Here is a 132092-nt window from a genome sequence, read left to right as displayed (position 1 = left end):
CTGAAGCCCTGTCCATGGATTTTCTGCTGCGACCCTGACCAGGAAATAACTGTTAAAAATGGAAAGAAATGGAGAAGATGTTCTGCTGAATAACCTAAATAACACATCAGCTTTAACTCGCATACTACTGTACATCAGAATTCCTTATGCAGCAAATCACCCCCACAACATCACTGCTCCACTGACTTCTAGCACATAACACTGATTGTACACCGATCAGCCATAACATTAAAACCACCTCCTTGTTTCTACCCTCACTGTCCATTTTATCAGCTCCACTTACCATATAGAAGCACTTTGTAGTTCTACAATTACTGACTGTAGTCCATCTGTTTCTCTACATACTTTTTTAACCTGCTTTCACCCTGTTCTTCAATGGTCAGGACCCCCACAGGACCACCACAGAGCAGGTATTATTTAGGTGGTGGATCATTCTCAGCACTGCAGTGACACTGACATGGTGGTGGTGTGTTAGTGTGTGTTGTGCTGGTATGAGTGGATCAGACACAGCAGCGCTGCTGGAGTTTTTAAACACCGTGTCCTCTCACTGTCCACTCTATTAGACACTCCTACCTAGTCGGTCCACCTTGTAGATGTAAAGTCAGAGACGATCGCTCATCTATTGCTGCTGTTTGAGTCGGTCATCTTCTAGACCTTCATCAGTGGTCACAGGACGCTGCCCACGGGGCGCTGTTGGCTGGATGTTTTTGGTTGGTGGACCATTCTCAGTCCAGCAGTAACAGTGAGGTGTTTAAAAACTCCAGCAGTGCTGCGGTGTCTGATCCACTCATACCAGCACAACACACACTAACACACCACCACCATGTCAGTGTCACTGCAGTGCTAAGAATGATCCACCACCTAAATAATACCTGCTCTGTGGTGGTCCTGTGGGGGTCCTGACCATTGAAGAACAGCATGAAAGGGGGCTAACAAAGCATGCAGAGATACAAATGGACTACAGTCAGTAATTGTAGAACTACAAAGTGCTTTCTATATGGTAAGTGGAGCTGATAAAATAAACAGTGAGTGTAGATCAATGGCTGATCAGTGTATGTTTGCATATTTGATTTGGTACGGTTTTGACCCCGAATGCCCTTCATATTTATCCAGGCGTGGGACCTGCACTAAGGATGCACTGATGTGTGCTCACAGAATGGCTAGATTCAGGTAACACCATGTACCTTGTGGATTTGTGAGCCAGGTCTGAGATTTGAACCCCTTGAACTCACACAGTGCTGTTTCCCGCGGCGTGGCTCTGTACATGTGAATACATGATTATAAAAGAAATCTCGTTCATACTTTACTGCTCGAAGTAAAAATAGCAAATCATTATTTCCTTTAGAATCAGAATAATAAGAAAGGTGATGCTGTGACTCATGGAAAACTGGATTAAATGACTTAATGAGAGAAAACTGGTTCTATTTCCTTATAATTTGCAGTGTTTATTTCAAGTGTGTTTATTTAGCCGAATAAATGAGGAAATGATCACAGCTACACGGGTTGAGTGCAGTCAGAGCGGTGCACTCGCACAGCAGCAAGAGAGATCAGCTCAGATCCGACTCTTCTCATTTACACATGGCTATTTTTCTCCAAACCAGCAAATATCTCATAAAAACAGTCTGTTCAAGTCTGCAGAACATACTACTGAGTTCAAAACTGCCTTTGCTTCTTTAATTAGTTTCTTTATTGGGTTTCCATTGCCTGGCAGCTCAACACAAGCTTAAGATCAACATGTGCAATGCCAACTATCAGCTAAAACTGAGTGAAGCCCATGATCCCTGAACAAATTCTCTGCAGTCATGAGGTGATATCTGGCAGGCTGAAGGTTAAGAAGGAACAGTAGACCTGTTAAACTCTTATCTCTTAATTTTGTGGCAGTAATGGATGGATGGATGGATGGATGGATGGATAGATGGATAGATGGATGGATGGATGGATGGATGGATGGATAGTTGGGTGGATAGTTGGGTGGATAGTTGGGTGGATGGATGGATGGATGGATAGATAGATAGATAGATAGATAGATAGATAGATAGATGGATGGATGGATGGATGGATGGATGGATGGACGGACGGACGGACGGACGGACGGACGGACGGACGGACGGACGGACAGACAGACAGTTGGGTGGATGGATGGATGGATGGATAGACAGACAGACAGACAGTTGGGTGGATGGGTGGATAGATGGATGGATGGATAAATAGATGGATAGATGGATGGATGATGGATGGATGGATGATGGATGGATGGATGGATGGATGGATGGACAGTTGGGTGGATGGGTGGATAGATGGATGGATGGATAAATAGATGGATAGTTGGGTGGATGGATGGATGGATGGATAGATAGATAGATAGATAGATAGATAGATAGATAGATGGATGGATGGATGGATGGATGGATGGACGGACGGACGGACGGACGGACGGACGGACGGACGGACAGACAGACAGTTGGGTGGATGGATGGATGGATGGATAGACAGACAGACAGACAGTTGGGTGGATGGGTGGATAGATGGATGGATGGATAAATAGATGGATAGATGGATGGATGATGGATGGATGGATGATGGATGGATGGATGGATGGATGGATGGACAGTTGGGTGGATGGGTGGATAGATGGATGGATGGATAAATAGATGGATAGATGGATGGATGGATGGATAAATAGATGGATGGATGGATGATGGATGGATGGATGGATGGATGGACAGTTGGGTGGATGGGTGGATGGATGGATGGATGATGGATAAATAGATGGATGGATGGATGGATGGATGGATGATGGATGGATGGATAGATGGATGGATGATGGATAAATAGATGGATGGATGGATGGATGGATGATGGATAAATAGATGGATGGATGGATGGATGGATGGATGATGGATGGATGGATAGATGGATGGATGATGGATAAATAGATGGATGGATGGATGGATGGATGATGGATAAATAGATGGATGGATGGATGGATGGATGGATGATGGATAAATAGATGGATGGATGGATGGATGGATAGATAGATTATTTATCCTGAGGGAAGTTATTGATTGTGGAAATTATTTGGATGTGTTATGCATATACTGACTGTTTTTGATAACCATAGTGTGTTTAGAACTTGAAGAGTCATCAGGCAGCCAGTACTTGCCAAAGCTGTTATTTTTCTTGACTATTTGAGGACTTTTAGGTAGTCTAGTAAGATGGTGCCTAATACAGATTGGTGCTTAATGCTAAACATCATAGAGAGTGAGTCCATTGTTTCCATAGTCATATATTTTATGTCATTCTCACCGTTCATCCTAATGTATCAGGTCTGCGGTTTAAAGATAGACAAGTTCACCTCATTTTTGTCAACTTCTTCAGCTTATTTCTGGAAGCAGAAGCCCAAGACAGTGTCAACGAGCCCGTCAGAGCCTGGCCGCTTCGCTTCGAACAGGCCGCATCAGATCAGTGGCTCCGCAAATTGAAGAGAAGAAAGGATTGTGGGGGATTTGTGTGTCGGCCCTGAGAGCAATTTCATCTATAGTACCGGCCGGTTTGACCCAGCACGACTTGATTAAACACTGTTGGATCAGGATTATAGAGTCAGGTTCTTGACCTTCAAAAGGAAGTCAGAAAGAGTGTTGCTGTGAAAGAGAAAAGGCATGTGGGGGTCTGATAAAGGGTTTGTGTTCTAATCTTGGGAAGATTGGTGAGTAGAATCAGCTGGAAGCTTAGGATTGATATTACTGGTCTCGACATCAATTCTAAGTTGAACAAGGTCTGGCACAGTAAGCTTTCTGTATTCTGGTCAGACGGTCTTTTGCTGGATATTCGGCTTCACTTATTACAACCTGACCTGCCAGTTACCCACTTGTTGACTATGGAGGCAATTTCTGACCCTTATAACAAAACAAAAACCTATAAAATTATAAAATCAATCGTAGTTATAAAATTATAAAATCAAAAGTATATGCTTCCAACTTCACTTCAACGGTTTGGGTAATGCTTTTTCCAGCATGACCAACCCTCTGTGCTTCAATGGTCAGGACCCCCACAGGACCACCACAGAGCAGGTATTATTTAGGTGGTGGATGATTCTCAGCACTGCAGTGGTGGTGGTGTGTTAGTGTGTGTTGTGCTGGTATGAGTGGCTCAGACACAGCAGCGCTGCTGGAGTTTTTAAATACCGTGTCCACTCACTGTCCACTCTATTAGACACTCCTACCTAGTTGGTCCACCTTGTAGATGTAAAGTCAGAGACGATCGCTCATCTATTGCTGCTGTTTGAGTCGGTCATCTTCTAGACCTTCATCAGTGGTCACAGGACGCTGCCCACGGGGTGCTGTTGGCTAGATATTTTTGGTTGGTGGACTATTCTCAGTCCAGCAGTGACAGTGAGGTGTTTAAAATCTCCAGCAGTGCTGCTGTGTCTGATCCACTCATACCAGCACAACACACACTAACACACCACCACCATGTCAGTGTTACTGCAGTGCTGAGAATGATCCACCACCTAAATAATACCTGCTCTGTGGTGGAGAGCAGACGTCTCATCTTTCTGACCGGCCAAACACTTCAGATGGATTAGGGGTCGTGGCCCCAATGGAAGGTCATCCAGACAGAGCAGCGAGCCGAAGCCATTCATTTTGTTTGTGAGTGGCTGGGTGTAGCTCATCTTCTCCACACGGTTAATGAGATCATCAGTCCATTTCACCCGTCAGACGCGCTGGAGTCACAGTCTGGACCCGGAGAGCACCGCTGCCCTCGGAGCAGACCAGCCTAATGGGGGCAGATTAATGACGTCCCTCTGAGAATGAGTTAAACAATCTGCTGGACCGGGTGTTTCATTACACCTACTTAAAGAATTGTGGGATTGTTCGGATGAGTAAATCCAGCAGCTCGTTTCAGAGCGTTCTAATTTTCTAAGCTGCAGTTTGTTTGCATTTATTTCGTCAGGAGATCAAGCAGGTGAAGTATGATGATATCTGGAGAGCAGGGCGAGAACCCAAATATGTTGCTTGTTATTTGCTTGTGACAGTATACAGTCTGTACAATTGAGGGCTTGGACCCCTTGCTCAGGGGTCCAACAGCAGCAACCTGGCAGTGGTGCGGCTTGAACCAGGTACCTTCTGATTACTAGTCTAGTACCTTAACTGCTAGGCTACAACTGCCCTCTAAACTTAACGTTTACGTTTTAGGCATTTAGCAGACGCCTTTATCCACCTATTACACTATGTGACAGTATATAGTCTAAGCAATTGAGGGTTAAGGGCCTTCCTCAAGGGCCCAACAGCAGCAAGCTGGCAGTGGCGGGGTTTGAACCAGCAATCTCCTAGTAAAACTTGACATAAAAAATGTAATTTTCCTTTCATTGAAGGCAGGGGTGTCAAACTCATTTTCACCGAGGGCCATGCAGCATTATGGTGGCCCTCAAAGGGTCATTTGTAACATAACCTGCCCTTTATTTCTTGGACAATTTGATAGAAGCTAAATTTAGCATACTTGGCTCCATGTTTGGTGTAAAAATGCCAAATTTAAATTGTATATCTATGCTGTATACCTACAGGGTGAGTCAAAAGTCGCAGGACACTCTTTTATTTCAGAAACGAAAGGGGAAATGACATATCTGAATACCCCAGCAAGTAATGGGTGAGGGGGCCTATCTTTTAGGCAATGTCTGAGATTTGCAATATCTCTTGTGGTTCAAAAGTTATCAACACAGAAACAACACAAACCTTTTGTTGTTCATTACAGGTAACTGAAGATGGAATTGACGAAAGAAGAGAGGATTGAGGTGATTCTGATGTCCGGGGAACGCAGCTGCCGTATCATAGAGAAACTTCTGGTCTTCTTTGATATGTTACATGACCACCCTCCCATTGGAAAAACTTGCCCTTGATCCAATATTGCGGCTTTCAAGATGGTGGCCGTGTTCCGGACATAGCCTAAATGATAGGCCCCCTCGCCCATTACTTGCTGGGGTATTGAGATATGTCATTTTCCCTTTTGTTTCTGAAAAACGAGTGTCCTGAGACTTTTAATTCACCCTGTATATTGTACTCCTTTACCACAGACACGGCCTCATAACACAAAAGACGTACCGGTTTTTCTTCTTGAAGCGCAAACTTGTATTGGCTTATACATCTTTCATTAAAGTGCCTTTTTTTCTGCATCAATTTGGTCTTCTTGGACATTTTGGGATTGTTTGTAGATATTTCTCAACATCGCTTGTTGGAAAACCGCCTCAGTTAAAGGCTGATGTAGAAACACAGTCATCTAGTGGCGGGATGCAGGATGCAGTCACTTCACGGGTCACAAAATCAACATGCATTGTGGGAGATGCAGTTTATGTTCGATTTTACAGTGTATTTTAAGACAATCGTACGTCTTTTAAACTCTCGCTTAGTTTGACACGTGATTTAAGGCCACTTAAAATTGTTATAATGGCAACGTGGTGGATGTGAGTCTTAAACCAGCGACCTTTTTAATAACTAGTCCAGCATTTTAACCAGGTAGCTGCCACCGCCCTGCTAACTTTCTAGTATTCTAGAACTTTTAGGAAGATATTCAGGCAAAATTGTACGAGGGTTGTGGACTTTCGTAGAGGAATCCAGCGTGTCCATTTGTCAGTAAATGGCAGAGAGCCACGTTCATCTTATTAAAGCTGTTGTTCAGGACAAAGGTGGAGTTATTAGCCATTAAAACCACAGTAAGAGCATGTTTACTCTGACCTATATGTGTGCCACTTCCGTTGGCAGCCTAGTGCCCTCGTTTCCTGCTTTTATTTCTAGTTCCCTTCTGCTACAGCACTTCCTGAATGCTTTCCACTGTGGAACGAGGGGAACATAAATGAGAGATGGGAACGTTTACTGTTTCACCATGACTGCACCCCTGTGCACAATCTTTTAGGACACAAAGAATATCACATAAAAACATCTAGAAACAACAACAGCTCGGCTGCAAAGCAACACAGGGCAACCGGACATACTGTAATGCTAAGTTCACACTACACGACTGGATCTCTTGTAATGGGGAGTTTTTTAAGTCGTTGTGATCGACGATAGGGGGTCAGACACTACACCAAATATCACCATGAGGGATCTCAGATGAGTCTATCTGGTCTCCCAAACTATGCTTTGTCTAGAACACGCACACGAGAAGTAACGAGGGGGTTTAATGATACTACATCCATAAATGCACGTCAGAAAGAAGCGAGCGATCGAAGTTGTTTGTGCACTGATGTGCAGCATAAAAGGAAAGTGGAAAAATTGATGGGTTCAGCTACCCAGCCGGTAGGGATCGTCTGTTCTGTTCCACAGAGAGAGCTGGAATATCTGGTTATTATTATTACTGGTTGGCATGGACGATAAGTCACAAATACTGTAAAGCTTGTGTGTGCTGATGTATTCTTATATATATATTAGGGCTGTCAAACGATTAAAATTTTTAATCGCGATTAATCTCAGAATTTCATATAGTTAATCGCGATTAATCGCATTAAAAAAAATCTGTGTAAATGTTATAGAAAACAAGGATTTTTAAGTGAAATGTTACAATTAAAATGGTGAACATTTTATGCTAAATGTACTTATGTTAAAAACTGCTGGGACAAGAGAAAACTGTAAGGGAGTTTTATTCTCTCACATACTAGGCAGTAAATGTCAGATTGTAGGTTAGAATTTCTCCATCAGCAAACATTGTAGATCAGCGGTGCTTTAGGTGGGATAAGGCGTAGTTATTGTATCAGACTTGTCTGTGGTTGTATCGTGACGATGGTTTGATGGACGTTTCTACACGAAGTGAGTGTGTTTTGACCCTTTGGGGCTTCCATAGTTCATGAACTAACGTGCTCGACTCAGCTTTCCGGTATTCGGTACAGAAGAAGAAGTTAATTAAGTGTAATAAAGTGTTCTGCTCCCGACAACTTGTGAATATAGCGTGTATTTATTTCTTTATTATGCAAGTGCATCACTACCACGATCGGTTACATTATGTTAACAAACCGCAAATGAAAAACGGTGGCAAGTCCGACATTAAAACGTTTGTTCTACCAGTCAAGTGTCAACATGAACTAGAATTTGCGTTAATGGCACTAATTTTTTTAATCGCGTTAAATTGAGGTCGCGTTAATGCGTTATTATCGCGTTAACTTCGACAGCCCTAATATATATATACAGTGTATCACAAAAGTGAGTACACCCCTCACATTTCTGCAGATATTTAAGTATATCTTTTCATAGGACAACACTGACAAAATGACACTTTGACACAATGAAAAGTAGTCTGTGTGCAGCTTATATAACAGTGTAAATTTATTCTTCCCTCAAAATAACTCAATATACAGCCATTAATGTCTAAACCACCGGCAACAAAAGTGAGTACACCCCTTAGTAAAAGTTCCTGAAGTGTCAATATTTTGTGTGGCCACCATTATTTCCCAGAACTGCCTTAACTCTCCTGGGCATGGAGTTTACCAGAGCTTCACAGGTTGCCACTGGAATGCTTTTCCACTCCTCCATGACGACATCACGGAGCTGGCGGATATTCGAGACTTTGCGCTCCTCCACCTTCCGCTTGAGGATGCCCCAAAGATGTTCTATTGGGTTTAGGTCTGGAGACATGCTTGGCCAGTCCATCACCTTTACCCTCAGCCTCTTCAATAAAGCAGTGGTCGTCTTAGAGGTGTGTTTGGGGTCATTATCATGCTGGAACACTGCCCTGCGACCCAGTTTCCGGAGGGAGGGGATCATGCTCTGCTTCAGTATTTCACAGTACATATTGGAGTTCATGTGTCCCTCAATGAAATGTAACTCCCCAACACCTGCTGCACTCATGCAGCCCCAGACCATGGCATTCCCACCACCATGCTTGACTGTAGGCATGACACACTTATCTTTGTACTCCTCACCTGATTGCTGCCACACATGCTTGAGACCATCTGAACCAAACAAATTAATCTTGGTCTCATCAGACCATAGGACATGGTTCCAGTAATCCATGTCCTTTGTTGACATGTCTTCAGCAAACTGTTTGCGGGCTTTCTTGTGTAGAGACTTCAGAAGAAGCTTCCTTCTGGGGTGACAGCCATGCAGACCAATTTGATGTAGTGTGCGGCGTATGGTCTGAGCACTGACAGGCTGACCCCCCACCTTTTCAATCTCTGCAGCAATGCTGACAGCACTCCTGCGCCTATCTTTCAAAGACAGCAGTTGGATGTGACGCTGAGCACGTGCACTCAGCTTCTTTGGACGACCAACGCGAGGTCTGTTCTGAGTGGACCCTGCTCTTTTAAAACGCTGGATGATCTTGGCCACTGTGCTGCAGCTCAGTTTCAGGGTGTTGGCAATCTTCTTGTAGCCTTGGCCATCTTCATGTAGCGCAACAATTCGTCTTTTAAGATCCTCAGAGAGTTCTTTGCCATGAGGTGCCATGTTGGAACTTTCAGTGACCAGTATGAGAGAGTGTGAGAGCTGTACTACTAAATTGAACACACCTGCTCCCTATGCACACCTGAGACCTAGTAACACTAACAAATCACATGACATTTTGGAGGGAAAATGACAAGCAGTGCTCAATTTGGACATTTAGGGGTGTAGTCTCTTAGGGGTGTACTCACTTTTGTTGCCGGTGGTTTAGACATTAATGGCTGTATATTGAGTTATTTTGAGGGAAGAATAAATTTACACTGTTATATAAGCTGCACACAGACTACTTTTCATTGTGTCAAAGTGTCATTTTGTCAGTGTTGTCCCATGAAAAGATATACTTAAATATCTGCAGAAATGTGAGGGGTGTACTCACTTTTGTGATACACTGTATATATACAGTGTATCACAAAAGTGAGTACACCCCTCACATTTCTGCAGATATTTAAGTATATCTTTTCATGGGACAACACTGACAAAATGACACTTTGACACAATGAAAAGTAGTCTGTGTGCAGCTTATATAACAGTGTAAATTTATTCTTCCCTCAAAATAACTCAATATACAGCCATTAATGTCTAAACCACCGGCAACAAAAGTGAGTACACCCCTTAGTGAAAGTTCCTGAAGTGTCAATATTTTGTGTGGCCACCATTATTTCCCAGAACTGCCTTAACTCTCCTGGGCATGGAGTTTACCAGAGCTTCACAGGTTGCCACTGGAATGCTTTTCCACTCCTCCATGACGACATCACGGAGCTGGCAGATATTCGAGACTTTGCGCTCCTCCACCTTCCGCTTGATGATGCCCCAAAGATGTTCTATTGGGTTTAGGTCTGGAGACATGCTTGGCCAGTCCATCACCTTTACTCTCAGCCTCTTCAATAAAGCAGTGGTCGTCTTAGAGGTGTGTTTGGGGTCATTATCATGCTGGAACACTGCCCTGCGACCCAGTTTCCGGAGGGAGGGGATCATGCTCTGCTTCAGTATTTCACAGTACATATTGGAGTTCATGTGTCCCTCAATGAAATGTAACTCCCCAACACCTGCTGCACTCATGCAGCCCCAGACCATGGCATTCCCACCACCATGTTTGACTGTAGGCATGACACACTTATCTTTGTACTCCTCACCTGATTGCCGCCACACATGCTTGAGACCATCTGAACCAAACAAATTAATCTTGGTCTCATCAGACCATAGGACATGGTTCCAGTAATCCATGTCCTTTGTTGACATGTCTTCAGCAAACTGTTTGCGGGCTTTCTTGTGTAGAGACTTCAGAAGAGGCTTCCTTCTGGGGTGACAGCCATGCAGACCAATTTGATGTAGTGTGCGGCGTATGGTCTGAGCACTGAGAGGCTGACCCCCCACCTTTTCAATCTCTGCAGCAATGCTGACAGCACTCCTGCGCCTATCTTTCAAAGACAGCAGTTGGATGTGACGCTGAGCACGTGCACTCAGCTTCCTTGGACGACCAACGCGAGGTCTGTTCTGAGTGGACCCTGCTCTTTTAAAACGCTGGATGATCTTGGCCACTGTGCTGCAGCTCAGTTTCAGGGTGTTGGCAATCTTCTTGTAGCCTTGGCCATCTTCATGTAGCGCAACAATTCGTCTTTTAAGATCCTCAGAGAGTTCTTTGCCATGAGGTGCCATGTTGGAACTTTCAGTGACCAGTATGAGAGAGTGTGAGAGCTGTACTACTAAATTGAACACACCTGCTCCCTATGCACACCTGAGACCTAGTAACACTAACAAATCACATGACATTTTGGAGGGAAAATGACAAGCAGTGCTCAATTTGGACATTTAGGGGTGTAGTCTCTTAGGGGTGTACTCACTTTTGTTGCCGGTGGTTTAGACATTAATGGCTGTATATTTAGTTATTTTGAGGGAAGAATACATTTACACTGTTATATAAGCTGCACACAGACTACTTTTCATTGTGTCAAAGTGTCATTTTGTCAGTGTTGTCCCATGAAAAGATATACTTAAATATCTGCAGAAATGTGAGGGGTGTACTCACTTTTGTGATACACTGTATATATATATATATATATATATATATATATATATACTGTATATATTGTTTATGCATTTTCTCCCTTTTAGCATGTCCAATTGCCCGATTGCGTCATGCTTCCTCTCCACCAATGCCGATCCCCGGTCTGATTGAGGACAACGAAGCTAACCCACGCCCCCTCCGACACATGGGCAGCAGCCGTATGCATCTTATCACCTACACTTTGACAAGTGCAGTGCAGCTCAGCGTTGTGTACGGCAAGACACACCCTGATCAGCACTCTTTTCCCATCTCTGTGCGGTGCCATCAATCAGCCAGCAGAGGTCCTAACGGCATTAATTATGAGAGACACCGTATAATCCGCTTAATCCCACCCCTATCTGAACAACAGGCCAATCGCTGCGCCACCTGAGCGGCTTGTGTGCCGATGTATTCTGATAGAAACTGAATTATGCCCAGTTCCACATATTTACAGCCCTTCCCAGGGTTTCCCTTCTGTGTCTTGCATTCACAACAATTACAACCTGATCGCCTGAGTCGCTGTTGGTCCAGATTTTTAACATGTTAGATATTTTTCTTGAGTCTGCGAGCGCTCGGCGAGCTGCTCGGATCGAGTCGTCAAACGGTTCACACATAGCAATCGAGAGCCAATTTTCGAGCCCCGAGCGAACGCCGATTCGCCTCCGAGCTGCCACATCGAGCGCCGATCTGTTGGCAAAAATCGTGTAGTGTAAACTAAGCATTAGTTATATGCTGAAAGTTTTGATGTTTGACGTTTTGCGAGGAACTGGAATATATTGTTCTTGAGGAACGCTCCACTAACCTTCCACAATCCATTCAGGATTTGTTCAAGAGCATTCCAAGACAGATTTAAAGTTAGTTCTGGAGTAAGGTTGTCCTCCTCAGTAGCTTCATGATGTATTTACCAGATTTCTATGATTTTGTCTAGTCTCTGTAGATTTGAGTTCTTTTATTGTATTGAGAAACGTTCCTCCATCTATTGTTTCCTCTACTTCCTCTACTGTGTCCCTGCCCACTTGCAAACATTCGCTCTCTCCACTCATTCTCATACTTTCTCTCTCTCTCTCTCTCTCTCTCTCTCTCTCTCTCTCTCTCTCTCTCTCTCTCTCTCTCTCTCTCTTCCCCTCTCTGACCGGCTCTCGGGCGCTCAGCTCACTTCATCATGTTGACTGGAGAATGCTGCGAACGGCCGTGCTTTCTCTCGCGCTCTGGCGCCGCTCGCGCCTGACCAGCCTCCCTCAGCTGAGCGCCTGGCTGGAGGAGAAGGAGCAGGAGCGGCAGCGGCAGGAGGAGCAGGAAGAGGAAGAAGAGGAGGAGGAGGAAGGCTCCGGACTCCAGGCTGGCCCCATGCCCGGGACACAGAGAGCCTATATGCTGAGGGGGCCAGAGGACGCCGGGGGGCCGAAGAATCCGGACTGGCTGTACGAGTCTTACTACCGAATGAGCCAGCAGCACCCGCTCATAGTCTTCCTCCTCCTCATCGTCATGGGAGCGTGTGTGTCTCTGCTGGCTGTTTTCTTCGCTTCAGGACTGGTGAGTGTCTTATCATTTTTTTGGGACCCTCCTTCTTGAAAAGTATTACAACAGGTAGCTGGATTTGTGTCGAGAGTTTTCAGACGTTGCCCTACAACGTCCCAGCCTGCCACTGATCTTTGTAACCAGCTAGGAGTCTCTAGGAGTTGCAGAACACTTTTAGTTCTGAGATGTTGTAGTTCTTGGGACCCACAGATCTTTCAATGATGTAGAAGTCAGGGGGACTCGGAGCGCCATCCCAAATACATCTGCTCATGCTTTGTGAAGTGGCTCATGGTGGATTTCAGGGTATGATTCGGGTCATTGTCTTGTTGTAAAATCCAAACTTCTTCAGCATCGGTTTCTGAACTGACGGAGGCTCGGTGGGTAGCACTGTCGCCTCACAGCAAGAAGGTTCTGGGTTTGATTTCTGTGTAAGGTTTGCAAGTTCTCCCCAGTGTCCCACAATACAAAGACGTGCAAGTGAGGTGAACTGGAGATACCAGATTGTCCATGACTGTGTGACATTAAACTTAAACTGATGAATCTTGTGTAATGATTAACTACCTGTCCTGTCAGGAATGTAACCAGTGTGTAAAACATGATGTTAAAATCCTAATAAATAAATAAATGTAAATTATAAATGTGTTATAAAGGCTGTATGTACTGTATGTACACTTCAATGACAGACTAACCAACATTTCCACCATGCACTAGTTCACACATTTAAAGGCAGCATAAGTAAAAATTTCATATTTTAATAAGATTTTTCAGCACTTTTCCATCCTTTGCATAAATAAAAAGTTTCTCCTTGTTGTTCTTTGTGTTCTCATGTTCTCACGTGTTCTAATGAGTGTGCAGTGAAAGTGCTCGACTATAAAGTGACGGTAAGACTGAAGTGTAGTTCAGTGTAGAGTGAGCCTGAGCCCAAAACATCTAGAAGGGCAAGCCGTAGCCTAGTGGTTAAGGTACTGGACTAAGGTACTGGACTAGTAAATAGACGGTCGCTGGTTCAAGCCCCACCACTGCCAGGTTGCCACTGTTGGGCCCTTGAGCAGGGCCCTTAACCCTCAATTGCTCAGACTGTATACTGTAACTGTACTGTACTGTAAGTCGCTTTAGACAAAGGCATCTGCTTAATGCTGATAATGAAAATGTAAATCTAGAAAAGTCTAAATTTTCTATTAAAGAGCCTCTATAGTATAAATTCATTCCTTTTTTAATTCCTGTCTAATTCTTGCAGTTTTCTATTTTCTTGGATTTACAGTATGTATTAAATTTAGGCATATTTAGCAAATAATAAAACTAAATAATTAAAATCATAGAGTGACTCCAGAAGGAGGAGAACATGTTTAAGAACTAAGATATCAAAAGCGTATTATTTCCGGGTACATACACTGATCAGCCATAACAATAAAACCACCTCCTTGTTTCACTTTGTAGTTCTACAATTACTGACTAGTCCATCTGTTTCTCTGCATGCTTTGTTAGCCCCCTTTCACCCTGTTCTTCGATGGTCAGGACCCCCACAGGACCACCAAAGAGCAGGTATTATTTAGGTGGTGGATCATTCTCAGCACACAGAGTGGATCAGACACAGCAGCGCTGCTGGAGTTTTTAAACACCGTGTCCACTCACTGTCCACTCTATTAGACCTATAAAGTCAGAGATGATCGCTCATCTATTGCTGCTGTTTGAGTCGGTCATATTCTAGACCTTCATCAGTGGTCACAGGACGCTGCCCACGGGGTGCTGTTGGTTGGATGTTTTTGGTTGGTGGACTATTGTCAGTCCAGCAGTGACAGTGAGGTGTTTAAAAACTCCAGCAGTGCTGCTGTGTCTGATCCACTCATACCAGCACAACACACACTAACACACCACCACCATGTCAGTGTCACTGCAGTGCTGAGAATGATCCACCACCTAAATAATACCTGCTCTGTGGTGGTCCTGTGGGGGTCCTGACCATTGAAGAACAGGGTGAAAGCAGGGTAAAAAAGCATGCAGAGAAACAGATGGACTACAGTCAGTAATTGTAGAACTACAAAGTGCTTCTATATGGTAAGTGGAGCTGATAAAATGGACAGTGAGTGTAGAAACAAGGAGGTGGTTTTAATGTTATGGCTGATCGGTGTTTATGCATGATGCCATATATCCATATATCTTACATTAAGGGATCCATCACCACGTCCTCGTCTCTTTCTATTAATCTGCTTCTGCTTCTACAGGCTTAAAAGCTTCTCTCAGTTTCCCCGAGTGAGCGTGAGCACCTCTTTAGAGATGATTCCTTTAATCAGTGTGCTCACAGAGCCGATCACTTAGAAACCTGATTAATTTAATTAGATCTGTGGGTGATTAGCTGCATGTAAATCAATTTACACGGGTGAAATCACTTAGCCGTGGCGAGCGGGCTTTGAAAACGACGACGTCGGCTGACATAAAAGTGTCCATTCAATAATTCTTTCATGGGCGGCAGGGCGGCGCAGTGGGGTAGCGCTGCCGCCTCACAGCAAGATCGATTCCTTTCTGTGTGGAGTTTGCATGTTCTCCCTGTGTCTGTGTGGGTTTCCTCCGGGTGCTCTGGTTTCCTCCCACAGTCCAAAGACGTGCAGTCAGGTTCATTGGAGCTACAAAAATTGCCCTACATGTAAGTGTGTGTTTGTATGTACCTGTCTGGGGTGTTTCCTACCTTTGAATCAGACCCATTAAGACCCTGACCAGGATCTATCTATTTCCTCGGCTCCTCCCTATTGATTTGGCACAGTTTTTACGCCGGATGCCCTTCCTGACACGACCCTCCCTATTTATCCGGGCTTGGGACCGGCACTACAATGCACTGGTTCGTGCATCCTAGCAGCTACATACCTATAGGGACAATTCAGTGTCTCCAGTTAGCCTGGCTGCATGTCTGTGGACTGTGGGAGGAAACCGGAGCACCCGGAGTAAACCCACGCAGACACTGGGAGAACATGCAAACTCCACACAGAAAGGACCCAGACCGCCCCACCTGGGGAATCGAAACCAGGACCTTCTTGCTGTGAGGCGACCGTGCTACCCACCTAGCCACCGTGCCACCTTAGACCCTGACCAGGATAAAGTTATGTTAAAAACACACAATTAATAAATGAATGAATGAATAAGGCATTAAGTCAAGTGTTTTATAATGCTTAACAGTCCATCTGATCGTGTTCTGTACTCGTTTCTGCGCCGCACTGATTTGCAGTCAGATCGAATTTCACGTTCAGCATCGAAGACGAACCGAAATCCGGCTCCGATTCCCTTGTTATGAAACTACCACGAGTGAGATTCGATTTCTAACGATCCCGCCCCACCTTCCCTCTTCCCTACAAATTACACAAAGAGCACAACCTTGGACCGGAGCCACGGACCCATATCACCGCGGTTCACGATCGATATTCCTTTCAGAGCGAGTTTTTGTGGATGGAGAGGGTTGCAGAGGGGGGCGTGTGGCTCCTTTCTCGGTCCGGGTGCATCTGCGGAGCTGCTAGCTTCGGCGGAAGTGTGACTGCTTGGGAGTTTTTGGAAATTATTATGTGATAAACGATCCATAAACATGACCCGATGCTGGGGGAAATATGTATGAATAATCAGAGTGTGGGGGTGATGATGGGTACATGGCAAAGATATAATGTTAAAAAATCTGCTCCTAGTCAGAATATTCAAGACTCCTGGACACCTTTCTGGGAAGGATCAGGGCTCTGTGCACATAGTCAAGGTTATCTTTTATATAAAGTTCACTTTGGTCATGATTTGCTTGACTTGCTGAAACTTTAAATGACATTTTTTGTCCTCTTAGTACAAAGCCGGCAGAAGAAGATTATTTTAAGACTCCAACACGTTTTACACATCACATTAAATCTTTAAATGCTGCTCCACAGTCCAGTGGTAGTGTTCTATACACACTTTTAGCCAACAGTTCTAATTTCACACAGTGACCCTGGGCATTTCTTCATTAAGTGTCTGTTTCATCATCGCTTTAACCTGGTCAGGGTTGCATTGGGTTAGATTGATTGGGAAACACCCCAGACAGGTCAGCAGTCCATCACAGGGCGCACACACACACACACACACACACACACACACACACACAGTTAATCTGGCTGCATGTTTTTGGACTTGTGGGATTAAACCAGAGCACCTGTCGGAAACCCACACAGACACAGGGAGAACATGCAAGCTTCTAGAAATTGTGTGTGTGTGTGTGTGTGTTTTCCCCAGGGTGGCACGGTGGGTAGCACTGTCGTCTTACAGCAAGAAGGTCCTGGGTTCGATCCCCATGCGGAGTGCGGAGTTTGCATGTTCTCCCCGTGTGCCTGCGTGGGTTTCCTCCAGGAGCTTTAGTTTCCTTCCACAGTACAAAAACATGCAGTCAGGTTAATTGGAGACACTGAATTACTCTATAGGTGAATGGGTGCGTGTGTGTGTCTGCCCTGCGATGGACTGGCGCCCCGTCCAGGGTGTTACTGTGTGCCCTGCGCCCATTGAAAAGCTGGGATAGGAATAGGCTCCTGCACCCTTCCTCCCACAACCCTGATTGGATAAGCGATTAAGAAAGTGAGTGTTGGCAAAAAGTGTGTAGGGAGCACCAGGCTGGGGAATCAAACCCAGGCCCATCTAGCTGTGAGGCTTCAGCGCTACCCACTGCGCCACCGTGCCACCCCTGCTTGGTCACGTGACCACAACAATAGTTTGTGTTGTGTCTGACGTTGTTTACAAAGGCTACGTGGACCTGGGATGATGTTGTCACATCACACCTTGATGTTTGCCAAAAATGGGATTCGTTTACTTGGTGCCAAAATGGCAGTACATGACAGTTCAACATTAAAAACTAATGATATTTCTGTATTTCAGTGAATTTAACACTCAAAAATATACACACAACATTTTAAGTATTAATTTGGAGGTCTAGACGGTTCTACAATGTCAGTAAACTTCGTGCCCTGACTGTTTGACTACAGCCGGTGACTTTTCCGTGCCCGTACAAACAGAGCTCGGAACACTGATACCTTTGCCAAGGTAAAAAACCCCAATCTGTTGCTTGCATTGTAAGTAACACCGTCTACAGTCAAGCAAGCTTTACCTTGCTGTGTGATTAACAGCTGCTGTAGGAGAAGCTGATCTCAGCTGTAAATGTGGCTGAAATTCAGATTTTTTTTGCCTTTAGCTTTTTCACCACACAGTCTAGCGGTCTTTACATGTATACTGTGTTGTGTTACTTTGTTTAGCAGCTTCAGCCCTCAGCATATGAAAAATGCCTGAAGTGTCATGATGCAAAAGGCTCAGGTTACTCCCACTCCGCTCCCACACACGCTAAAGCGCAGGATTATAAATACACAGTGGTGTGAAGGAGTAATTGCTCTCGTTCTGAAGGCCTCTGGTGTTGCAGATTTTGATTTGATTTGATTTTATTGAACCATTTCATATTTTATAAATAGATACAATACCTCCTATAAAAAACTGAAACAGTCAGGGATAACACAAAAAGTCCATAGACTTATTTCCATTGTGGTCCCTAACCACAATGATCCGTCACACTGTGTGTGTGTGTGTGTGTGTGTGTGTGTGAGTGTGTGTGTGTGTGTGTGTGTGTGTGTGTGTGTGTGTGTGAGTTCAGATCATTAAACCAAGACACATATTTCACAAAGCAAACTTAAGTTAAAAATCACTATTTTATTTATTTTACTTGATTTTACTCGCAGAACTGCCTGTAATCAGACCTACTGCTGGATTTTTGGTCATGAACGGCATGTCTTAACGTAACAATAACCATAACTGTATAGAACTTTTATTTGTCATATATACAGCTACACGTGTACAGTACAGCTTGTTTGGAAGCTGGGGTCAGAGCACAGGGTTAGTCATTGTACAGCACCCCTGGAGCAGACGGGGATTAAAGGCCTTGCTCAGGGGTCCAACAGTGGCTGCATAGCAGAGCCAATCTTCCCACTGATAGCCCAAAGCTCTACCCACTAGGCTACCATGGTCCCCACTGTTTACTTGGCATCTTAGACTCATTTTGTTACCCATTATTGTCCTGCTATATAATCCATGCCTGTAGCTCTGCCTCCTCACAGCAGGAAGGGCCTGGGTTCGATTCCCAGGCCAGGTCGCCAGGTTCCTTTCTGTGTGGAGTTTGTACTGGGCAGTTGTAGCCCAGCGAGTAAGGTACTGGACTAGTAATCGAAAAGTCGCTGGTTCAAGCCCCACCACTGCCACTGTTGGGCCCTTGAGCAAGGCCCTTAACCCTCAATTGTTTAGACTGTATACTGTCACAGTACTGTAAGTCACTTTGGATAAAGGTGTCTGCTAAATGCCAAAAATGTGAATGTAAATGTACTGTGTCTGTGTGGGTTTCCTCCGGGTGCTCCGGTCTCCTCCCACAAGTCCAAAGACATTGGAGTGACTAAAAATTGCTCCATAAATTCAACCCACTACGACCCTGACCAGGATAAAGCGGTGGTATAACAGTTCCCTTTGTGTAATATCATGTTCTGGGGGCGATTACTTTTTCACACCACTGAACCAGCACCAGGCATCGGGCAGCAGGTTTGTGGTAAGTTTTGTGTCAGACCTGAACTGCTGACGGAGAGGCATTTTTAACATTCCTGTCCCATTGGCACTTTGCCTTAGCGCATCATTTAACACCACACACACACACACACACACACACACACACACACACACACACACGATCAGCACGTTAACAGGAAGAGTCTCGGCTCTAACACAGACTCGCGACAGGAGACTCTTTTGTGAGGGCCGGAAAAACGGGGTTTAAATGGATTTAAATGGGCACAAACGCCCAATCAGCGTCCCGCGTGCCCCCGGTTATCCAAGAGGAGGGAGGCTGATGAGCGGGCGCAGCTTCAACCCAGCGGAACAGCAGGCGCAGAGCTGGCAGAAAAAGAGGAGATATCATGGCTAATCATGCAATCAGTGACTGAGAGCGCTAATTGGGCTTTGATATGGACGTTTAGCACGTTCATACATGCGGCGAAAAAGCTTGTTTTTTTCTTTCCAATCTGAGAATGAGAGTGTTTGGAAAAAAGGGGAAAAAACCCTAAAACACGTCAGTTTACTTTAGTATAATCTTTATCCTCTGTATGTGCCGACATGTCGACTTTAAGTGCAAGTTCTGGAGACATCACAACATCTTTAACCTTGTATTGTGATTTGTGGAGTAAAAATAGTAAACAACAAAACTAAGCATGCAAAAGATTGGACACTTTTGGGTCTTTTTGTTGTTGTTTTTTTTATCTTTATGAATTAAGCTTGGACTGCGAGCCAGACCTTCTTTTCTTCTCCAACATTAGTTACTCACTGACTTTATTGACTGAATGGGCACAAATTCCCATAGACGCACTCCCTCCAAAGTCTCATAGAAAGGCTTCCCACTAGAGTGGATGTCCAACAAGCTCATGGTCAGGTGTCCCAATAGTTTTGCTCATATGAGGGATCTTCAAAAAGGAGTAGTAATCGGTCGTGTCTGAGAGACGCTTATAGTCCGGATTTAGCGCCAAATGATTTCCACCTCTGCACGGTGGCTCGGTGGGTAGCACTGTCGCCTCACAGCAAGAAGGTCCTGGGTTCGATCCCCAGGTGGGGCGGTCCGGGTCCTGTCTGTGTGGAGTTTGCATGTTCTCCCCGTGTCTGTGTGGGTTTCCTACGGGTGCTCCGGTTTCCTCCCACAGTCCAAAGACGTGAAAGTCTGGTGAGGTGAATTGGAGATACAAAATTGTCCATGACTGTGTTCGATATAAACTTGCAAGTCTTTGGACTGTGAGAGGAGACCCACACAGACACGGGGAGAACATGCAAACTCCACACAGAAAGGACCCGGACTGCTCCCTCTGGGGATCGAACCCAGGAGCTTCTTGCTGTGAGGCGACAGTGCTACCCACCGAGCCACGCTGCCGCCCGTGGATCATATCAAAGCTACAGATAAAAGACAGAGCGATTCAGGTTTTGGAATGGGATGTCCAACAAGCTCATGGTCGGGTGTCCCAATAGTTTTGCTCATACGAGGGATCTTCAAAAAGTTTCCCCACTTGTATATCTTGGTTATAAGCGGTGAGGGTGTAGTAGGAGGAGTAATCGGTCGTGTCTGAGAGACTGAGAGACACTTATAGTCCGGATTAATAGAGCTCCATCTGATTTCCACCTTTTTGGACACTCAAAGAAGCTTTAAGGGGAAGAAGATTTTCAGGTGGTGATGATGTGAAAGCAGCGGCGCATCAGTGGCTACACGCTCAACCACAAACACACGTATTTTTTGCTGATGGCATTAAAAAGTTGGTACGATGCTGGAAAAAAGGCATCGGAGGGTGACATGTGGCTCGGTGGGTAGCACTGTTGCCTCACAGCAAGAAGGTCCTGGGTTTGATCCCTGGGTGGGGCGGTCCAAGTCCTTTCTGTGTGGAGTTTGCATGTTCTCCCCATGTCTGTTTGAGTTTCCTCCGAGTGCTCCGGTTTCCTCCCACAGTCCAAAGACTTGCAAGTGAGGTGAGGTGAATTGGAGATACAAAATTGTCCATGACTGTGTTCGATATAATCTTGTGAACTGATGAATCTTGTGTAATGAGTAACTACCGTTTCTGTCATGAATGTAACCATGACTTTAAAATCCTAATAAACAAACAAACAAACAATAATAAATAGAGTTTTTGAGGGAACCTAAAGCCACAAACGCTCTGAAATAACTGCAGTTCTACTGTAAGCCTGAGTTTGCAAGTGAAGCAGTACGAGCTCCTCTGTGCTTCATTGAGATGCAGCGTGTGTGTGTGTGTGTGTGTGTGTGAGAGAGTGTTTCCTGAGACCACAGTCCTCCAGAGGGTGTCTCCCCTTACATCCTGGTGACTCACTCAGTCTTAACGGTATTCGTTCAGCCTTTCTACTGAGCTCATACTGACTAATGCTATCAGCCGTGCTCTCCATAACACCCACCTGAACATATTCTACACTCACTATAGGCACGAGATGAAGATTATTCTGACACCGGCGTCACTTTATGATTCAGGGTCTTGCTTCAGCAGAGCTCTGGCTGGTTTCTCTGAGACTTGGTGCACATGAGGTGGTGATTCGAACCTCCTGAGGACTGAACTGTGGTGCAAGAGAGCGTGGCATGAATCGGTGGAAAAGGTCACGTTGGTCCCTGAATATTTCATACGCATGTCGTCACCTCCTGGGCGTCTTTAAAGCCATGCCAAGCTGGAGAACAGATCCCTTTGCAGTTTAGGTCCTAGAATCAACTTCCAATGAGTATCAGGGCGTGTCACTCCTCAAGAGTGAAGAGGTGAAGCCCCGCCACAAGTTCAGAAATGCTTGAACGAGGTAGAACTGCACTGTGGCTAAAAAAAACACAAACACAGATATTCCTGCAGGACACCAGCACACAGATTCTGAACACCCTGGTTCGGATCTCGGCTCTGCAACCGGTCGGCTGGGCGCCCTCTAGCAGGCATAATCGGCCTCCAGTCGGCTGGGTGGGAAAGACCGGACTAAGCGGTGGGGTTATCAACACTGTGTAAGGACCTTGGTTGCCCAGGGTGCCTGTATAGAAAGTGGAGGAGCGCAGAAATCCGGGCGTGGCTCTCTGTACGGGAAGCCAACCTCACACAGCGAAGTTCGGGAGAATAAGAAGGGATCGGTGGACTGCACAGACGTCAACGTTAGGCGAATATACACCCTTTTTGAACGCCATTGGGGTCCCCAGCAGCGGATTGGCTACGATAAATTGGGAGCAAAAGGGGGGAAATGCATTTAATAGAAATAGGTTGTCCAAATTAATACAAACACATGAGCAGCCCACAGCGGAGAGGGTGGACAGAACAGGGACAGCACAGAACTAAGAACGTGGATCTGAACTGTGTCCTCTCGATTTCTTTGCACAGGCCATGGAGGAGCACGTCGCCTTCCTCATCACCGTGCCGACCACACTGGCCATCTTCCTCGCCATCTTCATCCTCGTCTGCATCGAGTCCGTGTTCAAGAAGCTCCTTCGCCTCTTCTCCCTGCTCATCTGGGGTTGCCTGGTCACCATGGGGTACCTGTTCATGTTCACCGGGGGCATCGTCTGTCCGTGGGACCAGGTGAGACCCTGAAGTGACACCACACGCCATGTTACGGTCTGACCGGCTGGTTGGCTGGTCGGTTCGTTTCTTGATTTTTTTATTGGTTGATTAAATGTGTGGGAGGGTCCAAAATATGCATCGCAGGAGAGGGTTCAGGGTCTGTCTGTCTGTCTGTCTGTCTATACATTGGCTATTTGCTGCTATATGTTCATGAAAAGCAATCACTCTACCTATAGTACACGGGCAGTTAAAGCTCTGCAATTAAGGTACTGGGCTAGTAATCAGTAGGTTGCCGGTTTAAGCCCCACCACTACCAAGATGCCACTGTTGGGCCCTTGAGCATGACCCTTAACCCTCAGTCAATTCAGTCTTTTCATTTCCTTCAGACATATTGCTCAGGGGTCCAGGTTTTGTCCGTGCAAGGTATTGTTCTTTGTGCAGAATCGTTTCTAAATTTCAACCATGTTTTACCACCACTTTATCCAGGTCAGGGTTGTGGTGGGACCTGCTTTTCAGTAACACACCCCAGACAGGATGCCGATCCTTTGCGTATTGCCCCAGCCATCCCCCTCCCCCCAGACATAGCGTGTCTGTATGTAGGCTGCCAACCGTCGATAGCAGCGCTGGGGATTCGAAACTTAAACCAAAGAGTGTTTGGTTCTAAAGCATGCTGAAGCTTTGGTGTGAGTGTGTTTGTCGATTATAAAAATGATAAAGTTATACTCCCTGTCTCTCTGTGCGTCTCTCTGTTCTGCTATAAAATTCTTCCTCTTTGTTGCGCGGCATCTCGTTAAGCTTTTACCAGCCTCACACGAGCACTTTATACTTACAGCTCGATACTTTACGCGGCTGTGAGACATTCAGCTTCGCTTTAGCCACATTCAGAAAGACCAGAGTATTTGAAAATAATTGAAATAATTGGCACCCTCGGTAAAATGGCCCATGGGACGTTTTAGTGATAGTGTGTTAATCTCAGGCTAAAAATATGAGAGAATTTAACATTCCAAAAATATAATAAAAACATCATTTTAACCAGGCTTTGTGTCACAAGGTTTGGAGCCCCGAGTTCTCTTATATAGTGCGTATGAAATAAAGCAAGGAATCTGAGAGCTCCTCTTAATCTCTCCCAGGTTCTCTCCTGTGGACAGATTTAGACACTTTTACACCAAAAGAACTCTGGTTCTTGGTGTTTTTTTAGAGAACCAGTCTGCAGTTTTACCAGTTTTTGGGAGCCGAGGATGCATCGTCAAGGGTGGCCATTGAGCAAGGACACGTTGAACTGGTTCAAAATGGAGTTTGCGAACCGGACTGGAGCCTTTTAAAAATATTAAAAGTATATCATTGACCTTATATTGTAGTTATACATCTGTTAGTAATGGATGTGCTGCTGTTAAGGATCAGGAAGGTAATAAGTTGGCACAGGCTGGTTATAAGCGATGCTGACAGATTTCATTTTTCGAGAGGCCTGAAGTGGTTGGCTAACGTCCTCTTGGTGGTCAGTGGTAGCTCAGAGGTTAAGATACTGGACTAGTAATCGGAAGGTTGCTGGTTCAAGCCCTATATTTAACAGTTGCTCAGATTGTATACTTTCACAGTACTGTAAGTCACTTTGGATGAAAGCCTCCGCTAAATGCTGCAAATGTGTTGTAATCAGAAGACTTGGCCGCCATCGGGCCCTTGAGCAAGGCCCTTAACCTTCAATTGCTTGCATTGTGTATTGTGTAAGTCCAATTACTATTCAGTAGTTGCAAACTGCTTGGAATAAAAGCGTCTGCTGAGCGCCAGATGTCAATAAATTTAGTAGGTAAGCTTTTTTGTCAACGTAATGATTATATATTCATTATTTTGGGAAATGGGGGCAAATTGTTCTCATTTCAGCCCCAACCTTCTCATTACATCTAATTTTACCTTTTCATTTGTTCCCCTCCGTCCGTCTTGAGTTATTAATACCTGTATTCATTATTAAAAATCTCTAATGACGTTTTTTCCCCTCGGTTTTATTTTCCGGACTCACTTTCGTTTCTCCCTCCTCCATTAAGCATGCGGCGCTTTTCAGAGCCAGATACATCAGGTACCGCGCTCCTCGTACAGCTTTTAGCGCCGGTGCTTATCAGCGCTGACAGCTGGAAGCCGGCTCTGTGCTCACTGTGGATATTTATTGTTGTTATTTAGCATTTTCCGCTGGAAGCACAAATAACCCGATGGAAGGAAATCGGCTCGGCTCGGCTCGGCTCGTACAGCGGTTCTGCTCGTGGGTCCGAGCGAAGACGGATGCGGTTGAGTCAGCCCACCTGACCGGCCTCTGTTGGCTTTGTTTTTATCCTCGCTGAAGAAGAGGCCACAGGCAGCGTTGATTCAGTCCAGCTAACACAATGACCGCTGGCTGATGAGATTTGGTGTCAGTAAGAGTTCATAGAACTGTCAAAGGGTCGTTCAGCCGTGTTTTTTTTATCCATGTGTATATTTTTTACACATTTCCCCCAAATTTCCTCCCAATCTGGTCGTATCCAATTACCAACTTTGTATCTCCGCCTCTACTGCTGCAGACCGTCCACTCCTGACCGAGGAGATGTTTGCATAGCCAATTCCTTATTGCTGCAGGCCAACAAGTGTAAATCTGCTGGCTGCTTCTTTACTCCAGCCAGTGGTGGATTCAAACAAATACACTGTATGGCCAAAAGTATTTGGACGCCTGATTATGAGCTTGTTGAACATCACAGTTCAAAAAACCTCTAGAACAACAGCCGCTCTCCTGAGAAGACTTCTCATTAGACTTTGAAGTATGCATGTGAGAATTTGTGCCCATTCAGTAAGGCTGGGCACTGATCTCAGTTGATGTTCCAGTTCATTCCAGAGTTAGAGTTTGCTTTGTGCACAGGTCATGCTGGAACAGGAAAGGGTCTTTCCTAAACTGTTGGAAGTTGGTAGCATATCATTTCCTTTATATAACTGATTTATTACACCTGTTGTGGCTGAAACGTGAATTTAATTTCAATTAGATGGGGTGTCGCAGTACTTTTGTCCATATAGTGTAGCTTTAACACATGTGAAGGAACACACTTTACACCCTTCATTCCTCCACCACTGTTGTGCTTTCTTATTTTTGCTTAAAAAATGAACAAAATGTGTTATTTGGCCAGGACTGCTCAAACGTTTGTCACAAACAGACAGACAGACAGACAGACAGACAGACACTTTATTGATCTCGAAGGAAATTAATCCCAGTAGCGTTATACTGCAATGAAGGCACTACAAAAATGCTATACAAAAAATATACACATATATACAGCGACCAGGCTGTATCTACACTCACTGTCCATTTTATCAGCTCCACTTACCATATAGAAGCACTTTGAAGTTCTACAATTACTGACTGTAGTCCATCTGTTTCTCTACGTACTTTGTTATCCCCCTTTCACCCTGTTCTTCAATGGTCAGGACCCCCCACAGGACCACCACAGAGCAGGTATTATTTAGGTGGTGGATGATTCTCAGCACTGCAGTGACACTGACATGGTGGTGGTGTGTTAGTGTGTGTTGTGCTGGTATTAGTGGATCAGACACAGCAGCACTGCTGGAGTTTTTAAACACCTCACTGTCACTGCTGGACTGAGAATAGTCCACCAACCAAAAACATCTAGCCAACAGTGCCTCGTGGGCAGCGTCCTGTGACCACTGATGAAGGTCTGAAAGATGACCGACTCAAACAGCAGCAATAGATAAGCGATCGTCTCTGACTTTACATCTACAAGGTGAACCAACTAGGTAGGAATGTTTAATAGAGTGGACAGTGAGTGGACATGGTATTTAAAAACTCCAGCAGCGCTGCTGTGTCTGATCCACTCATACCAGCACAACACACACTAACACACCACCACCATGTCAGTGTCACTGCAGTGCTGAGAATGATCCACCACCTAAATAATACCTGCTCTGTGGTGGTCCTGTGGGGGTCCTGACCATTGAAGAACAGCATGAAAGCAGGCTAACAAAGTATGTAGAGAAACAGATGAACTACAGTCAGTAATTGTAGAACTACAAAGTGCTTCTATATGGTAAGTGGAGCTGATAACATGGACAGTGAGTGTAGTGGTTTTAATGTTATGGCTGATCAGTATATAAATGTGTATTTGTAGGTCGTACCCACATAAAGCGTTCTTTGTCTCATCCGTCGGCTACCAAAACCAAAAATAGAAGATCCGCAGCTTTTTCACTGCTGTTCTTTCTTTGATTAAGAATCATTAGACTTCTCATGGCTTCATTAGCACTGGGCTGAAATTATCTTTATATTTTAAATAATAGATGAAACCTAGATCAGAGAAAATTAGATTTCCTCATTATTAGTAGAAAATGTATGGTAGGGTGGTGGGGTGGCATGGTGGAGTGTGTGCTGTTGTTTTACCAAGACCCTGACCAGGATAAAGCGGTAGTAAAAAAAAAAGACAGTGAATGAACAAATGGACAGATACTGACCTTCTGATGACTGACTTAAATGTAGGAACATTTCCAGTGATGGTTCCATTGCTTTCATATCAATACAAAACAGTTTGTGATTGGATGCTGGACCCTCGTTCAAAAACAAAATATTTAGGGATGTACAACCAGCACTTCAGAACGTCCTATTAATGTTAAACGATGTTTAAATCTGGTGATTGGGGAGGTCCTGGAAGGGCTTGGTCTTCAAACTACTGGATTACTTTGGCATTTGGACTCTGTGAGCCAGGAACATTGGAACATCAAGGGTGTTTTGCACCAAAACGTCCTGGATTCTTTAAAATTTACTCGTCATACAACCAATCACAACAATCACTGAACTTCTTCCACTCGTCCAGACATCCAAGCTTCACATCAGATTCCTTCTGACTGTAAATAAATCCTTTTTCTGATTTCTATGGCAGGTCTCTTTCTTTCTCTTCATCGTGTTCGTGGTTTACACCATGCTGCCGTTCTCCATGCGTGACGCCATCATTGCCAGCATCTTTACATCGTCCTCCCACACCCTGGTGCTCAGCATCAGCCTCTCCAACTCCACCCAGCACGTGGAGCCTCTCGTCTGGCAGGTCGGTGCCTCTCTTTCACTTGTTTTATCTTTTTCTGGTTATTTTTATCGATTCGGACAGCAAGTTTGTGTGGCCCATGCTTTATACAATCCCAGACTTACACTGACTTGTGGATCACTTTGCCCTCCGTCCAGGAGCAGACACATGTCTCTAAATTCAGAGCTGAACTTCCTGGCACTCTCATATCATGCAGACAGATCCAGACCAGCACAAGCTGTCCTACTAATTCTTTGTGCAGTTTGGTTTGTTAGGGGATGCTGAAGGTCTGTCTGAAAACCTACTGATCTCTCTACACAGACACATTTTAGATCATCCTACACTCACTAGAAGAGGGCGTGTCTAAATTCTTAGATTCCTTAAAATGCTTCTACTGAGGCGCCTTAATTCTGAGTGATGATCTGACTGAATAACGAGGGAGCGTCCGACGCCTCCTCAGCGCTGAAGGCAATCCCAGCATCCAGTGCGGCACGACTTTTCTCACCAAAAACCACTCATATGGTGGACGAATATAATATGGAGCAACCAACGGAGTTCTTTTCAAAGGTAAATAAATTCCTATTGATGTTTAATCTGTATAAAGGTGCACACGTGTCGTTTATGTGCAAATTGGAGCTCGTCAGGGACAGTTTAACTGTTTTCAGTACACGGAGGGAGACGTTAGCTGGCATCTATCTAAATAATGTCTTATTAGAATCCTCCCTACTGAGGCAGCGGATCAGGTAAGCAGTAGGCAGCAAGGCAGCCAACTAGAAAAGTCACAGTCTCTCACACACACATCTGTGTGGAAAAAGAGGCTTAAAAATTCTGATGTTCTCTGTCAGTAACTCAGATGTGAAGTAACACAGGCAGTTCATGAGAAACCAGCTCACCTTTCAGACATTTTTAGCTACAGTGTATGAGCGTATGAGTAGAAAAGCAGCGTAGATGTTTGCTACGGAGATGTTTTCATGCCAACTTTTTAAATAATACGCTTCTAAATCTTCAGTATAGCATTAGAATTAGAATTTATTCATCCTTTTATGCCAACTTCACACTACATTAATTTCCGAGTCGTCAGGTCACTGTACAGTTCACACTACACGACTGGATCTCTAGTAATCGGGAGTCTTTCAAATCGGTGTTTATTTCACACTACACGACTGATCGGCGATAGGGGGTCACACACTACACCATCTATCACCAACTGGAATCGCAGACGAGCTTCTCTGGTCTCCCAAACTACGTTCTGTCACGAAAACAAATGCGAGAAGTGACGAGAGGTTTAATGACACCACGTCCAAAAATGCACGTCGACAAGTAGCGAGCGATCAAAGTTTGTGCGCTGATGTGCAGCGTAAAATCAAAGAGGAAAAATAAATAAATCTGAGTGGATTTGTCTACGCGAACAGCATGGATTGTTCTATATTGAGTTGGAGGTTAATACATATTATTTGCAATGCAGCGTGGGTGTTTTGTAGAGAACGATCAGGTCAGAAATACTGTAAACCGTGTGTGTGTGCTGATGTATTCTGATATAAACTATATTACGCCCCTGTCCCACCTGTTTACACTCCTCCCCTGCGTTTTCCCTCACACCGTATCTTGCGTTCTCATTGGCTGTTTGACACCGCACTCATTGCCAGTTGGCCGACTCATATCCAGATATCTAGCAGGCTAGATATTTATCTTAATATGAGTTGTTGAGTAGTTCACACATAGTGATTGAGAGCCGAGTTTTGATCGCCGAGCCGGCAAATCTAGCGCCGGGCAAAAATCGTGTAGTGTGAACTAGGCATTAGCAACGTGTGTGGATGTCACACAGATCCATGGTTCTGGGTTTGATTCTCACTCATAGTTACGGTCTGTGTTGTGTTGGCCATGTAGTTATATCCAGAGTGCCAATTATACAGAGGGTCCAATCCCCATAGGTGTGTCAGTAAGGTACCGCTGCTCTGTCCATAAAGTCCAGGGTGCAACTTCATAACTAAGTGTCCACCTATTTTTGGCCATCGAGTGTGGCGAACAAAAAAACACAGTCCTCTCACATTTCCTGGTACTGCGGGGCGCACAGAGCAATCGGGTGCGTTTTTGAGAATTATTGTTTTAACCAGAGGTTAATCATCGCTGCGGTTACCACGGCAACGCGGACTCGTTGAAAAGCCTGAACGTTCGAGCGAGCGAGCGACCGGTTGTCCATTAACACCAAAACAGCATGTTGCACTTTTTCTTCGTCTGTTATGAGCCTTTATGGTCTGACAGCCATGTGGGAGCCGGCTATGAAAAAACAGTCATGTGGTTTGAACTCATGCTGTACTGATTATTATCCAGATGTGTGATATGTGATAGGTAGCAGGATTTGATGCTTAGATCGATCGTTCCTATACTCTGTGGGCTGCCTGTCTTCCTCATTTTTATTTAGACATGTCTAATTCCCTGCTCAGAGTCACACACTACATGGTCGACGTCAGACTCATGCGCAGCATCCGTACTCTCCAAAATACAAACGCAGACTAGCACACGCACCCTTCGATTCCTGTAAAGCCATCAAGTTCTTCTGTTCATCAGCCACTGGTTGGCACTGGAAGTTGGGGGATAATGGGGCTGCAGTCCCCTATTATGACAAAAGTGGGTAGAGAGAGTGAAAAAAATTGAGATTAGCCGTATATAATGCAGCACTGTTGCCTCACAGCAAGAAGGTCCTGGGTTCGATCCTCAGGCGAGGCGGTCCGGGTCCTTTCTGTGCGGAGTTTGCATGTTCTCCTCTTGTCTGCGAGGGTTTCTTCCGGTCCACAGTCCAAAAACGTTCAGTCAGGTTAATTGGAGACACTGAATTGCCCAATAGGTGAATGAGTGTGAGTGTGTGTGTGTGTGTGTGTGTGTGTGTCTGCCCTGCGATGGACTGGCACCCCGTCCAGGTTGTTACTGTGTGCCTTGCGCCCATTGAAAAGCTGGGATAGGCTCCCGCACCCCCCAGCGACCCTAACTGGAAAAGTGGATAAGAAAGTGAGTGAGAATATAAGGAATTAAAAGCAATTAGGTACACCTACTTCACATTCAGTAATACAGACAAACTCTGTGGGTATACAATTACTGACTGTAGACCATCTGTTGCTTTGTGCAATCACATTTATCAATTAAAATGAACCAAATAAAGTGTTATTTGGGTGGTGGGTCATTCCCAGCACTGCAATGAGACTAGCATGGTAATGACATGGTAGTGTGTGCTGTACTGGTATGAGTGTAGCAGGTGCAGCAGTGTTGTTGGGATTTTTAAACACCTCACTGTCAATGCTGGGTGCAGATTAGAGCTCCAACCAAACATATAAAACCAGAAGAGACAAGACACCTACAACGGGTGCTAACAGGGAAGGTGTTCCTAATAAAGAGGCCAACCAGTATTTAAAAATACCTCACCACCTCACTCAAAGTCCTCACCACCAAACGCTTCTGTTCTCCTGCATGACTTTCATTCTTGATGCCTGTTTTGATGTGGATGTAAAATAGTAAACGGTAAGAAAGTCAGACAGGATGAAACAAGCAGCGAAGTCCGTGTTAAGTCTCAGAATTCTGTACTACACCTCGCCTGTTCCTGCTCTCTTCTGAAGGACGTCGTTTTCTAAGATAAACAACAGCAAAAGGAAAACCTCGCGCTCGCCCGTGTGCTCTTAATTAATGTGAGACGGGTGTAACTGCCTCTGGAGGACCAGTTTAACCTAGTGTCTGTCTGAGTAATAGCGGCCGGAGGTTCTGGAGGCTAATTAAAATGATTGACGCGCTGGAGTGGCGCGCTCGGATATATCCTGTTGCATTTATTTCCCAGAGGTGCCGCAGACAGGAAGGTTAATCCCTGTGTGTTTGTTCTGTCCAGAGTGTCACTCATCAGTATCTGTATGGTTATATATATATATATATATATATATATATATATATATATATATATATATATATATATATATATATATATATATATACAGTATATATATATATATATATATATATATATATATATATATATATATATATTATTATATTATATTATTATATTATATTATTATGGCAAGCCAAACAGGAAATATATAGCGAACACTGATATATATGGAATGAAACTCATATATATGGAATGAAAACTGATATATATATATAAAATATATCAGTTTTCATTTTATATATATCAAGTTTTATTTTATATATATTAGTTTTTATTCCATATATATCTGTTTTCATTCTATATATTTCTAGTTTCATTTGATATATATCAGTTTTCATTTTATATATTTCTAGTTTCATTTTATATATATCAAGTTTCATTATATATATATATATACAGTATATATACAGTATATATATATATATATATACAGTATATATATATATATATATATATATATATATATATATATCTAGTTTCATTTTATATATATCAGTTTTCATTTTACATATACCTGTTTTCATTCTATATATTTCTAGTTTCATTTTATATATATCAAGTTTCATTATATATATATATATACAGTATATATACAGTATATATATATATATATATACAGTATATATATATATATATCTAGTTTCATTTTATATATATCAGTTTTCATTTTATATATATCAGTTTTCATTCCATATATATCTAGTTTCGTTTTATATATATCAAGTTTCATTTTATATATATCAGTTTTCATTTTATATACTGTATATCAGTTTTCATTCCATATATATCTAGTTTCGTTTTATATATATCAAGTTTCATTTTATATATATCAGTTTTCATTTTATATGTATATCGAGTTTTATTTTTATATATATCAGTGTTTGCTATATATTTCCTGTTTGGCTTGCCATAATATATACAGTATATACACACACACACACACACACACACACACACACTAGTAGGAGCAGTTGGCACAGGACCGACCTGATTCGGGGCGTTTATTTAAGCGACTTGCTACTCTACCCTCACGCTTTACACCGACCAGGCATAACATTATGACCATTGACGGGAGAAGTGAATAACACTGATTCTCTCTTCATCACAGCACCTGTTAGTGGGGGGGATATATTAGGCAGCAAGTGAACATTTTATCCTCAAAGTTGATGTTAGAAGCAGGAAGCATGCAAGCATTTGTTCATTAATTTATTTTATTAACTAATTAATTTATCAAAGTCAGTCAAAATACACCGGGCACGAAGCTGGCATTCATCCTGAACAGCTTGTCACATAATTATAGGTCATTACACACTTACTCACACCTTAAACACTTTTAAAACAGCCAGTGCACCTTCTTTTTTGGCATTTACCCTTCACTTTTCTCCCAATCTAGTCATATCCAATTACCCTCCACTCCTGCCACACAGGCTGCATTAGTACCAGGGTTCTTCAAACAGTTTCCACACTTTTTTTAACTCTATTTATTGAGAATCCAGTTTTTTCTTTAATGAATCAGACATCCTGACCTGATTTACTCAAACATGAGTTTTGGTGTGTGCACAGATCCTGGCCAACATCATCATCTTCATCTGTGGGAACATGGCTGGCGCTTATCACAAGCACCTGATGGAACTGGCTCTGAAACAGACCTACCAGGACACGTGTAACTGCATCAAATCACCCATCAAACTGGAATTCGAGAAGCACCAGCAGGTATGAAATCGTCCTCGTGCAGCGTTAGGTGTGTACAGTACAATATTTATATTTATTTATACATATTTATTACGTATTTAAAGCTACTTACAATTATGAGGGTTAAGGGCTTTGTTCAGGGGCGCAAAGTGGCAGTTCAACTCAAATATATAATAACTGAATGTCAGGCTCACGCAACATCCATATCAAGTGTACAAGTTGTCTAATGTAATGTAATCAGGTCTGTGTGACGTCCAGAACACTGTGGCTTCTTGATTCACGATTCATGAGGCTTTTATTGTCATTTCAGTTGATTACAATTACATACTTAAATGAAAGAACACAAGAGCAAACAACACAGTAAACAACACAATAAACACAATGCAGATAAAATAAAAACAGTGTAATAAATACAAGAACCTACAATAATACAAGGAACATTTTCTGACCTTAAAAAATGAAGTGGACGGGACCAACAGACACTACAGGACCAATAAGACAAGTGTGGTGTTGGTCATTACACAGTAGTGAGGAAAAAGAATATACAGCATATTTTAATATAGGCATAGGTTTTAATATCAGCCATTATATTAAAAATAATGTGCAAAAATGCGACACTGTGCAAAAGGCCAGTGATAATAAAGTCCCTGATTAGTTATATGTATTAGTTATATGTAGTTATATATACCAAAACTGCTTTCTTTCATCTAAAAAACATAGCACGTCTACGTCCATCACTCTCCTTTTCTGCCGCCGAAACCTTGATTCATGCTTTTATTACATCCAGAATTGATTATTGCAATAGCATCCTTTATGGTACATCTAACAAAATCCTAAAAAAACTTCAGTATATCCAGAATTCAGCTGCTCGCCTCCTTACTCATACTCGCTCCCGTGATCATATTACACCTGTTCTACAAAAACTTCATTGGCTTCCCGTTGCTCAACGCATTCAATTCAAAATTCTTCTATTCACTCACAAAGCTCTCCATAATCAGGCCCCATCCTACCTCACCGACCTGCTCCATCAGCACATTCCCTCCCGTAGCCTTCGCTCTTCTGAGGCTAACCTACTGTCCATACCCTCTAGGACCAAGCACCGGACCTGGGGTGACAGGGCCTTTTCCATAGCTGCTCCATCTTTATGGAATGCTCTCCCCAAACACCTACGAGATTGTCCTGACCTGTCCAAATTCAAGTCACTTCTCAAAACTCATCTATTCAGAGTGGCATTTAACTTGTAACAACACAAAATAAATGCTTTTATTTTTGCTATTCTTTTTAATAGTTTTTATACTTAGATCACGACAGAAATGTGAAGTCCTAGATCCTAAAACTTGTAAAGTTTTCAGTTTCCTGATTGCATGTAAATCTGTCCTGTTTCTGTCTAATTTTAAGAAATTGTTCTATATTTGTTGTTCTCTCTCATAATTTAGCTAATTTTTAATGAACTGTCTTATGCTGCTCTCTTTGTTTTTATCTTAATTATTCTTGATGTTGATGTACTATTTTGATTTTGTACTATGATTTGTATGGTGTATGTACGTATTTGTTTTGATTATTTGTCTTATGTAAAGCGTCTTTGAGTATCTTGAAAAGCGCTATATAAATAAAATGTATTATTATTATTATTATTATATGTATTATTAAATATGTCAGAGACTTTAATTCTGATTAATGGAGTATATAATATCGAATTTATGTGTTAAATAATTGTAAACAGAATAGAAAGGATCATTAAGGCAGGTATATGTAAGCCTATGCAAAAGTTAGGTGGGTCCGAGACATAGACACAACTAGAATTTTATTACCCTTCGATATGGGATGGACTTGCGTCAAAACATCTTAACTTTATAACACCATTTAACGTCGCTCACAGGAAACGGGTGTGTTCCGATTGGTCAATATCAAGGACAGCCGACACCAACCAGATCCATCATGCACAATAAAATTGGAGTAATGGATGTTCAAATGATGTTGTGAGTCTTCAGTAAACACACTAAATCCCACTTAAAAAATTAGGACTTAGGACAAAGATCTAGGTTAAAGAAATGAGCTTAAAACCAAACCGAATAAGCACTTACACCCCTGTGCATGTATTATGTTCCAAACGTCACACACACTGGTGTTTATTTTTAGCTTTCCTACAGTGCAGTTATGGTCAGCAGGTCTCCATCACAAACACACACACACACACACACACACACATTACGGTAGCTTTTAGTTTGTCGAGCTTTGATGTTGGACAGTAATTACCAGTAAGATGGATGGCAGCACGCGGCTCAGCACTCAGTAGTTACTGGAGGCAGCAGCGTGGCCCGGTGTGATGGCATTTTTACTGAACATTAACAGCAGAGCCAGACGCTGCCCTGCTTTACTGGACACTCACTTCATTTATCTCTGCCGGCTTAATTACTCCCACTAAGGCACCGTTTAAAAGGACGGAGCCCCGAATATTTATCTCTCATTTATTTATTCCATTTTGACGTTTTTTCCCATTTGTCATTTACATACATTTTAGTTCTGCAAAGCTAATTATGGACCAAATACAACATTAAAATACTCAGCAGACTTTAACAGTAAATGTTTTATATTAAAGAGCTCAGACTGCTTTAACAGAAAGCAATCATATGTTTTTAACAATTCAAGTTTCTTATTAATCCATCCATCCATCTCTCAGCCTGTGTCTCTATTAGTCTGTCATTCCACCCATCCATCCATCCATCCACTAATTCATCCATCCATCCATCCATCCATCCACTAATTCATCCATCCATCCATCCATCCACTAATTTATCCATCCATTTATCCATCTATCCACTAATTCATCCATCCATCCATCCACTAATTCATCCATCCATCCATCCATCCACTAATTCATCCATCCATCCATCCATCCATCCACTAATTTATCCATCCATTTATCCATCTATCCACTAATTCATCCATCCATCCATCCACTAATTTATCTATGCATCCAACCAAGCCTTCTCTCTGTCAGCCGGTGTCTCTGTTTATTAGTCTGTCATTTCATCCATTCATCCATCCATCTTCTAATTCATCCATCCATCTACTAATTTATCCATCCATTTACTAATTTATCCATCCATCTACTAATTCATCCATCCATCTACTAATTTATCCATCCATCTATCCAACCATTAATCCACTAATCCAACCATCCATCCAACCAGTCCTACAGTTCATCCAATGATCCATCCATTTGTAATCCATGTTGTGTTATTATAATTTATGCATATTGTTTATCTAATTACTTTACTATATGCAGTAAATGTAACATGAGCTTTGTCATAAGTACAGTTTAAAATGGTTTGGTAAAAAAAATGAAATGTGATTGGGTTTTTTTAAATTCAAGTGGGTATAAACGTTTTTGTCAGACTACAAACTTGGCTAATGAAATACATCTGGGGTAACTTTAAGATTATATATATATATATATATATATATATATATATATATATATATATATATATATATATATATATTTAACTCATCCACATTCCACATTCCTTTGCCGTTTGATCTACAGGAGCGTCTCTTACTATCGCTGCTCCCCGCTCACATCGCCCGAGTGATGAAGGCCGAGATTATCCAGAGACTCAAGGGTCCCAACGGCGGCCAGGCCGAGAATACCAACAACTTCCACAACCTCTACGTACAGAGACACACTAATGTGAGGTATGAGTCTGACCTACAGGGCTTAAATAAGCAAATACGTCAATTTAACTTAATAAAAAAATACAATAAATAAAAGAAGATAAAATCAACCCCCAAAATAAAAGGAGATTGAGGGCATGTATATATTTTTTATTTTAATAAAACATATTTAGAACCACATGTCTGTTTGTTTGTTTACTATTTGCATATAAACTGTACAGAATCAGCACAAGTGGGTTTTTTATAGCTGATTAAATCTGGAGCAGAGCAGTAAAGAAGGACGCGGAGCTAAATAACATCAAAGCAAGTAGCTCAGATCTGCTGCACTGAGGTCCACATACTTCAGCTCTCTACACCCCCCCAAAAAATACAAAGATTACTGAAGCAATTCCCCGAAGACCCGCTCATTGTGCAGAAGGACAGGAAATCCTTTCCGGGTTTTTTGAAGTAATATTTTTCTCCGCTTCAAAGCTTCAGAGATTCTGTCTGGAGAATGTTTTTTATCATGTTGAGAGCATGTCGAGGATACAGTCGAGGATACAGCCGAGGATACAGCCGACGATACAGTCGAGGATACAGTCGAGGATACAGTCGAGGATACAGCCGAGGATACAGCACAGTCGAGGATACAGACGAGGATACAGCCGAGGATACAGTCGAGGATACAGCACAGTCGAGGATACAGCCGAGGATACAGCCGAGGATGCAGTCGAGGATACAGCACAGTCGAGGATACAGCCGAGGATACAGCCGAGGATACAGCCGAGGATACAGCCGAGGATACAGTCGAGGATACAGTCGAGGATACAGTCGAGGATACAGCACAGTCGAGGATACAGTCGAGGATACAGACGAGGATACAGACGAGGATACAGCCGAGGATACAGTCGAGGATACAGCACAGTCGAGGATACAGACGAGGATACAGACGAGGATACAGACGAGGATACAGCCGAGGATACAGCCGAGGATACAGCCGAGGAAACAGCCGAGGATACAGTCGAGGATACAGCACAGTCGAGGATACAGCCGAGGATACAACCGAGGATACAGTCGAGGATACAGCACAGTCGAGGATACAGCCGAGGATACAGGCGAGCATACAGTCGAGGATACAGCCGAGGATACAGTCGAGGATACAGCCGAGGATACAGTCGAGGATACAGCCGAGGATACAGCCGAGGATACAGTACAGTCGAGGATACAGCCGAGGATACAGTCGAGGATACAGCACAGCCGAGGATACAGCCGAGGATACAGGCGAGGATACAGTCGAGGATACAGTACAGTCGAGGATACAGCCGAGGATACAGGCAAGCATACAATCGAGGATACAGTCCAGGATACAGCCGACGATACAGTGCTCGTCATTATGAGCAAACCTCAAACCTCCTAAAACCTTCCTAAACACACAAACTTTCAGAACAACCCCAAACCTTCAGAACCACCCAAACCCTCCAAACCTTTCAAACCTCTAGAACTTCCGAAAGCTCATGAAGAACCCAAACCACCTGAACCTTCAGAACTTCCGAATCTTTAGAACCATCCAAATCTTCAGAACCACCTAAATCAAACTTTCAAAACCTCCTGTACCTCCAGAACCTCCTACAGTCGAGGATACAGCACAGTCGAGGATACAGTCGAGGATACAGCCGAGGATACAGACGAGGATACAGCCGAGGAAACAGCCGAGGATACAGTCGAGGATACAGCACAGTCGAGGATACAGCCGAGGATACAGCCGAGGATACAGTCGAGGATACAGCACAGTCGAGGATACAGCCGAGGATACAGGCGAGCATACAGTCGAGGATACAGCCGAGGATACAGTCGAGGATACAGTCGAGGATACAGCCGAGGATACAGTCGAGGATACAGCCGAGGATACAGCCGAGGATACAGTACAGTCGAGGATACAGCCGAGGATACAGCCGAGGATACAGTCGAGGATACAGCACAGCCGAGGATACAGCCGAGGATACAGGCGAGGATACAGTCGAGGATACAGTACAGTCGAGGATACAGCCGAGGATACAGCCGAGGATACAGCACAGTCGAGGATACAGCCGAGGATACAGGCGAGCATACAGTCGAGGATACAGCCGAGGATACAGGCAAGCATACAGTCGAGGATACAGTCCAGGATACAGCCGACGATACAGTGCTCGTCATTATGAGCAAACCTCAAACCTCCTAAAACCTTCCTAAACACACAAACTTTCAGAACAACCCCAAACCTTCAGAACCACCCAAACCACCCAAACCACCCAAACCCTCCAAACCTTTCAAACCTCTAGAACTTCCGAAAGCTCATGAAGAACCCAAACCACCTGAACCTTCAGAACTTCCGAATCTTTAGAACCATCCAAATCTTCAGAACCACCTAAATCAAACTTTCAAAACCTCCTGTACCTCCAGAACCTCCTAAAACCTTCGTAAACACACACAAACTTTTAGAACCACGCTGGACCACCCAAACCTCCTGAACCTCTTAGGACCAGCGTCTTAGACTGTGACATGTGGATTCTACTGAGATGAATTAATTCTACAATATTCTACTGGTTATAATTTGAAGTCAAATGTTTACAGGCTCTTGCTAGGGACATTTTTGGATTTACAAACATATTCAGACCTTTTCTTCAGTACTTCGTGGAAGCTTCTACAATTACACGTCTAAGTTGTCTTGAATTCATTTCTAAGTTTTGCACATGTGAATTTGGGCGATTTATCCCATCTTCATTTGGAATTCTAGATTGTATATTTATTTATTCATTTATTTTTGGCAGCATTCTGTATGCAGACATTGTTGGGTTTACACGATTGGCCAGTGACTGCTCTCCAGGAGAACTGGTGCACATGCTCAATGAGCTCTTTGGGAAGTTTGATCAGATCGCCAAGGTAACGTCCACTAAGAACAAAGGAATGAGTATCTTCTGCTGTGTGTAGTGATGGTGTCTGATCTAAATGTTCTGGTTTCTTCTAGGATAACGACTGTATGAGGATAAAGATATTAGGAGACTGTTATTACTGTGTATCAGGACTGCCCGAACCTTTACCCGATCATGCCAAGAACTGCGTTAAGATGGGACTGGATATGTGTGAGGCCATCGAGTAATACACCATCATCTGTCTATCTCTACCTTTCTCTGTCTGTGTGTCCATCACTGATGAGTTCATTTAACCAAATATAAAGACTTTTCATACTTCTTTATCCTGGTCAGGGTCATGGCAGGTCCAGTTCCTGCAGAAATACTTTGTGCAAGACAGGAATACCCTGTACAGGGTAGCAATCCATCGCAGGACCCCCCTTCCCCAACCCACAATCCCCAAACAACCTCCTCGGACAAAGCCAATCACTTCTGAGAGAACGCACGACCGGTCCAATGCACCTCTGAGATTCAAACTAGGATCGTATTGGTTGTGGGTTGGTGTAATAGAACAGAAACGAGCGCAGACCCATTAATACGGCTAAAATTAATATTTTATATTTTGTAGAATAGTTTAGATGGTGGGCGGCACGGTGGCTCGGTGGGTAGCACTGACGCCTCACAGTAAGAAGATCCTGGGTTCGATTCCCAGGTGGGGCTGTCCGGGTCCTTTCTGTGTGGAGTTTGCATGTTCTCCCCGTGTCTGCGTGGGTTTCCTCTGGGAGCTCCCGTTTCCTCCCACAGTCCAAAAACATGCAGTCAGGTTAATTGGAGACACTAAATTGCCCTATAGGTGAATGTGTGTGTGTGTGTGTGTGTCTGCCCTGCGATAGACTGGCGCCCCGTCCAGGGTGTTACTGTGTGCCTTGCGCCCATTGAAAAGCTGGGATAGGCTCCAGCACCCTCCAGCGGCCCTAATTGTATAAGCGGTTAAGAAAGTGAGTAAGTGAGTGCGTTTAGATGGTCACTTCTGGTTCAGGCGTTTGGTCAATGACCTTGACCATCTAAAAAAATCACAGCATAAGATACCAGCACAGATGAACTAAAACATTTGAACCACCAGCCTGAGCTGGCAAAACAACTCTGACCTACCAAGACATGGACTCCACAAGACATATGAAAGAGTCCGGTGGTATCTTGGTCCAGGACATTACCAGCATCTCCTTCTGTACATTGTTAGGTGGATCATCCTATGGTGCACACATGGTGCTCAGATGTCCAGTTCTGATGCCTGCATGCCAGTGATAGCTCAGTGGTTAAGGTACTGGACTAGTAAACAGAAGGTTGCCAGTTCAAGCCCCGCCACCACCAAGTTGCCACTGTTGGGTCCCTGAGCAAGGCCCTTAACCCTCAATTGCTCATTGTGTAAGTCGCTTTGGATAAAAGCATCTGCTAAATGCTGAAAATGTAAATGTAAATGCATGCCCCTCGTAGTTGCTTTCGATGGTGGATAGGACTTAGTGTGGGCACTTTGACTGGCCTGCGAGTACGCAGCGGTCCATGGCCTGTCCTTTCTTCGACCGCCGTCTGTGGGTACTCGACACAGCTACATTTGCTGTTTGTAGGATATTTGGAAACCTGGTCATAAACAAACATTTGACTTTCATCAAAGTCACAGCCAGAGCTGCACAAAATGAGTGTGTTCCTGACCCTAACATCTTTGGGATGAACTGGAATGTCGATTTAAAAATTACGCCAAATCAAACATGAATTGTCCAGCACCAGCACATTATGAGTCTACTGTATATATTAGCTTTATGATTCTACAGCAGTTTTCTCATTTCAGGAAGGTAAGAGACGCCACGGGCGTGGACATAAACATGCGTGTCGGCGTGCACTCCGGCAACGTTCTGTGCGGCGTTATCGGCCTCCAGAAGTGGCAGTACGACGTGTGGTCGCATGACGTCACCCTGGCCAATCACATGGAGGCCGGAGGTGTACCCGGGTGAGCCGCTTTTACCTTTTTACCCTCTCTTCGTTGCCTGTGTTTTCACATTCGTGATTAATGCTTTGAAAGCTGTGAGAGCTCTTCACGCTCCTCCAAACACACAGTGGAGGGCCGCGTGAATGGTGCTCACGGCCGACGATGATGTTTTCTGTTCAGCGGGGAGACAATAAAAGCCGCTCGGTGTTTTTAATCATCTGTGTGTTTACGGTCCTCTGTGTGGGCTGCAGGAAGGGATGTCATGTTTCTCGTGCGTGTGTTGTTACTGAAGTGGTGTGTTATCGGCGTGTCATTCTGTCCTGTCCGTCCTCTGCAGACGGGTTCACATCTCCTCTGTGACACTGGAACATTTAAAGGGCGCCTACAAAGTGGAGGCGGGGGATGGACAGAGCCGAGACTCTTACCTGAAAGAGCACGGTATTGTCACGTACCTCGTCATTAACCCGAAGGTACCGCATCACAGGAACACAATTCTATACAGTTAACACGGCACCAGCCGGCTCTGTTTGTGCTAGGTTCTCCACAGTGTTTGTTTACAGCTCATCATAAAAGCCTAAAGTATGAATTAGTGTTCGGAACAGTAGGAGGATCTCAGCTGTCCAAAAATCAGGGGGTGGAATAGTAATAGGTAAAAAGTGATGCAGTCACATACGATTTTGCACCTTCTGTGTTGGATAGACCGGCGCTATTGGCACTGTTATGTAAGAAGATTGTGTTATAAATGTAACTGGATCAAATAACCTACGAGAAATATTACCTACGCGTAACCTAATTACGTTCTCATTCATTCAGGTGTCTGGGGCTTATTTATGAATAATAATTCTATCATCTGCATCATCAGTGTTGCACTATAACCTGGGGATCAGTTATAAACTAAATGTGTATTTATACAATTATCTATAGCATGTGGTTAAAACCACACTCACTGTCCATTTTATCAGCTCCACTTACCATATAGAAGCACTTTGTAGTTCTACAATTACTGACTGTAGTCCATCTGTTTCTCTGTGTGCTTTGTTAGCCCCCTTTCATGCTGTTCTTCAATGGTCAGGACCCCCACAGGACCACCACAGAGCAGGTATTATTTAGGTGCTGGATCATTCTCAGCACTGCAGTGACACTGACATGGTGGTGGTGTGTTAGTGTGTGTTGTGCTGGTATGAGTGGATCAGACACAGCAGCGCTGCTGGAGTTTTTAAACACCTCACTGTCACTGCTGGACTGAGAATAGTCCACCAACCAGAAACATCCAGCCAACAGCGCCCCGTGGGCAGCGTCCTGTGTCCACTGATGAAGGTCTAGATGACCGACTCAAACAGCAGCAATAGATGAGCGATCGTCTCTGACTTTACATCTACAAGGTGGACCAACTAGGTAGGAGTGTCTAATAGAGTGGACAGTGAGTGGACACGGTGTTTAAAAACTCCAGCAGCGCTGCTGTGTCTGATCCACTCATACCAGCACAACACACACTAACACACCACCACCATATCAGTGTCACTGCAGTGCTAAGAATGATCCACCACCTAAATAAGTGGATTGGTGAGTGTGTTACCATCAGACAAACAGATATGATTACTACAGTGATCGTGGAGGATCGTCCTCCTCTACAGACGTTCACTTTAAAGTGGGTCTATTTACAGTGCCACTTGGCACAACAGTAAACGTAACTGTGCCAACTCTTGACTGCTAGTTTTTTTAGAAGTGTAGATGTGCGTGGGTTTTCTCTCTGCCCACAGATACCACTCTGCTTCCAACATGAAACTCTGTACCTGTTCTTCCGGTCGTATTATTTGGCTTGACGTGAAATAACTCAGATGCTTGTTGGACCTTAAACCTTAGGACCTTAGATTTTGTCTGTTGTTAAGCTGTTGTTAAATGTTTCACAGTCAGAACAGCAAAAACAGAAAAAATCGCTAATATTTAATGTTTTACGTTGTGGATCTTTAATTTCTATTATTGCTGTAAACAATTTGAAATTTCGACTCAGGTAAGAATAAATGTTTCTATTGTACCTCATTTCATTTCATGTCCACTGTACAGGCAGAATGGAGCAGCCCGCAGCTGCACTGCCGCCCCCGTCCCATTCTCGACGGGCCGAAGATGAGGGCGTCCGTGCGTATGACTCAGTACCTGGAGTCGTGGGGGGCGGCCAAGCCCTTCGCCAACCTGCACCACCGCGACAGCATGACCAACGAGAACGGCAAGATCAACACGCATGTAAGTAGCACCAGTGGCGGTTCCTGCCAGATCTCTCAGGGGGGGCAATTGTTGCGATGATGGCCAAGGTGACCCGTTCAATGGGTAAATTAAAGCTTAAATAATTAAAATTAACATCTTAAGTCATCTGTCAGTTTGCCCTCACAAATAACTTTGAACATGGAGAGAGAGCAGCTTTACCATTAATCATAAAATTAAGTAAAGCCTTCACACTAACAATTCAATTCAGTTTTCATCAGATAGCATTTTATTTTAGGTGCAGCAGATCCTGAGGTAATAGTAGTCATGCTGCTCCAATTATCGCTACACCAGGTTACGTGTGACGCAAGCACGTAAGTGCGAGCCCTCCTGGAACCCATACAGATTGTATTGCAGTGCCTTAATATGAGAGTCTATCAGAGCGAATCAGATTGAAATCGCCCAAAAGGGGCGGTACTGGTGGAACATAACTCGGCGCTGATTGGACTATGACATTCAGAGGCAAGACAGACTGTCCAGAACAGTCACAGCTAGTTTAACACTGGTTGAATGTGATAGAAAAATTTATTCCCTTTCGCCCTTTGGTGGTGCGTCGCCCGATCGCCCTAAGGAAGGAGCCGCCCATGGGTAGCACAGAGCACAGGGGTTCGCCACTCGGGTATTTGGCTCCCAAAACGTGGCCTGTGTTTCCTGATGAACGAGACACCAGTAAACAAACCTTCTGAAATAAATAGAGCAAATCCCAAACCATCTCTCCAGACCGAAAGTATGTGGACACCTGGCCATGAGCTGGTTCCAAAACCCTGAGCACTAACACGGTCATGTCCACTGTTCATCAGGTACTGATGTCGGACGAGAAGGTTTGGCTTATAATGTACTTTCCAATTCAACCCGAAGGTGTTGAATAGGGTTGAGGTCAGAGCTCTGTGCAGGCCGCTGGATTTCCTCTGCACCAAACTCATCAAACCATGTGGTTATGCGCCCAGAATGCCTTTTATACACCAGTTAGTAATGGGTGTGGCTGAAACACCTGAACTCAATAGTTCCACACACTGTCCACACACTTCCTTTTGTCAGAAAATGTGCTTCATTTCATGAACCTCGTTTAACAAAAATCACAGATTTCACTTATTTTTAAAGAAAAGAGTCACATTTCATGGCGGTCATTAAATTACACTCATATATTAAATTATAGAATCAATGGAAGCTACAATACACAGCACAGCGACCTTAACGGTTGAATGTGAAGCTAGAACATCCAGCGACGGTCTCAAAGACAAAAATTCTCGTCAAGATGTGCGTCCACAGAATTGGTTGTTAGTTTTCCAAACTCAGTGTTTTTAGCTGCTTTAGATTTTAACATCTTGGACATTTTGACTAACCGATTGCTAACTGAATTGCCGTAGGATTGCAAATTAACCAGTAAACGTGAGACACTTGAACACTGCACAATGAGAAACGTTAAATCACTAGAAGAGTTCACACTGGTTCACAATCATTCACATGTTTTGTAAACCTCTGGTACCTTTTTATATCTGGTTTTGGTTATACTGGTTATATTGGGTTTTTTTCTTTCTTTTTAGGATGTGCCGATGGGTCACTATCATTTTCAGGGAAGATCAGAAAGGTCAGTTTCTCTCAGCATCAGCAAGAAACTTGTCGTTCGCTTCCATCTGTCCTTCTCCAACCTTCTGAAAGTCATTCACACGTCATGCTTCTTTCACTCAGAACAAAATCTCAGAAGAAGAGGTTCGAAGAGGAGCTGAATGAAAGAATGATTCGCACAATCGACGGCATCAACGCACAAAAGTGAGTGGCCCCGCTGTTCTCTTCTGGAGCTTTATATAAAAGAAGCTTTTCATGGAGCACTGGCTTCTCTTAAGTGAGGAGTAAAGAGCAGATTGGGTGTTTTTACAGGCTGATGTAAAGCTTCTGTAGTTACTGTTAATCACGCTGTGTATGAATAAATGCAAACGCTCACTCACTCCTTCATCGTCTCTCCTGTCAGACAGTGGCTGAAGTCGGAGGACATTCAGAGGATTTCTCTGTTCTTTCACAACAAGACTCTGGAGAAAGAGGTACGTGATGGGCAACTAGGGGTGTAGATTTATATACGAGGGATCTTCAAAAAGTTTCAGCACTTTTATATCTTGGTTATAAGCGGTGAGGGTGGGAGGAGGAGTAATCGGTCGTGTCTGAGTGACTGAGAGACGCTTATAGTCCGGATTTAGCGCCATCTGATTTCCAACTCCTTGTTTCTACACTCACTGTCCATTTTATCAGCTCCACTTACTCTTTCTCTACATACTTTGTTAGCCCCCTTTCATGCTGTTCTTCAATGTCAGTTCAGGTCAGGACCCCCCACAGGACCCCCACAGAGCACGTATTATTTAGGTGGTGAATCATTCTCAGCACTGCAGTGACACTGACATGGTGGTGGTGTGTTAGTGTGTGTTGTGCTGGTATGAGTGGATCAGACACAGCAGTGCTGCTGGAGTTTTTAAATACTGTGCCCACTCACTGTCCACTCTATTAGACACTCCTACCTAGTTGGTCCACCTTGTAGATGTAAAGTCAGAGACGATCGCTCATCTATTGCTGCTGTTTGAGTCGGTCATCTTCTAGACCTTCAACAGTGGTCACAGGACGCTGCCCACGGGACGCTGTTGGCTGGATATTTTTGGTTGGTGGACTATTCTCAGTCCAGCAGTGACAGTGAGGGGTTTAAAAACTTCAGCAGCGCTGCTGTGTCTGATCCACTCATACCAGCACAACACACACTAACACACCACCACCATGTCAGTGTCACTGCAGTGCTGAGAATGATCCACCACCTAAATAATACCTGCTCTGTGGGGGTCCTGTGGGGGTCCTGACCATTGAAGAACAGCATGAAAGGGAGCTAACAAAGCATGCAGAGAAACAGATGGACTACAGTCAGTAATTGTAGAGCTACAAAGTGCTTCTATATGGTAAGTGGAGCTGATAAAAGGGACAGTAAGTGTAGAAACAAGGAGGTGGTTTTAATGTTATGGCTGATCATATATATATACAGCTTGAACAACAGTTCAATCTATATAGTTTGTGCATGTATGTATAAGTAATGTAGCTGTGTTAGGTAATGATGTAGAATTGCTCTGTCACTGTAAACGAGTGGGAGTTTTCAAGCAGACCTTTTAAAGTCAAACATTTTTATCTAATGGCTTCCGAATGCCGTCAGCCATCCTGAGTTTGGTTCAGATGTGACAGATTAGATGGAAATAAAGTGTGAAGAAACAGATAAATGTTTGGCTGGCATCCTTTAGCTTCACTGCAAATCATACGAAGTTATTCTGGACAACAGTCTGAACAATATACTGCAGGAATGTATTTCAGAACACAATACCCTCATCCACACAGCACGGGGGTTACTGAATGACTTGATGAGTGTAAAAATGGGATGTAAATCTTAACATTCGTTCTGGATTTGTGTGCCAGCCAGTTCTCTCCACCAGCATCATCAAAACATTCATTACGATGAAGGATTTGGCAGACGGCAGTTCCAGCTGTCCAGAGACGTAAAACATCGTTATAAATCTGTTCTGCAGGCGGTGCCTCATTCCACATCATTTTATCTTTTATTCTGTCTATATAGTACAGAGCCACAACTCTGCCTGCCTTCAAGTACTACGTCACCTGTGCCTGCTTCATCTTCTTCTGTATCTTCATCATCCAAGTTTTAGTTTTACCCAAGTAAGTAACAACAGCTATTCATTCTCTACTACTTTACTAGTATAAACAGGGTAAACAGCAGCTATTCACTCTGTACTACAATGACTATTCACTTTGTGCTACTTTACAAGCATAAACATTATAAACAACAGCTATTCACTCTGTACTACTTTACTAGTATAAACAGTGTAAACAGCAGCTGTTCACTCTGTACTACAACAGCTATTCACTCTGTACTACTTTACAAGCATAAACACTATAAACAACAGCTATTCACTCTGTACCAGAGATGGAGACTCGAGTACGAGTTGCACGTAAGTCACAGAGTCGACTCGGACTTGTTTCAAATGACTCGGACTCAACTCATGACTCGCAAAAAATGACTCGTAAACAACAAGAGTCCCTAGCATCAGCATGGTGTGACAATTATATGTGTGACAATATATATATATTCTGCTCTCTAATAACGCTTCAGCTCTTAACCTGCAACGCACGCAATGGGTAACGTAGCCAACTTCCGGTGTAGTGATGAAGCGTAGCTCCCTACTCCCTACACAGTTTGAAGTTCACTTCATTTGAACATTTTCATCACCTTTGGATTGGAATCACTTAAAATGGTGGAATACCCTACGTAGTGCACTTCACAGGAACAGCTGGGGTGAATGGAACGCTCCTACAGAATTGCCGCTAATGGTTAAAAGAGACCTTTCTGAACCAATCAGAGCTTCTGATTGTAATTGTTAGTATGAAATGCTGTTATTTGCATTTATTCAGTTTGCCTCACACAGATGACGTGGTAATGAAACGCTCGATCGGCTTTCTAACGAGTTCGTGTTTTACTTCACAACTGGGAAAAGTTTGAAGGTTTTTAATTATAAGCACATTTACAAAATAACGGATTCTATTCCTAATGGGACACGGTTATAAATATAATAGCGTCTGGAAGAACAGAAGCTAAGGTAAGCAGCGGTTATGATGTTTTTGCTGTGTTTTGGATTTTGGCCACTGTGCCGTGATTTATTTTTGCAATGAAAACTAAACGTATCAGTTGAAGCTTTTAACTGGAACCTTCTTGTTACAGGAATTACATTCATTTACACAATGAGGAGGAAAGTAAAGGCATGAAGTAAAACGGCTAAATACACTCGCTAATCTGTTGTTGTTTTTATCTGAACTTACAGATTATTTGTTTATTTCTAAAACATCTATGCTACATTTCCGATATATGTTTTGTGTAGATTATATTGACTCATGACTTGACTCGGACTCTAGCCTAAAGACTCGTGACTCGACTCAGATCTCTGCTCTATACTACTTTACAAGCATAAGCAGTATAAACCAGCAATCCCCAACCTTATTTGCACCATGGACCAGTTTCATATAAGATATAATTTCACAGAACGGCAAGGGCGGGGGGATTTAAAATAGAATAACAGTAGTACTTACAAATGATGGAAAATCAGTGGGAACCCTGAGCTTTTTTTACTGCAATGAGACGCTCCCACCTAGTGGTGATATGTGACAATAACACCCAAAGTGTAATGGAAATGGAAGCTGTGTTTTCATTTAATTATTTTCTGTGCGGCCCGCTAATAAATGACGCACCGGTCCGTGGCCCGGTGGTTGGGGACCACTGGTATAAACAACAGCTATTTACTCTGTACTACTTTACAAGCATAAACACATGCTTGTTTACCCGGGTCTTACCTCTCAGTTTACCGGGTCTGTATTACGTTTAAATGCACTTCATGAGTCAAATGAGTAAAATGAGTCAAAGGCAAATACCAGGATGTTTGACACTTCATCATCATCATCATTACGTTTATTTATATCATTTTTAAAGAGGCAGCAGATAGGGAACTTAGGAATTAGGACTTAAGCTTCAGCGTCTGAGAGAGAAGAATGGAAACGTTAACCAGTGCAGAAAAGATCAATGTGTGACGGAGACGGACGAGCGATATTTTATGTGCCGAGTCATCGTTTACACGAGCTGTTCTTCTGTCAAGCATTAGTGGTCCTACTTCTGAAAGCACTCATTGATTTTTCTCGGTAATGCGTGTTCACTTCCTGACCCGCTCTCTTTATATGCGTTTTATAGCACCGTGACATTTTCTATAATTATAGCTGGATACATAAAGCCCACGTTTATGTCTTTTATTCCATTTATTTCTTTATTTTTATTAGGAATCCGGTAACAATCAGCCTAGATCGTGACAGCAGACAACGAACAAATAGATTTTTAGGTCTGAAGGGACGAAATTTAAATGTACAAAAAATATAATGTTCCCTGCCATCCAGCTGGGCGGCTACACGGACAACGATCGGCTGCTGTTCACACATGGTAGGAAGCCGGACCAGGGCTCCTCATTATGACCTCCGCTGGCTGGTTGACGTTGTCTGCACAGAGTCTAGGAATAATGCATTGATCAGGGTGTGTCTCTCTGTACACAAGGCTGATCCGTGCAGGTGAAAGGAGGCAGTCGGTACTGCACACGTGTCGGAGGAGGCGTGTGTCAGTTGCGAAGCTCCTCAGGCACACTCCTAACTCTTGTTAGGCAACAGCCCTACTACTCTTGAGTAGTAAGGCTGTTGCAGGTTCAAGGTTAGGCACTTTATATTCATTCCAAGGCTTGATATCCCCAGTGGAACGTAGCACCAGTTTGGAAGCAACAGAAGCAAACTTTGGAGACCATACATGTCTTACTGGGTTGCTGGGATGACTGGAAAATTTGCTTTATGGCTAAACTGTTCCAATCATTGGGAGTGGCATCACTGTGGCGTAGTAGGTAGCACTGTAGCCTCACAGCAAGAAGGGCTGGGTCCTTTCTGTGTGGAGTTTGCATGTTCTCCCTGAATCCTCGGGGTTTCCTCCAGGTTTTCCTGTTTCCCCCCAAAAAGTCCAAAGACGTGCAGTCAAACTAAACGAAGCTACAAAAATGTCCCTAGATGTGAATGTGTGTGTGAATGTGTGTGTCTGCTCTGTGTTTCCTGCCTTTCACCCCATAAATCAGACCCACTGTGACCCTGACCAGGATATAGCAGTGGTAAAACAGACTGACAGATTGAGTGTAAAAGCATGAATTCCGGTAGAATCTGTTTAATAACCGAGTGTTTTCTCTCATACAGAACCACTGCGCTCGGTGTGTCGTTCGGGACCACCTTCCTGTTGCTGACTCTGATTCTCATCGTGTGTTTTGCTGGACATATACTGGTGAGTCCAGTCTTATTATTTTTAAACGTTGTGTTAATTAAATCTCAGTTTTTGTCAACGTGAGTCAATAAAAATACATGAAACCATGGACGAACACATGGACGAGCTTTAGTGGGTTGGGTTTTTGTTTTTGTCACAAGCATCTATACACCGCTTCTTTTCACCTGCACTAGGCGGGATCACATGGAGATCCGTATCATGCATGGAGAGTCACACACTGATCCCCATTATCCCCTGTCTCTGTGCACCACCATCGACCAGCCAGCAGGGGTCATAATTGCAGAAGTTATGAGGTTTAAAACAATAGCTCTAGATCTCTGCCTTCTGGGTATTTAGGTGAAGCTAGGGGGTAATACTTTATGTGTTTTTTTTATGTTACTTTATGTTAACATTTTACTGTTTCTTATAAGCTGTGTCGTATTTCTGGATGTTTTTTGCTCAGAGGCTGAGAAGCTTATTGTAGAAAATCAGTACTAAATGAATCAGATTCTGTCCTAACAAGCGCTGAACTTGGACAGAGTGGAACCTGTGGCTTGTTAGTAATAAAAAAAAAACATCATATGAAGGTCAGTCGCGTTTTCCTTCAGGTTTTTGTGGGAATAAGACGAGTACAGGGACGATCCTCTAAACAAAAGGACATTTGGAGGGAACAAGGTCATCGACTTCTCTAATAGTGTTTTTAAGTTGCTCACGGTCGTAAGAGCGACAGAGGTTTTCAGAGCGCATCTACTAAATCAAAGTAAAAGGACATTTAGAGAAGATGCTATTAGAATTAAAATGTTTGACCATGAAGTTTTTCATTTTTATGGGGCGGGTAATAATTGGTCAAACAAGGTGGGCAAAATGGATTAAAGTAGGACTCTAAGTGCACAGCCGTGTGTAAATAGTGGACGTAAATTTAATAACATAACATTCATTCACAGTTAATTCAGACTGGGACATTGGCTCGTGTTCTGGGGGTTCAAATCCCGGGCTGGCCTCACAAACACAGGGATCAATTGAAAGGTTGAGAGTTTGAATCCAGGTTCTGCCATGCAGCCACTGTTGGGCCCTTGAGCAAGACCCTTAACCCTCTCATAAAGTGCCTGACCCTGAGGTCTGACCTTATAAGTTTTCATTGTACTGCATCTGTATATATGACACAGGCATTATTTCTTAGGGCAGTTGTAGCCTAGTGGTTAAGGTACTGGTCCAGGCTGCCAAGTTGCCACTGTTGGGCCCTTGAGCAAGGCCCCTTACCCTCAATTGCTTAGATTGTATACTGCCACAATTGTGATAAAAGCATCCACTAAATGCCGAAAATGTAAATGTAAACACAGAAGGCACATGGTGTTACTGCTGTGAAGACACACATCATCCTCAGTGCACTCGTAGTGCAGGTCCCGAGCCCTGACAAATAGGAGGGTTGCGCCAGGAAGAGCGTCCAGCGTAAAATATACTGATTAATAAGCCATCGTGGCACCCCAAAAGAATCATTCATTCAATTCCTTATGTTATTTATTTATTTATTAGGATTTTAACCTCGTGTTTTACACACTTGGGTTACATTCATGACAGGAACGATAGTTACTGCTTACACATGATTCATCAGTTCAAGTTTAATATCAAACACAGTCATGGACAATTTTGCATCTCCAGTTTACCTCACTTGCATGATTGTGGACTGTCGGAGGAAACCCACACAGACACGGGGAGAACATGCAAACTTTACACAGAAAGGACCCGGGCCACTCCACCTGGGGATCGAACCCACCGAGCCACCGTGCTGCCCCTACTGGCAGCAAAACGTTCTCTGTGTATAATACCACCACCACCACCATGCTTGACAGTAGGTGCAGTGATGTTAGGTTTAAATGGCTTACTTTTTCTATTCCAAACATACTTCTATCTATTAGCGTTTGTTTCATCTGCCCACAAAACTTTTCTCTGAGGGCTTTTTCTTTGTCCATGTTGTCAGCAACAAAGGGCTTCATTCTGCATGTGGTAAGGTAAAACTCACTTGACTGTAGACGATGACGACACTTCTTATCTCTGGCAGACCGGTGGTTTGTTGATTCTTGAATAGAACCAGAATCAGAAGATTCATGTTTTTATTCTGGACAGAGGAGTTACAAAGGAACTGTATCAGAAATGAGTGTCGCTCCCGTCCTGCCCCGTGTCCCTGATTAATCCCTGTAAACGTTTGTCCTCGGCCCGGCGGAAGGTTTGCGCTCGTGTTATGGTGAATATGTGCTGTACGTCTGACATTCAGTAACCTTGTCTGCTTAGCTAATATGCTAATGACATTAAGTGGGAGTTGAGTCGTGTTTTCGTCCTGCTGTAGCGATGGGGTCGCGTGACCTCCTGCTCTCTCCTCCCGAGCTCGTCTTCGCTCAGCGCCAACAAGCCCTGCGTCCGGCTCGTCCTCACTATGGCAACCACCGCGCTGATCCTTGTCATGGCGGTCTTCAATATGGTGAGTGTCGTGACTGCCACAGGGTTCAGCGCAGCTCTGCACATTTACATCTTCACATCGGACACTGATTTCATGTTCTAGTGAGTGAGTGAGTGAGTGAGTGAGAGAGCAAGTGAGTAAGGGAGTGAGTGAATGAGGGAGGGAGTGAGTAAGGGAGTGAGTGAATGAGTGAGTGAGTGAGTGAGTGAGTGAGCGAGTGAGTAAATAAGTGAGTGAATAAGTGAGTGAATAAGTGAGTGAATGAGTGAGTGAGTGAGAGAGTAAGGGAGTGAGTAAATAAGTGAGTGAGTGAGTGAGCAAGGGAGTGAGTGAGTGAGCGAGCGAGCGAGTGTTTGAATTAGTGAGTAAGTAAATAAGTGAGTGAGCCAGTGAGAGAACAAGTGAGTAAGTAAATAAGTGAGTGAGTGAGTGAGTGAGCAAGTGAGTAAGGGAGTGAGTGAGTGAGCGAGCGAGCGAGTGTTTGAATTAGTGAGTAAGTAAATAAGTGAGTGAGCCAGTGAGAGAACAAGTGAGTAAGTAAATAAGTGAGTGAGCCAGTGAGTGAGTGAGAGAACAAGTGAAGGAGTGACTGAGTAAATAAGTGAGTGAGCGAGTGAGTGAGTGAGGAAGTGAGTGAGTACATGGATGATTGTGTTTGAGTGAATGAATGTGTGAAGAAGTAAGTGAGTAAATTAGTGAGTGAGGGAGTGAGTAAATGAATGAGTGAGTAAATGTGAACCTGTGAGTTGGCTTGCAATTGACATTCCGATTCATCCCAAGTATGTTTAGGTTAGTGAGTAAGTGAGTGATTAATTGAGTTGGTAATAGATTGACTGCATGAATGGGTAAGTGAGTGAGTGAGTAAATGAGTGAGTGTGTGTCTGAGTGAATGAATGTGTGAGTGAGTGTCTGAGTGAATGAATGTGAGTGAGTGTGTGTCTGAGTAAATAACTGAGTGTGTGTCTGAGTGAATGAATGTGTGAGTGAGTGTCTGAGTGAATGAATGTGTGAGGGAGTGTGTGTCTGAGTGAATGAATGTGTGAGTGAGTGTCTGAGTGAATGAATGTGTGAGTGAGTGTCTGAGTGAATGAATGTGAGTGAGTGTGTGTCTGAGTAAATAACTGAGTGTGTGTCTGAGTGAATGAATGTGTGAGTGAGTGTCTGAGTGAATGAATGTGTGAGTGAGTGTCTGAGTGAATGAATGTGTGAGGGAGTTTGTGTCTGAGTAAATAACTGAGTGAGTGTCTGAGTGAATGAATGTGTGAGTGAGTGTGTGTCTGAGTGAATGAATGTGTGAGTGAGTGTCTGAGTGAATGAATGTGTGAGGGAGTTTGTGTCTGAGTAAATAACTGAGTGAGTGTCTGAGTGAATGAATGTGTGAGTGAGTGTGTGTCTGAGTGAATGAATGTGTGAGTGTGTGTCTGAGTGAATGAATGTGTGAGTGAGTGTGTGTCTGAGTGAATGAATGTGTGAGTGTGTGTCTGAGTGAATGAATGTGTGAGTGAGTGTGTGTCTGAGTGAATGAATGTGTGAGTGTGTGTCTGAGTGAATGAATGTGTGAGTGAGTGTGTGTCTGAGTGAATGAATGTGTGAGTGAGTGTCTGAGTGAATGAATGTGTGAGTGAGTGTCTGAGTGAATGAATGTGAGTGAGTGTGTGTCTGAGTAAATAACTGAGTGTGTGTCTGAGTGAATGAATGTGTGAGTGAGTGTCTGAGTGAATGAATGTGTGAGTGAGTGTCTGAGTGAATGAATGTGTGAGGGAGTTTGTGTCTGAGTAAATAACTGAGTGAGTGTCTGAGTGAATGAATGTGTGAGTGAGTGTGTGTCTGAGTGAATGAATGTGTGAGTGTGTGTCTGAGTGAATGAATGTGTGAGTGAGTGTGTGTCTGAGTGAATGAATGTGTGAGTGTGTGTCTGAGTGAATGAATGTGTGAGTGAGTGTGTGTCTGAGTGAATGAATGTGTGAGTGTGTGTCTGAGTGAATGAATGTGTGAGTGAGTGTGTGTCTGAGTGAATGAATGTGTGAGTGAGTGTCTGAGTGAATGAATGTGTGAGTGAGTGTCTGAGTGAATGAATGTGAGTGAGTGTGTGTCTGAGTAAATAACTGAGTGTGTGTCTGAGTGAATGAATGTGTGAGTGAGTGTCTGAGTGAATGAATGTGTGAGTGAGTGTCTGAGTGAATGAATGTGTGAGGGAGTTTGTGTCTGAGTAAATAACTGAGTGAGTGTCTGAGTGAATGAATGTGTGAGTGAGTGTGTGTCTGAGTGAATGAATGTGTGAGTGTGTGTCTGAGTGAATGAATGTGTGAGTGAGTGTGTGTCTGAGTGAATGAATGTGTGAGTGTGTGTCTGAGTGAATGAATGTGTGAGTGAGTGTGTGTCTGAGTGAATGAATGTGTGAGTGTGTGTCTGAGTGAATGAATGTGTGAGTGAGTGTGTGTCTGAGTGAATGAATGTGTGAGTGAGTGTCTGAGTGAATGAATGTGTGAGTGAGTGTCTGAGTGAATGAATGTGAGTGAGTGTGTGTCTGAGTAAATAACTGAGTGTGTGTCTGAGTGAATGAATGTGTGAGTGAGTGTCTGAGTGAATGAATGTGTGAGTGAGTGTCTGAGTGAATGAATGTGTGAGGGAGTTTGTGTCTGAGTAAATAACTGAGTGAGTGTCTGAGTGAATGAATGTGTGAGTGAGTGTGTGTCTGAGTGAATGAATGTGTGAGTGTGTGTCTGAGTGAATGAATGTGTGAGTGAGTGTGTGTCTGAGTGAATGAATGTGTGAGTGTGTGTCTGAGTGAATGAATGTGTGAGTGAGTGTGTGTCTGAGTGAATGAATGTGTGAGTGTGTGTCTGAGTGAATGAATGTGTGAGTGTGTGAGTGAATGAATGTGTGAGTGTCTGAGTGAATGAATGTGTGAGTGAGTGTGTGTCTGAGTGAATGAATGTGTGAGTGAGTGTGTGTCTTAGTGAATGAATGTGTGTGTGAGTGACTTAACAAGTAAATGAGTAAGTAAATTAGTGAATTAATGAATAAGTGAGGATGTGAATGTGTGAGGGTGTGCGTGAGTGAGTGACTAAATGAGTAAGTGAATAAGTGAGTGAATAATTGAGTTAGTGAGTGAATGAATAAGTGAGGATGTGAGGGTGAGTGAGTAAAAGAATGAGTGAGTAAGTGAGTGAGTAATTGAGTAGATAATAGAGTGACTGCATGAATGGGTGAGTGAGTAAATGAGTAAGTGAGCGTGTAAGTAAATAAGTAGGTAAATTATTAAGTGAATGAACATGTATGAGAGAGACTACATGAGTAAATGAGTAAGTAAATTAGTGAGTGAGTGAGTGAATGAGGTAAAGTGAGTAAAGTGTAAAGCTTTTTACCAGCTCTGATGTTTCTCTTGTAATTTTGCTGCCCAGTTCTTTTTGGAAGAAGAGAAAGTTCCTGCGTCTGCGCTGAACGTCTCCAATGAAAGCGCTCACGGTCAAAGCACTCAGTCCTCAGACAAGTTCTACCTTCCTGTAAGTTATTTACTCTGTTTATTCCTCATAAATGCTCTTCATGTGTTTATTATCTCATATGGATTAACTCTCAAGGCTCGATGTACCACGGTGAGAAGGCCGAGAGCCAATCACGCTCTCGTGTGAGCGCAGTATGTGCTCAGAACACAGACGGAACATGGTACAAGCATGGTAATATTTACTCTCTGGACATCGCAGAGTATTGTGTAATAAAAGCAGCCCCGACAGCACACTCAGCGGCAAGTGGTTAAAAACCACATCTTTATTTTAAATCATTCTGTGATCGATGCTTTTATCCAGAACGACGTACAGAAGTGCTTACGTAGGAAACACTCAAGTGGAGAACAGTCTCAGGAGGCATTAGGAAAGGCAAGGTTGGACAGACATGTAAGCAAGTGACCTAAACGCCAGTACGATAGTAACATTAAGCTAAAATAAGCTAAAAACGTATTCTATTCATCAGTGAATAATAAGATTTTGTGCTCTGAATTCGACCCAAATGCACCTAAAATCGACTCTACCCTCAGGCCCTCAATTACTGACCTCATTTTATCCTCGTTTTATTATTCGGGAGAGCCGAAATGACCAAGTACCCTCTCCGACACTCTTTTCACCTGCCAGCGATAGAGTCTCACAGAGAGACGTACCACATATGGACCAACATGCTTTAAACTCCACTAATACCCCAACACTAGTGCAGGTGCCTCAACCAGCCTGTAGAGCCTGCAGTTGCACAGAAGCGAGCGACCTCCCTCCCTCAGGCACAGCCAGGGGTCTGTTCGAAAACCTAGTGAGCTGCTTTGCTGTCTACTGCCTACCTAGGCAGCTGTCTAAGTAGAGAGGACTTATAAGACAGATTATTTAGAAGCACTACCTAGACAGCGATGGGCTGAGGCGGCACAACCCGCTAGCACGCCAGATAACGCCTCCCTCCGTGTACCGAAAACAGTTAAACTGTCCCTGACAAGCCCGAATTTGCAAATAAACCACACTTGTGTAATTACACCTTTATACAAATTAAACATCAATGAGAATTTATTTACATTTGAACAGAACTCCGTTGGTTGCTCCACATTTTATTCGTCCGCCACGTTTGTCATTTTTTGTCGTGCAAAGTCGTGCCGCACTGGATGCTGGGATTGCCTTCAGCGCTGAGGAGGCGTCGGACGCTCCCTCGTTAGTCAGTCAGATCATCACTCAGAATTAAGGCGCCTCAGTAGAAGCATTTTAAGGAATCTAAGAATTTAGACACGCCCTCTTCATGAGCTGGAAACTTCTGTCTACAATGTGCTTATTATCAAGGCCAAAACTTCATAGTAAAGTGGGGTTTTTTTGGAGAGCAGAACAAACTTCTGACTGGACGTCTTCAGCGGTCTCTGTGGAGTTCTGCCTCAGTTATGGACCACTTACCTGGACCACTAACCTGGACCACTATCAGCTTCTGCTGTAGCCAGATGATCGTGTGTTACGACAGATCAGAACGTAGCTGAAATGTGTCGCTCTGGGGTATTTGAGGGCAGTTATTTCAGTGGTGAACAGATTGTGCTTCAGATGGTGGCATAAATTTGTGGACGCCACATGTCGCATGACTCTCTCAAGAGTGGAACACATTTTTTGAGTAAGAAGCAAACAGTTGTTTCGTGATGAAGCTTTTTTTCTTTCACGTTCTCTCCACACCATCGTACTGCTGCCTTCATTAGACTTTATCAATCTGCTTACTTTTCATTACCTACTTTCAAAAAGTTGCTGTTGCTTAGCATCGCTTTATTATTTTTATTATGGTGTGGCTTCTTGAGCTGGATATAATGTGCGTAAAAGGTTCGTAATACTTGGATATATTTATTATGGGCGGCCATGGACTGTCGCTTTGTCCAGGGTTTTCCTGAGATCAGACCACAATAAAAACAAAAACTACAAGAGCCTCAACACAAAGATCTGATCGTCTCTCTTTGCTGTTTTCAGTACTTCATCTACAGCTGCATCCTGGGTCTGGTCTCCTGCTCGGTGTTCCTCAGGATCAATTACGAGCTGAAGATGTTGATCATGTTAGCTGCGGTGGTGGCTTATAACATCATCATCCTTCAGACCCACGCCGCGGTGCTGGACGAGTACAGTACAGCCCTGTATAAAACACAACCGCTCGACAGGTAAAAGAAGAACAGTGTGATGTAACAAGGAAGTATTTTTCACTAGCGCAGTGTTGGTATCAGGACAGAGTATCAACACAGGGCACAATCACACAGAAAATACGTATGGCTTCAGTGCTTTAGCTTTTGATATGCTGATTGCCTGATTGAATGGATGGATAAATGGACAGATAGAAAGATGGATGGATGAATGAATGGATAAACAGATGGATGAATTGATGGATAAATAAATGGACAGATAGACAGGTACATGGATGAGTGAATGGATGGATGGATGGATGGATGGATGGTTAAATAAATGGACAGATAGACAGGTAGATTATTGAATGGATGGATGGATGACTATGTGGATGAATATATGGATGAACAGATGGATGGATGAATAGATGGATGGAGAAATAGATGAATCAATAGATGGATGAATAGATGAATCAATAGATGGATGGATGAATATATGGATTAATAGATGGATGAATAGATGGATGGACAGAGGGATAGATAAATGGATAAATAAATGGATGGATAGACAGGTAAATGAATGGATAAATGATTAAGTAGATAGATGGACAGATGGATGAATAAATGGACAAATGTATAAATACATAAATGAATGGATGGATGGATGGATGAATAGATGGATCAACAGATGGATCAATAGTGTAAATCTACACAACTTATAATCAGTTTAATTTTTAGTATTAATGACATTCCAATCTCAACAGTGTTTGTTCTAGTTAGGTTAAAAGCTGTTTCTAGTTCTATTTTAGATGTTTATATTGATGTGTTTGATACTTTATGAAAGTGTTTGTTGCTGTATGAAATATAAGAAGCATGTGTCTACAAAATGACGCCACCCTCAGCCCCTGATGTCCAGTTCTTTTTTTTCTGGCTCAGTAACCCTGTCCTGCAATGTAATGGTGAAAAACACCCTGAGATTAAACCCCGGCTCACTGTAGGTGAAAAAAACAGGACCTAAGATGAGATTGTCAGGATGAATCTTTCTGGTAGTAACAGAAACCCTTCTGCTTTAATAACTCGAGGGATTAGGAGTGACAGATGTGGAGATAGCAGGATTAGTGGGGATTGCGGCGGGTTGATTTGTTTTCAGGTGAGTGACAGCAGAGCTCTGGGGTTCAGTGCAATTACATAATCAAACGACAAAATATATTTATTTTAGATTCTCTTCTAGCAATTTCTTTATAAATCTGTACATATTTATTTACTGTGTACTGTGCAGAGCTGTCATAGAGGGATGGATGGATGGATGGACCGACAGATGGATGGATGGATGGATGACCTAAAGGACGGACAGACAGATGGACAAATGAATGATGTATGGATGGATGAATGCATGAATTGATAGATGGGTGGATGGACGGACAGCTGGAAGGACGAATGGAATGATGTATGGATAGATGAATGAATGAATGGATGTAGAGATGGATGGACGGATGGATGGATGAATGACCTAAAGGATGGACAGACAGATGGATGGATGGATGTAATTATGTATAAATGTATGTATGTATGGATGGATGGACTCATGAATGAATGGATGTATAGATGAATGGATGAACAGATGGATGGACGGATAGATTGATAGATGAATGAATGAATGGATGTAGAGATGGATGGATGGATGGATAAATGGCCTGAAGGACGGGCGGACAGATGGGTGGATGGCCTGAAGGACAAACAGATAGACAGATTAATGGCCTGAAGGATAGACAGATGGATGGATGGATGGATGCATGCATGAATAAATGGCTGTATAGATGAATAGACAAACAGATGGATGGATGGATAGATAGATGGATGGATGGATGGCCTAAAGAACGAACAGACAGATGGATGGACGGATGGTTGGATGGATGGATGGACGGACAGAGAGATGGATGGAAGGAAGGATTGTTACTCTTTTAATGAAAACTGCTATTTAAATAGATAAATGTTTGGATGGCTTTTCATAACCTTGAATAAAAAAGTACTGAATGGATTGATGAGTGTTTTGTTGGTTGGTTGGCTGGATTGATGGAAAACCAGAGCAGATTATTCTGTGTTCACTTTGGGATGGACCCATAAATTATTTAAATTATTTAAACAGGTTTACTGAGAATAGGTTGTGCATTATTGTATAAGTACTTTTTTGGCCTCTGCACTGTATCCCAGTGTTACTGATATTATATTCTCTCTCACCCACTCGGTCCAGATGAGTCAGTGATGCCTGGTGGCAAGAGGCAAAGTTCATGATGTAGATTTGCATTTCTGATATTTCTGTCACCAGGGGACGTGTAACCCTGCATCTGTTCAAGTCACCCCGAGTGCTGCTGAAAAATCTTTTACCTCAGAGAGGACGAGTGAAAATCACCGTTTTCTCCTCGTGCTTTTCCTAACGTTTAAATTTTGTTGTTTTTTTAGGCCTGGTGTTCTGAAAGACCTGAAGACGATGGGTTCTGTCTCACTGTTCATCTTCTTCATCACGCTGCTTGTGCTGGCCAGGCAGGTGAGTTATACTGTATAAAAACAGCTCATTTTTTTACTCATTCTAGATCTAATTACCGTTCTGAAAGTTCTAGATCAAAGCAGCCCACATTTTGTCCATGATTTTTATGAAATATACTTAATTAATGAAATTGGTGGCAATCTGGTCCCACTGTGGTTTACAAAGTGTAACATAATGCGTCCACAAGGAGGCGTTTGTGTACAAATGCGTATGTGCCCGTTATTTCATTATTATTACACTTCACCTCTACCGATACAATCCTCCACTTCTCACTGAAGAGCTTCGCAACTGACACACGCCCCCTCCGACACATGTGCAGTACCGACTGCATCTTTTCACCTGTACGAGGCGAGTTCATATACGGATCAGCCTTGTGTACGGAGAGACACACCCTGATCAGCATTATTTCTCGACATCAACCAGCCAGCAGAGGTCGTAATTACATTGGTTATTAGGAACCCTGGTCCAGCTCATCCCACCCTGTGAACGACAGCCAATCGTTGTTCATGAAGCCGCCCAGACCAGCCAGATGGCATACAATGTATTCGAAATCCCAGCTCTGGTGTGTTAGCGTATTTTACCCCCACGCCACCTGAACGGCCCCAATTATTATTACTTTTCTGATTTGAAAACCCTGTTCTAGAATATCAGCTTCCTGGTTCAAACCCCACCCCTGCCAGGTTGCCACTGTTGGATAAAAGCGCCTGCTAAATGCTGAAAATTTAAATGAACTTGTACACAAACGCCCCCTTGTGGAGGCTTCACGTTACACCTCGTAAACCACCGTAGGACCAGATTGCCACCAAGTATATTTCGTTTTGATGTGTTGTTTGTGTACAAAATGTGGGTTGCTTGAAAATGAAATCCCTGGTCTATCGGCTTTAGTCAAACCTGCCTTGTTTATATGGGCGCAGAGAAGTCACGGCTGTGATAAGTCAGAATAGCTAATGAGGAATTAGGAAACCGTGGTGCAAATTTTAATGACATTATCCGACTTCCTAGATTACCAAGTGATTATATACACCGATCAGGCATAACATTATGACCACCTTGCTAATATTGTGTTGGTCTCCCTTTTGCTGCCCCATACTGTGCTGCTCTGTGTACTCTGACACCTTTCTATCAGAACCAGCATGAACTTCTTAAGCAGTTTGGGCTACAGTAGCTCGTCTGTTGGATCGGACCACACGGGCCAGCCTTCGCTCCCCACGTGCATCAATGAGCCGTGGCCACACACGACCCTGTCACTGGTTTACCACTGTTCCATTCCCGGACCACTTTTGATAGATACTGACCACTGCAGACCGGGAACACCCCACAAGAGCTGCAGTTTTGGAGATGCTCTGACCCAGTCGTCTAGCCATCACAACTTGGCCCTCAAACCCTCACGCTCGTCCATTTTTCCTGCTTCTAACATCAACTTTGAGGATAAAATGTTCACTTGCTGCCTAATATATCCCCCCCGCTAACAGGTGCCGTGATGAAGAGGTAATCAGTGTTATTCACTTCACCTGTCAGTGGTCATAATGTTATGCCTGGTCAGTGTATATATTTAACTGCATGTATAGTTGATTTGTCTCTGTTGTTCTGCTCCACACAAGGTGATCAGATGTCTGCATCTCTTTACCTCTGTGTCCTCTTGTAACAGAATGAATATTACTGTAGGTTAGACTTCCTTTGGAGGAACAAGTTCAAACGGGAGTGTGAGGAGATCGAGACCATGGAGAACCTGAACCGGGTGCTGCTGGAAAACGTTCTTCCCGCCCACGTGGCAGAGCACTTCCTGGCCCGGAGCTGGAAGAATGAGGTAAATGAACCAAAAGCTGAGTGAATATCACTGAAACCAAGTAAAACGCTCAGAATTTATCTGTTTTGCTCTCATTGGGTCTGTCTGAAAACCTGGTTAGACCAGTCAAACCGACGAGCTGAGGTGGCACAACCCGCTAGCACGCCGGCTAACGTCTCCCTCCGTGTACCGAAAAAGCTTAAACTGTCCCTGACGAGCCCGAATTTACAAATAAACGACACTTGTGCACCTTTAAAACTTGTGCACATTTTAAACATCAATGAGAATTTATTTACATTTTAACAGAACTCCGTTGGTTGCTCCACATTATATTCGTCCACCATATGAGTGATTTTTGGTGAGAGAAGTCGTGCTGCACTGGATGCTGGGATTGCCTTCAGCGCTGAGGAGGCGTCGGGCGCTCCCTCGTCATTCAGTCAGATCATCACTCAGAATTAAGGCGCCTCAGTAGGAGCATTTTAAGGAATCTAAGAATTTAGACACACCCTCTTCTCAGGAGTGTAGGATGACATAAAATGAGTCTGTGGTGTAGTGGGTAGCACTGTCGCCTCACAGCAAGAAGGGCCTGGGTTCTAATCCCTGGTTGGGTAGCCAGAGTCCTTTCTGAGTGGAGTTTGCATGTTCTCCTACTAGTCCAAAGACGTGCAGTCAGGCCAATTGAGCTACTAAAAAATGCCCATAGTGTGTGTGTGTTCCCTGTGACTGGGAGAGTCAACCTGCCTTTCATTTAATGAATCAGACCACCGTGACCCTGACCAGGATAAAGCCTCGGTAAAAGAGACAATGAATAAATGAATGAATGAATAATTAGATCTGATCACATAACTTAATTATTTCTACATTTTTATAATTAATGATGTTTGTTCTCATTATTTTCAGGACCTGTACCACCAGTCGTACGACCTGGTGTGTGTCATGTTCGCCTCCATCCCAGACTTTAAGGAATTTTACACCGAGTCGGACGTGAACAAGGAGGGACTGGAGTGTCTCAGACTCCTGAACGAGATGATCGCAGATTTTGATGAGGTACAGGATGCTGCTAACGCGTGTTCTGCACGTCGGCCGTCTCATCGCTCTTAATTACAGCGCGAAAAGCTGCGTGAACACTGAACTCTGTAGGATTGAACCTGCCGTTACTGATCAGTGAGGAACATTTGAATGTGAAGGTGATGTTAATGAGGTCAGAGTGAAATCAGGAGATGCTTGTTGTGTTGTCTGGAAAACTGACATTTAAATCTGCAGCTATTCAATTCATGTGCAAATGCATCATATTTTATTTCTTTAAAAGGTAATAAAACAGCAATTATAACATTAGCTAAACTTCTAAAACAATTCTAAATATGGAAAGGATATAAAAAAAAAATCAACGTGTTATTTTATGCATTTTCCTTCCAATCGAGTCATATCCAATTACCCGATCACACTTCGCTTCTGCTGCTGCAGACCTCCACACATGGAGAGTCACACCATCGAGCAGAGGTCGTTATCTCAGCATTAATAAGGAATCTTCTCCTTCATCTCATGCATTTACTCCCCCTGATGAACCAGTTATTGTCTGTATAGGTGCCCAAGCGGGTGATAGCACAGCTGAGATTTAAACCGTCAGCGCTGGTGGGTTAGCATGTTTTACAGCTGCGCACATTATGTTATTAAAATGTGCTTTTCTATACAGCAGTACCTTGAAACTCAACGTCAGTCGGTTCTGGGACTGGTGTTGAGTTTCAAGGTATTTTTTCCCATAAGGACGTTTGGGAAACCTGTTAATACACTGATATTAAAATAACACAAGTATAATATCAAAACACTGAAATAAGAAGCTGATTCTGATTCTCACAGTTTCTCAGAAGCTCGAGCTGTAACTCAAGTTTAAAAGTGAAACAGGGAGGAAAATCCAGATAAACACAGATACATGTGGAGCTTTCAGACTGGATCTGATGGTTATTCCACACTCAAGCCGAATGCCGAACAAAGCGACTGTTCATAGTTATTTAAAATTAAATAAATACCTTTTTTTTTTTTAAACAAACAAACTGAACACCTTGAGTTAAAGGTAAATGTTGAGTTTAAAGGAAACGTTGAGTTTAAGGGTACACGTTTCTTGACGAAGGGTGTCAGAGATTTTGAGTTTAGGGGACGTTGAGTTACAAGGTACTGTAATTCGCTGTTTTTGCTCTTCCAATGTTTTTTGTTTCCAGTTACTTTCCAAGCCTAAATTCAGTGGAGTGGAGAAGATAAAGACCATCGGCAGCACCTACATGGCTTCTACTGGACTAAACATTCCTCCAGGACAGGATCACGCCCAGGTGTGTAAGAACAATTCTGTTATAAACTGAGAGTCTGAAGCTCTTTGTTCCCAGTGAGATGAATGTGCTGGTGCTGTCCCTGGTGCTGAAGGTTTGGATTCATTTAGCTTAAAACATTAACATTAAAACCACCTCCTTGTTTCTACACTCACTGTCCATGTTATCAGCTCCACTTACCATATAGAAGCACTTTGTAGTTCTACAATTACTGACTGTAGTCCATCTGTTTCTCTACATCCTTTTTTAACCTGCTTTCATGCTGTTCTTCAATGGTCAGGACCCCCACAGGACCACCACAGAGCAGGTATTATTTAGGTGGTGGATCATTCTCAGCACTGCAGTGACACTGACATGGTGGTGGTGTGTTAGTGTGTGTTGTGCTGGTATGAGTGGATCAGACACAGCAGCGCTGCTGGAGTTTTTAAATACCTCACTGTCACTGCTGGACTGAGAATAGTCCACCAACCAAAAACATCCAGCCAACAGCGCCCTGTGGGCAGCGTCCTGTGACCACTGATAAAGATCTAGAAGATGACACTGCTGTGTCTGATCCACTCATACCAGCACAACACACACTAACACACCACCACCATGTCAGTGTCACTGCAGTGCTGAGAATGATCCAGCACCTAAATAATACCTGCTCTGAGGTGGTCACCTGAGCACCTAACCTGGACATGACTGAAATAAAATGTGATGATAAGGACACTGTATGGAAAACGTAATTTTTATTATTATTATTATGATTATTATCCATAATATTTTTATATTTTAGTCTTTTAGTAAGTAAAAATGTCGAACTGTATTATAGGTTTTATTATTGACTATCTCTCTCTTTTTGTCTCTCTCTGTTATTTAGGAGCGCGACCGTCAGTACATGCACATAGGCACAATGGTGGAGTTCGCCTTCGCCCTCGTGGGGAAACTCGATGTAATCAACAGACATTCCTTTAATGACTTCAAACTGCGTGTAGGTAAGTGAGAGAAATGGCAAACGTACTGAAAAGCTCAAGCTAACACTTCTCTAAGAGGATCTATTTGTATTTTAGAAGTAAAGGAACAGGGGACCTGCAGCACAGACTGAATTATTCATGTCGATCTTCGCTCTGAGTTCCTTTGAACTTTAAAAACACAGCGGTCACTTTAAAACATGATGAAATGTGGGTAGATGGAACAATTTCAAGGCCACTTTATGTGTGTACTTCAGGACAACTTGAGAAAGTCACTTTCTAAAGCAGACAGGCTCAAAATCTCTTCGCAGTAATGGATATAGGTGAAGTTTTAACCCGTCTCTGACATGGTCAGTGTAAAAGCAAAAGCACTTTCTAATCCCAATTTACCTTATAAACCCTTACACCTGTAAATATTATGCTTCTATAATGACAATATAATAATAAGCATGACTTTTAACTCATCTCTCATGAGGAGTATCATATTTATTGAACAGATTCCACTCTGATTTCCTCTTACTTTCCAAACATACACCTTAGGTGAATCGGTTGCTATAATTTACCTCTAGATGTGTCTAAGTATGCTTGTTTGTTTGTTTGTTTGTTTGGATTTTAACGTCATGTTTTACACCCTTCCGTCACATCCACGACAGGAACGGTAGTTACTCATTACACAACATTCATCAGTTCACAAGATTATATCAAACACAGTCATGGACAATTTTGTATCTCCAATTCACCTCACTTACATGTTTCTGGACTGTGGGAGGAAACCGGAGCACCCGGAGGAAACCCACACAGACCACCTGGGGATCGAACCCTGGACCTTCTTGCTGTGAGGTGACAGTGCAGTGTAAGTATGTAAATGTGTGAGTGTGTGCTGCTCTGTATTGACTGGGCACCTTGTCCAGCAGATTTTGGGGCAGCACGCTGGCTTGGTGGGTAGCACTGTGGCCTAACAGCAAGAAGGTCCTGGGTTCGATCCCCAGGTGGGGCGGTCCTGGTCCTTTCTGTATGGAGTTTGCATGTTCTCCCCGTGTCTGCATGGGTTTTCTTGCGGGAGCTCCGGTTTCCTCCCACAGTACAAAGACGTGCAAGTGAGGTAAACTGGAGATCCAAAATTGTCCATAACTGTGTTTGATATTAAACTTGACCTGATGAATCTTGTGTAACAGTAACTACCGTTTCTGTCATGAATGTAACCAAAGTGTAAAACATAATGTTAAAATCCTAATAAACAAATAAATAAATGTTCAGTTTTTGTGGGTGTCACTGAATTCAAAGTAACAGTGACAGAACGAGGTGGTTAATAAATATAAATAAATAAACAGACTTGTAGGTGAAACCCAAAAATATTATACACAGGATACATAACATGTTTATAATATGTGTTCAGTATTAGTAAAATGATCTTGTCTTTTATTGATTTGCAATAAACGAAACAGTAAAATGAACGTGTGTGTGTGTGTGTGTGTGTCTGTTTGACGTTGTTCAGGAATAAACCACGGCCCGGTGATCGCGGGGGTAATCGGCGCGCAGAAGCCGCAGTACGATATCTGGGGGAACACTGTGAATGTTGCCAGCAGGATGGAGACCACAGGGGTTCTGGGAAAAATCCAGGTACGTTTCGGGTCTCGTTCTGTTCTATTGGAGAGCGAGGCAAATCCACACACCTGCAGGAATGAAAATCAACCCATGTGAATGTTTAAATAAGGTAGAAGAATAAACAGTGGCTAGAAAGTCATTAACCAATAGGGGACAATCACAAATACAAGGTGGCCAAGTTAATAGAAACAAAGTAATAAATCACAGACAGAAAACATCTGCAGCCCACAATGGAGAAAGTGGATAAAACAGGGACAGCACTGAACTGACTGCTCTGGCTGTCTTAAGAACCCTAGAACCTTCTGGTTCATCCATGCACAAGTGGATCCTCTATTTCACCAAATGGCACTCCCTGTGCAGAATGTAGATTTACAGGTGGGGTCCACTCCGGACAAGGGACGTCACACTGCCTCTGGGGCAATCTGCTCTCCCAGGGCGGTTCCATCGTGAGGCCCAAGATACTGCAACACCGGGCTTCCACCTGGAGCAAATTAACACGAGGCTCAAGTAACTTTTAATTAGCAAAAACTGATACATCATGTGCACCTCCGTGCCCCCTTGGCCGGCCAAAAATGGCAATGCAGAAGGACACATTTACATTTACATTTTCAGCATTTAGCAGACGCCTTTATCCAAAGCGACTTACATTACAGTATACAGTCTGGGCAACTGAGGGTTAAGGGCCTTGCTCAAGGGCCCAACAGCAGCGGCAGGGTTTGAACCAGCAACCTGTGGATTACTAGTCCTGTGCCTTAACCACTAGGCCATGACTCTTAACGTGGGTCTGCTGCCGAACTACTTTATCAGCCGCCACATTACGTATTCACCATGTACTTTTTAGTCTTATGGAATTTTGTGATGCTAACCATGGTCAATTAATAGAAATTAACAAAGGTTCACTCACACGTTTTACCTGTAGCAGACGCCCCTGATAATGCGACCCATGTCATGATGTCAATCCAGTTTAGATAAAATCCAGTTATACAGTGTAATGTAACATGTAATATGTTTTGATTAAATATACGTTCAGTTCAAATATCTACTTAAATTTACACACATCACATAAAAATATTTACATTTTTAGCATTTAGCAGACGGCTCTATCCAAAGCGACTTACAATTGAGACTGTATACATTGCAAGCAATTGAGGGTTAAGGGCCTTGCTCAAGGGCCCAACAGTGGCAGCCTGGCAGATGTAAGGTGACCTTCCAGTTACTGTCCTGTACTGTATCCGCTGAGCTACCACTGCCCTAAATTGTACATTTACATTTGTGGCATTTAGCAGACGCTTTTATCCAAAGCGACTTACAATAATGACTGAATACAGTTTGAGCAATTGAGGGTTAAGGGCCTTGCTCAGGGGCCCAACAGTGGCAACTTGGTAGTAGTGAGGGTTTAACCTGCAACCTTATGATTACTAGTCCAGTACCTTAACCACTGAGCTACCACTGTCCCAGAGGTGTTTATTAAAATCATGTTTATTTAAATCATGAATAAGCTTACGTTGCTGCTTAGCTCAGAAATGTATTTAGACGCCACATATTAACATTACACACAGTTACAAATCCATTTATTTTAACCGTTAGTTTTGTATTCTAGGTGACAGAGGAGACGAGTCGGATCCTCCAGATGCTGGGCTACATGTGCTCGTGCAGAGGAATTATTAATGTCAAGGGCAAGGGTGACCTGAAGACTTTCTTTGTGCACACAGAGATGAGCAGATCCTTATCACAGGGGAATGTGATGCCTTAAACTTTATTACCCTCGTTCCTTCTCCCTCAGAAACTTTTTAATCCCACACACACGGACATTTCTGCACCTTACCACCTCCATCAGTAATAGAAGTGGCAAACGGCTTAAATATCTCACCGAGGATCGAACTGACTCAAGAGTGTGTGAACAAATGACAGAGATCACTGTGCGTGCAGCCACTACGAAGCAGAACGACGGAGGGTTTGTAAAATAATGAAGGAAAACTTGTTTGTGACTTGCTGCCAGCGTTTTCTTATCCATTAAAGATTTCTATATAAAACAATCCGCCCATGTGTGAATGATTCTGTCTGCAGCTCATTCAAATCATGTAAATTAAATCACAAACTGATATGATGTGTAAAAATCTCTGTATTGATATCAGGTGTGGTAAGAGACGCTCAGGCAGGGGCGACAGAGCCGTACGCCTCCTCCACTGTCGTTATCCCATTTTTCCTGTAGAACTCGGCACGGATGTGAGCGACTCGGGCGAACTGCCGGTTGGGTTTGTGCGACAGTGCCGGCAGCCGTCGGCCGTATTCGGATGACGAGCGCACGGCTACAGGCCTGGAAAGTTCCTAAGAAGGGATTTAAAAGTAGAAGTTAGGTAAGGACACATGCTATACAATCACTGAGCTGTTAGACTGTTCACTTAAGATAAATTGAGGTTCTAAAGTAGATTGAAAAAGCAGACAAATACAGGAGTTGACTGTAGCAGTGATGATACCAGTCACTCTAGACGCTGTACTAAATCAATACTGAGTATCACTTTTAGGGATAACACTATCTTTAAGGCGGCACAGCAGGTGGTACAAATCCTGCATAGCTCCAGGGTCCAGGGGATTTAAATATGACATATTCTGTCTATATGGGCTTCGTTTAGGTATATTGGTTTCCTCCCACCTTTTAAAACCATGACTGGCTACTGTAGGTCAGTGGTGGGCAAACTACGGCTGTTTGATCCGGCCCGCTGAGCATTTACAAAATTGTCCTTAGAGCTGCTTTTATTTCACCTTTTTTCTTCAATACCCTGCATTTCAGTTGATTCCACTAGTTGGCGCACTCCAAACACTACCGACCTTTGTTAAAGTCGAGTCTATCGTCTATACACACAGACATTTCATTCTTTGATTGACAATTTATATCAGTTCACCCCCCCATCTGCTACTGGCCCGGCCCATCTGTCAAATTTTAAAACCCAGTGTGGCCCTTGAGCCAAAAAGTTTGCCCACCCCTGCACTACGTGCTCTAGGTGAACTACTCTAGGTCCAGTGGTTCCGAAATAGGTTCCAGACAAGTGGTGTAGCTAGGAGCTCATGGGCCCCAGTGCAAAAAAATATATATATATATGCTGATAGTACCTCAGAGTGAAGATCCAGGCCGTGACTCTTGGCGTGCACCCGGTCGTCTCTGTGCAGCTTATTATTAAATCCTTCAGCTCGATGATGCACACAGTCATACGAATATATTTCCGGTGCCTTGAATTCATTGCAGCATGTTAAACAAAAACAAATGAATGATTTTAATGAATTAAAATTCAACTTTAACCAGTCAAAACAATAAGTCAATAAGTTTACTAGCTAATAACTTCAACAGCTAACATTTTAAGGTCACTGTTTTCCATACAGGGCGGCACGATGGCTCGGTGGGTTGCACTGTCGCCTCACAGCAAGAAGGTCTTTTCTGTGTGGAGTTTGCATGTTCTCCCCGTGTCTGCGTGGGTTTCCTCTGGGAGCTCCGGTTTCCTCCCACAGTCCAAAAACATGCAGTCAGGTTAATTGGAGACACTGAATTGCCCTAGAAGTTAATAGGTGTGTGTGTGTCTGTCTGCCCTGCGATGGACTGGCACCCCGTCCAGGGTGTTACCGTGTGCCTTGCGTCCATTGAAAAGCTGGGATAGGCTCCAGCACCCCCCACGACCCTGATTGGATAAGCGGTTAAGACAGTGAGTGAGTGAGTGAGTGAGTGAGTGAGTGAGTGAGTGAGTGAGTGAGTGAGTGAGTGAGTGAGTGAGTGAGTGAGTGAGTGAGTGAGTGAGTGAGTGAGTGAGTGAGTGAGTGAGTGAGTGAGTGAGTGAGTGAGTGAGTGAGTGAGTTCTGTGCAGTTAAATTCCAAATAAAAACAGTATTAACTGACTAGCTTTTTGTATGTTGTCACAGCACACACACACAACCTTCTTGCGACAAGATTGCATGTGTTACATTCAGGCTGGTCACAACACAACATTAAGTTACTTTATCAGAACTTGTGAAGAAACGTTGCAGATCTTTACCCTGTGGGTTAGTGCCAACAAACATGGTTCTACATGGTGCTGCCTCACCATTGTGTCCACCTGCCTGGACATACTGTATGTTTAGTTTTTAATGGCACTGTGGGACATGTACATTTCAGTGGTTGGCAAAAATGACAGTTTGGCTGTTTTTCTTTGGTTGTTTGAGTCAAAAGCTCTACGTGGTTTAAAACTTAAGAAAAGGAGTGATATGTGAAATGTGTAATGCTATTATAATAATAATAATAATACATTTTATTTATATAGCGCTTTTCAAAATACTCAAAGACGCTTTACATAAGACAAATAATCAAAACAAATACGTACATACACCATACAAATCATAGTACAAAATCAAAATAGTACATCAACATCAAGAATAATTAAGATAAAAACAAAGAGAGCAGCATAAGACAGTTCATTAAAAATTAGCTAAATTATGAGAGAGAACAACAAATATAGAACAATTTCTTAAAATTAGACAGAAACAGGACAGATTCACATGCAATCAGGAAACTGAAAACTTTACAAGTTTTAGGATCTAGGACTTCACATTTCTGTCGTGATCTAAGTATAAAAACTATTAAAAAGAATAGCAAAAATAAAAGCATTTATTTCGTGTTGTTACAAGTTAAATGCCATTTTGAATAGATGAGTTTTGAGAAGTGACTTGAATTTGGACAGGTCAGGACAATCTCGTAGGTGTTTGGGGAGAGCATTCCATAAAGATGGAGCAGCTATGGAAAAGGCCCTGTCACCCCAGGTCCGGTGCTTGGTCCTAGAGGGTATGGACAGTAGGTTAGCCTCAGAAGAGCGAAGGCTACGGGAGGGAATGTGCTGATGGAGCAGGTCGGTGAGGTAGGATGGGGCCTGATTATGGAGAGCTTTGTGAGTGAATAGAAGAATTTTGAATTGAATGCGTTGAGCAACGGGAAGCCAATGAAGTTTTTGGAGAACAGGTGTAATATGATCACGGGAGCGAGTATGAGTAAGGAGGCGAGCAGCTGAATTCTGGATATACTGAAGTTTTTTTAGGATTTTGTTAGATGTACCATAAAGGATGCTATTGCAATAATCAATTCTGGATGTAATAAAAGCATGAATCAAGGTTTCGGCGGCAGAAAAGGAGAGTGATGGACGTAGACGTGCTATGTTTTTTAGATGAAAGAAAGCAGTTTTGGTGATGTGATTTACATGGCGGTCAAAAGAGAGGTTGCTATCAAAAATTACACCAAGATTTCGGATGTTAGAAGACGGAGACAAAGTGTCATTATCAATGGTAATTTGAAAATTTTTTGTGGTTTTTGCCAGGGTTGTAGGACCTACGATGATCATATCTGATTTTTCACAGTTTAATTTGAGGAAATTAGCTTTCATCCACAATTTCATTTCAGTGATGCAATTTGTCAGAGTGGAGTGAAGTTCAGTATTAATGGATTTGGAGGAGATGTAAAGCTGAATATCATCAGCATAGCAGTGGAAATGTAAACCATGCCGACGTATGATAAAACACAAGACTTCTGTTAAGAACTTGGACTCTAACATAATGCTACATTATAGTTAAATGTAGATGATAATTAAAAATTAATACATCGTATTGAATCTCAGCTCTGCCATCAGGCTGGGCTGATCAGCCTGTTGTTTATATAGGGGTGGGGTATTAAGCCTGATAGGGACTCCTCGTAACAGATGCACTACAATCTCTGCTGGCTGATTGATGGCGCCTGCACAGAGCGGGGAAAGAGTGCGGATCAGGGTGTGTCTCTTCATACACAAGGCTGATTCACATACAGTGTATCACAAAAGTGAGTACACCCCTCACATTTCTGCAAATATTTCATTATATCTTTTCATGGGACAACACTATAGACATGAAACTTGGATATAACTTAGAGTAGTCAGTGTACAGCTTGTATAGCAGTGTAGATTTACTGTCTTCTGAAAATAACTCAACACACAGCCATTAATGTCTAAATAGCTGGCAACATAAGTGAGTACACCCCACAGTGAACATGTCCAAATTGTGCCCAAATGTGTCGTTGTCCCTCCCTGGTGTCATGTGTCAAGGTCCCAGGTGTAAATGGGGAGCAGGGCTGTTAAATTTGGTGTTTTGGGTACAATTCTCTCATACTGGCCACTGGATATTCAACATGGCACCTCATGGCAAAGAACTCTCTGAGGATGTGAGAAATAGAATTGTTGCTCTCCACAAAGATGGCCTGGGCTATAAGAAGATTGCTAACACCCTGAAACTGAGCTACAGCATGGTGGCCAAGGTCATACAGCGGTTTTCCAGGACAGGTTCCACTCGGAACAGGCTTCGCCAGGGTCGACCAAAGAAGTTGAGTCCACGTGTTCGGCGTCATATCCAGAGGTTGGCTTTAAAAAATAGACACATGAGTGCTGCCAGCATTGCTGCAGAGGTTGAAGACGTGGGAGGTCAGCCTGTCAGTGCTCAGACCGTACGCCGCACACTGCATCAACTCGGTCTGCATGGTCGTCATCCCAGAAGGAAGCTGACGCACAAGAAAGCCAGCAAACAGTTTGCTGAAGACAAGCAGTCCAAGAACATGGATTACTGGAATGCCCTGTGGTCTGACGAGACCAAGATAAACTTGTTTGGCTCAGATGGTGTCCAGCATGTGTGGCGGCGCCCTGGTGAGAAGTACCAAGACAACTGTATCTTGCCTACAGTCAAGCATGGTGGTGGTAGCATCATGGTCTTGGGCTGCATGAGTGTTGCTGGCACTGGGGAGCTGCAGTTCATTGAGGGAAACATGAATTCCAACATGTACTGTGACATTCTAAAACAGAGCATGATCCCCTCCCTTCGAAAACTGTTTTCCAACAGGATAACGACCCCAAACACAACCTCCAAGATGACAACTGCCTTGCTGAGGAAGCTGAAGGTAAAGGTGATGGACTAAACCCAATTGAGCACCTGTGGCGCATCCTCAAGTGGAAGGTGGAGGAGTTCAAGGTGTCTAACATCCACCAGCTCTGTGATGTCATCATGGAGGAGTGGAAGAGGATTCCAGTAGCAACCTGTGCAGCTCTGGTGAATTCCATGCCCAGGAGGGTTAAGGCAGTGCTGGATAATAATGGTGGTCACACAAAATATTGACACTTTGGGCACAATTTGGACATGTTCACTGTGGGGTGTACTCACTTATGTTGCCAGTTATTTAGACATTAATGGCTGTGTGTTGAGTTATTTTCAGAAGACAGTAAATCTACACTGCTATACAAGCTGTACACTGACTACTCTAACTTATATCCAAGTTTCATGTCTATAGTGTTGTCCCATGAAAAGATATAATAAAATATTTGCAGAAATGTGAGGGGTGTACTCACTTTTGTGATACACTGTATATGCACTCGCCTAGTGTGGGTGACAAAATGCATACGGCTGCTGCCCACGTGTCGGAGGGGGCGTGGGTTAGCTTCGTTCTCCTCAAACGAGGGTCAGCATTAGTTGAGAGGAAGCGCGACACAATCTGGCAATTGGACGTGCTAAAAGTCTGGAGAAACGGCGCCCAGGTGCCGCAGCGGAATATTCTGCTTGCACACCAGCACCAAGTTTCTGAACTCCTCGGTTCGAAACTCAGTGTTGCCACCGGTCGGCTGGGTGCCATCTAGCGAGCATAAATGGCAGTGCCTGCTGCAGATACTAATTGGCCACCGTATCTGAAGGGTGGGGGCCAGACTACGTGTGGGTGGGTGGGTCTTCATACGCTTTGTAAGGACCCTGATTGGCGGATAGACGCCTGTGCAGAATGCAGGGGTGAGAAGAGGAGGGCTGTACACGTGTCGGAAGAGGCGTGCACAGAGATGTGCTCTCCTCGGGTGCAATCTGGTATCTCTCAGCAGCGGAACACAAAAATTGAGTGCGCTAAATCAGGAGGAAAATGGGGCAGAAATGCATAACCAAAATGCAAAAACACTGGCTAGTAACAAACCTCAAATTCTCTGTTACAGTTATTTAATGATCTATTTTTAAAAATGTACTTCTTAGGACAGTTTCAACTATTGACACTTTTAGGACAAAAAAGTATTTTGGGGGAACATTGCGGGTCATAACAATTAATAACTAGTATTAAAGTTTTTACAATTTGGTGCTAAAGAAACTATTATGTTGTGAAACAGTTTTGGGATGCTTTATAACTTTAACTTTTTAATTTTCTAACTACATTAATACAAAATTACAAATATTTTAACTTGGTTATAGAAACTTTGAGCCCATGTAGTTGTGGTTGCTGTTTTAAAGATCATATGCTGTGTATAAGTAAATATTGATACGATATATTGATATTTATTGATATTGTTTGACTTTACTGTATTCTATAATAAATAACTGGAACACAAAGGCACTGTACGGCACACTGTTAACCACACTAACCTTGCTATTCGAGTTGAAATAGGTTCTTTCTTTAGGTTCACTTCGTCTAGCTGGTATGAAGCTGAATACCGACAGTGAAGAAAGCGGTTTTGACTCTGCTTGAGATATTAAATCCATTTTTCTGTTATTATTTTATTCGCTTTAGGAAAAGTTATTTAAAAGAAACAAGGACGCTTGAACGGTTGCTGGGATACATGAAATCAGACATGCGCAGTAGAGACTGCGCCGTATTTCAAATGGCCTCTGTCTTAAAACGTAGTGCACTACATAAGGTTGTAAATAATGTTTTCATATGTATTATAGGGCATATACATAGGGAACTTGGCTGAATTTGGTATTCGGCCCATGCAACAGCAGAGTTAATGCTTAGCTGGGCAAGTAATTTGACGAAGTAGAATAAACGATGTGCTTTTTAAAGGTACATTTGTATTTCAATCTTTTAACTTTGTCCAAAAGTTTATAGACACTTGTTTACTTTAAGTAAGTGGGTGCCTTAAAACAGCAAGGGTTCTGAGGATTCACTTTGGCATGTTTTTCACTTTACATTAACGTGCACATGGGGCATTATTATTGTTGTTGTTGTTGTTGTCCTCTAAGTCGTCTACCTTCAACTTATCCAATCATACTGTTCCAGTAAATTGGTTCTTCTCAATAGTGTCCAAAATAAGAGAGCTTCAGTTTGGTGATCTGGTCTTTGAGTGAGAGGTTAGGTTTGAGAAGGTATGGGAAGGTACTCCCATAAGTCTTTGCCAGCACAGTTTAAAGACATTGATATTCTCTTGGTCACAAGTTTGCCATGTTCTCCACATGTATATGATATTACAGTTTTCTTCCATATTTCAAAACATGCTGGTAGGTGGAGTGGGTACACTAAAGTAGCCCTAGGTATAAGTGAGAGAGAATAAATAAAGGACTGGTTGATACCCTGTGATGGACTGGGTGTGATGGACCACCCATGCAGCAAGTGTTTTATTGTGGTGTCTTACCCAGCACAATGCTTATCAGAAGGAAGCAATGTACAATTAGACACATGAATGGTATTACAACAATGATTCAGCTCCTGTTTTTCATATTCTGTTGCTTGCTCTAAAATGTACCTGTAGTGGTTTTGTTTTCATTCAGTCTACAAAAAAGAAGTCAAGAGTTTTATTTTTAACTTTTATACAGTGACTGAGCACCACTCAGTGAAGCTTTTGAAGAGATAAATACACGACCTACGCTTCAGTTACTGTGTTTGGTGGCATATTAAGTAAGTACCTTTGGAGTACACACTTGTTCCCTTCACTTAAAAATGGTACACTGGGTTATCCACCTGGGCAAAAGACCTTAGAATATAGTTATGTCATTAAGAGTGTGTGTGAAGTGCTCTAAAGCTGGTATGGGTAAGGAATAGACAACCAATGGCTGCCTTTCTTATCCAAATGTATTAAAATCATCAGCAAAACTGGTCCTGCAGAAGTCAAAAATCTCACAATCCTAGGTTATACGATTGGGTCAAAAAATCAAATCAAGGTTTATTTGTCACATACATAGTCATACACAGTACAACTGGAAGTGAAATGATATTATATAATATTTATGTTCATAATTTATTATATGTTTGCCCACTTTTCTAGCAGTTTGGCAGGTCAGTGGCGATCTCTAGTGGTCAAACTACGCAACATTATTGTTGTTGCATACTGGCTTTAATTAATAAAATATTTGACATTACAGTTTTTGTATTCATTAATTTTTAGCATTTACTTCATTTTGCTCATGATCGGTGGGTCCAGAGCCATGCAGAACATGGGACCTGGAGATCTGGGTTCAAATCTGTCGTCCAATCACTGTGTAAGTTACCTTCGAGTGCTCTGGTTTACTCCCACATACTAAATTCATGCGGAGGGTGGACTGCATGTTCTAAATTGTCTCTAGGATTGATTAAGAGTAATATGGGTTGACCCCTTGGTGTATCCCTGCCTTCACCCCGATCCTGGCTAGGGTGGGACCGAGAACACTGGGCGCAGAACACAAACACACCCATGATACCCTGACAGTGAGCCAGCCCATCACAGGGTACCTTGAGGTAAATTACAGTAGTCAGACCACCTACTGTATGTAACTGGAATAGGAGAGGAAATCAGCTTCTTACAGACTGACTGTATGTGAGGTTCGAACCCATGCCATTCCATGCCCGACGCCATTCCAACTCTAAATCGTCCGGGCCATTGATGACACCGGGACATGGATGCAATTTTTGGATGGGCACACCCGCCCGCCACGCCCGTTTTTGACATTTCGAGATATCCGACTCTAAATCGTCCGGCCCGTTGATGACGCTCGGATTTATCAGGGGCAGTGGTAGCCTAGTGGGTAGAGCTTTGGGCTATCGAACAGAAGATTGGCGGTTCAAATCCAGGCTCTACTATGCACTATGCCACTGTTGGGTCCTTGAGCAAGGCCCTTAACCCTGTCTGCTCCAGGGGCGCCGTAAGTTGGCTGACCCTGGGCTCTGACCCCAGCCTCCAAGCAAGCTGGGATATGCGAAGAAAGAATTTCATTGTTCTGTACATCTGTATATGTATATATGACAAATAAGGTATATCTTCTAGATACAGCATTTGGATACGTGCGCCCGCCCGCTGCGCCCCAATCACACTCTCTAGTTGCTAGTTATAACTTTTAGTTCATTTTAATTCTGTGTTTGTATGATTTGTGTAAATCTTATTTATTTAAAGTATCCTCCAGACCACCCAAGAAGGATGGGCCCTGCTGAGTCTGGTTCCTCTCCAGGTTTCTTCCTGTAATTTTAAGAGAGTTTTTCCTGCCACAGTCGCCCTCGGCTTGCTCAACAGGGGTTTTTGTATCTGTCGGTCCTGGATTCTGTAAAGCTGCTTTGAGTTTGAGACAATGTCTATTGTAAAAAGCGCTATATAAATATATAAATAAATAAAGTTGACTTGACTCGACACCTCCCCACCTCTGCAGCACAGGTATGCAGGTATGCGGTACGTTGGTCACGTGATTTGACGCTCAGCGCTGGAACGTGGACAGGTCGGGACTGGATTGACGACGGGCGTGGCCAGAGTGAAAGAGGGCGTGGTCGTCTGTGCACTCAAAACTATAAACAAACATCCGTCGAGACGTTGGGAGTTGCGCCGTACTGTAGTCACGGTTAGATATCGATCGGTTCAGTGCCATAAAAGTTCAAACATACCTGTTTAAAACACTCCGAGCTGGTTATCATGCTAAACTGAGCGGGGAAGGTAAATAAGACGCCGCTGTATGAGTGAACGAGTCGGTCAGTGAGCGAGTGAACCGTCGCCCTGCTGTACTGAGGACTTTACCATGTGCAGACGCAGACTGGAGACACCATAAGGTATCGAATTTTATCCTTATTTTCTTTAATTTAATGTCTTACCTACTAAAAAAAAAAAAACATAAAAATCGCTGTTTATTAAGTTAATGTGAAAATTGTGACCGTTAAGCTTCAGTCTCGCGAGCCGCGTTTTGAAAATTTAAATTTAAATATTAACGGATAAAATCTCAGTGACGTGACTCACTATAAACGGACAACCAGATTATAAACTAGATAAATATCATAATTCAGTCTTAAAAGTGTTTTAAAACATGCTTAACATGTCCGAACGCTTTAAATCTAACTCACCCACCTGTCTGAGTGTTGAGGGTGTAGTATTCCGTTTCAAATAGTGTTCGGTACAGGGCTGGACGATATAAAAATATCAATATCGCGGTACTCGATACTAGAATACTGCTGAGGTTTAGCTTAGAGTGTCTCAACAAAACATTAAAGCAGAATTTGCAAGTGTATTTACTTTAATGTTATTTAGCAGAGACTAGGACTAGACTAAGAACTGTGACCAAATACAATCCAAGCAAATGAGGGTTAAGGGTCTTGCTCAAGAGCCCAACAGTGGTACTATTAGTCCAGTGTCTTAACCACTGAGTGGGTAGGACTGTCGCCTCACAGCAAGAAGGTTCTGTGTGGAGTTTGCATGTTCTCCCCGTGTCTGTGTGGGTTTCCTCCCACAGTCCAAAGACGTGCAAGTGAGGTGAATTGGAGACACTAAATTGTCCATGACTGTGTTTGACATTAAACCTGTCCTGTCATGAATGGAACCAAAGTATAATTATGTTAAAATCCTAATAAATAAATAACTAAATAAATAAACGTAACCACTGAGTTACCACTGCTCTATGCGTATGATACTAAAAGACAGATTTACATGATTACATTGTAATTAGTAGGTCGGTTAATTAAATTAGGTTGTTTAGTTATTCAAGTGTCACTTGAGCATAACTCACTATTACACGATGATGCACAAAAGTACCTATTTGTCCAAAAAAGATCGAAGTAATAAAAGTCTTGGTGTAAAAGTATAAGCCCACATACATTTCATTTCATTTTCGACATTCAGCAGACGCTTTTATCCAAAGCGACTTACAGTTGTGACAATATACAATCTAAGCAATTGAGGGTTAAGAGCCCTGCTCAAGGGCCCAGTAGTGGCAACCTGGCAGTGGTGGGGCTTGAACCGGCAACCTTCTGATTACTGGTCCAGTACCTTAACCGCTAGGCTACAACTGCCCTACTACATACAAAATCTCACAGTACAAAAATAGCGGTGTAGGAAGTTCTGCAATGCAAGGCCTCCTTAATCCTGTTAGTGATCATTATTGACGGTAGTTGGTGATCACAATTACCCCAATTACAAAACAGATTAGACAGTAGCAAAATGTGAATTAAACAGCCAGCGAGGATTTGCAAATCCTTTTTAACTTATTATTAATTGAAGCGTGGACTCGTCAGGCCACAGCACACATCTACAATTTGCTTTATTTAACCCTCCTGCTATGTTTTACGGGTCAAATTGACCCGTCTTAATGTTTCAGAATCTAAAAAGATTTAGTTAAAGTATTTTTTGGTATGAAACTTCATTGATTTAACTTATTAAGCCAAGCAGAAGGAGTTAATAATGTTTTGGTTTCCGACACTTTTGGATAAATAAACATGCCCTGGGTCAAATTGACGAAAAACATAACAGGAGGGTTAATCTCAGATGGGTTTGAGCCCAGAGCAGTCAGTGGCATTTCTGGATGCTGCTTTGCATTGTCGAGTCATTTGTCACTTGCTTTGTTGGAAGCAGCTACAAATGGTGTCATGTCAAGGATTTTGTCATCTGATGGGTCGAGGGTCATGGGCATGCTATATTGCTTTTAGGATTCTCTATCCTTTAAATAATGATATAACTTGTAGATGTAAACCATACAACTACATACTGTACATCTATACAATCTCTACAATTGGATGGTCTGTAAAAACCCTGAAGAAAAACAGCTGGTACTAATGGTATGTAAAGTATTAATCCACAAAAATACCCCCTAATATCTGTAAATCATAAATCATCTACAAGTAACCTAAACATGAAAAGATACTTGAAATTATACAATACCTGAAAATATAATTTCACTGGGGGGTCTTTTAGTGCAGACATCTACTGTAGGTGGTATGACCATGTTATATTGATATAAATAATCATAGTTTCATTTTCTTTATTGCCCCAGTTTGTATGACTGGTAAACTATGAATAAGAATAAATAAATGGTGTATTATACAAATGCACATCTTTCAAAAAAGATAGTCTTTCCTCATCGTAATACCTCTGAGCCCTGGGCTAATTTCTGAGGTTTATGATCTGACTAAATGTAACCTACTTCCTTCAAATCTGACATTACTTGGAACGTTAGCCTGGTTTTGCGGTACACACCCTGCACAATAGTTTTAGATCTAAGTTTTGATTATTTCCTAGTCTGTTTGTTCACTCCCACCCTAACAGTGCAGCCTTGATCTCGTCCGATCTGTCATAAACAACCGGCCCGTCCTGCTTCCTGCATCCCCATCTCGCCCATTTTTGGCATTAATTCTTTTTGTTTTTGTGTCTTGTTGATAGACCGTACTTGCTGGCATGTGAGAAGATGTGTGGTGTGTAAACCCTCATCAGCAATTGATTGGGTAGCAACTCGTATGAGCCCTAAACGATGGTCTCAAGTGAATAAATAGTTTATTGTTTACTGTAGTGCGATGAACAGATCTTTGTGATCAAGTGCACCAGACTTAATCAGCTGGTCTGCTTGTGTATTCGGCTGACTGTTAAGGAAGGAGCTGAAATAGGTTGTTAATTAGCCAGCTTTATCTGGACGGAACATAAGAGAAATGCTAAGCATAATTAAGAGTTGGTTGTCCACCACCAAAGGCACCAGATAGTTGACAGGTCTCACGATAAATACTGTAGAATAAATCCTATTCATTTAAATTATTCTCTGCTGAGTCTGGTTCCTCTCAAGGTTTTCTTGCCACTCTCGCCCTCGGTTTGCTCAAAAGGGTTTTTGGTCTGTTGGTCCTGGATTCTGTAAAGTTGCTTTGAGACACTGTACATTGTTAACAGCGCTATACAAATAAATTTGACCCTGTTTTCTTCATGATCACTTGTACAGCCGGGCACGTATGCAACGTTTAATCATGAAAGCATTGGTGCTAGAATGCACCGTAGAACATACAGATGTTGAAAGACCTGCTGGTAATGTCCTGGTACCAGTTAACCTAGGACTTCTGGTATTGATTATTCTTCTTTCACCTTTCCTTGTCTAACAGAATAGCCAATCATGCGTCGCTTCAGTTCAGAGGGAAATCTTTTGGGCATGGACCTCCTGTCCTGGAAGCGCGACAACCCCCCCGATGAAATAAAAGAATTAGATACACATGGCGAGGACGAAATGGACACGGGCGCGTCCTCTCTGCCGTCCACGCCGATCATCTGCGTGAACGCCGGAACCAGACCAGGAAAGGAGCTCCGTAAGGAGGTCAGCATGAGTGTGGAGAACCTTTCAGACCTGGACAAGTCATCTGGTTTGCTCAAGGTCACCTCGCTCAACGATAGCTTCAAAGCGTACAGTGACAGTCAGCTGGCAGGAGGCACCAACAGCAGCACGGAGAGCATGGAGAAAGACGAGGTTCCATCTCCGCCCTCGAAATCGTCTCCTACCCTCAACCCCTTCTGCTTCAACGCAGGGACTCACCACCATCGCGATCAAGTCAAAGCCAAGCTCTCCTCAGCCAAGTTGCATCTTAAGAGTCTATTTGGGCAGGTAATATAAAATAGGAGTTTTTACCTGTATTTCATTGTGGTTTAAATCCCAACGACACTGTACCTGCTATCAACCATAGTAGGGGTAGTATTCTTCTAATGTATATTTATATTCTTTATGCATTTTCTCCCCTTTTTCTCCATTTTTAGCGCGTCCAATTGCCCGTTTACGTCGCGCTTCCTCTCCACCAATGCCGATCCCCGCTCTGATTGAGGAGAACGAAGCTAACCCACGCCCCCTCCGACACGTGGGCAGCAGCCGTATGCATCTCATCACCTACACTTTGACGAGTGCAGTGCAGCTCAGCACTGTGTACGGAGAGACACACCCTGAGAGCACTCTTTCCTCACCTCTGTGCAGGCGCCATCAATCAGCCAGCAGAGGTCGTAATTGCACCAGTCATGGGAGAGAGAGCCCATCCGGCTTAGCCCCGCCCATATCTGAACAACAGGCCAATCGTCGTTCATGTGGCCGCTCGGCCTCAGCCGGCAGGCAGAGCCGAGATTCGATACGATGTATTCGAGATCCCGGCTCCGGTTCCAGCGTGAGTGTTTACCGCTGCGCCACCTGAGCGGCCTGGGGGGTAGTATTCTGATCTTCTGAACCTTTTAAATTGTCTTTCAAATGTCTCGAATTATTAAACCTTTGCATAAATATGAGGACTGTACTGAAATGTCACTATATTGCCAAAAGTATTCGCTCGCCTGACTTCACACGTATATGAACTAGAGTTCAGCCTGAAAAACTTACCATATAGAAGCACTTTGTAGTTGTACAATTACTGACTGTAGTCCATCTGTAGTCCATCTAGAAGATGACGACTCTCTACACCTTCATCAGCGGTCACAGGACGCTGTCCACGGGGCGCTGTCGGCTGGATGTTTTTGGTTGGTGGACTATTCTCAGTCCAGCAGTGACAGTGAGGTGTTCAAAAACTCCAGCACAACACACACTAACACACCACCACCATGTCAGTGTCACTGCAGTGCTGAGAATGATCCACCACCTGACCATGGGGGTCCTGACCATTGAAGAACAGGGTGAACGCAGGCTAAAAAGGTATGTAGAGAAACAGATGGACTACAGTCAGTAATTGTAGAACTACAAAGTGCTTCTTTATGGTAAGTTTTTCAGGATGAACTCAAGTTCATATGCGTGTGAAGGCAGGTGAGCGAATACTTTCGATTCACCAATGATTTACCCACCAAGAGCAACAACTCCTTTCCAACGTTGCCGTGACACGCGTGTCTTTTATAAGTGTATGTAAACCTTTGAGCTTGATTATATATATTGTATCAGGGAAGCTATAGCGTATCTACTATAGCAGCTCTACCGTGGGCTGATTTACATGCTTGATTGCACAATATGTATGTATATCGTCATACAGCCCAACCCTAAAGCTCAGTTAATATCAGCTCTAGTGACCACGCAACATGTCGGATCGGTCTTTAGTCTGTGACTAACCTTTAACAGACAAGCCTATAAAGATGCAGTCTGTGTGTCTATATGGAAGCCATTCCCAACACAGAACCACCATTAGCAAATAAAATGATTAGTGGTGTCCTGACTCAACACGGGAGCCCTGGGTCACCGGTTAATCTGTTAGTCATTAACAGCTCTAATCCCATGTTCATCGGTCTGATGTTTGGATCTTTTTATATCATTTTATCCCAAATAGTCTGTACTGACACGTACATTGCTTGGTTTATTACTAGGCATTTTCTGAAGCCAGCCAGTTTTTTTTGGTTTGCGCTTGCATCAGTGGCAGATTCGGCTCACACTTTGCGTTTCCCTCCTGGGATCTTGTTTGTTGAGACATTCTACTGCAGTAAGTGAACTTTAGAGAAAAAAAACAACCACGTGCAGGACTTATTTTCACCGACGTTCTGATGGTACGTCGCCGACACTGCCGCCTCTCTAATCATGATGCATTTGGCAAGGAACCAGATACATCCAAGAGTAAACATTCAAAACGGCCACTTCTTCATGATTTACTCCCCAAGGCTTCTGGTTTATCCTTTAAGACTTTACACGACTTGCCTATTTCTAACGCTTTAGACCCGAAATTTATGCGGTTTACTTTTATTTCCAATCAGACAAGAAAATAGAAGCACTTTTATGATGAAGTCCTGTCATTAAATTAAACCTTAAAGTTATAAAATGTAAAATAGGCTCTTAAGTAAACGAGTGCATGGCCTCTTTGGCTCAGAGTTTTATTTACTTTGTAGAATTTACAGTTTATTCCTGGTGCTCGAGTACAGTTATTCATGCTGACACCGAACACACACAAACTTGTAAACAAAATGTATTCCCAAAATATGGATATGTGTATGGTCTGCACTGCATAGCAACGTCATAGAAACCGCTGGAGCAGTTTAGGGGTGTCTTTTGAAAGGAAATTGTATCATCAATTAAAACTGTTGATTTTTACATACACAGCCTGGGCTAGTCAGTGACATTTTTCGTAAGATTTAAGTGTTTAACAAAGATTTAAATACTGTTTTTAATTTCTATTTGACATTTATAGATGTAGATTTATAGATTTGTGTGACATACAGAGGATACAGAGGGCGAATGATGATTCGTGAACCTAGACTTTGGGGGGACGCCTGACGGGAGACACCAAAAATAATCAACCCTTCACCGCTGACTAAGGACATACGCCCCCTCCGACACGTACAGTCAGTACAGACTGCATTTTTCACCTGCACGAGTCGAGTTCGTACACTGACGGGCACTGTGTACGGAGGGCCACGCCCCCATCAGCATTATTCCTCAGCCCTGTGCAGGCGACCTACGATCCGACTTTTTTACCCTCTAACCCTGAACAACAGCCAATCGTTGTTCATGCTGCCGCCCAGCCCTGTCGGAAAGGCTGAGCTGAGATTCGATACGATGTACTCGAAACCCCGACTCTGGTGCGCTAGGGTACTTTACCACTGCGCCACCTGAGCAGCATTATTTGGCATTTATTGTTAATTAATTACGTAAATAAATGCGCTTCAGTTATAATAATCTTTATTTTCGTTGCTCAGGTGGCGCAGCGGTAAAACACGCCATCATACCAGAGCTGCCATTTCGAACTCGTCGGTTCAAAACTCGGGCTGGGCGCCTACATGAACGACGATCGTCTGTTGTTCATACAGGGTGGGAAGTCGCACAGGGACCTCATAACTGATGCAATTACGACATCTACTGGCTGGTTGATGTCGAGAAATAATGCGTTGATCGTACGCAAAGCTGATCCACATATGAACTCGCCTCGTGCAGGTGAAAAGATGCAGTCGGCTACCGCACACGTGTCGGAGGGGGCGTCACGGCTCTCCTCAATCAGAAGTGGAGATCAACATCAGTAGAGAGGAAGCGTAATGCAATGGGGTAATTGGATACGACTAGATTGGGATGGAGATTGGGAACTTTGTTTAGTATAACGTGTCCAGTCGTGGTCGATGAAAATATATATATACTGTATATATATTTAGTGTATAATTTTCGGCACTATTATTTGTATATTACAATATTTGAACACCTTTAAAGTTGTACCTTGACGTGACCGATAGTTCTCCAGATATGCTGTTAAATTTGACCTGATTTGCTTTCGTTTTTACAGAGTCCAAACTCCTCCAATTCCAACCTCACAACACCATCGCCGCCGCCGGAGAACAGAGAAACCAGGTACGATCAGATCGAGAGTTAAATACAGAACCCAGGCGTGCTGTGATCACAGTCTCTGCTCAAGCTATTGTAAACGATCTCTCTCAGTCCATTATGCTACCTGCTAGTGTGTGGGTGTGGCTGTTGGCACAGGTCCATTTAAACCATGTCCTGTTCTCATCACCTTTGATCTTTGGTCTTTGTTTTTTTAGCTTCCATGATTCGTTCTACTACTTTCTCAGGTCTTTCTTTTCGTATCAGGGTAACTGTGTTGTTTCTTATGTGTGCAGTGCTAAAGAGAAACGCTCTCGCTTTGTGAAGCAGTGGAGCGAGGTGGGTCATGCAAAGACCCGACTCAGTAAAGCGGAGATGGAGAAGTGGGCCGAGTCGCTGGACGCTGTGCTGGACAGCAGAGGTAAAGTCTCTATTTTTATTGCTTTCTAATCAATCTGAATGGACTTTTAAAAGCCAGGAGCATTTATAGTTTATTAGAACAGTAAATAGTTCTTATTCTTATTCAGAACATGAAAATAGAAGATCAGATATTTTAACAATTATAGATGTTGTAGTGCAGACAATTATAGAGTTGCAGCAGAACTTGAAGTCCAAACTTTATGAGAAAAGGGATTTTAATAGGCGCTCAGGTGACACCGCAGTAAATTACGATAACCCACTACTGCCGGTATCCAGGGTTCAAGTCCCCAGCTGTGTGTACACTTTCATGTCTTTGTACTGTGGGAAGAAAACCGGAGCTCCCGTAGGAAACCCACACGGAGAGAACATGCAAACTCCGGAAGGACACGAACCGCTCCTCCTGGGAATCGAACCCAGGACCTTCTTGCTGTGAGGCGACGGTCCTATTCACTCCTGTGTGGGACCCCACTTGCACGTCTTTGTACTGTGGGAGGAAACCGGAGCTCCCGGAGGAAACCCAGAGGGACACGGGGGGACAGAAAGGACACGGACCTGCCTCCACCTGGGAATCGAACCCAGGGTCTTTTTTGTGAGGTGACAGTGCTACCCACTCCTGTCTGGGATGGCTGGACGTGGTGGTAAAACCTGAAAACGAAAGTATTCTTAATCAGCAGTGATGATCTTAGTAGTGATCTGATGTACATTACTGTTTTTCTAAGAATAGAATCTGACACTTTGGCTGGTGTAACCGGTTGTGATGGGTAACTGATTGGGTTTTGCTTATAGTAAATAGTTGCGCGAGTTCTATTTAAATCTGAATCCTTGAGTGTGAGTTCATCTGTAACGTGAGCCGTTTCATTTAGCCAGATTTAATCCTCGCTGTACTTCCTCCTGACATTGTCGCTGTTTTGGTATAACCGGTTGTCCTTTGTAAGGTTTTAAGCCTTTCAGTGTGGCATTATAATTTATTTAGGACGTCATTGTTCGCTCTACTGACTGACAGTAAAGACTTAAAAAATATATATTCAGGGTAAAACCTCAGTAGACATTTACCCCTCCAGCTACGTTCCGGTTCACAAACGTGATTTTGAACCGGTTCCGTGTGTTTCCACCGATAAAAAGAGGTTCCACAGAGAGAACTAGCGTCTAATCTGGCACCACAGAATACTCAGTTTTTCAGCGCGAACCGTGACGTCATCTGTGGGAGACAAATGAAGCGTTTCTGTGTCGTATTTTTAGTACCTTAAGCCACGTTACGCTTTATTTAGGTAAAGCTTTTTGCGTATTCAGAACCCCGAGCTGCATAAACACACGTGAAGTGAATCCAGCTAAACACAGATACACGTATTGTTGTATTGTGGTTATTTCACACAGATGGATGTTCGTATCGTGGAACTTTAGTGACGTTTTATCGCTCAAGTCGAGCGCTGAGCAAATCGGCTATTTTGCGGCGAGGGTCGCGGTGAGAGCGAAGCACAGAACGCTTCTCACGTCAGCGAACTAAAGAAAACAACAACTGCGACACACACGTCTACGTCTTCTTATCACCAAGAGTTGATCGAAGCTTTTTGCATAAAACGAACATCTGTAACAACAGCACAAATCCCCACAGATAATCTACACACTCAGTAACCATCATGATCAGAACACTCTTTACTTTCTTTATGTAACGCCCACCGTTGATGACGCAGGCTTGGTTCCCAAAAACAGTTGGAAACGCAGGTCGGTTCTCTACAGAACCGGTTCAAGAACCAGAGTTCATTTGGTGGAAAAGCGCTAATTGTGGAACAGCAGTGGAAGCTCAGTGGTTAAGGTTCTGAATCAGTGATAAGAAGGTTGTTTATTCGAATCCCACCTCTGTCAAGTTGCTACTGTTGGGTCCCTGAGCAAGGCCCTTAGCCCTCACAGTAACAGCCGAGAGTCGCTTTGGATAATAAATGCAGGGGGTGATTTTAGGGGCATTTTGGGTACAGAAGCGGTGCTTTGCTGTACCCTACTGTATGATGTATTAGCCAACTTTTCCACCATAAAGCGTTAAATCCAACTATTAACCTTTCTGACCGATCAACAAATAAATACGACTGATCACGACTGGTCAAAAACCTTCTAGCAAAGTTATGTAGCCCAGTGTGATTTGTTGTTTCTCTATTTTAAACTAGGCAGAAGATATTTTCATTCATTTATACAGTTTATTAATACATTTATTCAGATGTGGTGTTACCGTACCCACACTAGCAAGCGACACAGCGACAGCTTGAGCATGAACTCCAGTGTGGAACCGTAACGTGTAGCCTGTAAAACCCCAGTGTGATGTAACGCGTTTGCAAAACCCGTTTCCCTTCCTCTCTCCACCCGTGATTATTTTTATCCTCTTTAAAAGATGTTGCATCAGCACGGCAAGTGGTTAACATGAAGGAAACGCATCAGAACGAACACGACTAAGTTCCCCCTCAGTCCCCACAGAGACCATCTAGCGATGAGTCCGTTAACCTTCTCGTCCTCTGTTTCTGTCAGTGGGCGTGTCCGTGTTCCAAGCATTCCTGCGCTCCGAGTTCAGCGAGGAGAACCTGCAGTTCTACCAAGCCTGCGAGCAGTACAGACATTCGTCCACCACCTTCACCCTGCAGCGGCGGGCCAAGGAGATCGGCGCCACCTACATACAGGAAGGGGCTCAGCGAGAGGTGGGTCTGCTCAGACGGACACACGACACAGTATCACTGCTCCCGCTTTCTCCACGTGTCTACACATTTACACCAAACCACCTCCTCGTTTCTACACTCACTGTCCATTTTATCAGCTCCACTTACCATATAGAAGCACTTTGTAGTTCTACAATTACTGACTGTAGTCCATCTGTTTCTCTGCATGCCCCCTTTCATGCTGGTCTTCAATGGTCAGGACCCCTCACAGGACCACCCCAGAGCAGGTATTATTTAGGTGGTGGATCATTCTCAGCACTGCACTGACACTGACATGGTGGTGGTGTGTTAGTGTGTGTTGTGCTGGTATGAGTGGATCAGACACAGCAGCGCTGTCACTGCTGGACTGAGAATAGTCCACCAACCAAAAACATCCAGCCAGCAGCGCCCCGTGTGCAGCGTCCTGTGACCACTGATGAAGGTCTAGAAGATGACCGACTCAAACAGCAGCAATAGACGAGCGATCGTCTCTGACTTTACATCTACAAGGTGGACCGACTAGGTAGGAGTGTCTGATAGAGTGGACAGTGAGTGGACACGGTGTTTAAAAACTCCAGCAGCGCCGCTGTGTCTGATCCACTCATACCAGCACAACACACACCAACACACCACTAAATAATACCTGCTCTGTGGTGGTCCTGTGGGGGTCCTGACCATTGAAGAACAGCATGAAAGGGGGCTAACAAAGCATGCAGAGAAACAGATGGACTACAGTCAGTAATTGTAGAACTACAAAGTGCTTCTATATGGTAGGTGGAGCTGATAAAATGGACAGTGAGTGTAGAAACAATATGTTATGGTTGATCGGTGTATTTTACAAGTCTCTGGAACATTTGTCATGCATTCAGTCATGTACTGTTCTTGTGGTGTACACTACGTCATCACATGTAGATACCTCACAGTTTCTTCTTTCCTCCAAATTGCTGGGCTGTGTCCTATTGGTCATTTTATTCATGTCACATTGCACGGTAGGTGCTGATCGGCTAAATGAAACACGTCCCAGCGCTCATCATGTTTCTCCACTCGTGTTTTTAAGTTTTTACACACACACACACACACACACACACACACACACGAGTCCATATCTTCAACTCTGCCTCTCGTCTCTTTCAGGTAAATTTGGACAGTAAGACACGTGAACTAACGCTGCAGCTGCTCAAGGCGCCTTCCCACAATTCTTTGTGTCACGCGCAGAAACGCATCCGCTCGCTACTGGAATTTGACTGTTACCCTCGCTTCCTCCAGTCCAACGTTTACCTCAAACTGCTCGAGGACGCTCACTAGGAACGGCCGTGGGAGGCCAGGTCGCTTCATCAACCGACCGACGGAGCCTCGTGTGCAAAAAAAAAACCTGCCGGACGCTCAGGTGGTGCCGATTCGGTCAGACAGACTCTTGCTTCTGTTGGTTAGATGGATTAAAAACAATGAATAATCGATGGAATGTGTAAAACACAGAGTCCCGCCTCGAGCTGCGATTTATTACTTTATTATTGTATTAATGATTCTGGCTGAAACGAAACAAAACCGAGTCCGCAGCCAGTCGGCTAAGTCGTGTCGTTTTCTTTTGTAGTTTTGCACTGAAGCTACGAGTCCAATGTAGCAAACGAGTAGTAAAAGTGTGTGGCGCCTCACACTGTATCCAAGTCCTGAAATAATACACAATGAGCAGCATTCAGTGGCGTCCAAGGTTAGTTCTCCATTTTTGGCAGCAGCATGTTTCTAGTATTTTTTAGAGGTGGACACAATATCAGAAATATATCACAATATATCTATTCCAAGGAGCTGATAAGGAGAAGGACTCCTTAATACTCATCAATACTTGGAATGATTCCTTACATGTTCTAGATAAATAAATTGTTGTGGGATGTTGGAGCATTTTCCTAAATAAAAAATAGTAATAATAAATTGGACATTTAAGGGATGAAGGAGGTGTGCTCCTATTGGTCTGCCCTTCGGACCGTCCTATAAAAGTTCACTCTCTTTCTAATTCATTGTTTTAACCGCTTATCCAATCAGGGTTGGGGGGAGGGGTGCTGGAGCCTATCCCAGCTTTTCGATGGACGCAAGGCACACAGTGCCATTCACCTATAGGGCAATTCAGTGTCTCCAATTAACCTGACTGCATGTTTTTGGACCGCGGGAGGAAACCCACGCAGACATGGGAGAACATGCAAACTCCGCACAGAAAGGACCCGGACCGCCCCGACCTGGGGATCGAACCCAGGACCTTCTTGCTGTGAGGCGACAGTGCCACCCACCGAGCAACCGTGCCGCCCTGTAAAAGTTCGGTGACGTTTAAATTTGGGGATTGGAGAGTCCCGGAATGAGCTTGACCTCATTCTGGCGTTCAGAAAGCATCTAATCTTGTAAATTGATTAATAATTATCTGTTATATGATCATGCAAAGCAGTAATTTTGCAAGGCGAAAGCACACGAATATAAGAAACATGGTGAACGTCAGACTGTTTGTTGCACCCAATGTTTGGCCTTATTGGAGCTCTGTTAGTTGACTTCACGTGTGACAGTGCTAATAGTCCGAGTTCTATTGCTATTAAATGACGGTCAACCAATCAGACTCACCTGTTCTGTGTTTGTAATTTAATGTCGAGCTTGTTTTGTGGCGTTTCCATTATTGTGTCCACAGCCCACCAGGTAACATGCTGTTTTTAATGGTCAGTAATAAATCACGTTGCAGCAAATTCAGATCCTTCTCGGTCAGCCCAAGCATCAATCGTAATACTTGTTAAGGTGTGCGTGGTTTTAAGGTTTTAGGTCATTTAGGGAAACATTAATGATGCAGATTTATCACACACCCACTATTTGAATGTGATGTTAAAATAGAACCGATTGGCTGTTTAGACGAATGGAAAAATGCTGATGTCGTCTCACGCTGTGGTGCATCTTTATTCAGCAAAACCACCCCTATTAGTCCGGCGCTCGCCGGAGTGCACACACTCCTCTGTAATTATTACCTAGAAGCGTAGGCGAGTTTAGCACCCATCACGCTTCACTGAGCAGGAGCAGAACAGCACGCTCACAGAGCAGCGCAACTCGCCAGGACAGATCGGCCTCGCCTCTCACGGGGTCAGAACTCGCTATGAAATACAGCTGCACTCGCAGGAATTCCTTCCTACCCGATTCACCGAGTCTGTTCGGTGGCTCGTAAAGCGACCGAAGGCACCGGGCTTGTGTACAGAATCTCTCTGTGTTGTTTATACATACATCTGTTCAAGCTGTACGGAAATAAATCACGTTTTATATTGTTTCTGACTCCTGAACGTTTATAGGACCAGAGCAGTCTTTCCAAAGTCGTATTTTATCTTCTTCTCTCTGTCCGACTCCTGTAGAGAGTGAAACGCAGCAGCAGTCTTGCAGAAACACACATGAGTGTTAGTCAGGGATTTTTACTTACAAGGACATCCAGTTGGCTATTGCCTGGAAATGTTGAGACTGGTCAGTTCCATCTGGATGAATACTCATTTTATTACTGAACTGACCAATGTTTTTCCCAATCTAGTCATTTATAATTCCCTATTACGATTCCTCTGCTGCATGCACCGCCCCCACTCCGGTCGAGGACAGACACGGTCATTCACCTTCCCTCTTTAACATGCTTTGCTCCCTGCGAATCCATCACCACTTGTAACTGCAATGACGAGAAACCCTATTTGACCATCCCTCCTTCAGACACGGCTATTTGTGTCTGATAAGTGCCTGGCCAGGCCAGTATCACCACTGAGATTCGAACTCCGCAGCGGTGAGCTAAAATATTAAGGCGTCTTAATTCTTAATGATAGAATTTTCAGATTCATCAGTTCACAAGGTTATATCAAACACAGTCATGGACAATTTTGTATCTCCAATTCACCTCACTTGCACGTCTTTGGACTGTGGGAGGAAACCGGAGCACCTGCAGGAAACCCATGCAGACACGGGGAGAACATGCAAACTCCACCACTGGAGTTCGAACCCTGGATCTTCTTGCTTAGCTACCGTGCCACCCCATGTTTGGTAGAGGCTCATTAAAGAAAATACTGTGTGCACTAGTAAACAAATATTAATTGTTTGTTGTTGGTTTAGTCCCAAAAAAATGCAAAGAAACACATTTTTTAAACATTATTTTCTTGTTAAGACCATTAAAGGGTTAAGGTCAGGTGTCCAATCACTTTTGGACATATAGTGTATACATTTAAACCAAACTAAGTTGCTTTGAAACCTTCGTTTTATTTCTGTTTAGTAGCAGTTGTGTTTAAATTACATAGTGCATCTGCTAAAACGTATTTTCAAGTACAAAAGTCCCTGATTTTGTCGACATAAAACCGTATCAACAGTTACAAACTGAGACATCGATGCGTGGCTACAATAATAACGACTAAGCCACACAGATAAACCTGTAGCTGCTACATCTGAGGTACGTCATGCTGTAAAACTTATCTCCTCTGAGCTGGTGATATGTGTTCTGGCCTCCAGCTAGTTAGGATTTCTCTCGGTGAGAGGACGTGAAGCGCATGCTTTCGTTATCCCCGCTTTGTTTGGTTGAGTTTCCCCCCTCGCGTCCTCGAGTTCCTTCTTTCCTCTGATCTTCCTCCAGCTGTGCTGCGCTCTGGCGTCACCAGGGCCGCGTGCTGCGAAATTCGTGTTTCTGGCGGACCCACTGGGCCGTGCAGTTCTCCCCCAACGTCCAGGACCAGCCGTCCCCGTTTACCGCCGCTGCACGTCCGGTTACTGACCTGCTATTCTGCACTCCGGCCTGGTCGGTGAAATCTGCCTCGTCGGTTTTCGTCCTCACGGACGTCTGCAGATTTGGCAGCGCTGGCGGAGAGACGGTCGAACCCTGCAGCTGTGTGCTGAGGACAGAGGAGGGAAAAAACCAAAGCTAAAGGTCAGAGGAAAGCCGACGAAGCAGTTTCAAATGGAAAAACGAAGGCTGAGAGGTCAGGAGAGTCTGAGGCACGAAAGAGGGAAGGAGGATAGATGCTATCTAAACCGCTGTGTCGTCAGCACGGCCTGGATCCCAAAATGTATCTACTTTTCTGCAGTCCCAGAGAAGAAGCAGAGAGAAAGGCAGCCTTCAGATGAAGTCGAAAACTCTCACATGAGACGTGAGCTATAGCCAACCTTTGTGTGGGGTTTGTGTGTCCCGGTGCGTCCGCACGTCCCCCTGTTTCACACACGTTCTTACTGAGAACTGGCTTCAACCCTGAGAAAGCACATAAAACACCTGAGAAACGTAGAGCTCCGTGGTCCTTGGGAACAAACCACTTGATTTCACATCACTTTGCTAATTTGGACATGCACAGGCTAAGACTTCAGGTGGTAAACCATTGTGGTTCGTTAGCAAATTCGCTGGAGGTGCTCGGATGGCTCTCGCTAAACAGTGAGAGTTTGAACCTCAGCTCCGTTATCGGCTGGCCGGGCACCCACACAGGCACACGATTGGTTGTGTCTTTGTAGAGGGAGGGACGATCACCAAAACAGATTCGTTGTTGCTGGGCAATTGTGACCTCTGCCGACCGGTAGAGGCACCTGTAGGCGGGGTGGGGCACGCCTTGTGAGACCCCGCCCCTAGAAGGTGAAAAGAAGCCATTTGAGGGGGCGCGTGGCAACCACAGAGATAAGCTCCAATTGGACACAGATAACATTGGGTAAAAAACTAATAAACAGAAGATTTTTAAAAAATGAATAGCACTGTATTTTAGGTGTCTTAATAATCCAAGTATTAAACTTAATTATATACAAAAATGGAAAGCACTTTAACATCTGAAAACTCGTCTGAAAGATCACACTGAGATAAAACACCAATAAAGTGCTATAATCATAAGTAGGCTGTAAAAGATCTAATAAAGGCCGCTCAGGTGGCGCAGCGGTAAAGACACACGCTGGAACCAGAGCTGGATCTCGAATACATCGTATCGAATCTCAGCTCTGCCTGCCGGCCACATGAACAACGATTGGCCTGTAGTTCAGATATGGGCGGGACTAAGCCGGATGGTGTCTCTCTCTCGTGACTGGTTGATGGCGCTTGCACAGAGATGAGGAAAGAGTGCTGTCAGGGTGTGTCTCTCTGTACACAACGCTGAGCTGCACTGCACTCGTCAAAGTGCAGGTGATAAGATGCATACGGCTGCTGCCCACGTGTCGGAGGGTTAGCTTCGTTCTCCTCAATCAGAGCAGGGATCGGCATTGGTGGAGAGGAAGCATGACGCAGTCGGGCAATTGAACGCGCTAAAAGGGAGAAAATGCATAAAGAAAATATATATTAAAAAAAATATCGAATCGATTGTGACATGTTTGTGACTAACTGTGACGCAGTGAATCCGTGATGCTTTTTATCAGGTTATCAGACCGTAATCTGTGAACATTCCTCCCGATCACACCGCGTGACACCGTGTGGTTGGTAGATTGAACGGCGAGTTACCTGGCAGCTTCGGCTGTCCCGCCATTAAGAGCCCGAGACCTCGGCTGCTGATATGGCGACTGTAGAGGTTGTGTCTGGCAACCAAACCCTGAGTGCTATAGAAGATGGACACAGAGGGGTGGGAAGAGGGGTGGACAACAGGATAGACGGATGAAGAAAAGGGGGGGGCATGCCATAAAGTAAAAAAATGGTCCAAAAAGTGCATAGGAAGAAAATAAACAGAACATGTGATGTATTTAAATAATCTCGCAGGGTCAGAGCTTATCACAAACACAATTTCAAGTCTGGAGAGGAATGTAATGCCTAGTTCACACTACACGATCTTTGCCCTGATTTTCGTTCGGCGACTGGTCGGTGCTAGATGTGCCGGCTCGGGAGCAACTCGGCGTTCGCTCGGCGATCGAAACTCGGCTCTCAATCGCTATGTGTGAACTACTCGAGAACTCGATCCAAGCGGCTCGACCGAAGAGAGATTTCCAGCATGACGAATATCTGGATCCGAGTTGCCCGACTGGCAATGAGTGCTATGTCGAACAGCCAATGAGAACGCAAGATACGGGGTGAGGGGAAACGCAGGGGAGGAGTGTAAACAGGTAGGACAGGGGCGTAATATAGTTTATATCAGAATACATCGACACACACACACACGGTTTACAGTATTTCTGACCTGATCGTTCTCTACAAAACACCCACGCTGCATTGCAAAAATATTTATTAACCTCCAACTCACTACAGAACAATCCCTGCTGTTCACGTAGCCAAATCCACTCAGATTCACTTATTTTTCCTTCTTGATTTTACGCTGCACATCAGCGCACAAACTCTGATCGCTCGCTACTTGTTGACGTGCATTTTCGGACGTGGTGTCATTAAGCCCCTCGTCACTTCTCGCGTTTGTTTTCGTGACTGAACGCCTGCGATTCCAGTTGGCGATAGACGGTGTAGTGTGAAACCCCCGGTCGCCGATCAGTCGTCTAGTGTGAAATACACACCGACTTGAAAGACTCCCGATTACAAGAGATCCAGTCGTGTAGTGTGAACTTGGCATTCGGAGCCATCTCTGCCTTTAAAGCTACTCGTTAGTGAGTCTGTTAAATTCCACCCTATGTACTAAAAGTATGTTAATTTTGTGCACCATCAATGGTATTGTGACACACTGATAGAGAGAATGCAGTTTTGGGACGCAGCCAGGAACTCTCGTGTGTATTGTTAACGTCGGCTTGTCATAACATGAATGAATATCACCAGACGACACGTCTGTCGTGTGAATAGTGTCTAACGAACATGAGAAACACGTTAAACACGGTCAATGAAACAAGATTATTTTTTAATTGCCGTAGCATTAAATGTGAATCTCTTTGCTGTGCCTGAGCGAGGGAGGTCGACTGGGCTTCACTGTCGCTGTAAAACTGTGATCTGTGCTTTTAAATCGAGGAACCTGCACAAAGGTTGGGCTATTCGTGAAGTTTACGGAGGGTGTAGCGTGTCTCTCTATATGTGAAAACATGAGGCCAGTAAGGGGGCGCTTGATGGGATCAGCTCCCCTTGGCGAGTGCATGGATGGTACATGCATGCGGCAATAAGATTGCAGCAGGGGAATCGGCAATGACTACATTTTTAAGCCATAGTTTGCTTGTGTTTGGCTCTTTTTAGACAGGGCAGGTTTAAAAAAGCCCATGGCCAAAGACATATTTATTTTTACACAGACTTTCCCCAGACGTCACAGATCTGACCCTGCGAGAATAATAACACAATAACATAAAAACATAACATCAAGTGATAATATGAAATAAATAATATCATGTAATGGCTACGTAGTAATAAAGTCTTAACACCAGTGTAAAAATGCTAATATTTTTTATAGCTAAAAAGGTCACACAGGGTTAATAGCATTTGTTTTTTAAATGGGACGTCCAACAAGCTCATGATCAGGTGTCCAAATACTTATGGCCATAAAGTGTATGTCAGGGTAAGTGCTATCTGGAAAATACGTCATTTGAAATCGGCTTAGTTCACTCATATAGCGGCTCAGCCAATCAGATCTGACTTATATATGAGACTGGGAGTGCGTCCGTCCATTTATCCGGTCACGTTACCATCTGATGTATTTTAGTTTATTCCGGTCAGGGTCGCAGTGGGTCTGGTGTCAACATAAACAAGGACTGTGAGGCTCGCTCACTCGAAATTTAAAGCAGTCCATTTATATATTAAACATACACCAATCAGCCATAACATTAAAACCACCTCCTTGTTATCAGCTCCACTTACCATATAGAAGCACTTTGTAGTTCTACAATTACTGACTGTAGTCCATTTGTTTCTCTACATACTTTTTTAACCTGCTTTAACTCTGTTCTTCAATGGTCAGGACCCCCACAGAGCAGGTATTATTTGGGTGGTGGATCATTCTCAGCACCGCAGTGACACTGACATGGTGGTGGTGTGTTAGTGTGTGTTGTGCTGGTGCTGCTGGAGATTTTAAACACCTCACTGTCACTGCTGGACTGAGAATAGCCCCGTGGGCAGCGTCCTGTGACCGTTGACGAAGGTCTAGAAGATGACCGACTCGAACAGCAGCAATAGATGAGCGATCAGTGAGTGGACACGATATTTAAAAACTCCAGCAGCGCTGCTGTGTCTGATCCACTGATAGCAGCACAACACACACTAACACACCACCACCATGTCAGTGTCACTGCAGTGCTGAGAATGATCCACCACCTAAATAATACCTGCTCTGTGGGGGTCCTGACCATTGAAGAACATGTTTTGCAGAGAAACAGATGGACTACAGTCAGTAATTGTAGAACTACAAAGTGCTTCTATATGGTAAGTGGAGCTGATAACATGGACAGTGAGTGTAGAAACAAGGAGGTGGCTGATCAGTGTATAACCCAATATAAACCCAGTTCCTGAAAAACAACTTTAAATGTCAAATAGTTTCCTTCTAAAATCAGCATCATTCATGGTCACACCGCACAATTCCTTAAATTCAGTTCATAGTTCAGACGTGATTTAAAGATAGAAGAGGAAATGAAACGGATGAATGTTTTTTGTTTAGCTGCTTTATTGAAGATAAAAATGCCAGTAAAGGAGAACAACAGCGACAGGAAAGATTCAGTCGTTACAAACCTCAATTCTGGAAGTTTTAGACTTGTGTAATTAGTGAAAGGTCAGAGATGAGCAAATCTGTCGCTTCTTTACGAATTAACCACGTGGGCATTTCAAAAACCTATTCACGCCGAATGACTTCCTCTCTCGTTGATTATCACATTATTGAAAAGCCTGCAGGTCACGCTTTCACTTCCTTAAAACGGCAATTTCCACATCCTTACAATAGATTAATCCTAAACAGCCAAACTGAATAAAAGAACAAGCTAAAGAGGCTAAAGCATGTCGGAGGTGGTCAGGTTCTAAAGTAAAATTATATTTAAGGTCAATGCTGAGATCTACTTAAAGAACTGAGATGATCAGAGAAGAAAGAATTCAGTTGTTTGAACGCGGGTGCAGTGACGCCGCAGAGAGGCAGAGGACGGGCAGCAATCATGCAGGAAATGAAAATGTCACAGAAGGAAAACATGGAAGAAGAAGAAGTGGAAGAAACAGAGAAAGAAAGAAGCCGTTCAGAGAGAAGCACGAATAAAACGATCCACTGAAAGAGCCAAGAGACGCAACGAGCGCACTAATGAGAGGAAATTCCATTTAGTGCTGCCAAATCACACGGCTGTGTTCCAATACTCAATCACACGCCCTCGTCCACTTCCCCTAGACGTCCTGAGGACCTTTTTAATACGTCACTACCTCAAATCAAGTGGACGTGATTGTATTTAGGGGCTCATAACCATCTGATGGAATTTACTACAGAAAACAAGCCAGTGGTGGATCAAGCTGTTTATTCAATACAGCCAAAACTATGTGGACACCACTCCTAGTTCAGCCAGTTTCAGCCAGAGCAGTTTAGGGAAGGCTCCTTCCTGTTCCAGCATGACCGTGTCCATGTGCACAAAACAAGACCCACAAACACAAAGTCTGGCTGTTGAAAAAAAACGTGTTAAGGAGCTGGGGTCAGAGCGCAGGGTCAGCCATTGTACAGCACCCCTGGAGTAGAGAGGCTTAAGGGCCTTGCTCAAGGGCCCAACAGTGGCTGCATGGCCTCAACTTTTCAATCGATAGTCCAAAGCTCTACCCACTAGGCTACCACTGACCTCAAATGCATGAAAACACCTGTAGGATGAATTAGAATGTCGACATCAAACAGCCCTTCAGTCTGCATGGGCACAAATTCAGGGCAGCCATTGTACGGCGCCCCTGGAGCAGAGAGGCTTAAGGGCCTTGCTCAAGGGCCCAACAGTGGCTGCATGGCAGAGTCGGGATTCGAAATTCCAACTTCCAAAAGCTCTACCCACTAGGCTACCACTGACCTCAAATGCATGAATGTCGACTATAAACAGCCCTTTAGTCTGAATGGGCACAAATCTCCACAGACACACTCAGAAATCTGGTACAAAACCTTCCCAGAAGACTAAAGGCTGAAATGGGTTATTCAACAAGCATGTAGTCTGGTGTCCACACATTTCTGACCACTAGTGTGAGTTAGGTCTCCAGGACAGGATGTTGCTTCGGTCAGAACAGAAACCTGCCGGTAGTGTCGTTAGCCTAACATAACCACAACATTATCTTGGAGGACTAAATCTGGTCCACATACATAGAAGTTTTATTCACTGGGAGTCAAATTAATTCCAGTCAGACTGGTTTAGTTGGCACAGTGGTAAATTCTACTTGCTACTAGCCCTCTACCACTGGGCCCCGAGGCCCCGCGATGGATTGATGAACAGGAGCGTCACGTACCTGGTGCGTTTTGCCCTGCAGTTGTCGCTCAGCTGTGTTATGCTGGCGTGAGGGGGACGAGGAGTGCGGCTGGGGGACGATTCCACGCTGTGGGAGCGGGAGAACGGGGAGGATACCAACGGAGACGGGGGAATGTCCGCGGTGCGAATGAAGGGCCACGGGCGGGCCCTCTGCTCCTCTCTGACCACTGTAGAGAGAGTTTCAGTGTTTTAGACCAACATGAGAGTTCATTTTTACCTTCATCAGATTGTGATTGTCTGAACAGCAGTTATACAGTGTGAAAAAAATAATTGCCCCCCTTTCTTCTGCCTCTTATTGCATACACAAAATATTTTACACAAAGAGAGCTATTATGTTTAAATGAATTAATTCTATTAAGTCATTAACTTTTTGGATACTCAACAACCAGCCAACCCAGTTTAACTAGTACATCAGTTTAGCTAATTAAACCCAGCAAGACTTTATGGAACATGAACATTGCTCATATTGACCATACGTCACTAGTTTTTTTTAGGTTTACTGGTCCAGAAAGACTCCATCGAACCACAGTGAGAGCTGCTATTTTTACAACAGATTTTACAGAAACACTAGGCCGTGATTCATAACTTTTTTTAGGTTTATTGGTCCAGAAAGACTCCACCGAACCACAGTGAGAGCTGCTATTTTCAAAATAGATTTTAAAGAAACACTAGGCCGTGATCCATGATGTTTTTTTAGGTTTATTAGTCCAGAAAGACTCCATCGAACCACAGTGAGAGCTGCTATTTTCAAAATAGATTTTACAGAAACACTAGGCCGTGATCCATGATGTTTTTTTAGGTTTAGTGGTCCAGAAAGACTCCACCGAACCACAGTGAGAGCTGTTATTTTCAAAATAGATTTTACAGAAACACTAGGCCGTGATCCATGATGTTTTTTTAGGTTTATTAGTCCAGAAAGACTCCATCGAACCACAGTGAGAGCTGCTATTTTCAAAATAGATTTTACAGAAACACTAGGCCGTGATCCATGATGGTTTTTTAGGTTTAGTGGTCCAGAAAGACTCCACCGAACCACAGTGAGAGCTGCTATTTTCAAAATAGATTTTACAGAAACACTAGGCCGTGATCCATGATGTTTTTTAGGTTTAGTGGTCCAGAAAGACTCCACCGAACCACAGTGAGAGCTGCTATTTTCAAAATAGATTTTACAGAAACACTAGGCCGTGATCCATGATGTTTTTTTAGGTTTATTAGTCCAGAAAGACTCCATCGAACCACAGTGAGAGCTGCTATTTTCAAAATAGATTTTACAGAAACACTAGGCCGTGATCCATGATGTTTTTTAGGTTTAGTGGTCCAGAAAGACTCCACCGAACCACAGTGAGAGCTGCTATTTTCAAAATAGATTTTAAAGAAGCACTAGGCCGTGATCCATGATGTTTTTTTAGGTTTATTAGTCCAGAAAGACTCCATCGAACCACAGTGAGAGCTGCTATTTTCAAAATAGATTTTACAGAAACACTAGGCCGTGATCCATGATGGTTTTTTAGGTTTAGTGGTCCAGAAAGACTCCACCGAACCACAGTGAGAGCTGCTATTTTCAAAATAGATTTTACAGAAACACTAGGCCGTGATCCATGATGTTTTTTAGGTTTAGTGGTCCAGAAAGACTCCACCGAACCACAGTGAGAGCTGCTATTTTCAAAATAGATTTTACAGAAACACTAGGCCGTGATCCATGATGTTTTTTTAGGTTTATTAGTCCAGAAAGACTCCATCGAACCACAGTGAGAGCTGCTATTTTCAAAATAGATTTTACAGAAACACTAGGCCGTGATCCATGATGTTTTTTAGGTTTAGTGGTCCAGAAAGACTCCACCGAACCACAGTGAGAGCTGCTATTTTCAAAATAGATTTTAAAGAAGCACTAGACCGTGATCCATGATGTTTTTTAGGTTTATTGGTCCAGAAAGACTCACTGCCCCACCTGGGCGCACAACTGATTAAGTTAAGAGGACAGTTCATTTTCTACAGGGGGAAATTTGAGCATTTTCATTTCATTTTCATGTTTTACCAACACTTTATCCTGGTCAGGATCACAGCGGGTCCTGGAACAATGCAGTAACACACCCAGGATAGGATGAGGTTTGAATGATATGTGTTTGAATAACTTTGTTCCTTAAATGAATCCCTTTATAAAGTGTGTTTATGTGCAATAACAGAGAGAATAAAGAAGGGGCGACTACTTTTCCATGGCAGCGGATTTATTTACCTTCCCTCTCCATTAGCGAGTATGGCTTGATCTCTCCCTCTGGCTTTTTTGGTGTTACTTTTCTCAGCGGAGCCGCTACAGAAACAGAAAACCGGTTAGCAGCGCCGGAAAGAAGCTCAGGCTTTGCTCAAAACACAGGAAGACACGAATGCACTCAAGACGGCTCATAAATATTTACGTATAAATATTCATGTGAACTACGCTACGCAGGCTTGTTCACGGTACTACTGGAACAACACACCATGTTTTGTTTTGCTTATTTAGGAAGAGGTAGGGTTTTGGTTATGGGTTGGGTACGAGCCACAGGGGTTCCTCAGGGACCGATTAGATTCACACAAGCAAAGGTAAGCAAGAGTGAGCAAGCAAGGCATTGTTTAAGAGGGTCTTAGTCCGGCGGGATTTACTTTGCAAACCAAACGGGTGCAATAAAAATAGTACAGGGCAGCAGGAGGTACAAAAGCTACCACGCGAAGTGGGTCTTAATGCAATTAAAAGAGCACAGCAGGAGAAACCAGGTACTGTAGGACAATAAGTAGAACTGGGCATTCTTACAAAAATCCATACATCCCCTGAACCGTCACAGGGGAGGACGGAGCATCTTTAAAGAAAACAAACACACACACACACACAGACATAAAAATGAAGCCTTCATGACATGAGAACAGATCCCAGCTCTTCACCTCCCATAATTTAAACCACACGATGTTTAATCACCTCCTGCTTGTACGCGCCTTTTACCTTCTACAGAGCCGGACGTTGAATGAGGCTCAGATTTACAAGTTCAGGCTCGCTCGAGGTGCTGCGCTTCTTTTGTGCGGGCCGCGTTTCTAATCTGGAATTTCATCCGAATGCCACCTTACTGAGTCACTCCTCCCGTCGCCACCCCTCCGCCCCGCCGGCATCGTTCACCCAGAGCCGAGCCGCGAACGTCCAAACGAGAAGGACGAGTTAAGTAATGTAATAATGCTGGTAATGGAAAAACTTTTTTCCTTTTGCTTTCGTGCAGTCGTGTCTGTGGCGATACCGGTTCCTGACCTCAAACCGCTACGCCTGCTTTCACTTTAATGTGGGGAGAAAAACATGATCTTCTGTTTCAGATGCAGGAACCTGCTAATCTGGAATTTAGGACGTTATGACATCAGAAACTGGGGGCGGGAGTATGATGTTGTCCTGACAAACAAGACCAGTTGTTTACAAACAAGACCAAACACAAACTGACCACACAGTGCTTAATGTCCTGGTTCTCCTGTGGATCTGAATGAATCTCTTTTCCTTGAAATCCGTAGTCTTCCTTGAGCACGATGGAACAGCTATGTGCTATGTGTTCATACTTCAGGGCAGCACGATGGAACAGCTATGGGTACCGAACGTCAACATGGGTCTTATAAACCTGGGTTCGAACCTTTTATGCCCCTCCATGAGAAAGTGGCTGCTCTAAATTGCCTGTCCTAAAGTATGAATGAATAAATGAATGCAGTACACAGTAGACAGTTGGAATCTCACCTGATCTGTTTCTGAAGAATCCCTCAAACACCACAAAGTTATTCACCTGAGGAAGTGACAAAACAAAGAAGCAGCTTTCAGTTTTTATTCCTTCAGTTGCTCCTGTATACGTTTAGGAGTCGACACAGCAGATCTGGTCCACATACAAGGCTTGGCACAGTTTTTTCCCCCAATTTTACTCCCAATCTAGTCGTATCTAATTACCCGATTGCATTACGCTTCCTCTCTACCGGTGTTGACCTCCACTCAGACTGAGGAGAGCCGCGACTAACCCACGCCCCCTCCGACTGCACGAGGCGAGTTCATATGTGGATCAGCTTTGTGTTATTATCCCTCGCCATTGTAATTGCATCGGTTGTGAGAAATCCCCTCCGGGATCCTCCCTGTATGAACAACAGCCAATCATTGTTTGTGTAGACGTAGCAGAACTGAGATTGAAAGCAACAAGTTCGAAATGTCAGCTCTGGTGTGGGCTTGGGACAGTTTTTACACCCGATACCCTTTTTGACGCAACCCTCCTACTTATATCCGGGCTTGGAACCGTCACTAAAAGCACACCGACAAGTGCACCTCCTAATGGCTAGGCTATTTTTGGCCATCAGCTTCAGCTGACTGTCCGTGTAGAAGTTCAACCGCTGAGAATTGAACCCTGGATTCCCAGATCTCAGCAGTAGTGGGCAAGCGTACTTTACCACTGCACCACCTGAGTCCAATTGCACCACGCTTCCTCTCCACCAATGCCGATCCCTGCTCAGATTGAGGAGAACGAAGCAAATCCACGCCCCCTCCGACACGTGGGCAGCAGCCGTATGCATCTAATCACCTACAATTTGACGACTGCAGTGCAGCTCAGCGTTGTGTACGGAGAGACGCACCCTGAGAGCACTCTTTTCTTAGCAGAGGTCGTAATTGCACCAGTCATGGGAGAGAGACCCCATCCGGCTTAGTCCCGCCCATATCTGAACAACAGGCCAATCGTTGTTCATGCGGCCCAAATTCACAGTTTTTAACTGCATTCTTTGTCACAATGCAGAACGTGGAGAAATCCACGTTTAGGAACTTAACACGAAGCCAAAATAAAACAAATTAGACTAATCATCTGACCAGCTGCTTTTGACTAACAACCATATGAATGATTTGGCCAAACACAGTTCCACTGACCACAAAACATCCCCAGAGCACAGTACTACCACCACCATACATCACAGTAAGTACAGTGTTGTTGAGTTTGAATGCCTAACCCATTTCTAGCTAAACATATTTCTGGCTATTGTGGCCAAGCTATTTATTTTTTGTTTATTCTGACACCCAACTACCCCCCCCCCCCCCCCCCAACACACACACACACATTAATAAAGGACGTTTTCTTCGTCCATGTGATCATCAAACATCATCAGAGCTTTGCGGTGCTGATTTGACTTGTCTGTGTAAAGTTTGCTCGACTGTGGGCAGTGACACGTGTTCCAGCAGCCTGTTTTTCTTGGCAGACCAGATTGTTTTTGCTTCTCGGATCACATCCGAGCGTCTGGAGCCGTTTCCTTCGAGGCCAATTTGAGAATGCGCGTTCTAATTAGTGCGAGTGTGTTCTAATTGGTCACAGAGAAAGAACGGTTTCAGAAATGCTTGAACTCCCAGGATCCTTGTCTGATTTATTTGTCTTGTATCTGAACAAAGAAATGTTTGTCTAATCTAATCCCATTTTAACGAGCCCGTCATTAATGTGGACTGGCTCGGTCTTAATCACCGGAGGCGAGGGCTTATGGGAGACGCGGGACTCATTTGGTGGTGTTCTACAGCATAAACACATGACGAAGCCGGAACAACAGGTGTGGTGATGGTGAGATAATACCTGAGGCACACTGTGTTTAAGTTCAAAGTGTTTCGCTAGAAAGGCCAGGAATTTCGGGGAAGGTCTGTCGTAGGCCATCAGCTCAGGCTCCACCTTCTGGTGCTGGAGAAAAACAGAGGTGGAAAAAGAAGTGTGAATAAAATGTAAACCGGTTTATTTACACACACACACACACACACACACACACATAATATTTATATTACACAGATTATGTTTACAGAGGCACGAAAGTACGTGGTGCAGAGGAGTGGATGATGAACGACACCAGGGTAATGAAGACACGCTGCCATTTACTGTAAAGACTTGAGCATGTTCTCTTTACGTCTGTGCAGGTTTCCTCTGGAATTTCAGGTTTCTTTCACCAAAAGCATAAAACAATGGACTGGCAACCTTAAATGCCCCTTAGAAGTGAATGAGTGGTTGGATGTGTGATACCCTGTGATTGGCTGAGCTGAAGATTAAAGGGTTTGTGGTGGCTCAGTGTTTAGGTGCTGGATTGCTTTTTTACTGTCCCCATAGATTTTTTAATGCAGTACTGTTTAGAGGACAGTGGTAACCTAGTGGGTAGAGCTTTTGGCTATCAGTTAAAAGGTTGGGAGTTTGAATCCCAGCTCTGCTATGCAGCCAGTGTTGGGCCCTTGAGCAAGGCCCTTAGTCCTCTCGGCTCCAGGGGCGCCTTGCAAACAAGCCGAAATATGCAAAGAAAGAATTTCGCTTTACTGTACACTTGTATATGTATATATGACAAATAAAGGCACTCATTCATTCACATGCTGCCGTTTACTGTAAAGACTTGAGCATGTTCTCTTCACGTCTGTGCAGGTTTCCTTTGGAATTTCAGGTTTCTTTTACCAAAAGCATAAAAGAATTGGATGTGTGATACCCTGTGATTGGCTGACCTGGCACGCACCCATTTCTTGCACCTGTCTGTATACAGGTAGTGGGAGATTGTAAAGCAACGCTGAACTCGTGTTGCTTGGTCAGTCCGACAGATCATGAGGACTAAATGGCTTGTGGTGGATCAGCGTTTAGGTGCTGGACTGCTTTTTGGAAGGTTGTTTGTTTGTTTGTGCTTCAAAATTGTATTGACCCCATGACAAGTCCTCTACTCACGCTATAGATTTTTTAATGCAGAACGTGCACATAAAAGCATATTTTCTGCCCTAGACTCCATACTAACAGTTTCTTCTGCAACCCCTTCTGCATGTGTCAGACAACCCAATGTGGGGTTCCAAGCCCAAGGCTGAAAACCGCTGGGTTAATGAATTGGTTCCCCCACCCTGCTTCCTTTGCCTGTTTAGGCCCTTTAAATATCACAGACCTCCTCCCCCTGCAGTGCCTTAGTAATTATGGACATACCTCCAGCATAAAGTGGAACAGTTCGAGCCCGTATCCGTGTCTCTGCAGGCTCTCAGTCACATAAAAATCCAGTACACACAGAGGCTCGGTCTCCAAGTGCGCCCCCCTCTGGTCCTACAGAGTAAAACAACAACAGAGGTCACACCCTGTCAGGAGCACAGTGAGCTACAGGGCTGAGACAGTACTGCATTGTGAGCACACAGTGGGATAACAGAACAACCCACAAGATCACATTTTTAATACATAGGTGCAAAGATGTGGTCAGAAAATGCTGGTATATACCTTATCATTAGACACTATGTGGTAAAAAGTATGTGGACATCATTCTAATATTAAGTTCAACTGTTTAATCCACACTCATATATAATAAGATAAGATGCCTTTATTGTCATTGCACAGTGTACAATCCAACGGTGCTTACACATACAATAAGTAAAAAATAGAAGCAAAAAAATTATATATATATATATATATATATATATATATATATATATATATACACACACACCATACACACACATGTATAAGAATCTTAAATATAAAGAATAAAGACTAAACTATAAAACACACAGCATTGAAGTAGTAGTGGGGTATTGCACATGCCCTGATTGGCTTAGGATATTGCACAGAATAAATTGCACGTTCTTAAAAAAAAAAAAAAAAGCAATTCTATAAAATATACTAGATTCCTCCAGTATGACTGTGATGGTACCCAGTGGTCTGGGTTCGAATCTTGGGCGTCTACACAGACATGATTGGCTAAATCTGGGATGGGGGGTGGCCACGACCCTGCGATGGTATTCCTGCCATGCGCCCAGTGTTTCCTGGTAAAACCAGGTTTGTTCACTTATTTTTTACTGTAGAAAACAGTGTTCACTGTTTATAAGTAGAAGAACTATTTCATTTGCTCCCATATTTAAGGTCTACATACCAGACCTGGCAGCTTTTACACCGGATGCCCTTCCTGATGCAACCCTCATATTTCTATCTGGGCGTGTGACCGGCACTGAAAGCATACTGGCAAGTGAACCTCCCAATGGCTAGGCTGTTTCGGTCACCCCTTCCTTCAGACATTAGCCAAACACATCAGTGCACGCGCCCGACCGGCCGATAGCACCGCTGAGATTTGAACCGCTATGCCACCCGAGCACCATCACATTATTTCACACAATACCAACATCTGTACATCTGTAATAGCCACACACATAAACAGGGAATAAAAGGAACTTACAAGGAGAAAGAGCTTCTTATATCCAACCTTCAGGTATCCGACTGCAACTCCCCGACCTCTGATTAGGAAGAATTGGAGACAGAGACAGTTGTTTCTGACAGCTAGACTTAAGCTTTACCATGTGCAATGACATTCAAGCCACTAGAGGGCAGTGGTAGCTTACAGGTGAAGGAACTGGACTAGAGCTCAGAGGGTCACTGGTTCAAGCCCTCAATTGCTTGCACTGTATTTAATAACAAGTGTAAGTCACTTAGGATAAAAGCGTCTGCTAAATGCCATAAATGTAAATGTATATTACTTCTCACACACACAGTAGAGCTCAAACGTTTACATGGTTGTATGAACAGTGAGTGTAAGTTATCTAATAATTAACCATCCAGGCTTTTACTCAACGTAAACATCTTCATTACATTATTTAATAAAACTAAACTCCAGAACAGCGTAACACAGTAAAACAGAATGATCCGAACTGTATGTGAACAGGCATGGCAGTCTGGACAGGCAGACACAAGTTTGTGAACACTGTATCCTACCCGTTGCGTTCTCCATCCTTTAGCAGGTACAGGAAATGTCTGTTGAGCTGTAGCTTTGCTGCACTTGTGATTGGTGCAGGTAGCAGCTGCGCCTGAACAGAAAACAAATGTTTAGCGCCAGCGTCATTCTATATGCAACCAGTGATAAATATGAACCAATGGAATCAGAGTCACCTTGGCTGAGGCCTTTCCTAACTCATCTATGATGGTGGCAGTCTGGTTTTGGGCATCAGGTCTGCAATACAAAAACTTTATATATTAAAATTAAAATATTAAGATAGGTTTGTCACATGATTAGGTGACTGAGCTGTTGTACTTCGAGTTGTTGAGACACTGAGGGCCTGTTCCAATCCAGGGGCGGCATTTTATAAAAACCTAAAGTTACAGAGTGATGCTGTTTCACTAGATGTGTCACAATTGTGGCATTTCAGCATAAATATATTTATTTAAGTAATTTACTATGTGAATTTATGGCAGTTACACTTCTATACTTTTTATATTACAGTGTCAATAAAGTCTGGACACATAGGCAAATTGCATATTTTCAATAAATGTTATTTCATTCAAATATTAATCAATAATGTATTCAATGTGTTTTCCACTATGTGTGATGCAATATGTATGTGTGTGTATTTGAATTATAAAGGGATAAAATCATACAAAAACACCATGGTGGTGCAGCAGATAGTGTAAATGGTTCACACTGGAAAACCCTATATATATATATATATATATATATATATATATATATACAGGGGTTGGACAATGAAACTGAAACACCTGTCATTTTAGTGTGGGAGGTTTCATGGCTAAATTGGACCAGTCTGGTGGCCAATCTTCATTAATTGCACATTGCACCAGTAAGAGCAGAGTGTGAAAGTTCAATTAGCAGGGTAAGAGCACAGTTTTGCTCAAAATATTGCAATGCACACAACATTATGGGTGACATACCAGAGTTCAAAAGAGGACAAATTGTTGGTGCACGTCTTGCTGGCGCATCTGTGACCAAGACAGCAAGTCTTTGTGATGTATCAAGAGCCACGGTATCCAGGGTAATGTCAGCATACCACCAAGAAGGACAAACCACATCCAACAGGATTAACTGTGGACGCAAGAGGAAGCTGTCTGAAAGGGATGTTCGGGTGCTAACCCGGATTGTATCCAAAAAACATAAAACCACGGCTGCCCAAATCACGGCAGAATTAAATGTGCACCTCAACTCTCCTGTTTCCACCAGAACTGTCCGTCGGGAGCTCCACAGGGTCAATATACACGGCCGGGCTGCTATAGCCAAACCTTTGGTCACTCGTGCCAATGCCAAACGTCGGTTTCAATGGTGCAAGGAGCGCAAATCTTGGGCTGTGGACAATGTGAAACATGTATTGTTCTCTGATGAGTCCACCTTTACTGTTTTCCCCACATCCGGGAGAGTTACGGTGTGGAGAAGCCCCAAAGAAGCGTACCACCCAGACTGTTCCATGCCCAGAGTGAAGCATGGGGGTGGATCAGTGATGGTTTGGGCTGCCATATCATGGCATTCCCTTGGCCCAATACTTGTGCTAGATGGGCGCGTCACTGCCAAGGACTACCGAACCATTCTGGAGGACCATGTGCATCCAATGGCGGTGCCGTGTATCAGGATGACAATGCACCAATACACACAGCAAGACTGGTGAAAGATTGGTTTGATGAAAGTGAAGTTGAACATCTCCCATGGCCTGCACAGTCACCAGATCTAAATATTATTGAGCCACTTTGGGGTGTTTTGGAGAAGCGAGTCAGGAAACGTTTTCCTCCACCAGCATCACGTAGTGACCTGGCCACTATCCTGCAAGAAGAATGGCTTAAAATCCCTCTGACCACTGTGCAGGACTTGTATATGTCATTTCCAAGACGAATTGACGCTGTATTGGCCGCAAAAGGAGGCCCTACACCATACTAATAAATTATTGTGGTCTAAAACCAGGTGTTTCAGTTATTTTGTCCAACCCCTGTATGTATGTATATATACAGTGTATCACAAAAGTGAGTACACCCCTCACATTTCTGCAGATATTTAAGTATATCTTTTCATGGGACAACACTGACAAAATGACACTTTGACACAATGAAAAGTAGTCTGTGTGCAGCTTATATAACAGTGTAAATTTATTCTTCCCTCAAAATAACTCAATATACAGCCATTAATGTCTAAACCACCGGCAACAAAAGTGAGTACACCCCTAAGAGACTACACCCCTAAATGTCCAAATTGAGCACTGCTTGTCATTTTTCCTCCAAAATGTCATGTGATTTGTTAGTGTTACTAGGTCTCAGGTGTGCATAGGGAGCAGGTGTGTTCAATTTAATAGTACAGCTCTCACACTCTCTCATACTGGTCACTGAAAGTTCCAACATGGCACCTCATGGCAAAGAACTCTCTGAGGATCTTAAAAGACGAATTGTTGCGCTACATGAAGATGGCCAAGGCTACAAGAAGATTGCCAACACCCTGAAACTGAGCTGCAGCACAGTGGCCAAGATCATCCAGCGTTTTAAAAGAGCAGGGTCCACTCAGAACAGACCTCGCGTTGGTCGTCCAAAGAAGCTGAGTGCACGTGCTCAGCGTCACATCTAACTGCTGTCTTTGATAGATAGGTGCAGGAGTGCTGTCAGCATTGCTGCAGAGATTGAAAAGGTGGGGGGTCAGCCTGTCAGTGCTCAGACCATACGCCGCACACTACATCAAATTGGTCTGCATGGCTGTCACCCCAGAAGGAAGCCTTTTCTGAAGTCTCTACACAAGAAAGCCCGCAAACAGTTTGCTGAAGACATGTCAACAAAGGACATGGATTACTGGAACCATGTCCTATGGTCTGATGAGACCAAGATTAATTTGTTTGGTTCAGATGGTCTCAAGCATGTGTGGCGGCAATCAGGTGAGGAGTACAAAGATAAGTGTGTCATGCCTACAGTCAAGCATGGTGGTGGGAATGCCATGGTCTGGGGCTGCATGAGTGCAGCAGGTGTTGGGGAGTTACATTTCATTGAGGGACACATGAACTCCAATATGTACTGTGAAATACTGAAGCAGAGCATGATCCCCTCCCTCCAGAAACTGGGTCGCAGGGCAGTGTTCCAGCATGATAATGACCCCAAACACACCTCTAAGACGACCACTGCTTTATTGAAGAGGCTGAGGGTAAAGGTGATGGACTGGCCAAGCATGTCTCCAGACCTAAACCCAATAGAACATCTTTGGGGCATCCTTAAGCGGAAGGTGGAAGAGCGCAAAGTCTCGAATATCCGCCAGCTCCGTGATGTCGTCATGGAGGAGTGGAAAAGCATTCCAGTGGCAACCTGTGAAGCTCTGGTAAACTCCATGCCCAGGAGAGTTAAGGCAGTTCTGGGAAATAATGGTGGCCACACAAAATATTGACACTTCAGGAACTTTCACTAAGGGGTGTACTCACTTTTGTTGCTGGTGGTTTAGACATTAATGGCTGTATATTGAGTTATTTTGAGGGAAGAATAAATTTACACTGTTATATAAGCTGCACACAGACTACTTTTCATTGTGTCAAAGTGTCATTTTGTCAGTGTTGTCCCATGAAAAGATATACTTAAATATCTGCAGAAATGTGAGGGGTGTACTCACTTTTGTGATACACTGTATATATACTGTATATATATATATATATATATATATATATATATATATATATATATATATATATATATATATATAGCACAAATCAGAATATATATCATGCAGGTTATACTAATATAGTTTATCATATATTTAGTTAATCATGCATTTCTCTTTAATCAGATCAGGTAAAACAGCACACACCTTACACATCATTATGACATTGATGTGAGCTATTGTATGGGGGTTATTTATAGGTGTGACAGAATAAACATCCATAATAAAGTCTATTTCTTAATTTAATTCTTACCTCCCGTGTGGTTTCCGTGCAGCACAAAGGTTCTGATCCAGGACTGAAATTCTCTCCGGAAACAAAGGGTTCAGGTCGAAATGGAATTCCATCTTATCCTGAATTAAATGACAGATTCATACAGCAGTGCAGCTGTTACGCCCTACAACACATGGAGCATCCAGCAACTATTCATTTCCTATCTGACCAAGCTCAAAAATAAACATGTGCATATTAATATCACTAACTAACACTAACCAGCAAGTGCACTGTTATTCCTGCAGCTCCTGTCTGTCCTGCATTATTCCTGAGAGGCCTTATTTACTATAATAAACCCCCTTCACTACTCCGGATAAGCTCATCACAAGCTTATGGGATTTCAGTATTTTTTAAGCAAAAATTTAATTTACAAAAAAAATCCACACAAACAGTTACAAAAATAAACACAAATACAACGAAGCACAGTTAAAAAGCGCTAGATTTAAACCGCAAAACCTGCTTTATTCGGGGGAAAACAACTGCTCGTATCCAGAATTGCACTAACATTAAAATTAAGTGCACTAGATAGGGCGCTTAATCCTTTATGTTGTACCCTAAGTAGTGCGCCGATAAGAAAAATAGGAGGTAATTAGAGACACTGCCTATCATCGTTTCCGCTTCCTCTTGGCAACTGCACACAGCGTTCCAGTGTTATCATAGTAACCTATCCACTTAAATCCACTTTTAATATGCAGTGTATTATTTTAATAAAAATATATTATTATATTATATTATAAATACACATAAACTTTTATTCAGTGGCCATTTTTCATCTGCAGTATTTTTATTAATGAAATATATATACTCCTTTACTGATTTTATCATTTGTTTGTTTGTTTATTAGGATTTTAACAGGAACGGTAGTTACTCATTACACAAGTTTATATCGAACACAGTCTTGGATAATTTAGTGTCTCCAATTCACCTCACTTGCATGTCTTTGCATATTTTGTGGAGGAAACCGGAGCACCCGGAGGAAACCCACACAGACACGGGGAGAACATGCAAACTCCACACAGAAAGGACCCGGACCGCACCACCTGGGGATGGAACCCAGGACCTTCTTGCTGTGAGGCGACAGTGCTACCCACTTAGCCACCGTGCCGCCAGATTTTATCATTTAGTTCCTCTCTTGTATGGTACAGAAACAGTGACATCATTTTTTCCTTCAGCTGAATGAAAGCAAGTCAGAGGTTATCATTTTTGGGGGTCCTCATCACATCAACACGGTCTCCAATAACCTTGGTCGTTTGTCTACACGTGTCAAAACATCTGTGAGAAATCTCGGTGTTATTTTTGACTCTGACCTCAGATTTGATAAACAAATCAACTCTGTGGTAAGGAATAGCTTCTTCCAGCTCAGAAATATTGCAAAGATTAAGCCTCTTCTCTGCTATTCTGACCTGGAAAAAGTTATTCATGCATTCATTTCTTCAAGAATTGACTACTGTAATTATTGATTCATTGACTACTGACCCACTTTACCATCAGTGAACATCCAGGGAATGGACATTGAGAGAGTGGACGCTTATAAGTACCTGGGTGTTCATCTAAATAACAAACTGGACTGGTCAGCTAATACTACTGCACTTTATAAAAAAAGATCAGAGCAGACTCTACCTGCATAGGCGACTGAGGTCATTTGGAGTCCGGCGGGGGGGGACTCCTGAGGACTTTCTTTGACACAGTGGTGGCATCGGCCATCTTTTACGGAGTGGTATGCGGGGGCAGCAGCATCTCTACAGTGGACGGGAAGAGACTAAACAAACTTATTAAGAGGGCCGGCTCTGTCCTGGGGAGCCCCTTAGACCCAGTGCAGGTGGTGGGAGACAGGAGGATGCTAGCCAAGCTGGCATCCATGCTGGAGAATGACTTCCACCACATGCATGAGACTCTGGCAGCACTGGGCAGCTCCTTCAGTGACAGGCTGCTTCACCCCAAATGTGGGAAGGAGTGGTACCGCAGGTCTTGGTCTTTTCTGCTGTCCTAACCACTGTCCTGAGGGCCTTTTTTTCTGAGATGTTACAACTCTCATACCAGAGAGAGATGCTGCTGGTTAAAACACTCTCTATTGTGCCTCTGTAGAAAGTGGTGAGGATGGGTGGACTGAGATGGGCCCTCCTCAATCGGCGTAAGAAATGCAATCGCTGGTGAGCCTTTTTGACCAGAGAGGAGGTGTGCAAGGACCAGGTCAGGTTGTCCGTAACGTGAACCCCTAAGAACTTCGTGTTCTGGACAATTTCAACCGGCGTGCCATTGATGTAGGTCGGGGTGTGAATGGGCTGTTTTTTCCAGAAGTCAATCACCATCTCTTTGGTTTTATCAACATTCAGGACCAGGTTGTTATTGCTGCACCATTCCACAAAGAGTCTCACCTCCTTTCTGTATGCAGTCTCGTTGTTGTCCAGAATGAGTCCCACAACTGTTGTGTCATCTGCATACTTTATTATGTGATTTGTGTTGGACTTAGCACGACAGTCATGGGTCATCAGAGTAAACAGTAGAGGGCTCAGCACACATCCTTGTGGAGATCCTGTAGACAGTGAGACCGTGGTTGATGTGTTGTTGCCTACATGCACAAACTGATGTCTGTCTGTGAGAAAATCCAGAATCCAATTGCACAGTGTGGTGTTTAGTCCCAGTGTGACCAGTTTGCTGGCCAGATGCTGGGGGATTATTGTGTTAAAAGCCGAACTGAAGTCGACAAACAGCATCCGTACATGCAAGCAGATCACACACACACTTAAAATTTTTCATAACAATGTTTGACTTTTTTCCCCATGGGAAATTATTACAATGTGCAATATTTCTCCCAAGTGCAATCATTTGTAATTATTGTAAGTTTTTTCCTGACTTATTATTATTATTATTATACATTGTTTCTTTTTATTGTCTATCTTTTTATACTGAGTGCTATACTATCCCTTTGCTGCTGCTGCAACGATGTGAATTTCCCCACTGTGGGACTAATAAATGATTATCTTATCTTATCTTATCTTATCTTATCTTATCTGTATAACCCACCACCGCCAAGTTGCCACTGTTGGGTCCCTGAGCAAGGCCCTTAACCCTCAATTGCTCATTGTGTGAATCGCTTTGGATAAAAGCATCTGCTAAATGCAGATGTAAATGTAAAATCCTAATAAACAAACAAACAAAGCAAATTATTAAAATGCCTTGGCCTTTTTATTGGGCGTAATGCCTGCTGTTTCATAGATCAAATTGGGGGCAATCATTACTTTCATCTTGAAATGTGCAATCTGAAAGAGTGTTAAATACATTATTACGTTAAATAATGTACGTGTTTTCCATTTCTGTACACCATTTCTATCCAAAGCCAGTAAAGTGATTCTGATTTAGTTCGAATACTTAATGCTGTTCGCTGTAATTATGATCAGGCAGGTTTGGTGGAGGCTATATCGCTGAATCAGGACCCCTTGGTATAAAAGGTGCCACTGGCGCGCTTGTCTGTTCTCTTCGAGTCTGATCAGTGTGAGGTGAGTTCGGTTAGGAGTGATTATTGTTATTGAACTGGATTTTTGGTCATATTTATTTATTTTGACGTGTTATTTCATGCAGTGTTTAAGTAGCGTGTGTTTCAGAGCGAAGTGTGGTTGAAAAATATATATATTTATATGCGGTTTCGGTTGTTCGTTAGCTCAGTTGCTAACTTTGGCCGCCTCGTGGCGTTTTTCTAAGCGACCGTTATTTTTTGAATTTTTAAAAAGTAACGGTCGCTCCCCAGCATGAGTTTCACTATATAATCCGCTGCAGTGTCGGGAGTTCGTATCTAACTCATTTTTGTGGTGTTTTAAGCAGATTGGTGACCATGGGCCTCCGCTGCAGGCGTGCTGGAGATGGTAAGGATGTTAAAGTGATCTTTGATGGCTTTATCTGAACGCATGTGCTGATGATTCATTAGACTAGAGTCTCTGATTATAACGTGAAGCTCTTTACAATAAGCTGAACATGTTTATGTGCTTCTGCTACACACGATCATATTTAAAGTCCAGAAGTTCATGCGTGGCTTGTTTTGTGTGTAGAATGGACTGAAGATGGAACCTAACTTCTGGATTCTTAACTGCTTAACTTAATTGCTAGGTAAGTGATAGAATTCGCGAACTTAATGCGACTGGGTTCGATTCCCCAGGTGGTGGGCAGTCTGGGTCCTTACTGTGTGGGGTTGGCATGTTCACCCACTGTGTGTGGGTTTCCTCCCACAGTCCAAAGACGTGCAAGTGAGGCGAATTTGAGATACAAAATTGTCCATGACTGTGTTTGACATTAAAGACTTGATCTGAGAAACCGTTTCGGTCATAAATGTAACCAAAGTTTGTAAAATATGATATTAAAATCCTAATAAATAATTAATGCAACAGTTCACATGCAAATTAGGAATCCAATTATTGCAGAATATCAACTGGGGTTACATTCATTACAGGAGTTTGCGAGTAGTCTCAAATATTTGCACAGTCTTTAAACAGTTGCTACTTAGATCGATGCTAAACCCATATGGCCTTATTTCTGCATACATTTTATATTGGTTTGCCAGCAGGTGAAGTCAAGTCAACTTTATTTATATAGCGCTTTTTACAATAGACATTGTCTCAAAGCAACTTCACAAAATCCAGGACCAACAGATACAAAAACCCCTGTTGAGCAAGCCGAGGGCGACTGTGGCCTGGAGTATACTTTAAATAAGTAGGATTTACACAAATCATATCATCAAATCATACAAACACAGAAATAAATGAACTAAAAGTTATAACTGGCAATAAACAAATAAATAAATAATAATAATAGTTGTTATTCGCTCTAGTCTTCAATAAAGTCTGTAGTGAGTTCTTGTCATACTCGGTGCAATTACGCCAGGTGCCCAATAAAAATGTTCAATTGTTTGAGTAGCAACTATATTAACCTTGGCGACTCTTGACATCTAATGCAGTTTTTCTTGATCAAATGGAAGACTTAAGTCTGCATAAATTTAATCCATAGTCTTTGGGAAATATACCCTTTGATTCCATGCGTTCAGGGGTCAAATTGACCTCATCTAACTGTTAGTTGAATATTTTATTGTATATAAGAATTTTAAACCCTTTCAATAAGTATCTAGTTATGGTGGCTAAGTGGGTAGCACTGTCATCACAGCAAGAAGGTCCTGGGTTCGATCTCCAGGTGGGGTGGTCTTGGCCTGGGTAGTATTTAGGAAAGATACTCTTTGATTTCTTTCTTTGACTGTAACTAAATATAACATTGAATATATTGTATAAGAATTTTAAACTGTTTAGACAGTGTGCCTAGTTGGTTAAAACCACACACATGCTGAGATGACTTAAAGCATGTGGTGTTCAGGAGGATCAGTATTATTCATGTGTTAGTTTTGTGTGCATTAGTTAAGCAGTTAACTCGAGTTTCCTTATTTCAACAGCAATCAAGTGGATTTAAGGCTCATGTTGCCTTTTCCCAAAGGGAAGCTCCTGCTTGATTAGGTTTGTATTGATTTTGTGTTTAAAGCATTTCTTATTAGTTGTGTAATGATGATACCATTAGACTAGAGTCTCTGAGATCCTGATGTTATATTTGCCAACTGAACACACATCTGACATGTATATACAGGTATTTATCGGTCAAACTGGGATTGTTTATAGTTTCGTTTTGTTTTTAGCAGGTCGCAGTGTCAAGATTTGCTGTCCAGTTTGTCTTGAACTACACCGTGGCACCTGGTAAGTGCACCATAATGTGGATCTTTGCTAACTGCGGTGTTAATGATGAGATGCTTTTTCGGTTCTACTGATATAGAATGAGGTTTTCTCGCAGCGCACTGAAACACTGGCCTGCCCAGTAATACCAAGTTTTTGTTTTTTAGCACTTATTAATTCATGTTTTTTGTTATACAGGTGGTTGTTGGAAGACGCACTAGAAGAGGATTGCTGACCACGTTCTTGTTGGGTTTGGTGTAATGCCAGTTGTAATGAAGTCAGGCTGGTGCTAATAAAAGCATTTAAGCTTAACAGACTGTCTCGTTTATTTTTTTGCATCTTAAATGGCAAAATGCCCCAGGAGTCGTGTTAAATGCTTATTCAAGTGACTATTATAATAATGAATATAATGTTAACCACCTTTTTGTACAAAATAAAATGGTGCAAGTGCTTAACTTGTTCAAACTCAAAAGAAGCTTTATTGGCATTATCGACAAGGACATCTGTATTGCCAAAGCTCAGTTACAGAGAAATAATGAAAAATAGCAAAAATATTAATAAAAACGGTGAATAATAACAATAAAAAAGTGATTTAATCACTTGAATGCTTGACTTGAGGCTCTAAAAGTTGTTAAACCTAGATTCTTTACCTGATCTGGCTCTTTCCCAATCTGAGTTGGTCAACAAATGGCTTTGGACTATGTGACTCGAACAAGAGCCATTCATTACATTCCAGACGAGAAGGTTTTATTATAGATTTAATGTTACATTTGTGATAGTAAATATAAAGTTAAATAATCCACTTGTTGCTTTAAGTGATTTGTAGAGTCTCGCCCCATGCTGTTGTCACTTATAATTGCATGAATAATGTATGTGGTATTTATTTGGGGAATAAATACGGTACGTTGGGTTCCTGTTGTTTACTGTGTACTTCATGTTCAACTGTAACACGATGCGTTTTGGTTAACAGCTTAAACGTTTTAATAACTGCTTTCAGGATTGTGAGTGTTTTTAGGACATAAATGATCGAGTACTTTATTAATCCTCGAAGGGAAATTGTGGCGTTGCAGCAGCAATAACAATTATTAGAAAAAACATCACACAATGACCTTATGATGAGGTAAATGAAAGCTATAAAGGGGTGAGCCTAAAGGTGCAGTTACAGACGTGCAATTTAAAACTTTTTTTTGCACTGGGACCCATGTCGCACTGCCCCCCCGTTGGCTGCACTCGCCAAGTCGTTATTGTTATTACAATGAAATATCATAATACATGTATCTATCAGCATACAGCATTTATATATATATATATATATAAAGTGACTTCCTCGAGTCCTGAGAGGTTGATTTCGTCAATTCAACAGTATTGTCCCTCAAGCCAGACTTATGGATTTGAATGAGGTAAAATATTTGTTAACTCATTCATTTATCATCGTTAATCGCTTTATCAGAATTGCCTATACCTGAAAATATTTGGCACAAGAAAGGAAAGAACCCAGGACATGGTGCCAGTCAGTCTCAGGGCGTAGTTTGCATGTTCTCATGGGTTTACTCCGGAAGCTCCGGTTTCCTCCCACAGTCCATAGACGTGCAAGTGAGGTGAATTGGAGACACTAAATTGTCCATGACTGTAACCTTGTGAACTGATGAATCTCGTGTAATGAGTGACTGCCGTTTCTGTCATGAATGTAACCAAAGTGTAAAACATGACGTTAAAATCCTAATAAATAAATAAATCTCAGGGCACCTCATACTTATCCACTCACTGTATATCTGTGGAGTATTTAACGTGCCAATCCAACTACTGTCATGTTCCTGGATGATGGTAGAAAACATGTCATAACAAAGTTTATATTCTGGTTTCCTTCTACTTCTCCAAAACATACAGACTGCTCTAAAGTTTTGCTAAATATTCTTTTTTGTGCATTAACTGAGTAAACGAGTGTGTGCTGCCATGCCAGCGACAGATTGGCTCCCTGTCCTGGGAACGTTCAGCATGGTGGCTAAGTGGGTAGCACTGTCGCCTCACAGCAAGAAGGTCCTGGGTTTGATTCCCAGGTGGGCCGCTCCGAGTCCTTTCTGTGTGGAGTTTGCATGTTCTCCCCATGTCAGCGTTCGGTTTCCTCCCACAGTCCAAAGACATACAAGTGAGGTGAATTGGAGACACTAAATTGTCCCATGAGTGTGTTCGATATAACCTTGTGAACTGATGAACCTTGTGTAATGAGTAACTGCCGTTTCCTGTCATGAATGTAACCAAAGTGTAAAACATGACATTAAAATCCTAATAAATAAATAAATCTCAGGGCACCTCATACTTATCCACTCACTGTATATCTGTGGAGTATTTAACGTGCCAATCCAACTACTGTCATGTTCTTAGAAGATGGTAGAAAATAAGATATGTCATAACAAAGTTTATATTCTGGTTTCCTTCTACTTCTCCAAAACATACAGACTGCTCTAAAGTTTTGCTAGATATTCTTTTTTGTGCATTAACTGAGTAAACGAGTGTGTGCTGGGAGCGGGCGGCACCGTGGCTCGGTGGGTAGCAAGAAGGGGCGGTCTGGGTCCTTTCTGTGTGGAGTTTGCATGTTCTCCCTGTGTCTGCGTGGGTTTTCTCTGGGTGCTCCGGTTTCCTCCCACAGTCCAAAGACGTGCAAGTGAGGTGAACTGGAGATACTAAATTGTCTGTGTTCGATATAACAATGTGAAATTGTGAAAAACCTGTCATGAATGTAACCAAAGTGTAAAACATGACGTTAAAATCCTAATGAACAAACCAACCATGTCCTGGGTGTATTCCTGCCAGCGACCCTGACCGGAATTACGAGTTTAGTGGAGCCAATTGTGTCAATCTACAGGTTTGTTTGCACAATATCTGGCAACCCGATGTGGTTCGGAAGCTCCGGCTAGCTCGAAATCTGACAGAGATCTCAGCATGTAGGTGGGCATTTAGTCAAGAAAATATCCGGTTTTAATTCAGCTTATTTAAATTGAGAAGTTTAGGATTGCTGACCGATTTAAGAATCGGTTAGGGAGATAGTTTGGGATAAATCGAGTCGGCTATGCTAAGCTAAGCTAAGCTAAGCTAGGCGGCTAAAGAGCGAACGCTAAACGAACAGGCTAACGATATGATGGTAAACATTGAGTCCAGTACTAATGAAAGTAACGATTTAGTTTTATTAATGCGCTTTGGAACGTTAATTTTACTGTAAGTTGGCTGACAACTTGAATTAAATGTTAAATATGTGGCTATAATGTTTAGCTACACACTTTAGCTATTTGTTTACTCGATATTTATGGTGAAGGGTGTGTCTCATTAAATCAGCTCTTATTGTTCTAAACAAAACCAGGACTATTGCTTGTTTTAGGATTGAAAGGGTCCAAATCTGGTCAGTTTACATGACATTTTGCTCATAATTAAGATATGTTTCATATTCAGGACGTAATTTAAGAAGTTATAGGGTTGAATCGTAGATTTTTGACTATTAAATTGGGTTTAGTGAAAGAAGGAAACATGTCAGCTGTTGTAGGACGAGTTTGGACTTGGGTAAACCCAAGGAATTTGTACCGCCCTTGGGATAGCAAGCCCAAATGTGAAAAACCAATTACACTTGAAGGTCAGGAGAAGAAGAGCAGCACATGGAGCCTGGGAGGGTTAGCCCCTTGGGTTTGGGGTCCATGGAGAAACCCAAGTGACCAAAAGATGCCCACGGAGGAGTTTTGGGAAGCACAGGAAGACATTCTCAAACCTGTAAAAATTGAGGAACTGAAAGCAGAAAGATCTGACGCTGTGGCTCCTCAGCGATGGTGGAGTAGTATGCTCCCATCTTTCCGCGTTTGGCCGAGATCAGCGGACTCCTCCGGGCTCAGACAGAGAGGCCAACCGTCATCGGAAACGGATTCCCAAGACGGCGAACTCTCCGACTACGGAACCCCTCCGCCATCGCCCTCGCCACTCTCGAAGGGCACGGCGGCCTTCCGCTTCTTCGCCCGCTCCTGGACGGGCGAGATCCTCCCCGAGCATTTCCAGATCTGCTTCAACTTCATCCGTCACCTCTTCGACCTGTTCGTCGTCGGCTTCCTGTGGTCGGTCTCGCCCCCTGCCAGGTTCGTCCTCGACGTCCTCGGAGTCCAAGGTGCCCTGAAGCTGTGGCTGCACGGCATGGCCATGTTCCTGGTGTCCTCGGTAGGCATGGCCGGCCTGCTGTGGCTGGTTCAGGAGTACCTGGCGCAGTTTGCCCTGGTGTACGGCATCGTTCAGGCGCTCGTCGTTTCGGTCAGCGTGCGCCAGAGCGTCATTCTGGGGACCGAAGAGGACGATGAGAAGGAGGATGGCAAAGAGGAACAAGACGAGGTGGATGAGACGGAAGAAGAGTGGGAGCAGGATCAACCCAGCCGTGTTCACAACAAAATGATGCCTGTGTCTTAAAGGAAGATACTCAGGTAGGCGTTTATGTGTTCTTCTTAGTGTCCCAATACAAAATGCTGATCTTAGGGTGATGGGTTAGTGCAATTAAATAACACAAAGGGGTTGATTTAAGAAGAAATATATGCAAATATATGTTCACAGAGCAGTTTATTAGGTATACATATCTGCTTTTTACGTTCACTATCATACAGAGGACCTCTCCAAGTCACTCTCAGTGCTGGTCCCAAGCCCAAATACAATTAGGATCATAAAAGCTCTACCAAGTCAGGTATGCAAACCAGAATGAGCCACTGTTTGCGACCCCTGAATATAAACTGGAGCAGCTGGAAGGAGAAAAAAAAAAAGGGATATTTAAATGTTACTTTATTTAAATGCAGACTGGTTCTAATTTAGAAGATACAGTGTATCACAAAAGTGAGTACACCCCTCACATTTCTGCAAATATTTTATTATATCTTTTCATGGGACAACACTATAGACATAAAACTTGGATATAACTTAGAGTAGTCAGTGTACAACTTGTATAGCAGTGTAGATTTACTGTCTTCTGAAAATAACTCAACACACAGCCATTAATGTCTAAATAGCTGGCAACATAAGTGAGTACACCCCACAGTGAACATGTCCAAATTGTGCCCAAAGTGTCAATATTTTGTGTGACCACCATTATTATCACTGCCTTAACCCTCCTGGGCATGGAATTCACCAGAGCTGCACAGGTTGCTACTGGAATCCTCTTCCACTCCTCCATGATGACATCACGGAGCTGGTGGATGTTAGACACCTTGAACTCCTCCACCTTCCACTTGAGGATGCGCCACAGGTGCTCAATTGGGTTTAGTCCATCACCTTTACCTTCAGCTTCCTCAGCAAGGCAGTTGTCATCTTGGAGGTTGTGTTTGGGGTCGTTATCCTGTTGGAAAACTGCCATGAGGCCCAGTTTTCGAAGGGAGGGGATCATGCTCTGTTTCAGAATGTCACAGTACATGTTGGAATTCATGTTTCCCTCAATTAACTGCAGCTCCCCAGTGCCAGCAACACTCATGCAGCCCAAGACCATGATGCTACCACCACCATGCTTGACTGTAGGCAAGATACAGTTGTCTTGGTACTTCTCACCAGGGCGCCGCCACACATGCTGGACACCATCTGAGCCAAACAAGTTTATCTTGGTCTCGTCAGACCACAGGGCATTCCAGTAATCCATGTTCTTGGACTGCTTGTCTTCAGCAAACTGTTTGCGGGCTTTCTTGTGCGTCAGCTTCCTTCTGGGATGACGACCATGCAGACCGAGTTGATGCAGTGTGCGGCGTATGGTCTGAGCACTGACAGGCTGACCTCCCACGTCTTCAACCTCTGCAGCAATGCTGGCAGCACTCATGTGTCTATTTTTTTAAGCCAACCTCTGGATATGACGCCGAACACGTGGACTCAACTTCTTTGGTCGACCCTGGCGAAGCCTGTTCCGAGTGGAACCTGTCCTGGAAAACTGCTGTATGACCTTGGCCACTGAGCTGTAGCTCAGTTTCAGGGTGTTAGCAATCTTCTTATAGCCTAGGCCATCTTTGTGAAGAGCAACAATTCTATTTCTCACATCCTCAGAGAGTTCTTTGCCATGAGGTGCCATGTTGAATATCCAGTGGCCAGTATGAGAGAATTGTACCCAAAACACCAAATTTAACAGCCCTGCTCCCCATTTACACCTGGGACCTTGACACATGACACCAGGGAGGGACAACGACACATTTGGGCACAATTTGGACATGTTCACTGTGGGGTGTACTCACTTATGTTGCCAGCTATTTAGACATTAATGGCTGTGTGTTGAGTTATTTTCAGAAGACAGTAAATCTACACTGCTATACAAGTTGTACACTGACTACTCTAAGTTATATCCAAGTTTCATGTCTATAGTGTTGTCCCATGAAAAGATATAATGAAATATTTGCAGAAATGTGAGGGGTGTACTCACTTTTGTGATACACTGTAATTATGAAAGTGCTCATGGAGCAATCAGTGCCGAGCCAGTTTGTCTCAGTGCCGGGACCACTTTTTCACACCGTAGAGCAGAGATGTTCGCAAGTCACAAAATACGAGTCCGAGTCGAGTCACGAGTCTTTAGGCTAGAGTCCGAGTCGAGTCACGAGTCTTTAGGCTAGAGACCGAGTCGAGTCACGAGTCTTTAGGCTAGAGTCGAGTCACGAGTCTTTAGGCTAGAGTCCGAGTCGAGTCACGAGTCTTTAGGCTAGAGTCCGAGTCAAGTCACGAGTCTTTAGGCTAGAGTCGAGTCATGAGTCTTTAGACTAGAGTCCGAGTCAAGTCACGAGTATTTAGGCTAGAGTCTGAGTCGAGTCACGAGTCTTTAGGCTAGAGACCGAGTCGAGTCACGAGTCTTTAGGCTAGAGACCGAGTCGAGTCACGAGTCTTTAGGCTAGAGTCGAGTCACGAGTCTTTAGGCTAGAGTCCGAGTCGAGTCACGAGTCTTTAGGCTAGAGTCCGAGTCAAGTCACGAGTCTTTAGGCTAGAGTCGAGTCATGAGTCTTTAGACTAGAGTCCGAGTCAAGTCATGAGTCTTTAGACTAGAGTCCGAGTCGAGTCACGAGTCTTTAGGCTAGAGACCGAGTCGAGTCACGAGTCTTTAGGCTAGAGTCGAGTCACGAGTCTTTAGGCTAGAGTCGAGTCACGAGTCTTTAGGCTAGAGTCCGAGTCGAGTCACTAGTCTTTAGGCTAGAGTCCGAGTCAAGTCACGAGTCTTTAGGCTAGAGTCGAGTCATGAGTCTTTAGACTAGAGTCCGAGTCGAGTCACGAGTCTTTAGACCAGAGTCCGAGTCGAGTCACGAGTCTTTAGACTAGAGTCCGAGTCGAGTCACGAGTCTTTAGGCTAGAGTCCGAGTCGAGTCACGAGTCTTTAGGCTAGAGTCCGAGTCGAGTCACGAGTCTTTAGGCTAGAGTCCGAGTCGAGTCACGAGTCTTTAGGCTAGAGTCCGAGTCGAGTCACGAGTCTTTAGGCTAGAGTCCGAGTCGAGTCACGAGTCTTTAGGCTAGAGTCCGAGTCGAGTCACGAGTCTTTAGGCTAGAGTCCGAGTCGAGTCACGAGTCTTTAGGCTAGAGTCCGAGTCGAGTCACGAGTCTTTAGGCTAGAGTCCGAGTCGAGTCACGAGTCTTTAGACCAGAGTCCGAGTCGAGTCACGAGTCTTTAGACTAGAGTCCGAGTCGAGTCACGAGTCTTTAGGCTAGAGTCCGAGTCGAGTCACGAGTCAATATAATAAACACAAAACATATTGGAAATGTAGAGTAGAAATAAACAAATAATCTGTAAGTTCAGATAAAAACAACAACAGATTAGCGAGTGTATTTAGCCGTTTTACTTCGTGTCTTTACTTTCCTCCTCATTGTGTAAATGAATGTAATTTCTGTAACAAGAAGGTTCCAGTTAAAAGCTTCAACTGATACGTTTTGTTTTCATTGCAAAACAAATGCGAGATAAATCACGGCACAGCGGCCAAAATCCAAAACACAGCAAAAACAATCATAACCGCTGCTTACCTGAGCTTCTGTTCTTCCAGATGTTATTACATTTATAAACGTGCGTCCCATTAGGAATAGAATCCGTTATTCCGTAAATGTGCTTATAATTAAAAACCTCCAAACTTTTCCCGGTCGTGAAGTAAAACAGGAAGTCGTTAGAAAGCCGATCGAGCGTTTCATCACCACGTCATCTGTGTGACGCAAACCGAATAAATGCAAATAACAGCATTTCTTACTAACAATTACAATCAGAAGCTCTGATTGGTTCAGAAAGCGGTTCTTTCAACCATTAGCGCCAATTCTGTTGGAGCGTTCCATTCACCCCGGTCGTTCCTGTGAAGTGCACTACGTAGGGTATTCCACCATTTTAAGTAGGGAGCGACGCTTCGTCACTACACCGGAAGCTGGCTGGAACATTTACACATTGCGTGCGTTGCGGGTTAAGACGGCCGGAGCGTTATTATTATTAGAGAGCAGAAATGACACGATCAGAATGATGTCGGACGTCATTCTTACGTGTGCGACTCAAAAGACATAAAACCAGCTCTAATATCAATAACTCAACTTGTGTCCACAGATTAAATCTCTGTGTATCTGTATGTATGTATATTCTAAACCAGATGACCCCAAATGTGCCAAGTGTTTCTTTAAGACTTCGGTTAACACTCGTCTCACTCGTTTTTTTTCAGGCTGTGAGGAGTGCCGTGCCTAATTACAACGTGACCACTGGAGCACAAACTGGCACCGGCACCCCTGAAATGCCACCTGACGAGGACACATCCCATCAGCAAATCTAAATCTTAATCCCGGAGAATTCCACACGAACCACATGAGGTTCCTCTGATCTTAATGGATTTTTAATCAGTACGGCAAAATGCCGGAGACGTGCGTCTCGTCACGGAGAGTTGCAATGGAGATTCGACCTTATCGTGCACTGAAATGCACTTTGATCGTGGAGAGATTGGAGAGAGAGATCCTGCTGTGATGTTTATTACGTAATCTGACTGCAGGATTTACACCACTGTTCGGTTTTAGCTTTGTAAGGACTTGATGATGTGTAGGAGGATTCTGCAGATATCGTTTAGAACTTCTATCACCAGCTATTTAACCTATTTAAGTCTTTTTTTATCATGTCTGACTCCTGGCATTGTGACACTCCTTTAACGCTACGTCTAGTCGACTCTACCTTTCCTCACTCAGCATAAATATTAAGGATTTGTAGTTGTTTTCGTATTAATGCGTACGTTTATACACGACTGCTGATTTGTTTTCGTCTTTTAGTCCAGACATGTCCGGTGCTGTGACCGGCCTATAAGATAATAGATTATTTAAGAGCAGTTTGGTCTGTTTTATATTGGAATGTCGGCTTTAAAATAATTCCCCTCAGTACGAAACGTCCTATTTCTTAAAATATGTGGGACAGAACCAAGCCAGTAACAAATATCGAATTGAGGCCTTTATAAATATATTATTTAAGTTATAGCAGGTCGGGTTACCACAAGAAACGTATGTTAAATGTTAAATAAATCTATGTAAGAGCTTAAGTTAAGGTACAAAGGTTTTGGGGGCTTTGCCAGCTATTTAATTTAGTTTAAAACACTTTATTAACTCTTGATTTCACCAGCTGACATTTACGCAGATCCATCCATTTATTCATTCATTTGTATCAGCCGCTTTATGTCAAGTCAGGTCAAATGTATTTATGTAGCGCTTTTTACAATAGACTTTGTCTCAAAGCAACTTTACAGAATCCAGGACCAACAGACCCCTGATGAGCAAGCCAAGGGCGACAGTAGAGGAACCAGACTCAGCAGGGACCCATCTTTCTTGGGTGGCCTGGAGGATCCTTTAAATAACTAGAATTTACACAAATCATACAAACACAAAATTAAATTGAACTGAAAGTTATAACTAGCAAAAAAAAAAAATTGGAGTTCTTCATTGTTCAGTCCAGTCTGTGATAAAGTCCATTCTAAGTTTTGGGCATTTTTGGTGCAAACACGCCAGGTTCCCGTCACATCTAGTAGAAGCAGCATTGTTGGCACTGTAGTCTTGACTTGTCGTCTTTAACCTTAAGAGGGTGAACAGGTTTCCGTCAGACCACATCGTGGTAAAACTTGGTCACACTGGGCGCTTGGCATCGCAGGGCTTCGGCCATCCCATCACCACCAAGCCAGTCGTGTCTGTGTAGATGCCCAGCCGGTCGACAGCCACTACGTCTCTTGCCCCATGTGATAATGTGTGACTGATTTGGCACGGATCATTCACGTCAATCTAGAACCCAAGCTGCCACACCTTCGACCATATTGAACTAATATGGGTATTGGTATTACAACTGACACGCTTACAAAGCACATTGGTGCACATGGAGTCCTTTATTGGGGAAGCTGGGAACATTCTAATTACTGGGCCTAAAAAAATATGTGAACTTTCTTTTGCCTTCATGGTACCCAGCAGTACCAGGTACACAGGTCATGTTCACCATGCTTTATTGTTTTGTTGTTTTACTTATGTTGTTTTTATCATATTATTTAATGCACATTTTAATTGTACCTGTTTATAATTTTGTGTATGTGTAGATGTGGATTAGATTGCATTAACAAGGACCTTTTTTGGCATCCAGAGACACACTGACTAAAACGTGAACGATGTGACGAACCTCACGCAACAATGCGTAGTGATGCATCAATATTACACCCCATCATTCCATAGGAGTGCGCTTAATTATAGAGAACGTACTCCTACATAACCATGCGCCGGCCAGTAGGATAACAGGGTTTGGCCCTTCTGACTTTGGTCAATGCTACATTACTAAGATAAGTAGTGCACCAAGTTTCCAAGTTTTTTGGTCCTCCAAATCATGGTGTTTTGTGCTGCTGTGAATCGTTCTGCCAATCCTAAAATATTCACCATTGTTTATCATTGTGTATTGACTCAAAACTTGCAACCATTCCATCAATCGTTCTTCCATTGGGTGCAATAACATGCAAAGCTTTAAAAACCCTTAAATCCCGGCATAATCGGAGGAAGAACGAGAATTAAATTGCTAATAAGCATCTTTGTGTGTCTCTTCGGTGAAAAATGGTGAACTTTTGGTGGAAGAAAGTGGCACCGTAGGTTGATTATGTTCTTCATTTCCGATCTGTGTCATGAAAACGATACCTTAAGCCACTCGGGTGTAACTCGCAGCGTAAAAAAAATACGCTAGCACACCAGAGCTGGGTTTTCGAATACGTCGTATGCGGCCGCATGAGGTCACAACGATCGGCTGTTGTTCATAGGGTTAGGGGCCAGTCGGATCATGGGTCCTCATAACTGGTTGATTGAAGGCGCCTGCACAGGGCTGAGGAGTAATGCTGATCAGGGCGTGGCTCTCCGTGCACAGTGCTGAAAAATGCAGTCTGTACTGAGCACGTGTCGGAGGGGGCGTATGTCAGTCGAGAAGCGTCCTCAGTCAGCGGTGGAGGGTCACGACTAGATTAGGGGAGAAAATTGC

General features: G+C 43.3%; 5 protein-coding genes, 1 long non-coding RNA gene and 1 other non-coding gene across 12 annotated transcripts; 5 read left to right on the top strand and 2 right to left on the bottom strand.

The window, feature by feature from the left end:
* Positions 1-12737: 12737 nt before the first annotated feature.
* Positions 12738-70690, top strand: adcy2b (adenylate cyclase 2b (brain)). Its single transcript, XM_063009959.1, has 25 exons — positions 12738-12999; positions 22890-23087; positions 27968-28129; positions 33600-33749; positions 37279-37427; positions 40193-40304; positions 40390-40517; positions 42120-42278; positions 42595-42727; positions 44322-44498; positions 46061-46104; positions 46206-46286; positions 46486-46555; positions 48112-48209; positions 51315-51431; positions 53761-53854; positions 57238-57339; positions 59302-59486; positions 61905-61989; positions 63638-63796; positions 64676-64822; positions 65992-66099; positions 66959-67073; positions 68545-68669; positions 70255-70690. Exons 1-25 carry the CDS (start codon positions 12814-12816, stop codon positions 70405-70407), a joined length of 3237 nt encoding a protein of 1078 aa, XP_062866029.1. The 5' UTR covers positions 12738-12813; the 3' UTR covers positions 70408-70690.
* A 68-nt stretch (positions 70691-70758) lies between these two features.
* Positions 70759-77238, bottom strand: cfap90 (cilia and flagella associated protein 90). Its single transcript, XM_063009970.1, has 3 exons — positions 77073-77238; positions 71766-71882; positions 70759-70982 (listed from the first exon to the last, which is right to left on the bottom strand). The coding sequence occupies exons 1-3, from the start codon at positions 77187-77189 to the stop codon at positions 70806-70808; spliced, it is 411 nt and encodes a 136-aa protein (XP_062866040.1). The 5' UTR covers positions 77190-77238; the 3' UTR covers positions 70759-70805.
* A 2943-nt stretch (positions 77239-80181) lies between these two features.
* Positions 80182-94248, top strand: si:ch211-152p11.4 (regulator of G-protein signaling rgs-7). Its single transcript, XM_062989531.1, has 6 exons — positions 80182-80430; positions 83725-84218; positions 87829-87893; positions 88163-88287; positions 90801-90967; positions 92099-94248. Exons 2-6 carry the CDS (start codon positions 83736-83738, stop codon positions 92267-92269), a joined length of 1011 nt encoding a protein of 336 aa, XP_062845601.1. The 5' UTR covers positions 80182-80430; positions 83725-83735; the 3' UTR covers positions 92270-94248.
* Positions 94249-95174: 926 nt separating this feature from the next.
* Positions 95175-115511, bottom strand: atat1 (alpha tubulin acetyltransferase 1). 6 transcript variants are annotated; one of them, XR_010014747.1, is made up of 14 exons: positions 115155-115511; positions 114918-115059; positions 111154-111214; positions 110980-111071; positions 110447-110504; positions 109216-109329; positions 107857-107958; positions 106008-106053; positions 105057-105102; positions 104505-104579; positions 102252-102438; positions 97404-97498; positions 96104-96185; positions 95744-95832 (listed from the first exon to the last, which is right to left on the bottom strand). XR_010014747.1 is itself a non-coding variant. In XM_063009926.1 (13 exons), the coding sequence occupies exons 2-13, from the start codon at positions 115007-115009 to the stop codon at positions 95595-95597; spliced, it is 1206 nt and encodes a 401-aa protein (XP_062865996.1). In that variant the 5' UTR covers positions 115010-115059; positions 115155-115505; the 3' UTR covers positions 95175-95594. The 6 variants fall into 6 exon arrangements, 5 of the variants coding, with proteins under 5 accessions (XP_062865996.1, XP_062865983.1, XP_062865989.1 ...); XM_063009926.1 differs by lacking the exon at positions 96104-96185 and having other exon boundaries at positions 95175-95832; positions 115155-115505; XM_063009913.1 differs by lacking the exon at positions 105057-105102 and having other exon boundaries at positions 95177-95832; positions 115155-115497.
* A 2875-nt stretch (positions 115512-118386) lies between these two features.
* LOC134304000 (uncharacterized) lies at positions 118387-120946 on the top strand. The gene is made up of 6 exons (XR_010007732.1): positions 118387-118432; positions 118755-118795; positions 118979-119036; positions 120364-120424; positions 120601-120658; positions 120833-120946. It is a non-coding gene; the product is annotated as an uncharacterized LOC134304000 (long non-coding RNA).
* Positions 120466-120529, top strand: LOC134309449 (small nucleolar RNA SNORD52). The gene has a single exon (XR_010011165.1). It is a non-coding gene; the product is annotated as a small nucleolar RNA SNORD52 (small nucleolar RNA).
* A 3135-nt stretch (positions 120947-124081) lies between the features above and the next one.
* Positions 124082-130593, top strand: c2h6orf47 (chromosome 2 C6orf47 homolog). The gene is made up of 2 exons (XM_062989513.1): positions 124082-125082; positions 129286-130593. Exon 1 carries the CDS (start codon positions 124154-124156, stop codon positions 125066-125068), a length of 915 nt encoding a protein of 304 aa, XP_062845583.1. The 5' UTR covers positions 124082-124153; the 3' UTR covers positions 125069-125082; positions 129286-130593.
* The last annotated feature ends 1499 nt before the right edge of the window (positions 130594-132092 follow it).

This window comes from Trichomycterus rosablanca, chromosome 2, assembly GCF_030014385.1.
Source record: "Trichomycterus rosablanca isolate fTriRos1 chromosome 2, fTriRos1.hap1, whole genome shotgun sequence".
Classification (NCBI taxonomy): domain Eukaryota; kingdom Metazoa; phylum Chordata; class Actinopteri; order Siluriformes; family Trichomycteridae; genus Trichomycterus; species Trichomycterus rosablanca.
The sequence above is the reverse complement of the archived record's forward strand: the minus strand, read 5'-3'. Positions and strand labels throughout refer to the sequence as shown.

Excerpts from the sequence above, each read along its gene's own strand:
- adcy2b (XM_063009959.1), top strand. The coding sequence starts at position 12,814 with ATGCCCGGGACACAGAGAGCCTATATGCTGAGGGGGCCAGAGGACGCC. Across the intron at positions 44,499-46,060 it reads ACGGCAAGATCAACACGCAT|GATGTGCCGATGGGTCACTA; the intron begins GTAAGTAGCACC and ends CTTTCTTTTTAG. Across the intron at positions 57,340-59,301 it reads CAGACAAGTTCTACCTTCCT|TACTTCATCTACAGCTGCAT; the intron begins GTAAGTTATTTA and ends TGCTGTTTTCAG.
- cfap90 (XM_063009970.1), bottom strand. The coding sequence starts at position 77,189 with ATGGATTTAATATCTCAAGCAGAGTCAAAACCGCTTTCTTCACTGTCG. Across the intron at positions 71,883-77,072 it reads ATTTCAACTCGAATAGCAAG|GCACCGGAAATATATTCGTA; the intron begins GTTAGTGTGGTT and ends AATGAATTCAAG. Across the intron at positions 70,983-71,765 it reads GCCTGGATCTTCACTCTGAG|GAACTTTCCAGGCCTGTAGC; the intron begins GTACTATCAGCA and ends ATCCCTTCTTAG.
- si:ch211-152p11.4 (XM_062989531.1), top strand. The coding sequence starts at position 83,736 with ATGCGTCGCTTCAGTTCAGAGGGAAATCTTTTGGGCATGGACCTCCTG. Across the intron at positions 84,219-87,828 it reads TTAAGAGTCTATTTGGGCAG|AGTCCAAACTCCTCCAATTC; the intron begins GTAATATAAAAT and ends TCGTTTTTACAG. Across the intron at positions 87,894-88,162 it reads CCGGAGAACAGAGAAACCAG|TGCTAAAGAGAAACGCTCTC; the intron begins GTACGATCAGAT and ends TTATGTGTGCAG.
- atat1 (XM_063009919.1), bottom strand. The coding sequence starts at position 115,009 with ATGGAATTCCATTTCGACCTGAACCCTTTGTTTCCGGAGAGAATTTCA. Across the intron at positions 102,439-104,504 it reads CTCGCTAATGGAGAGGGAAG|TGGTCAGAGAGGAGCAGAGG; the intron begins GTAAATAAATCC and ends CTCTCTCTACAG. Across the intron at positions 95,833-96,103 it reads CACACAAACCCCACACAAAG|CACACAGCTGCAGGGTTCGA; the intron begins GTTGGCTATAGC and ends CTCTGTCCTCAG.
- c2h6orf47 (XM_062989513.1), top strand. The coding sequence starts at position 124,154 with ATGTCAGCTGTTGTAGGACGAGTTTGGACTTGGGTAAACCCAAGGAAT.